The sequence below is a fragment of the Trichoplax adhaerens genome, genomic scaffold (assembly GCF_000150275.1).
Source record: "Trichoplax adhaerens TRIADscaffold_23 genomic scaffold, whole genome shotgun sequence".
NCBI classification, from domain to species: domain Eukaryota; kingdom Metazoa; phylum Placozoa; class Uniplacotomia; order Trichoplacea; family Trichoplacidae; genus Trichoplax; species Trichoplax adhaerens.
Genome location: NW_002060964.1, coordinates 676,383 through 820,561, shown reverse-complemented (window position 1 = coordinate 820,561; position 144,179 = coordinate 676,383). Strand labels below are relative to the sequence as shown.

General features: G+C 33.0%; 9 protein-coding genes across 9 annotated transcripts; 7 read left to right on the top strand and 2 right to left on the bottom strand.

The window, feature by feature from the left end:
- Window positions 1–12,475: 12,475 nt before the first annotated feature.
- TRIADDRAFT_5338 (uncharacterized protein) lies at window positions 12,476–14,709 on the top strand (the record flags this gene model as incomplete). The annotated part of the gene is made up of 7 exons (XM_002117343.1): window positions 12,476–12,541; window positions 13,061–13,156; window positions 13,525–13,602; window positions 13,781–13,892; window positions 14,094–14,178; window positions 14,349–14,542; window positions 14,639–14,709. Coding segments are annotated over 7 exons (702 nt in total), but the record flags the coding sequence as incomplete, so codon positions are not given.
- Window positions 14,710–47,636: 32,927 nt separating this feature from the next.
- TRIADDRAFT_5673 (uncharacterized protein) lies at window positions 47,637–48,176 on the top strand (the record flags this gene model as incomplete). The annotated part of the gene is made up of 1 exon (XM_002117342.1): window positions 47,637–48,176. A coding segment is annotated over one exon (540 nt), but the record flags the coding sequence as incomplete, so codon positions are not given.
- A 19,486-nt stretch (window positions 48,177–67,662) lies between these two features.
- TRIADDRAFT_32356 (uncharacterized protein) lies at window positions 67,663–68,304 on the top strand (the record flags this gene model as incomplete). The annotated part of the gene is made up of 1 exon (XM_002117341.1): window positions 67,663–68,304. The coding sequence occupies one exon, from the start codon at window positions 67,663–67,665 to the stop codon at window positions 68,302–68,304; it is 642 nt and encodes a 213-aa protein (XP_002117377.1).
- Window positions 68,305–86,405: 18,101 nt separating this feature from the next.
- TRIADDRAFT_61384 (uncharacterized protein) lies at window positions 86,406–91,001 on the bottom strand (the record flags this gene model as incomplete). Its single annotated transcript, XM_002117290.1, has 8 exons — window positions 86,406–87,138; window positions 87,393–87,443; window positions 87,648–87,787; window positions 88,177–88,351; window positions 88,516–88,592; window positions 90,210–90,284; window positions 90,567–90,692; window positions 90,951–91,001. The coding sequence occupies 8 exons, from the start codon at window positions 90,999–91,001 to the stop codon at window positions 86,406–86,408; spliced, it is 1,428 nt and encodes a 475-aa protein (XP_002117326.1).
- Window positions 91,002–94,078: 3,077 nt separating this feature from the next.
- TRIADDRAFT_61383 (expressed hypothetical protein) lies at window positions 94,079–96,355 on the bottom strand (the record flags this gene model as incomplete). The annotated part of the gene is made up of 2 exons (XM_002117289.1): window positions 94,079–94,554; window positions 96,331–96,355. 2 exons carry the CDS (start codon window positions 96,353–96,355, stop codon window positions 94,079–94,081), a joined length of 501 nt encoding a protein of 166 aa, XP_002117325.1.
- A 691-nt stretch (window positions 96,356–97,046) lies between these two features.
- TRIADDRAFT_61382 (uncharacterized protein) lies at window positions 97,047–97,711 on the top strand (the record flags this gene model as incomplete). The annotated part of the gene is made up of 2 exons (XM_002117340.1): window positions 97,047–97,183; window positions 97,378–97,711. 2 exons carry the CDS (start codon window positions 97,047–97,049, stop codon window positions 97,709–97,711), a joined length of 471 nt encoding a protein of 156 aa, XP_002117376.1.
- A 4,613-nt stretch (window positions 97,712–102,324) lies between these two features.
- On the top strand, window positions 102,325–102,929 carry TRIADDRAFT_9010 (uncharacterized protein; the record flags this gene model as incomplete). Its single annotated transcript, XM_002117339.1, has 3 exons — window positions 102,325–102,351; window positions 102,471–102,651; window positions 102,883–102,929. Coding segments are annotated over 3 exons (255 nt in total), but the record flags the coding sequence as incomplete, so codon positions are not given.
- A 497-nt stretch (window positions 102,930–103,426) lies between these two features.
- TRIADDRAFT_16711 (uncharacterized protein) lies at window positions 103,427–104,313 on the top strand (the record flags this gene model as incomplete). Its single annotated transcript, XM_002117338.1, has 3 exons — window positions 103,427–103,693; window positions 103,791–103,953; window positions 104,078–104,313. Coding segments are annotated over 3 exons (666 nt in total), but the record flags the coding sequence as incomplete, so codon positions are not given.
- A 3,518-nt stretch (window positions 104,314–107,831) lies between these two features.
- On the top strand, window positions 107,832–128,902 carry TRIADDRAFT_61380 (uncharacterized protein; the record flags this gene model as incomplete). Its single annotated transcript, XM_002117337.1, has 44 exons — window positions 107,832–107,895; window positions 108,245–108,396; window positions 110,102–110,182; window positions 110,348–110,440; window positions 110,632–110,732; window positions 111,046–111,126; window positions 111,263–111,378; window positions 111,469–111,578; window positions 112,277–112,464; window positions 112,619–112,736; window positions 112,842–112,906; window positions 113,011–113,053; window positions 113,520–113,734; window positions 113,824–113,962; window positions 114,689–114,848; window positions 115,443–118,003; window positions 119,219–119,328; window positions 119,521–119,617; window positions 119,701–119,790; window positions 119,878–120,078; window positions 120,244–120,321; window positions 120,472–120,521; window positions 121,021–121,141; window positions 121,325–121,408; window positions 122,254–122,448; window positions 122,630–122,698; window positions 122,818–122,928; window positions 123,012–123,259; window positions 123,364–123,502; window positions 124,252–124,336; window positions 124,599–124,693; window positions 125,146–125,280; window positions 125,683–125,782; window positions 125,869–125,928; window positions 126,020–126,079; window positions 126,181–126,240; window positions 126,342–126,401; window positions 126,504–127,089; window positions 127,234–127,392; window positions 127,621–127,696; window positions 128,004–128,098; window positions 128,213–128,255; window positions 128,697–128,759; window positions 128,879–128,902. 44 exons carry the CDS (start codon window positions 107,832–107,834, stop codon window positions 128,900–128,902), a joined length of 7,581 nt encoding a protein of 2,526 aa, XP_002117373.1.
- Between the last annotated feature and the right edge of the window lie 15,277 nt (window positions 128,903–144,179).

Below are 144,179 nucleotides of genomic sequence, written 5' to 3'. Positions count from 1 at the left end.
TTGTATTATCGGCGATTTTGTTCATCAACAAAAGCCCAACATGGTAAACAATGTCAATAAAGTAGATTAACAAAAGTAATCGCTGTCAGTTATTGAACCATTTGTTATTTTTATAGCATTTTCAAAGATGAACGCTATGACCGATTCTTGTCGTGATGATGGCTTGATTTTGGTCGTGGATGAAATGAATTTAGTAGAGTTGGCATTCTGATAATTCTCGAAGAAAGGCTATAACAAAAGATAATTTTCTGCATTACTTTGGTTGATTAGAATCATTATCATTAATTACTCTACTGTCGAAATGGAATAGGGGTCTTGTAGTAGTTTATGAACGCACTGTGTGTTATTGAAACAAGTTACTCTACTTTGGGAGTGGGAGAAAAGTATTTTCTTTTCATCGCTAGTAGAAAGCAAGAAGGGATAAAACCACATGTGTAAAATTGTGTTTTGGCCTTGCATTCAGTTGAAGAATATCTGCTTTCATAGGAGACGAAACTAGAGTTTTTTGGCAATAATGTAATCCAGCGATGTTGCTGATGAAACTGTTTGGACAGTTGTCAGGCTCATCGCTTCAATAAGACATCCGATATCACATTAAACTATTTCACTATGAATTCAGAAGGGGTGAGTACGGTAATACTGATAGAGGCTATTGCTTGCATGACAGTTACGCTACCGTTAACACTCTCATCGACTACGGCCAAGTGTCAACAACGACATGGGTAGAAGAGAACTGCTTGTAATTTCAGTTGTAGTAGTTTATGGTCAAAGCAGGGACTACTAAAAGAGAGGTTTTCCCTGCAATTCTCTTTTTTAGTAGTCCTTACAACGGCCATTTTACTGCATGAAATGAAAAGCTATATTATGCCGATCAGCCGATAATGCTCCTTGAAACATTTAGATTGTATTTCATGTATTCGTTATTGGCTAGGGACTTGGAAAGAGAAATTCTCTTAGAATAATTTCTCTACCATGTCCTCCATGATCAAGTTAACTTCTAAGTGGATCCTCTATAGAATCATGTATCGTCTGTTGATAGTAAGTGATGTATGGCGTTGCATTGTATACAACACTATATAGTCAAGTTAGCACGCCAAGTGGATCCTCTATAGAATTATGTATCGTCCGGTGATAGCAAGTAATCTATGACGTTCTATTGTATGCAACACTATATAGCCAAGTTAGCATGCCCAGTGGATCCTCTATAAAATCATGTATGGTCTGTTGATAGCAAGTAATGTAAGACGTTGTACTGTATGCAACACTATATAGCTAAGCTAGCACGCCAAGTGGATCTTCTATCGAATCATGTATCGTTCGTTGATAGTAAGTGATGTGTGATCTTGTATTGTATGCAACACTATATAGTCAAGATAGTACACCAAGTGGATCCTCTATAGAGTCCCATACCATCTATTCATAGCAAGTAATGTATTATGTTGTACTGTATGCAACACTATATAGTCAAGTTCGCACGTCAAGTGGATCCTCTATAGGATCATGTATTGTTTGTCAATAGTAAATCATGTAGGACGCTATACCGTATGCAACACTATATCGTCAAGACAGGACGCCAAGTGGATCCTCTACCCAATCATTTTCATCACTTGACAGTAAATGTAGAACGCCATGGTACTGTATGGAACACTGTACAGGAGAAAGGAGTATTTGCCGTCTTCTCAACTTGTAAAACATTTTGAAATCTGAAACGATTTCTCACTCCCAATCCGATTGCAATCCAGTAGTAGACAGCCAAATTAGCTTTCCCATCATGGACTAAATAATAATAATGTAGGAACGGTATTATTCTACAGTATATTGCTATGTTGATACGAGAGACCTTGATCAGACCTCAAGACGCTAACATTCGGTCTCTGGTGGATAGGATGGGCGATGAGTTGAGAAAGATTGTAATTGTAGTGGTGAGTCAGCAGCGTTCGCATTGGAGTCATTGACTACAACGAAGGCAAAACGAGACACATCCCTATCGATCGAAAATGGCTAAAATAGCCATTTTTCTATTTCATCGATGGGAATCTCGTTGGAGCGGGATTGGCAGGTTTTACCACTCATCTCTTGATCGTAAATGTAGACCATGGAGATTTTCCATCTCTGTCATGTACAGTATAGCGCGTTGTACTCGATGCAACACGCTATAGGTAGCGTTGGCTGGCCGAGTCCATCATCTCTTCTTCATTCACTCCTTTCTTGATAGTGAGTGTAGACCGCGCTGCAATGGTTACAACACTATCGAGTCGAGTTGGCTTGGCCAACGCAATCCTCATTAAAATAATAATCATCCTCATCATCATCATCATAATGGATTCTGTTGTTTATGACAACAAAGACTTGCTATTAATGATACACGCGCAAAGGGCCAAGCCAACCATCTCGTCAATGAGTTTATTGCGCATTTTTTCCTAGTAATTTTCAAAAGCAATTGACCAAGATTATTCCACTCGATGTGTAATATCGAGTGACTTGTGGCCTTCTTGATCAGCGTTTTACCAGCCATAGCCGAGTGAAATTGACTTGAAATTGAGCAAGAATTCAAATCTAGTGGTAGGAATAGCATCGATTCAGGTAGGAAGATAGATACAAGCATGGGCAGATAGGGAGAAGAGGCCATGAGAGAGTTGTATATTTAGCTTTCCAAGTACACCAGTTATTCTTGATCGACAAGATCGATACTAGATCCAACGAGTTGATGTCATCATCAAAAGATGAATGGAGACGATCAGCTCGTTTTATGATCAGATTATTTCTAATTTTGTAATGATGACTCGGTTATCTACTGAACCGATAGAAGCTTGATCTGGCCATCAAGCATGACATTGGCCACCGCGATCATCGCCATCATTGCATATGGTATTTAAGGGACAACATTGAATTGTTGCTACTATGGAATACATACAGCAGAGAATGGGAGGTGCGGCGTACGATGCAGTAAACATTCATTTATCAGTGGAGTCTAGTCTACGGTACACACGCTAACCGGCTTAGTGTGGCCTCTTCATTTAAAATTGAAATCGTTGTCGACCCTTTAACCCCTTAAGAGAGAATCACGACATCTATCATGATCTCAAATGGATCAATAACCTTGATAGCCCCCTTTCCAATCGATAAACTGTATCATCCGTCTTGAAGTGGATTTTCATCTACTACGACAGTCATGATGATGATGTTCCTTTCACTAGTTTTGTACTATGAAGCGTCTACCATCTTTCTGGCTCTTTTTCTTCATCAATCATCGTTGAATTTCAACGATGATTACCTATAATCGAATATTGCAAAATATTCGTGATAACATTGTTAAACGGTGATCATACAGAATGAAAGTAGATTAACATTGTAACGGTTTGAACGCAAGCGATAAAGATGAGGATCAATTGAAGCAGTTGAGTAGGCACAGATGCAATGGCAACGTTGTTCGCTCGACCCACTCCAAATAGGCAGTGGATTGGAAAAATACATCAACATTTCCCTTGTCAGAAAATTCTACCTATACATCCTATCGTCAGAGTGAAATAAGCATCACTTCAATGAACACAGTTTTCGCCACGCTTGGTTCAAACTCGATCCAAGGCAGCAGACTGGTCAATACGAAGTCATTCTTGATTGATACTATTGAAAAGTAGCCAAGCGAATAGAACGAGGCGAACATGGGATGATTTATCATGAGGATAAAAATCAATCCTATCGTCCACTATCATTTCTATAATCGATACATAGTCTTGTGTATCTTCAATTTCAATTTGGCCAATACAGACAATTTAGTAGGAGGAATTGTACTAGTAATGCTTGATTTCACAAATAAGTCAAGATACAATAGTCAAAAGGGATCGTTCTGTTGCCAAGACTAGGCATCACTTTCACAACAATCTTCTTTGCCTTCAATGGAGTTGCATCGATATTGTACCCGTATAAGGAGTTGACTACAACGAGGAGTACAAGTAATAGTTATTTCATAAAATAGCGAAGATCCAGTAGTAAAATTAGATTAATTTGCCGTCAACGACTAAACTATTTTCAGTGGATTGAACAACAATTTTTACCTTGAATTAAACTATACGCATGGACCAATCCATGCTGTAGAAAAAGTTGAATGCGACCAGCAGCACTAGTAAGATTGATATCTTAAAATAAGTCAAGATAACGTAAAGTACCGTATTAGAAAAAAATGATTCAATGTATCATTAAGACTAGACATCAGTTTAGCAACAGTTTCTTGCCCTTGTAGAGGTCAATTGCAATCTCATCCATAAATAGTAAACGGCTGAATAGGACAAGCAATACCGCACTAGTTCAACAACAAATCTTCTGCACCTTGTAAGTGGATTGAAATTCCATAAATCAACAGTAGACTGCTGAACAAACCAATAGGAATAGCAACGCTTTATTCCATGAAATCAAAGCCGTAGAAATGGATTGATAGCAATCTTTTTACCTTCCAACTTTATCAATCGTGAATAGGTGTAGACGCGCAAACAGTTCAATAGGTGAAATAGAACTACTGGAGCAACGTTTGATTTCATGAAATTAATCGAGGGTATAGAAATGAATCAACATCCATCTCTTTACCTTCAATTTCAAGTCTATCAAGAAGCGTCCAAATAGTTCAATATGAGCAATTACACTAACCAGGTTTTATTTCATCAAACAAGTCGAGATAGTAGAAATAAATCAACATCAATTTGTCATCAAAACTGATACGCTTCTAATCAGTTGATACAAGCAAGACTACTAGCAGTATTTTATTTCATTAAGTAGCAAGATAGTAGAAATAGATCGACATCAATTTATCATCAAAACTGATACGTTTGTATATAGTTTATACAAGGAATAATACTTGCAGTGTTTATTAGGTGAGAGAGTAGAAATAAACCAACATCAATCTGTGTTGTCAAAACTGATACGCTTCTAAACAGTTAATGCAAGAAAGAACACTAGCGGTATTTTATTTAGTCAACCAGCAAGTCTAGATGGTAGAAATAAATCAACATCAATTTGTCGACAAAACTGATACGCTTCGAAACACTTTATACAAGGAATAATACTAGCAGTGGTTTATTTAACAAACCCGTAAGTTGCGATAGTACAGTACGGAAATGGATCAACATCAATCTGTCGTCAAAATTGATTTGCTTTCTAAATCAGTTGGTGCAAGGAATAGTACTAGTAGCGTTTTACTGGATAAAGTAGTAAGTTTAAATAGTAGAAATGGATCAATCTATCGTCAAAACGGATACACTTGTAAAGAGTTCAATACAAGCAGTAGTGCTAGCAAGATTGCGTTTTGCAAACAAAATTGAGAGAATGGATCAAACATCATACTGTCGTCAAGACTAATAAATAGTTGAATGCAAGGAATAGCACTAGCAAGATCTTATTTTATAAATAAAGTCTAAGAAATGGATCAAATATCATTTTATCATCAAGACCAAAAAAGCTTGTAAGCTGTTGAATATAAGGGAAGAAGGGTAGCGATGTTATTTCGTAAACTAACAAGTCGAGATAGTAGAAGTGGATCAATTTGTCGTCAAGATGAGGCATCAGTTCAACGCCTATCTTTGTCTTCAATTTTAACTTCATAAATGGACTTTACTGTAGACAGCTAAATTGAAGAAACGGTAATGCTATCGCTCTCCTTAGGGTAGAAAACAAACCAATGTAATAAAACATGGATTGCACCGTTATGATGATTGATCACGTTTAGGCGTTGAGGATGAATTAAGTATCTTTTAAGATAGTATCTTCTTGTATTCAATTTCAATTCGATGAATATTGATGTATGGTCAATAATGGACATTGGCCGCAACTTCATTAATGCATTTATAGACGTAAATATAGCTCTTGTACATCTTCAAGACGACTTTATTTTGGATGAGTAGATTATGTGAAAAGTTGGCTTGAAGATTTCTTCTTTTGCTTCGAGAATACACCAACTGTAATGCTAATTTATTAACAAACATCGAAGTTGTCAATTAAATTGCCTTAATTGACTTTTAATATACTCTCGTTCAAGAATGGATTCAAGAAGACACATCCATTTGGATGAAAAGATGATTTAAATTATTGCCTTGAAAATTTCTTCCTTTGCTGACAATATACATCTGTATACATTCGCGTATATAAGAACGCTAAATGTAAACTAATTTATTACCCAATATGGAAACAGTCAAGTGAATTTCCTTCTTTGACTATTAGTATACCTTCGTCAATGGCGTTTAGAAGTATGGACGTAGACAAATCTTCTATGTCCTTCCATCTTCAACGCCAATTCATGTTTGACATGGAAAAGAATTCCACGCTTAGGCAAGCCAATGCCTATCTTGTGTTGTACGGAAAGAGCGTCTCAGAGGATAATTTCTTAATTAATACACTCGTATAATAGTTGAATAGCCTAGGCGATCTGTGTAAATTAAATTAATGTATTAGTATATAAAAGCGTTTCCACTATCACAGCTCGTATCAGTTCAATCTTGATCTCCTTGCTCTATATCAGTATTATCCTGGCGCTAAAAATTTTCCTCATTTCAGGCCTTCATGTTGGAAGGACTTGTAGAAAGAGTCCTCAGGTGCACCTGAAGTAATTCATAGCGATGGTTTAATCCCCGAAAAGAATTTTATTCTTGCCCTTTCCTCTTTCTAACTCTCACTAGGCTATCACAGGGAGAATTAAACCTTGTCCTTTTTAATGACATCAATCGTATTCACCCTGTTAACGAGAACTCCTGTTGTCTTGCTATATAATCAAGAGCGAGTTTGAATCGTTTGTATCTTCATCATAACGGCTTATGGCGCTACAATGGATTCTGAAGTACAAGGAGAAATAGAGCACGCATGATGCTGTAAACTGTTTCAACTTTCTTGCTATTCTCATTTACCAAGAATGGCGTTGGATCAGTCAACAGTATCGTCTTTGTAGGCACAGTAGTCAATTTATTGATGAAAGCAACAGGGGGAAAGATTAGAATAGTCAAATTAATAGAGTAATCATGTTCTGATGCCTATGGGTGCTGTTATATCATGAATTATTGCTACAAGATTGAACTTGGTGATGGGAAAGATTATGGCGTTGTGATTGGAGAAGGGAAAAACAATAATACGGTCGATTGATTTCTATTGCCTTCCATAACGATGGTGCAAAGTTGGAATGGATCGAGTTGATTTTATAATTCAATCATGAAATACTAGGATTGGACAAGCATTTCCATAGATAGAATTTACCTACTGTAAATCGATGAAAAATAGTCGTCTATTGGGTATCCATTTTCATAGAGATAACACACCGTGACAAATTAGTTCTATAGCCTTGATGATGAAGTTGCCATCATCAAGTCAAGTCTTAATTTTATACAGTAGAGTGGTAGAATTTTCAGCGAACCTAGACAAGTCTCCCTAATTTTCAGTATGAAGTAGGGTAGCATGGTGGCCCTTCTCTTTTGCTAAATTAGACATTATCATCTAGATCGATATAGACATATAACATCAATGGATATCATTCATGCTGACTGTAATCAATAGGATTACTAGACTTTTGCATTCCCGACCATGATCGTGTAGGAAAGATGACGAGTCAAATCAATAGTTGTTGTAGCATATTTCCTTTCTATCTGTTAACATGATGTTCACGGTTGGACCCATAGAGTTAGTTTTATAATTGAATCCTGCACAGCTTGGCTAAGACAAGTATTTCTAGTTTCAGGATTAAATAAAGTAGACTGGGATGATACTCGCCTTTCGTTAACTGGGCCATCATTGTCTAAATCGACATTAGTGGCTACTGTAGTTTCGACTTCCGTTGTATCCATTACCATGGTGTTCACTGTTGGACCGATAGAATTAACTTTCAATTGAATCATACATGGCTTCAATGAGACAAGTATTTCTACTCTCAAGAATGAATAAGGTGGGCAGGGATGGTATTCGCTTTTAATTGAATGAATCATTGTCGTCTAAACAGACATTGGGTAATTACTATAGTTTTAGTTAGGACGATGATAGACATGGATAACTCCAATTTTGCTTTACCCACCGTTCGTGATCATCATTGGCTTCTCTCAGTGCAAATCAAGCTTGATGGACTGCTGGTATTTTATTCCATTAAAATGATCAAAGTTGTCCTTATCCGATTGAGTAATAAAGCTGGAGAATACAATAAAAGCCTGGGAAGTAGACGAGTACAATGTCGAAATAGAACTACAAATTTCATCCTTTCCTTCTGCCATTACTAGTCCGTTAGTAAAGTATAGCAAGACATGAACAATATTGTAAGGATAGTAAGATAGAATGAAATTATCAACATACACCCTGCTGGTATCCATTACTGAGTAGATGCACCCCGGGCTGTGTGCTCATCCTTTCTCGGATAGTGCTAATAGGGGATGATTAAGCCAACATGAATAGCACTATACGCTAACGCTATGCTTTTAGCGCACCATTAATTCTAGAACAACACAGTGGATGGATTCATTTTTTTTCTTTTAGCTAGTGATTGCCATACCAATTTTAATGTTTGATTGTAGCTTTTGTCAACTAAAATATCTATTTCACATTGTGCAAGATACAATGAAGAGTCCTAGTTGTAGACAGTACTTTAACGCTTTTGAAATACTGAAAGTAGACATTAAGAGAACGATTGGCTTATCCTTACAATGGCCGAATTCTCATTGAATCGTAGACTTCCTACTTGCCACCTTACTTGTACTTGTAGAATGATACTGACTCTTTTAGATTAACTAAAACTAAATTAATTTTCGATTCATTCCCTACTTATCTTCCTCTCGTTACAGTCACAGAAAGTTGTATACTGATTCAGTATTTATTCATGTCTTCACTCATACTAGCAAGCATGAATTTTCAACGCTGAACGAGTGGGTATTTCCTTACGATTAGTAGCTACAGAACTATCTAATTGTCTCGAAAAAATTACGGCCCAATATACCTTAAATTCAATACCACTAGTCTTTATTAAAGCATAAGTAAGTTGATTAGGGAATATGATATTTCTCTGTTACATTTTACAATTATTTGCATAATTACTGTTCGTTAGAATAATAAAGTAAGGTAGATTGGATCCCTATTCCAATCAAGATAGTGTAGAGTAGAGGTATGCCAAGGAGAGTGAAAAGTATCATTCTAGTGAACGAGTAGTTGAAGGGACAACCTAATTAAGGATGAGAGGTGGAAAGTAAACTAGTCTAATATGGCAAAGGTAGCAGAAAGCAAACTTGCTGAGTATGCGAAAGGAAGTGGAAAGCAAGTAGTCTAGGTGAAAAGCAGTAGTGTACAAAAAGAAGTGGACAGCAAACTAGTGAGTATGCCAAAGGTAGTAGAAAAACAATTAGTCTAGATAATGGGCAGTAGTGTACAAAAAGCAATTAGTCTAGTTGAAGAGCAGCAATGGGAGGTAACTAACTTAGCTTACCAAGTGAGATGGAAAGCAAATAAATCGAATATGCCAAAGGGTGCAGAAAGCAACCAGTCTAACAATGAATAAGCGAAGGGTAGAGTAAGTAATGAGTTGATGCTTGCCAAGGCTAATGGAAAACAACTAGGATAAGATTCTGGTAAATCCATGGCTAAAATGACGGACGAGTATTGATTACCAGCACAATCAGACTAACCTAATGGGTACAAGGGTACGAAATAGAAATGTCTTCTATTTTTTAGTGGCTATACACAATTACGCGTACAATAATATGGAAAAGAATCTATAGGTTGGATTGTCCTGGAGGTTAAAGCACTGTAAGGCTATAATGGATATGTTAAAAAATATAACCTTGAAATAGTATTCAACTTGTGGGCGGCTAGAATGAATGAAAAACCAACAGGACTCTTGGGCATCCATCTATCTAAGTGAATGATCGATTGATTTGGTTACAGGCTATGATTGTAGTTGATATTTCACATGATTTGAGCTGTCAATTGATGCAATAGTATGGCAATGACATGATTAATTGATCAATCAAGCTTGATATAGTATTGATACGAGTATTCAAGGAGTATCCTAGTTTCTATCTGGTATATTAACATTAACTGATCTATAAAGGATGACCAAGGTAAATAGTGTGTAGGAAGTAGTATAGCCATAAAAATTTTGTCATCTTCAAGCACTTAAACCAACCTTTCCCAAGCGCTGTCTTGCCCTATGGAGGTTAAATATGATTTCCTTATTGATTGGACTAGAAAAAAATCATTATCCAGGCTATTCATTAGATAGAAAAGGATCAATGTAGTAAATAGTGCGTTGGTAGTAGTTTAGCAATGGAAATTTTGTCATTTTCAAGCACTTAAACAAACTTATCCCAAGCGCTGTCTTGCCCTATAGAGGTTAAAATATGATTTCCTTATTGATTGGATTAGAAAAAAAATCATTATCCAGGCTATTCATTAGATAGAAAAGGATCAATGTAGAACTCGTCTATGTTGAATTAATGATATAAAATTGCTGTATTAATAGCTGATGTCGCCTGGTCTTAAACGTCATATTAATTAGACAATATCTTCCATAATATTCTAAAAGAGAATTGGTTTCGGTGATACAACCATTTTATCTCGTCTATTTACTAGTGAGGTAGATGGAGTTTTTGTAGCGCTTGATTTATTAGATTAATGATCAATATTTCAACTATTTATCCTTGATTATAAAGATGAAAAATGACTCGTCCAATCATCATCAAAATGGTAGTCTTCATGTTGAGCAATACTATCTTTTATTCCCTATTGGGTGATATAACCATTTGATCTCATCTATTCACTAAGGAGATAGATGGAATTTTTCATAACACTGGATTCACTAATTATATGTCTATGATCAATATTTTAACTACTAATCCTTGATCAAGAGTATAAAAATGATTGCCCTTATGTTGAGGAATACCATATTTTATTCGCTATCGGGTAATCTCATCAATTCATCGATGAGATAGATGGAGTGTTTGTTAGGCTTGATTCTCTAATTGTTCATGTTGTACGCATCAACATTTCAACTACTGATCCTTGATCAAGAACATGAAGATTATTCGCCAAATCATCATCCATGGAAATGATTGTCTTGATGTAAAGGAATAGAATGTTTCATTTCCTATAAGGTGATTTCATCGATTGACTAATGAGATCGATGAAGTTTTTGTGACGCTTGCTTCATTATGTTATCAATATTTCAGCCGCTAATTCTTGATCAAGAACATGGAAATTACTCATCAAATCATCATCAGAATAATTGTCTTGAAGTAGAGAAATACTATTTCTTTACACGCTATCGCTTGAAGCGATGTCGCAACGGTGCCATGGGAAGGAAAGGATTATTTTTAGGAACTAGTGCCTTTGATTGACAATCATTTTAATCAACTATTTATTTCCATAATAATAAAGGCCCATTTTCAGTATTCTGACTGAATGAGAGCATGAAATAGAACGCTTCTTCATGTTTTCCTTCTTTGCTATTTAGATATTGACTTGATGTACTGATCACGAACTAATTATAGATTGCTTATGGCGATCTTCATTCAGTACAATAGGATAGTGGACAAAAAAGTTGAAAGTCATCGTTTATAAGAAATAAACATTTCAGTCAAAATTGAAATTCTTCCATTCTTTCTGATCAGTAATAAAGAGCGAGTTTTCTCCTTTCAATGAGTGAAACTGTGATGACTTCCTTATCGTCTATTAACTTGTAGGCAGTAAGGCGTTTTGGAAACCATCAAGATACCATTACCATCCATAGATTCAATTCGATAAAAAGCCCCACTCGCATAGCAATAACATTTTCCCATGACTTATTTAACTATTATTAGTTAATACAGAGCTGCTTTCTAATTGATCTATTCTATTCTCGAATCAATCATCCTCATAGTTTACCTTCGTTTTGCTTTTTGATCTATTGATTAGAATCATTTCAATATTTGCAAAAGAAGAAAGAATGAATGGCCAAGTTTTCCTGCCATCATTGTTAGCTGATACAATAGGAGCCACTTCGCAAATTTAAAGAATTAATTTGACCTAGGGCTGAAAATAAGTTAAAGTAGTTTTCATCTCTATTTTGAAGCAAAGAATATTTTTCAACCTTTCAAGAAATAATTATGAGTACCAAAGATTCCCATCCGCCGTCCAAAACCGCTAAATATGGACCTTCAGCTACCAAAGCAAGAGCGGCAGCACGGCGTGGGATATCAAGCAACGATAAAGTCGCCAAGACACCACAGAGTAAAACAACTCGATCACTAAATAGAAAGCCAAGCAGTAGAATGTCTCCCTTCACCGCTAAAGATCCAACAAAATCGGGTAAAGGAACTGTTTCCAAGGCTAAACAAACAGGTAATTATAGCCGTAATATTGCAAGACAACATCAGTCTGTAGTTTTCTCCTTACGATATCTCATCCTCAAGCGAATTGCACCTTTAATAGGGAATAAAGAATAAATCGCCTGTAGCCATCATTCATCATACGTAATCGGTAACTTTTTATTTTTACAGAGGAAATGAAAGCCATTCAAAAGAAAGTATTTGTTCGTTGGATCAACTATCAAATAGCCAAGGTATAAATTAATCACATCAACAACATACAATGATATTTATTGCAATCCTATTTTGAGTTCATTTTTATGCAGCTAGAGAGGTATAGACTAATTTTCTTGCTTTGCCATATCATGACTTGATATTCATACTGGTTAGATGTGTTGATTTCAACAAGATACTCATTTTATTTACGCCAGTCGAAAATGAGCTAAGGGTTATCACTGGTAGATACATTCGTAGATGATCTGTTTTTCCTTTTTATATGTATATTATTCCATTGGATTAAGAACATAAAACTTTATTCAATCATAGACTAAATGATAATTATCAAAGCTTGCGTATCTAATAAACTTATAGTCAAAATGTATTTTACAAACTTGATTTATTTGATAGTGCATGATTTGATTTTATGTCGAGTTGAAAGCCATTAACTGATCTTTACTTTTTACGAATTCACATTTCACTTTTATAAATCAATTTGTGATTGCTAAATTTTATGCTGTATAGATCTAGTAACGTTATCTTCATCAATCTTTTAGACTGAGAATCCTGTAGCAATTACTAATCTAATTAAAGACCTAAAGGATGGCAATATCCTCTTAACTTTATTAGAATTAAACACTGGTGAAAAGATGGTAAGTTACGTAACGATATTAATTTTGAATAGGATATTGGACTTGTATAGTTTACTAGAGAATATAAAGGTGTTGAAAGTCAATTCGTGAGCAATATTGGACTGTTATTGGACTATGAAATGACTTTCAATAATAATTAGTGATACCACGCCAATTTGCTAGTCAATGTTACGTGCCAGTTGTACTCTTTACATGTTTCATTTTTTGTCATAAAATGGAGCCATCGGTATTATTGCACAAGACTATTTAACTAGTGTTAAAGTGTGAAAATTAGTTACTTCTTTATAATAAGCTAATTAAGCACGCCAAAATATTTACTTAACAAATCTATTAAAGCATTAACATCTTGCTATAATTTCGCCTTTTAGCCTAGAGAAACTGGAAGACTTAGGATCAATCATATGTTCAATTGTAGTAAAGTTTTGGGTTATTTGCAGAAGCAGAAGGTATTCAAGTTAATTATTTTTCTTCAGTATAAATGCGATTTATTATGTTAGTGTTGTATTACAAAATCTTCATCAATGTAATGATATGAATAATATCTACATACCTTCGTAGAATTGTTTGCAGTATCATTTGTATATTAGAATAGAAATTAAGAGCTTGCCATCTCTATTTATCTAGATAAAAATTAGTGTAACAAGAAATGATGTTCCCGACGGTAAAGTTGATGCTATATTGTCTTTAGTGTGGAACATAATTCTTTACTTTCAGGTATTGCGATATACTGTTAAAAGTAATAAATAAGTCAGGTTACTTTTGACGTCGGTAATTCCAATTCATTCCTATAAATGATTATTGCTTTTATGTTGGAAAACAAAGATCGAAGGCCATTCTATTGAAAGATATACAACAAAAACAAAGATTGAAAGCCAAGTAGTTGATTCGAATTCTCTAAGAGGTTCCACTACACAATTGAATCAAATTGAGCCAGCAGAACAGCCAAAAGCTCCCATATTTAAGAAAGGAACAGGGAAGAAAGCTTTGTTGCTATGGTGTCAGGCTGCTACGACTAAATCATTGTAAAGATTATTTTTTAATATGGCAATAATTATTTGTGACATCTATTGAAGCAATTTGTGTCCGTTATCAAAATTCTTAAAATATTTGATTCGAATGTAAAAGTGATGGATTGGAATTTTAATTGCTCTTGTTTTTTTTTACCTTAATACCAATGGCTTAGGCCTGGCAGCTCACTGGGAGTTATAACCAATTTTACAACCGATTGGATTAATGGCTATGCTTTTATGTTTATCGTTCACAGCCTAAGACCTAATTTAGTGAACTTAGAGCAGGATATAGGCGATGATAACAAGAAAAATTTAGATAAGGCATTTACTTTACTGGAAGAGCATTTAAATGTCCCTAGGCTTCTTGAACCAAGTGGTACGTCTACTGGAATAATCCTTTCTTATAGATAGACAAATAATCTTCATAACTATGTATGCCTTTGTCTAAGTTCTAACGGCTTAATACATGTAGATGTTGATGTCGAGCAACCGGATGAAAAATCGATACTTACGTATATAGCTTGCATATACCGTAGATATCCGGAATTACCTAATTTAGCTACTATGATAGCTGATGAAGACTTAATTGACGATCAAAAGGTTATTCATATTATTATAAGTCACCTGGACATCATCTAAATAATACTCGGGACCTTTCATTCTTGCTATTTAAAATCGAATGTACAAACAGAAGATTACCTAGCTGCGTTTATGTAGTGTTAATAATGTTAAGATAGAAGTATTCATACATAGTAGAATTATAAAATTAAAATCTCAACCTTTGTACATACGGGTAGGTAACCAATGAATCCCTTCGAGGTCTTGAAGGTGAACTAGGTCGCCTAGTGAAGTGGATATACAATGCTGAAGAAATTTTAAGTAACAAAGAGAAAGGATTACATATTCCAGATGAAGGTGCCGTTGATGCCATTCCTATCTTGCGCTCACAAATAGATTTTCACAAGGTGATTTGATATCTTATTTTCATTCTATTCAAAGCAAATATATTAGCTTTTATGCTATACTATATTGGAAGAATAGCTTGTCCTTAAGTGATAACTTTATCGTCTTTCTGTTTAAAGAAATTCTTTCGTGCTGCTGCAATTTTGCAGCCTTGCCTGACGGATATATACAAGGCTGGTAGCTCCTACACCTTAGCCAAGCAAATACTTTCAGCAGACAATTTAAAGAGTTTGAAGCAACGCCTTGACACGATTCAAAACGAATTGACCAAAAGGATTCGTCATTTACACTTTATTGAAGCTAAAGAAGAATTTCTTATCAAATTTCATGTAGCTGAAGAAAATTTACACTCGGAATCGCACAACTTTGGCGATATAGAAACAGTCGAAGTAATTCTTGCTGAACATATGGTACGCTACAATGAAATAGCAATATATCTTAATGGATTTTATATCCGTATAGAATGGCAATGTGTTGTTGTTGCTGACTTATGGATAGTTAACTAAATCTTCTTTGCTTTGTTTGCCAAACAGAAATTTTTTAGTGAAAATTTATCCTATTTACATAATTGCCAAAAACATTTGGAAAAGGCTCAGCAAACGGGCAAATCTTATAAAGATGATCTAAATGATAAACAGAAAAAGGTCATCGATGAATTTTTAAAGAAAGCTTTGTATAATCTGGAAGGATTGAGTGTAAAAGTTGGCCTGACAGAAAGAACGATCCGTCAAGCTTATAATGACTGGCAAGAATTTAGTAAAGTTACAAGTATGATTGATGATTGGATAACATTGGCAGAAAAAGCATACAGTGCTTCTCAAGACGATGATCAAGTAATAGAACTTGTTCACTATAAATAGGATTAAGAACATTAATAATTATTTTGCCTACTTTTGTGTGCAAAATATTAATTCATCAGTGAACAAGTTTTGTCTAATTTTTGAAGGAGTAATACTATACCGATCTACTGTAATAAATCTTTTTCTTGACGTTCTTTCGTAGGAGTTTGTTGTATTTGTAAATGAATTTCCTGTTTATCAGACGCGAATTGCAAGAGCAAATGAACTTGGAAATTCTTTAAAGTCTTCCGCCAACAGTGCAGATTCAACCATTATACAAATGCTACTAGATAGATTATCTTCGCGTTTAGATATTCTTAAGCAGCAAGTTGATGCAGCAAATAAGAAAAAGAATGATGTTACTGGCTTGAAAGGGAAATATGAAAAGCAGTTAACTGAACTGAATAAATGGTTTAATGATATGGAGAATCTCTTCAATTCACAAATTGACAGCTGTTACAATGCGATTAAGGAGCAATTAAATAAATATGAGGTTTGTAATATAGAAAATGGCATTATGATATAAGTCATGAGTAAAGCTTAAATAACCTTTATTGAAATAATACATTTTCATTTTGTTTAACTGGCTAAAGAAATTCAATTAATTTAATTGAAAAATGCTATATAGATTTTGTTTAATGAAATTGAGGACTGGCAAATGAAGGTTGCTGAGTTTAGTGATACAGTGCAGATTTTGTGCTCCGCCAGTAAAGATGATATAACTGCAGTAGCTTCGTATGAAAATGTTGCAGCTAAAGTGAAACAAACATGGGGATCATTGCATACGCGTTTCTTTGGTGAGCACAGAAAATTCCAGCTTTTAATACCTCAGTTTCGTGAGGCGGAAAATGGTATCGATGAAATGTTGGGATGGTTGGAGACATCTGAACAACTAATTGAATCTTATAATGCAAACGTGATCGAGGATTTAATTGAAGCTGAAAAAAGATTAGACGACCATTTGGTAAATATGACAGTTATAATAATCAGAATCAATCAAATTGTTGCAATTTTTATCTTTCCATTAAATAATATGTTTTATTAATGTAATCTTCGTATTGATGAAATATTTAATAGTTGTATATTGTTTTCTAGTTGCAATTTTCAGATTTAACTGAGCATCAAACATTTATCGAAGCGAAAAAACGTGATTTGAAATTATTAGTCGATTTATGTGGGAAAAACATCAACCTCTATAATATCACTGACAAGATAGAGTCACAATTAATTCAAAGATGGGAGAAGATTTGTTCAGGTAAAGGTTATGTTATATTTTATGATGGCAGTACTTTGTTCTCTTTCTTTTGATCACATTTTTGTTGGAATTTCCGCTCTAATTTTTATTTACTTGTATTAGAATGCGCATCTTGGACAACTAGACTGGAAAGAAATGTATCGTGTTGGAGGAGATACGAAGGTGCTCGGCAAACCTTACAAGATTGGCTGCATGTAGCAAATCGTGTAATGGAAGAAAATCAACCTGGGATCGAGTTTAATACATCCCAGTCGAGATTAACTCACTTACAGTCTTTCTTTTCTGATTTGGAACGACCTACATCGCTCTTTCACAAATATTGTCAGTACGCTGAAGAGCTGAAAAGCGAATATAATGATAGCGCTCCAGGCATATTAGAAGATGAAATTGTGTGCGTTAAAGGAGATTGGAATACGTTAATGGAGAGCATACCTGCTCAAGAAATCCTATTAGAGTTGGAAGGAGTTGATACTGTTCTTACTTCCCAACTACGAGAGGCCGAATGTGAATTAAGAGCGCAGACTATTGGACAGTTGGACACAGCGGACGATATACAGCAACTTCTCGAACAGCATATTACCTTCTTTCATGAAATGGAGTTTTTTGATGATTGCGAGTTAAAAATAGAAGCTTTGGATGGCATCAATAGCAAAGCGTCTGAAGTACCATTATGTGCTAAGGAAGTGAATGATCGCGTTGTTAGCTTAAAAGAGCAATGGTTTAAAATGTGCGAAAAAATTAAAATAACGGAATCTAAACTAAGAAGTGCCTTAAAAGAATCTCAGAAATATCGTTCAACTTTAGATAAGTTAAATTTATGGATGGATGATACTGAACGTATTGCTGAACAAATTGATAAATGTAAAAAGCAACAAGAGTTAGATAAATTATCCACAAAATTTGAGGTAGGATTTCAGGCATGAAAAAAATTTCACCTTAATACAATTAAAGCTTCAAATTTTATTTATAATTCTATACTCTTTTGCTCTGAGCTGACTCATTAATTACTGTTCTATAGACCGCTTGCGCTGATCAACAAGGATATGAAGATACCATTAAGTGGTTGACATCCGAAATTGAAAATTTATTAGCTGATAGTGATGAAAATGTTCAATATAAGCAAAAGATGAATTTAAGACGATGCCTTGATCGATGGGCTGATGTAAACGATTTGATAGACATTACCCGAAGAAGGTTTGTAGCATCTTTATTTGAATTAATAAATAGCGTAGGTTACTATATGATGTAGACTTGACTAAAACGTGTGTCAATGGATACACTAAAATTCATAAATATATTTCGCATACAGGATAGTACTTTTACATGACTGGTTCGATTATGAAGCAATGATTGAGGATGAATTGACATGGTTAGATAGAATATGGAAAATTATTTCATTGAAATACGATTTCGACTCGGTCGCTGGAATAGCAGCACATATCGAAGAATATAAGGTAAATACCTACATAAGATGCGTTTGTTGAGTAAATCTATAACAGTTTTATTAGTATGACACATTAAATATTATATCGCTGTAGGAGCACAAGATCGAAATAGATGGCCACCAGAATAATATCGAACGCTTGGGCAAAGATGGAGAAAAATTCTTAAATGATGACTATTCGCCAGATAGAACTAAAGCAATGGTAAATAGATTAAAAATGATGTGGGAGGGTGTTTTACGCGTCTACAAGGACAACAATGAAGCTGCGACTCAAATGCAAGAAGACTGGATATCCGTCGAATATAGCATCCAACAACTGAAAGAAAAGCTTAAAGCTCTGCAGGAAAAGGTATCGATACAGCTGCAAAATAAGCAAGATTTAACTATTGTTGAAGTCAAGAATAACATTGCTGAAGCTAAGGTAAGGCATTTCTTGTCACTTCTCTGATGATATTTAACTTCTTTAAATTTTTAATTTAAAATATAGCTAATTCGATTAAATTTATTATTAAACAGAAACTAATAGATCAACATCAAGATGAATCGAATAAATATTGCACCACAAATGATCTCTACATTAAGAATGTCAAAGTATATGCAACAAAAGGGCGAGCATCGGAGTTTAAGGACCAATTTGAAGAAATATCTGAAAGTATCGATAATACCATTGCCGATCTCGAGAAACATATTACGAAATTGAATTATTATTCGGATGAATACGATGCAGTAGACATAGCACTTGGAGAATCAGAAAATTGGTACAATGGTTATATCCAGTTTTTAATAAAATGCAATAATGAAGAGACAAACGATGACAACTACGATAAATTGAAGGTTTGTATAGAGGAATTAGTATAATCCAATATTTTCTGTCCGTATTCAATAAAATTAGACTTGTGTTTTATACCATTTACAGAATTACTACGCTCAAGCAACTGGACGATTTGGCACTTTGGAGAAGATAACCGTTGCTATTAAGATGTTATCCATTGAAATGAAGGTGACTGAGCTAGAAGATAGATTAAAGAAATTTAAAGAGATTTGGAATAAAGCTTGGTCGACGTTAAATAAACTCCTTCAACATAATGAAGAACTACGCAAATGGAAGGCCGATCAAGAACGTCAGGCAAAAGAATCGGCGAAGAAAATACCAGCAGATGTTCCAACCAGTTTTGATCCAACACAATTACCTTTTACTGGATCAGGGTATCAAGCAGTAAATTCGGAAGACAATAATGACGGAAATGGAGTTACTATAAATACGTTAGCAGAGACATTGATGAAGCCATTTTCAGAGAAGCAATTGAATTTAGAAAAGGTCCTTGGTGCAGTAAATGAAATTTGGTCTGCAATATTATCACGAGAATTTGTTACAAAAGAAGATGTTCAAGCAGCGATTACACAAGGCCTGGCTGAGAAGGAGCAGCCTACAGTGGCATCCTTAACTGCTGAAAGCCACTATCCTACATTGGTAGTAAAGGACAACGATATCGATGAAACTGTAATAAGCACTGACCCAGAACGCGAAAAGCCCTTGGAAAATTCAGCAGCCAATAATAAGAAATCTGAACAGGTTGAAAACACCAAACCATTACCAAAAGGTTTGTCCGCGTTAGATAGCGACAAATTACCAGAATCAATTGAAAAAGATTCATTGGACTCAGCTAGCGAAGAAGAACTAGATGTCCAATCCAGTATTGAAAATCTACCAAGTAAGGTTGTAAATCTAGTTAACGCAAAGGATGAGGCTACCATGGAAACGGCTCGTCCATCCAGTAATGACAAAATATCGGAAATTAATTCCGCAGAGACGTCCAATGTTGTTGTTAGTAAACCGGCAGAAATAGTTGCTCCTGAATGTGCCATTTCACGTGAAGTGATTGAAGAAGTAATTGAAGAGAGTGGAAAAGCCAAAAATGACCAAGAGCGCCTTGCTAGCATGGAAAGGCTAGCCAAAGCTATCCTTAACAGCGTTTCTGCTACTAATGCCTTACGGCAGTCTAGGCAGAAGTCCCCAGAACGAAATACTGAAATATATGATGTAATCCATGCTGCCGCCCCTGAAGCAAACGCTTTACCTATTCAAGTTGAAATTAAAGACAGCGATAATGTTAATACTACCACAGAGAGCAACTATCCTGGTGAACAGGACCATTCAGAGGCAATATCCGATAGAGATACCGGTGAGGAAGCATCTGGAACAAAAGTACCAGCAGTAGATCACCTTGATAATACGGAAAAATCGAGTTCATCTGATAGAGTTACCGATGAGAAAGCATCTGAAACACAAGTACCGGCAGTAGATCGCTCTGATGATACAGAAAAAGCGAGTTCATTTGATAGAGTTACCGATGAGAAAGCATCTGAAACACAAATACCAGCAGTAGATCACTACGATAATACGGAAAAATCGAGCTCAAATGATAGAGTTGCAGATGAGAACGTATCTGAAACAAAAGTCCCTGCAGTAGTTCACTTCGATGATACGGAAAATTCGAATTCATCTGATAGAATTACCGATGAGAAAGCATCTGAAACACAGGTACCTGCGGTAGATCACTATGTTGATATGGAAAAAACGAGTCCATCTGAAATACAAGTATCTGCAGTAGATCACTCTAATGATACAGAAAAATCGAGCTCATCGGATAGAGTTGCCAACAAGAGAGCATCTGGAACACAAGTACCCGCAGTAGATCACTATGATGATACGGAAAAATCGAGCTCATCTGATAGCGTTACCGATGAGAAGGCATCTGGAATACAGGTACCTGCAGTAGATGACCCTGATGATACAGAAACATCGAATTCATCTCATAGAGTTACAGATAAGCAAGCACCTGCAGTAGATCACTCTGATCGTAGAAAAAAATCGGGCTCATCTAATAGAGTTACCCATGAGAAAGTATTCGGAGCACGAGCATCTACAGTAGATCGCTCTGATGATACGGAAAAATGGAATTCATCTCATAAAGTTACAGATAAGAAAGCACCTGGAACACAAGCACCTGCAGTAGATCACTCTGATCGTAGGAAAAAATCGGGCTCATCTAATAGAGTTACCCATGAGAAAGTATTCGGAGCACGAGCATCTACAGTAGATCGCCCTGATGATACGGGAAAATGGAATTCATCTCATAGAGTTACAGATAAGAAAGCACCTGCAAAGCACCTGCAGTAGATCACGCTGATCGTAGGAAAAAATCGGGCTCATCTAATAGAGTTACCCATGAGAAAGTATTCGGAGCACGAGCATCTACAGTAGATCGCCCTGATGATACGGAAAAATGGAATTCATCTCATAGAGTTACAGATAAGAAAGCACCTGGAACACAAGCACCTGCAGTAGATCACTCTGATCGTAGAAAAAAATCGGGATCATCTGATAGAGTTACCCATGAGAAAGTATTCGGAGCACGAGCAGCTACAGTAGATCGCTCTGATGATACGGAAAAATGGAATTCATCTCATAGAGTTACAGATAAGAAAGCACCTGGAACACAAGCACCTGCAGTAGATCACTCTGATCGTAGGACAAAATCGGGATCATCTAATAGAGTCATCCATGAGAAAGTATTCGGAGCACGAGCATCTACAGTAGATCGCCCTGATGATACGGAAAAATCGAATCCATCTCGTAGAGTTACCGATGTGAAAACATCTAAAGTACAAGTACCTGCAGTAGATCACTCTGAGCGTAGGAAAAAATCGGGCTCATCTGATAGAGTTACCCGTGAGAAAGTATTTGGAGCACGAGGAACTGCAGTAGATCGCCCTGATGATACGGAAAAATTGAATCCATCTCGTAGAGTTACCGATGTGAAAACATCTAAAGTACAAGTACCTGCAGTAGATCACCCTGATCGTAGGAAGAAATCGGGCTCATCTGATAGAGTATTTGGAGCACGAGTACCTGCAGTAGATCGCCCTGATGATACGGAAAAATCGAATCCATCTCATAGAGTTATAGATAAAAAAGCACCTGCAGTAGATCATCCTGATACGAAAAAATCGAATCCATCTCATAGAGCTACCGATGTGAAAGCATCTAAAACACAAGTACCTGCAGTAGATCACTCTGATCGTAGGGAAAAATCGGGCTCATCTGATAGAGTTACCCATGAGAAAGTACTAGGAACACGAGTAACTGCATTAGATCACCCTGATGATACGGAAAAATCGAATCCATCTCATACAGTTACAGATGTAAAAGCACCTGGAACACAAGTACCTGCAGTAGATCACTCTGATCGTAGGAAAAGATCGGGCTCATCTGATAGAGTTGCCGATGAGAAAGCATTTGGAACACGAGTATCTGCAGTAGATCACCCTGATGATACGGAAAAATTGAATCCATCTCATACAGTTACAGATGTAAAAGCACCTGAAACACAAGTACCTGCAGTAGATCACTCTGATCGTAGGAAAAGATCGAGTTCATCTGGTAGAGTTGCCGATGAGAAAGCATTTGGAACACGAGTAACTGCAGTAGATCACCCTGATGATACGGAAAAATCGAATCCATCTCATACAGTTACAGATGTAAAAGCACCTGAAACACAAGTACCTGCAGTAGATCACTCTGATCGTAGGAAAAGATCGGGTTCATCTGGTAGAGTTGCCGATGAGAAAGCATTTGGAACACGAGAATCTGCAGTAGATTGCCCTGATGATACGGAAAAATCGAATCCATCTCATACAGTTACCGATGTGCAAGCATCTGAAATACAAGTACCTGCTGTAGATCACTCTGATCGTAGGGAAAAATCGGGCTCATCTGGTAGAGTTGCCGATGAGAAAGTATTTGGAACACAAGTAACTGCAGTAGATCACCCTGATGATACGGAAAAATCGAATCCATCTCATAGTGTTACCGATATTGAAGCATCCGGAACACAAGAACCTGTAGTAGATCACTATGAAAATGTAGAAAAAACAGGTTTATCTTATAAAGTTACCGATGAGAAAGCATCTTGGACACAAGTACCTCCAGTAGATTACTATGACGATACAGAAAAAACAGGTTCATCTGATAGAGATACCGATGAGAAAGCGCCTGAAACACAAATGCCTGTAGTAGGTCACCATGATGATACGGAAAAATCAAGTTCAGATGATAGAACTAGCGATGAGAGAGTATCTGGAATACAAGTACCTGCAGTAGATCACGATAATGATACGAAAAAATCGAGTTTAAATAATATTGATGAATTTTACAAACCGAGCACCAACAAAACCGATGCTGTGCATAACACTATCGAGCCAGAAAGTATCAACACGGCGGAAACATTATCATCGAATACTGCCGATAGCTCAGATCTTATGTCTAATGTTATAGGCGACAATTTGTACCAAAAAGAAGAGTTACCGAAAGAAAATACAAGCAAGAATGATAGCAATGAACTTGGTGAATATCGAGGGGATGAAGGTGAAATAAATACTGACCTCGATAGTACTGATAGTCAAATTAGAAGGCCTGTAATGCAAGAGGAATTAACGTTAGATGATGAAAAATCGTCTTCTGACTTAGCTGTTAACAGAGAAAATTCTACACATTCAAGCAAGGATGATGGAGGAAGTGATATTGGAGATTTATCGGACTACTTGGCTGACCAGGTAGAAAATCAGTCCGAGTCTGGTTATTCTGTTGAATATGAGACAAGTGATATCGAGTCTTATAAAGCTAAACAACGGTTGAATGTTGATAATGAGGAGGCTAGAGATAGTCAATTGCCGTCTACAGATCGTAATAGTCTATCACATACTGATGAAGCTGGAGATACTACAGTAGATCATGGCAAAGAAAGTTCTATTAATGATGATGATAGTTTACAAACTAGTGTAACGACTTCTTCCGCAGAATTCGAACTCGTATTTCAGGATGGACAGAATCTTTCGGCAGATGAGGAAGTCGGTTCAGAAGCATATACAAATGAATCTTATTCACCGCAAGAAGCAGTGGCGGTCTCCAGCGATATGAATGCTGGCGTAGAATCAAATAACATTGATGATAGCCAAGATGGAGTATCGCTCAGCCAACATTCAGATGAAGAATTATTAGTTACTGAAGAAAACAACGATCATGACGATGGTAGCGATGCTGAGCAATTAGTAAATACTGATGAGGATGGCTCGAACGCTGATGACGATTACGGTAGTACCGCAGCTAATCGCCTACCGGATGATTTGGTCGACTACGAAGCAAATACCTCCATCAGTGCTATCGTGGACGCGAATCATGAAAAATCTTTGAGAAGACAAGAGAATGTTGATGCAGCCACATCGCATAATTTCGTTAACAGCGATACGAGTATGAATATCGTGACTCCTAAAGATACCAAAAATGAAAATTTTCCCAAAATGCAAGATACCCTTGATACAGATTGTTCGCCAAATGAATTCGTTGGTAACGAAGTAAAAATGGACATAGCTGCTGCCGAAGATACAAATAGTGAAAATTCCCTGAAAGTACAAGATAATACTGATGGAGACGTGGAATTAACTGATGAATCTAAGCTGCAACCTGTAGAAAATAGTTTGCCCTCCGAGGCTCAAGATGCAATTAAGAACCCTGAAATTTCGAATGAGAATATAATTTCGGAGCAGTCTGTAGTCGATGAAACTGCACCGCCTAAGAGTAATGATGCCGATGTGATCGGCAATGAATTACTTTCTCCAACTTCTTCTGGAATGGCAGCTGATACCAATACTGATCAGGAAAGCGATGACGACGATATACAGACAATAAGATCAATTCTTTTAAAGGAAAGCTTACTACATCGAAATGATATAATCGAATTGAATGTCAGGGAAGAAAACGTACGTGGAGATTCGGAATTAACTGAAGCCCTTCCTGATCACATTGCGGATGCGACGAAGATACCTCAAAACGAAAACCAACCTTTTGCTTTTGTAAAGGATTCGTCATCTGAAGTACCCTCGGATCATCAAATTCAACCGCAGAATGTTGAACAACAGGAGCATAAAATTAGCCTGTTTAAATTTCTTATGCGGCTCGATCCAGATGATAAATCGACTGCAGCAAGTGATACTATCAATGATGACAACGTTCAAGCTGCAGCTTGCCCACAAGTTCATAATTTGCAAAAAGCAACTGTGGTAACTAATCAAAGTAAGAATAAGGAAGATCAACAAAGTGTTCCAAAACATGCGATGAAAAGTGATGGCAAACAACAGATTCATTCGCCTGTGTCTGCTAGTTCAAATAATCTTAATCAAGTTGTGCCTGTCGATGAGATCTACCCCACGAACCAGAGACAGGCACAAAACCTCAAGAATGCACCGATAGAAGAATCAGAAATTGTTTTAGCAGTAGCCGAAAAGCCTTTAGAAACTAAAGTTCACGATTGGGATAGGCTTTTTAAGCAATTTGATGATGACGCGATGAAAACCACGTCTAATGTGACTAATATGCCTTCCCAGACGATACCAAGTGCTGATCAACAGTCTAACACTAGTGGTGACCTTCCTTCAGGTAAGGTAGCTAAGGAAATGGAAAAATCCGATCCTCCATTCTACAAATCGCAACTATCCCAACCTGATATCACTATCGACAAATCAAAGGGATTTGAAACTACTTTAGATCTTAAAGGCATGAAAAGTGGCGCTGAAAGTAGTTCAGATATCTCCGTTTCGGAAAAATATGAATACTCTGCCAAAAGTCAAAGTTACTACGATTTATGTGGAAGTACTTCTATGGATGATCCATCAGTCAGTGTAGAAGATACAATTCTTTCATTTATGACCAATATAACATCCATCGTTGAGGCTGATTGTAATACCATGCGAACGGATACACCGCCACAAAATGCGCTCTCACCAGATCATCCTGCTCAAATGGATGAGCCCAATAACGAGATAGAGAACTCAGACGACGTTGAAGTACTACAGAATTGTTCAGTAGTCGCTGATAAATGCTTAGGTGTATTACATCAAACTTTGGATTGTTTGAAAGAAGACACCGACCAGAAACATCTTGTAACTCAGCTAGAAGATGTTAACAACAGTTTAGAACAGCATCATCGCGACATTCAGAAGATTTTAGCTGAATATGGTCTTTCTCCTAAATCAAGGAAAGAAAAAGCTATGTCAACGGAACCCATCAGTAGGGTACAACGCATAGATCAAAACTTAGATCTAATCCACCAGCGAATTGCCTACGAAATCGGCCATCGTAGGAACCAAGAAAGAGATAAAACTACATCAGAAAATGTTGATTTCAAACTTGATCATTTCTGTAAAAATTTCAATCCAAAAAATGTTAAAGAAATGAAAAGACAATTGAAAGCTTTCGAAGAAGAATTTAATGTCGAATTAGCTAGAAGGCCGATGAAATCACCGTCCCACGGATCAATTGTATCGTTAAGTCTTGCATCGAGCGAAGAATCTCTACTACAGACTAAAGACTATGAAAGCATTCAGGATATGCATAAAAAGCTCGATTCAATATTTACTACATGGAAGAAATTCGATGATAGTTGTGCTGCCATCACGAAATGGTCCAATCAAGCGTTAATGCAGGTATCTCAAGTACCTGCTACACTTACAAGGAAAGATGCTGAACAAGAAATAGAAAAGCTTGAAAAGTTAGAAAGTTTACTAGAAGAATATCAAGATGTCAGCGAATCGTTAAGAGTAGATGTTCAAATTTTAAATGATGAGCCTTTAGCTCCAAATCTTAAAAATCAGGAGGAAAAAACGAGGAAGCAACTATTATCCTTGGGAAATATTATCCAACAGAAGCAAAGTGACCTGAAAGAATTAGTAAACGCTCAACCTAAAGATTATGGTAGCAACGGAATAAAACCATCAGAATCGGAAAATAATGCTATTCAAGATGATGAGTCTACCATTGAAACGACAAATGATGCAAGATCGAAGGAATTACTGCAACCAGTAACCAACAAGATCATAGAATTTGGCCAGAAATGCCTTAGTAAGGATAAATATCAAAGTAACGATACTATATCGGAAAAGTTAGAGTCCGTAAAATCCAACTGGCAAGAATTGACTCGAAAATGTGATGAAATTAAAGAAGTTTCAGGATCTATCAAGCAATTACGAGGTGATATTATTGATAAGATAGACTGGAGGAGCAGAGTTGGTAGTGACCTTTCATTCCATATGGATCAGTATCAAATGAACTATTCGGAGGCTTTAGCAATGGAAAGATTAGAGAAAGCAACGGAACTAAAGCAGCAATTGCTAATTAAGCCAACACACTTAGAATATCTAAAAAATTCATTGATTATGATGAAATCTGTATCTAATGATGAATCAGCGGATAGCGTTAACGACGATGATTGTCCAGAAGAAGATACCAAAATTGCTTATTGTAAATGGTTAGACTATGTTCACAAAGCAGCCGGTAAGGAAGCGATGCTAGAAGATGCAGTACAATTGCTCCACAACTTTCAAGGTTCTGTTAAGGAATTAAATGAAGTTATTTCACAAGAAAAGAAGACGTTCGATACCGCTGATGCGGAAAGTAATAAAGATAATTTGATTTCAGCAATTGATGAATGCCTTCAGTTGACATCACCAATTGAAGAATCGGAAGAATATATGAAAAAACCGAAACTTACAAATAGCGGTATATTAAATTTATCTAATGACGATATTTCGACTGGTATAGCAACAACCTTCGATGGATGGAATGAATTGTTAGTTGATATGAATAAAGAGCAAGATAGTACTAATGTAGACGACACTTTAATTAATAAATGTCGTAGCACATTAACTGATACAACCGAACGCGTAAATGAAGCTGAACAACTTATAAATAAATGTTGCAATGATCCCATTACTAGTGATCTTAGTGGACTTCAGCAGCATTTAAGTAACTTAGACATCCTACATGCTGACATGCTATTGCAACAGCCGATCATTGAGAATATGTCAACAGTAACTCAATTGTTAGAAGATAAATGTGATTCCAATGTTGTACCTCGAATTAAAGAAGATACAGTGGAAGTTTTAGCCCGTTGGACTACTGCTGGCAGCTCATTAATTAAAAAGAAAGAAGAGATATGTAATACAATTGCATTATGGAAACAATTTCAAGAGGAAGAGGATGATGTTAGAAAATGGTTAAAATCTGCGGAAAACGATAAGTTTACGAAGCAGAATAATAATGAAAATACATTAGATTCCCAGTTGGAAACGTGTGAGAAATTTTTATCTCAAGTTAATGACTATCAAGATCGAATTAATTCATTTGAATCATTAGCGAATGCAATAAAGTCTCGTGTTGACTCTTATCAGAAGTATATCTTGCCAGTTAAAACTGAAGTAACTAATAGCTGGAGTAATTTTTGCTCCGAAATTACATCAAACTGGCAAAATTTACAAAAGGTTAAAAGTTATGTAACACAATTTGATGAAACAAGTAAGATATTTGTATCATGGATGAAACAAACTGAAGAAGTCATGCACCTTGTGTCTGATCCTGATAGAAGTGAAGAAGAGGTTCAGAAAGCGCAAATGGAATTGCAATCACTATTAAGTCGTCTAGACAATCGTCAGTTATTACTCAATGAGATTAATTACTTAGCTGAGAATATCTTTAATGCAGAAGTCGAAGCTGCTGAAATTGCAAATTTTGCTGCAGCTGTTGATGATATTAATGAGCGCTGGGTGAATATTTTATGCAATACAACTTCAGAGTATCATACGGTTGAAGATTTCGTCGATAATATTTGTATATTAGAAGAAGACGTCAAAAAATGGCTAATCTTTATGGAAAATATTGTTGAAACGCTCAATTTAGGTAAACCAATGGCAGTTGTTTTATCTACAAAGCCTGATAGTATAAGTATCATCAAGCATGAATTGGAGAAGCATACATTATTTGAAACCGAAGCTGATGCCCACCGAGAAGCTATTCAAAATTTATTGGAAAGAAAAGAAGCTGTTGCTAGTACAAGTACTGACAATGTAGGTGATCTACAACAGACTATCAATATTTTAACCAAGTCATGGTCTAAGCTATGTGCTACACAGAAGGATAGAAAGGTCCAACTTGAACTTGTTATTGAATATTGGATGCAATATCAAACTGTTAAAGATGAACTATCTGAATTTGTACAAGAGATAGCTTCAATGTGTGACGATGAAGATTGTACTGACGTCAAAGGGTATGCAGTAGTAAAGGCAAAGTATAATAAATATAAATCGATGAGCGAATTGCTAAGTAGAAATGGCGAGAAAATGAACATCATGCATGGATGTAGCCAGAATTTAATTAAATCCTGTACTGACAATACGCAACAATTATTACAAAATGAAGATAGCGACTTAAAGCAAAAATGGCAAGAGCTTAAAGGCCATATTAGTGATAAATTAGAAGAATTAAGTGAAACGTACGAGAGATGGAATACAATTAAGCAAGGAAGTCAGAGTATAATGATAATGCTTCAAAGAGTTAGTACAGAATTACAGCGTAAACAAACAGTTAACAGTAACGATAATTGGGCCGATTATTCGCAACGATTTGAAAAATTGGAAATGGAAATGAACAATCATCGACAGTTATATGACAAAACTGTAGACGCAATAGCATTTCTGAAATCGAGTTCTTTTCTTACTGACGACGAATTGACAGATATTGCACAAATACTTCATGATTTAACGGAAAAATGGACTACAACTCAAAGTATGCTGTTAGTCGATAAGGGTAAAGATGATGAACAGCATCATACTTGGATTGAATTTATGGAAAAATATCAGACACTTATTGGATGTTTAAATGAAATTAATTTAACATTCTCGAAAGACTTAGCACAAGCTGCAGGCCCCAAAGAACAATTGAATATTATTAATGATACTTATTTACCTAAAATGGATGACTTAGAAGTTCAAAAGAAAGAATTAATCGAACATGCTGAAAAGTTGAAAAAAATTGGTAGTAAAGAGGTATGCCGTTTAATAATTGAGAAGCAAGCTATGGTACAAGAACGCTGGCATGATGTTTATCATCGACTTATCAATCGTCACGCTAAACTAACTGAGACCGTTAAGGCACTAATAAAATTGCAAACAGGAGTAAAAAGTTTACTTGCTTGGCTAGTTGAATTGGAAGGTAAACTAGCATCACCAAGGTCTATCCAATCGCTACAAGTGAATGAGTTAAGAAAGAGTTTAACAGACGAGGAAAATATTCAACGTGAAGTATTGCAAAAATCTAGTTCAATTGAAGCAGTACTGGATATTTATCGTAAGTTATTAAATGATCCCGACGTTTGCGCTACGGAAGAAGATGTTCGAATCTTAGCAACTACAATGAACGATGTTGATAATCGTTGGAAAGTTATATGTAAACGATCCAATAATCGTGTAACTAGTGCTAAGGATGCTTTCAATTTTTGGTCTAAATTTAATGATAATCGTCAGGAATTTGAAAATTGGATTCATGACAAAAATGAAATAGTACATCAACTTCTTGAAATGGCCAGTAAGGATGAGGACGATGCTGCTGTGGAAATTGAAACTATTTGTCGAGAAATAGCTACTAGAAAAACATTATTGGATAATCTAATATTGCATTATGAGCAAATTCGACGTTCTCTTGACGACAGTGTTAGCATAGCATTAAAAGAAAATGTTAATGAATTGCGTAAGAAATGGATTAACTTGCGTAAAGATGCATTGGCAGTTAAACGATCTATTCAAGGTAAGTTAAATAAAGCACTGTTTGACCAGTTCACAGAAAATAAGAAAGGTGTCCGAAACTGGCTAGCTAACATGGAAGAAAGGATTAATATTATGATAAACAGCTCACCTCATAGTCCGAAGCAAACGAAAGACATTGCTCTTAAAGTCAAGAGAATTGAAACAAGCATGGACGAGCATCTATCTAATTTAAGTATTTTAGCCGAAGTTGGGCGTAAATTAATTAAACATTGTGATACAGAAGATTCTATTAATATTCAGCAAGAAATTGATGATATAACCCTACAGTATGAAGAATTAAGTAGTCGTATAACAGATTACTTGGATAAATGCAACGAAGATATGTGTTTGCCTTTTACGCAAATCAATATTAATGAAGGTGTGCATCATGTAGCTGCTCAACTATCACCAGATGCTATAGATTTGGTCGATGCTGATCCAGAAGGGTATAAACTAATTAATGAAGATTATGTTGATGATATTAATCAAATTCCACCGAATGCGCCAATAAATGACCGACAGATGATGATCCCACCTAAATCTGAAAGTCCTATACTGCAAGAAGTTTACGGTTTAGAACCGTTCGTTAATGATATGGAGAGACCATCACCCTCTCGATCAAGTTCAACTTATCCTATGGCAGAAATTTCACCTGATCGAATACAAACATCTAGATCGCTTACTCCAAGTCCTTACAGCAATCGCCCTCACTCAAGTATGTCAGAACGTTATTATCCTACCAAAACGGTACATCCAAAGACGAGAACAGATGCTATTGATAATAGATATAAAGGTAGTGCTATTCAAGGACGAGAAGATTTTGCTTATTACCAAAGTTCATATGGTGCTGCACCTAACTATAACCGCCACAGTAGACATAGATCTGCAACACCTATGCCGACGTCTTCTGGTTATTATGCCTTACCTGAAGTGGAACGTCCACAATCGTCGATGTCAGCGCGATCGCCAACGCATGCAGTACGTCCAACTTTAAGCTCCTCTACATCATCTATAACTGATGCCGAAAAAATATTATCGTATTTGAATGGTAATCCTACTAGTCTCAACTATCACAGGTCGTCAGTAGCAGACGAAGACATTAATGTTTCAATGCCACTCAGAAGAGATACATTACCATCACAGGACTACTTCAGAGATCGTGCTTACAGTGGTAGTGGAAGTAATATGGCTATTGCGACTGTATCTCCAGAGCGTCGTAGTGATATTCGGGAATTACAAAATACATGTCAGGAACTTAACCGTAAGATCAACGAATTAGAGACATTATTAGACACTTTAAAAGAGCCATATTATGACAGCTTCGAAGTCATTTTGCAAAATGATTCCAAATGTTCGGTAAGATGAAGCTATAATATTGCATATGTAATGAACTGTACTATATATATATTATCTTTACATATACGCTATAGTGACACACGAGGTAGTTGGCAAAAGGTGTTTATACGGTATAAATCAGCTTAACACTTATAGAGAATATTCAGTCTTAGAAGCTAATCGATCAAAACTGCTAATATACATTTTCACTCTGTTAACAATTTAATAAACTTTATTATATAGCGTTTACTGGAAACCTGCCAATCAAGTAGACAATCGCTGAATCGAATTTTGCAACGAAATGAAAGGAACGGCTTATCAAATCAGGATATCGATTCACATCTAACTACATCTGCTAATAGAATAGATGAATTAACTAGTACTTTTCAAACTTGCCATGAGAAAATACGAAAAATACAGGAAGACCGAGAAAAATTTACGCAACAGATGAAAGATATTCTATGTTGGCTTGATGAAATTGAGTTACATGCAATGCCCAATAGATTATCTGTGGATTATCCATCTGCAAACATAAAAGAACAGTTGGCACAAAATCAGGTTAGCTACTTTACAATAATATAGTATAGCTAGTATTTCTAGCGATAACATCTTTTATCTTACATTTTACCAATTTTATCCTCTGTAGCGATTAATAAGAAATTTAGAAAGTCGAAGATCAGTTATCTTCAACGCAAATTCATCGGTACACTCATCATTAAGTGGTTTTCTAAATAAACAAGGAAAATTTAGTGAAGCAATGACACAGACAATAACTGAAGCTAAACATCGATGGGATAAATTATGGTCAATTACTAATGAGAATCAGCATAAATTACAACAAATCTTAAATCGTTGTCAAAGAGTTACTGAAGTAATTGATGAAATTAAGCGAGATATCGGTAGACTAGAATATAAACTCAAAGTTGAGGTCATTGATACATCGTTGGACAGAAATGCTTTACTTAATCAGTTGTCAATGCTAAAGGTATGTTAAAACCTATCCGTAAACTAATCAATTGTCATCTATTACTAATCATATTGTACACGCACATTAGTAAACCTCATTAATGAATGCAATCTAATAAAAATTAGCATACGACGGTTTTTCTTTGGCGTTATATTGCTTGGTATACCCTTATTAATAATAATTTTTATTAATATATCGCAGGCAATTAAATCAGAATGTGCTGATTATTCTCAAAATCTCGCTGCTCTGGAATCAAGCAGTGAATACAATATAGCATCTAATCCAGAAACGACCAATAACATGATGGATGCTAGGCGGCAGTTAAATATGCTAAAGAAGACATGTTCTAATCATATCTTAACACTTGAGAAAGCTTTAATAAAGGACGATTCGAGACTTAAGAATCAGTATTTGGCTAATCAGCTAGCAGTAACGAATCCTGCATCATCTAATTATCGCGATAAGTACGTTAATTCTATAATACAATAACATGCATAACCTTTATTTGACCAATATTGTAATATTAGATGATTAGTATTTTAAATCAGTTATTCCTTTTATATGCTATAGCTTGCCGCGTAGCCATGTTGGAGAAGTTACAAATACGAATTCACCTAGAAGTATAGCATTGCAAGCTAGTAACCAGCCTGCAGAGCACAGCATCAACATCGGAAATGATCTTAGAAGCGGAAGGATGACACCTGAAGTGATGATGACTATTTTAGCTAAAGGAATGGAATGGTTTTCTAATAGTAGATCAGATCGGCGGCAATAATTAATAGCCGAAATTAATCAATACTGATATCAGTATAACAATGTCTGACTACAAAATCTTGGAGTTAGTTTTACCGTAAGCAAATTGTTTGGATCTACTCGTATATAGACAAGAAGTGTAGCTTATCATTGTAGTTGATTACAATACGTGAACTACAATATTGTTTACTAGTTACGTAATATTAAAAAAGTGTTTCATTTCGTACCAATTTGAAACTGCAGCCATCAGGAAATATTCGGTTAATATAAATATTATCGTTGTCATGATCCGAATTGTGCAGCATCAAACGTAGACATGCCAGTATTTTGTTTTTTTTGCCTCAATCAGTTGTGGTAACAGGACTATCTGACCCAACTGAAGATCTTGTAAATAGTAGTAGGATAAGCAGCCAATTAAATAATGAATGCCTAAAGCCTTTATGAATTATCAGTAGAGCTTATGACGTATGCACTCATTTTTATGTGTTCGTATAGGTTAATCCACATTAAATATTATCATTATATCATATTCTTAAGCGAGTTCTACATCATTATTTTTGCGGTAAATCAGTTTGATTATATAATTTATTATCGATATCTGATATTGCAAATCCTGTAGTATAACAAGTAATATTCTTATCTTTACTTTCCTACCAATGCGCCTGAATATTAGTAGGATTTGCTGTAAATCATCTACACAAACAGTATATTTTACTTGATCACAACCTAAGAAACTCTTTTATAGAGTTACCGCTATTCTTATCCATTTTAATTTAATTTTTGATTGCTAAACCAAATGACCAACTTCAGTTTAATCATACGTCACACATATATTGGATGTAATTGCTCATAGTTACAATTTATGATGATGTAACCACTAGCGCAGAAAGCGCCATTTTTAGTCTTAATTGCACATTATATATGTACGTACTACTGCGTTCAATCATAATGTATAAATATCCTTATCAAAATATCCGTATATTATTAATTGTACTCACAGCAAATATGGCTATTTTTATTATCATAGTCTTGTATTATACATACATGTATATGTATATATATATATATATATATATCACAGTGTATTAATATAAATTGTATTGGTATGCGTAGAAAACGTTTGAACGTTGAATTCAATTTTTCTTTTAAATAAAAACAAGCAATGAAATAATATTTTGAACAGCATTTTATTTTTCTTAAATTCAGGATCTGCGTACCACACTAGTTAGTTATCGAAATGTAAATAACCCATAGTACTAAGGGCCAAATTGATTTCATATTCTGAACGCTATTAATTTTATCGCGACACCCTGAAAAATTCTTATCTATCTACTAGACTTGTCTTAATAAATGGACAAGCAAAGACGTAGAAGATACTATTGCGATGATACCAACAATACAACTTGATGTTTTTACTAACGTGCCAACGCAAACCTTCGTAAGTCGCGATAGCGAAACATTCCCCCTTTTTAGTGGTTTTAAATGTTGTTCATGTCGGTAATAGGACGACAGATCCTAATCCAGGATTATCCGATTACTGATGATACTATTTAATGCCGAGGCCATCGGTAGCATAATAGTTGCCTGATGAATTCTAACTTCGAAATAGAGAATTAATTAATTAATTAATTAATTATTAATGATGGCTAGTGCACTCGTGGGCGTGGTTAATCTGCTACATTATTGAATCATCATAAAGAGTACGGTAATTATTTTTTTCATCAGATCCAATCAGGAGCGAAAGGGTACATAGCCTACAAGGAACTCCTGTATATTATCCCTTAAATAGTATATTACAGTCTTTGACACAGTTACAAAATAGTTCATAAATATTGACATCATTTTAGGTCTAATAAATTTGATTTGCAATTGCTGATAGCTAAGACTTCTTTCTAATTATAGTTTTTTTTATTTACTTGGTAAATATTGATTAGAAATAACTAATAAATCTCGTTTCCAACGACAAATTTTTCTCCAATTTCGTTAGCTGCATGTATGGTATTGTTATCACTTTTAGTAACGAATGATGCAATTCTATCGGATAAATTGGATCTAGATTGGATTCATATTTTTCGCGGATTTAATTGTTGTATCGATAAATATTTCAACCTTAAACCGTTATGATACAGATATACCTAATGTTATTGCGTTTTCATCTATTATCTGGTATTGATGCCAATTTTAATTGTCTAAGATAAAGACCTAGCTATATTATAATTTCTTTCAGGAAAAGATTTCTTCTGTAAATCATTCTCAGAAAAGAATCATGGACAACACCTCATTAAATTACACCATCATCTAGCGCGTATACTGTGAGTGTGTATGATAGATTAATCTATCAATCTTAACGCTATGGTGAAAAATATTTTGAAGCATTGTTGGTAGTAAATATCAATACTCATCCTATTTATTTTACTACTATAGCTATTTCATATGCCAAGGTGAAAAATTTTGTATCATGAGTCATTGTAGATCTAAGAGATGCTCGATTGTAGGCTGAAAATAAACCTAACTATTATTGTTAGTATAACTTACAAATTACTATCGAAACTAATTAATTATAACAATCCATTGGCAGGTCATGGATTATGGTGCGAGGTGCTTTTATCCAGAAATGCATTCCTACCTGTAAAAATATGTGATTCTTATCTCATAACTTTAACAATAATATATCCAGGCATGAGGACTTTAATTAGCATATACTAACCCATACAGCAAAATCAATTTCGTCAAGATGATATCACTGGAGTACATACGAACGACAATACGAGTATATAGTTATCAATTTTAGTCCATTCTTAGAATAGACTGAAAGGAGACATTTATATGTTACGATATAAATATAGTATTAGATAATGACATCTTATAAAGAGGTAATTACTATGGTAAAGTGTAAATCGTTATTCATGATTAAAAATGAGTAACATATGATAAACTAAAATAATATCGCAAGTATGAAAGGTGATTTTAAAACTAAAAAATAAGCTGCAACGATTTAAATATAAATAAGGTAATTAAAGGCCATGTACAGAAATTCTGTTGACATTTTTAAATGCTGCTTTATCGACCTAGTCGAAGATAAATGATGTAAACTATTACTTCATATTTTAATGTGAATAACATATGATAACTAATGTAATATCAGAAGCGTGAAACGTAATTTAAAGACGGAAAACTTAAGTGGCAGCGATAAATATAAAATAAAGTAAGCAAAGTCATGTCCAGACATTTTACTGGCATGTTAGATGCTACTTCATCGATAAAGTTGAAGATAACGTAATTGAATTAAAGCTATAAATTTGATCTATCATAACTTTAGCTTAACTACAACGTAAATCTTCACTAGTGCAAGGACTACTAAGAGAATTCCCTAACTAGAGATCTATGCACTAGCTATAAATTGATTTAAATATTATCCTATTAATCGTTCTTATATTGTACCCGTATTTCAATAACAACAGTAAGGCATTAATATTTATACCTCAGCACAAATTTTTATACCTGGTAAATGATGAATCGATCTTATTATATTTTCATGTTGGTATTCTTGATTTGCAAAAAAGAATAGCTTTAAAATATTCTTATCAATATCAATATTAGTATGTTCATATGTTAGGAGTAGCGTCATGAAAAGTGAATAGAGTCTTATGACTCAGCGATGATAAACTATCCATTATCACCTACAGTATTACTAATGTTTATAACACGGAATTTATTGATTCTCTCAAACAATTTATGCAGACACGAAAGATATCTAGAATTAAATTGTATCGATATTATGATAATATAGCCAGTGCAATATTGTAGGTTGTTATTCCTTTGCAATAATTCCGGTACTGATTATTTTATAATATCAATCGGATCAAATTTACAAAACATAATTTATTTAATCAAATGACAATAGCAACAAAGTCTATATCGATCATGTTTATTATTTTTTTAATCTTTCCATTGTTACGTGATGGAAATGACGAATATGGCATCGATGATCAAGTCTACAGGAAGAACATACACGAATTTTCTGTACAATTTAAGCCTACACGTTGCGCAATGTCGAAGTTGTTGTATCACCAATTACATTTTTAATCCAGATTTACGCGATCACTTGCTTAGTATTACCAATCATCTTCATAATGACATACTGTGCTCAGTAATTCTAATTGTAAGTGCAACTTTTTTGTGTAGGAAACATGAGAGAAGTTGGTTAGTAATAAAATCGAAAATGAGAGGCATCTAAATACGTTTGGCTATCATAGCAGTAATATAAAAATCCATTATTAAAGTTTTTTTTTATTTTAAATGAATTCAAGATACTGACCTACATTAACCTCATACACGAACCTTTATAGTTAGGCTGCGAATCATATTCTGTGAAATCATATTCTTTTTCATGTTAAATTATACTATATCTAGACAAATGAAAATTAGAAGAGATTTGAGGATGGCATCAAATTCTAAACTAAACTAAACTATAGCATGATGTAAAGTAATTCTTACGGAGATAATTACGAATTTTTTCCATCTTGAATTATGTTAAAGTTCTTAGACCTGAAGAACGGTCCTATGATTCGAAAATGTTCGAATGCATCCTATTTTGAATCGATATTCATTGAAGGAAGTCGGTCCTGTTTTATGATCTTAACTAGACGTAGGACAATAGGATGTTAATTCATAACATAACTTATTTCGGTAGCGAACTGTTAACATCATATATCCTGTTATAGCTTAACTAATTTTTGTTAAGATATGAGTTGGAATGAAGACATACCTAGCTATCAAGCTAAAATTATAAACATAAATAACAATCAAATAGACGTCTGCCTGAATTTCACTCTCATAGTGACTGGCATTATAAGAAAAAATATTATTAATTAAATAAGTAAATGATCCATGTACTATTCCATATATAATTCATGACATTGGCTCCAACCCAGACACGGAATACATCAATTAATTGTTGTGTGTAATTTGATATTAAGAATGCTTTGCGTATCGTCTGTGCTATTAATACCCTTCTCTTATCAGGATAATTTTGGTCAAGATCAAAACAAGATAATTCGATATTGTAGCTGTAGACGACTAACGTGTCTATTGCCTATCATCTCTGATCAACATAATATCGGAAATGATCATCATTTAAACCTTCGTGTCGTCAATGACATAACTTAGGGCTAAAAATCGAAGGTTAGTTTTGCGGAAAGCAGAATTTGACTGCTCACTTTTCTAATATTTTCATTGCTATGATGACTAGACAATTAGTATTATTAATGATGCGTATCAAAACGGATATAATTTCTATCTTGGACGTCTCTACCATTTAATGGCGTACTTAGTTTTGCTCTCCTTTCATATTTTAATACATGTTGATCAATAAATTATCAGCTAGATATGTAATTCATTTCGTTGGCTCATTAGTATACGCATTCATATCTATTCAATCAAGAATGCTCTGCTTTCATGCTATCAAGCCGAGCTCAATATTATCAAATTCTTAGAACTAAAACGGTAACTGAACTTGATCAATCGTAATATCAGCGTCAATAACATCCTAATAAAAATTGGATATTTTAGTCCATAATTTTGATAAGATGAATTTGCTTCGTGAATAAAAAAATGTAATTCAATTCGGATAAATTATATTAGAGACATCTGAATAAATTGACGACAAATACATTAGATAGGTAGGGTAGAATGATAAGTATGGCAAATAAAGCCAACTAGTAGGCACCTGTCCCCGCGCTGTCTCCTCATAGTCTACAATTTACAATTAATAAGTAAATCTAGATAGGTAATTCTTATAAACCTGTATAGCTACATAAGAATTTGGATGGCTTACAGAGAGTAGTACTATAAGAAATGGCATCGGTATAAGACTCGATAGCAAAGTAAGGGATTTTCATCCTGATATTTATGGCTCCATCTTAATTTAAGCATTAAATATTTTTGCTCTATGCGATTAAATGAATATGAGAGGCTAATATGTCGATTTAGTAACCAGAGGGTGCCCAATATTAGACAAAATTCGATAGCAAACTCCTGCTATATCAGACTCGTTATAGCGATAAATTAGAATCCTTTATAATTAACTTCATTAACAGTTTTCATCATTATCATGCTATCAGGTATATATTTATCCATAGTAATAAAGATTGTAATTCATCCGTTTTGTATGTTTTATTGCATTGAAATCATTACAACGCAGCTGAAATTAATTTTCTGAAATCAATTGATCACCCATTGCACAGTAATAATCAAAGAAAATTTTGAACATAAAGAAGGATTATATACAATATCTTAATGGTCTTTTATTAAATGCAAACAAATAGATTTTATTATGCTATAAATCACTAATAGTTAAAGATGAGACAGTATTGAATCAATCTTGACGCCAACACCAGTAATCAATCTTTACCTTAAAGGAGTGGGGAATATCCTACAAATTAGTATATTATCTATTTACCTATTAATCAATCTATTAATCAATTAATTATTTCATTTAATACAATTTCCCAAATGATACTTAATTATATATGTCATATATAGAATCGTAGAATAACTGCAATTACGATTTATAATATAGTATCCTACTGGCTCAATTGTGTCGTAAAAGTTATGGCATCTAGAAGTATAGTGAAGCAAGGCCTTTCAATCCACAGTTTATAGAATGAGTTTATTATAAACCTTAGATAATTTAAACGCACAATAAAAGCCGTAGGATCTTAAGATATTGTTTAAATTTTATGTAATAAGAAGATTAGTAATTGATGTACGCTACAATTTCTTAAATATGTAATCAATTAATTTTGTTCAAAATTAAAATATTTAGGAGAAATCAACTTGAACTAATTCTGTCTGCATCGTGGCAGTTGATACAAATTGAATATGTCAAACTTGCAAACGCAATAATAATAAATAAATCATCTCGCTCAAAGAAATCTAATAAATAAGCCTACCTTGAATATGAACTAAATAGAACAACATGGAAGGTATCCTACCGGAACAGTAAATAGGGTAATTTTTCTCCTCTATCACTTGTTTATAATAGTTATAGCTTTCTATAATAGATCTTCATTTGTCAATTTATCCCATATGAAATTCGTTACAGCTTTTCTCCGTCTTATCGTATTAATAAAGCCATACGTTATGGCTAAAACAATATAATCTATATTTCAATTCTACACTATAAATTTGAAGACTAAAATAATTTCAGAATTTTATATTAGTCATGAAATCGGACAAGACCGCAATCCATGGAGACAAAATTATTTATTCTAATACTGCTAAATGACTACCAAAATTAAAATCAGCGTTTCATGAAAGATGTAAATTTGTTACAATGGCAAACAGCCAAGCGAGGTAATATTTTTTAAATCTCCCTAAATATCATTAAATTGATCAATATTACATTCAAATCATTTAAACTATCCGACGTTAGCTAATATTCCGATTAGTAGTTCTATTCAAATCGCTGCATCTACTTTTTAGTCATCGTTAGATTGACCTTCTAGCTGGAATCCAGGTTAAATAAATAACGTACTTACCAGTAAAAGATTGTTTATTATCATTATAGGGTCATAGCTGTTGACCTTACAATATAAATAGTATTGATCAATTCGTAAAAATGTTTATAACTACTCTCGTTTATAACCTACATCATACAATATACTGCAGGTATAAGGCAGAGTTCGAGGTCTATTACCGTATTCGCCTAAATAAGACAGATATTTAGTCATCTATCTAGAAATTATATTCAATAATGTTCCATTCAGTAGTAACATTTAATAGGAAGCAGTTATAACCAATACGCAATCAAAATAAAAAAGCATGCTATTCTAGACAATTGACACTAAAGTTGATTCTCCAGGATCTTACATCCTTAATAAATGGCGCTACAGCTAAAAGGTCTTAGATGATAATCCATTAAACTGAAATAGGACTTACGGATCATTAATTATAAATGTATTAACAATGGTTCCATATTATGAAATTACTATAGATTTCAGGAATCGTATGTTCACCATCTGCCAGCCTTGTGTACCGATTATAGTTGCGTGATGAACTGATAATTTTACGGTACTAGTTGTAAGCATCACGCACAAATATGATTGACTTTAATGACAAATAATTATTTACTTCATAATTGCCTATAAAACAGGAAATAAATTGTAGCCAAATCATTATAGACTTCATCTTGATTCAAAGGATCATAATAATTTCTATCAAAGAAGATGAGAATATAAGTAATAATTGTGCTGTTGTTGTATCAGGAAGGGGATTTTAATTCGGCAACTATTCCCGAAATAAAAATTTTGAGCCGTCTTAGTAGTCCGGAAAACTACTACTTGAAATTTGAAAGGAACCGTAAGACAGTAGAATATCAGCTATCAACTTTATCTAATTTTACCCTTTTTAATTGATATTTGGATAATAGATATGTTGGCAAATCACAACTAAAATATTGTAGAAATTTTATTAATTAAAGTCAAGTATCTTCTAGGAAGATTGTGGACTACAGTTTTAGCTTACTGCCAATCTGACGATATTTGATGAAATATAAGCCAGCTTCGCAATTTCCGATTACTACCGGTATCTGCTTCGTCAATATAGAGAAAAGTCAATGGTTAGCAAAATTGGCAGATATTCACCATAATCATAACCGGTATCTCAGTTCTAGTTCACAGATAGAACATGTATGATATTCACTTGATCGATATAAGCAACAACCTAATACTAACCATAAACTTCAAAGTTAAATAGCATGCATACTTTTAGATGTATTTCTTATTCAGATAACCTACTTATAACAATAGTCCGTGATAATTCTCCTAACCAAAGCAATCTACAGTTAATCAATATTTAGCACATTCTAAGTCTCCTTATTTTACTAAGACTATAAATATAATTTCGATGTTGATCATCTTTCAACTTAAATTACAATTAATTCCCAAATGATACTGCATCGTTATGGCCCTTTACACTACTCTATTTACCTTTTAAAATTTCAAATCCGCTACTTAAAATCCTCAAAACAAGAAATATGGATTGCAGATTGGATCAATTATAATCTCAATATGGATCCAAAATATTTATAACAGTACCCAATGATCAATAGATTTATTAGTATCGTTCGTACCAATGCATCTGTATAAGAATCACGTTTATATTCTCCTTGTTGCCATTTTTGATGGAAAAATTCATTTTTTCATTATGCTAAATACTAGTAATAAATGCAAAATATTATAAGAACTGTAATAAATTTTCCTAGGAGAGAAAAATTTCATACATATCACAAAATTTTCTCCCATTTATAAAACTAAGATATTTGGATCCGCAAATTATATCGTTATTCTCGACTTTTCATCTGGATTAAATTTAGGCAAACATATTATATGAAAGTCATTTTAGGACCATAAACCTGGATAGGGTAGCAGTGAAGAAATTGACAATGCACCAAATTTCTTTTAACTGGTCCTAAAAAGCGCGTATGATGATACATCGTTAATTCATAATTGTAAATCATAACGCTGCCAAGAAATACTCTATTAACGAATATAGATTTTAAAAATGAAACATTTTCTATAGATAATTTTTATGAGGATTGTTTAGTCAACTCATGAATTAGACTACTGCACATTGATACTTTTGTTAGTTTATAGGGTTAATTCTACATTGTACTTCTATTAATTAAGCTCTTCCAGTTACAGTTCAAATCAGTGAATGAAACGGCAATTATTCTATTCTAGATAATAATTAACTACTTACGGTTAATTGACCTGCTGGATAATCAAAGTTCTTTTGAGGCAGCAAAATGAATTGTTAATGTAACAATGCAATCATGCAATCAAGCTTTAAGTTGTAGCAGTCTCATATTATATTATTACTGGAATTTAAAGATCTTACTGGTTGACTGTCTTATCGTCAGTATTAGCCGCAACAGTATCTAGAAAGCAAGAATATCCTTATGTTATTGTAAAAAGATATGAATAATACTGTGCCTGCTTTTTAATTATGGTCATTAAACAACGACAACGTTATGACTATTAAGCATTTGCAACTTTAATTCCAAGCTAGGCAAAGTTTCTAAATCAACCTATATAGGCTTAGATATGCGTATGATGGTTTTGACAAATCATTTCTACTTTTAGTTCGAGTTGTATAGCTTTAACCATACCATTACTCAATGATCTTCATCTCGAAGCCAAGCTTGATGAAATACGATATATTCCCAGTAATTTTATTATTCAACAGTTATGGTATTAAATCGCTTCGATTTCTTCGTTAGAAACTACATTAAAATTAAACTGGATGATTTTAACTGTTTTTATTGTAAATTGAGTTCATAAAAGAAATTTTTAGATTGAAAAATTTAGGGAACTAATTTGTCCTCTCCTCAAAGGTCTTGAATACTTTGCTTATTATTTGATCAAAAAGGTTGCTATACCGATCAATAATGGAGAAAAGGTAGCTATGAAACCTTGAATTATGAAACGATATGCAATTAATGCTATTAAGCTAGCCTACTGATTAATAGTTGACAGCAATCAAATTATGATAAATTACATTGTAAGCTAGATGCCAAATATAAGATTTTCGATATTATTATACTCGTAATATTCATATCAACAGTAAATTCGCGTATATTCGTTACGGCTACCGCTAAACATTTCTTTTAGAACTGGATTTCAAGCGCTGTCATGGATCTGCTAGTTTCAGAAAATACTGGCCTGCATACGATATTCTCATATTGCAATAAATGAGATTGTCAAAAATATAAAGAACAAAGGCTAGCAATAATGTTAGGCGAATTCGATCCGAAGTAATTGATTCGTTTGTAGCTTTTAAAGACTTTACTATCGATAAAGGCTATCGGCTTTAGATGTCATGTTTACTAAATAATTCACGATATCCTGCCTGATATTTTTAAGCATGATCGAAATTCGATTAATTCAACATAGGAGAAATATCTATTTCATTTGATGAGAATATGATGGACATGTGACGATACAAGATGTAGGATATTCAAAATTGAACTACTTCCTTGTATAAATAAAATATTGACTTAATGCTTGATAAGCAATAAAGATCAAATCAGGATAATACTAGAATGGAGTAGAATTTGGTATTAGATAATTGTTTACATCTTTTGATAATCATGTCATGGCATGTTGAATGTCATCAAATAATACTTTGTTGTTAAATAATAGTTCTCATTTTGAGAATTTATAATCTGGTTTCAATGAGAATACACAGAAATAGGATCATGCATCGTCTATTGAATCAATAGTTAGAATGATCTTATTTCTATAAAGTAGAACAGCGATAGATAGTATTTAGTTACATTAAGATTTATAGATTATCTATTCATTTTTTAATTTCTAGTCGATTTAGTTGATATATCTAGTCGACTTATTCACGTCATTTAAATTAATTGCTATCAACAGCTGACTCTATAAAGTATCAATTTTAAAATAATAAGTTAGAGGAGAATTCAAATAAATGAAATAAGATAACATGTATATCTGTAGTTGTTTTCTTTCCTTTCGAATACCGACCAACGGATTAAATTTAAGAAAAAAATAAAACATCAATCAATCAATTAATCAATCAATCAATTAATCAATCAGTCTATTTAATATTATATTGTATATGCGCATATTCATTATGAATAGTAATTAAAAATTTAAAAAATACTAGATCTAAGTCTTGACCATAATAATATGTAGAAAACGGGTACTGAAAGTTGGCAATGTCATTACTTTCATAATTCATTGATGTCCAAACTGCAAAATATTTCCACTTCTCACCAATGAGATATGACCAATGCATACTCTACTTATTGTGCCTGATTCATGATTCGATAAAAGTAGACTATAATAAACATAGAGCGGTAATAATCCATAAAATAAACTTTTTAGTCGGATACGACGATGACGTTACAAAAGTGATGGAAGGTGAGTGGGTGTTTGGGAAGCGAAGGAAGACTGTTGATCATATCGGCGGCGACACTACTTCGTCCAATTTTAACTATAGATGAGATAATATTGACATTATTGATTATCAGATTGTCACACGTATTCATTTTGCCTATCTAGAGAGCTAATAAATGTTGAAAAATACTTCCTACAACTTCTATATCTAAATCATAAAATATAAATAAAGTTAGCTATCAATCTGCTAGGAAAATTGATCAGCAAAATTAAATTTCTAATCTATCGTTATGGAGATCTTATGGAGAAACTCTTGAATAGTTGTAACTTTTAATGATAATCGATTTTATTGGATAAAAAAATATAAATAACAACAAAAGAAAATACCTGAAGATAGCAGTAGACAAGATAAGCCTATAGAGAATAACAATATACTCATATATTCATCGTGCTATATAATTATTATCAATTCTGACGAATGAATGATTCATACTTAGATGTAGCCGTCAAGTTGTCAGATACAATAGATTGAATCCTGATAATATGCTTTGTTGATTTCTATTTTGTAGTGATATGAGTCATTAAACAATATGCTGGGATCTCCCTACATGCAACTATTTTTCATCTTTTCAGTTGAATAGGTGATATTCTTCTTCATTACTGTTCTTCATTCTTATTATTGACATAATATATAGCACTTCGGCGCCATCAATTCTCTCCATTTGTTAATATTATTTACTCCTCCTCTCTACCATGCAGGCTCAAAGTCTGCTAAATCATCATCAACATTTCTATTCTCCACCTCTTCCTTTTACTCTGGTTTCCCCTCCTCTTTTTAATTCACAACGTAGTTATAAATTGATTTCGATACCGGACACAACATCATTATTTTTAACTCATGGTATCTTGCTACCTTCTCATATTAAGATTTTCTGAATAATAAGAGTAATATCAACTTTACTTCCAAATATATTACATAACTACACGATCAAGACTGAATTTAAAGCTTTCTAATTACAGCATCAATCACGTTGCAATCCATAACGTGCTATTAGAATCCAAGTATTCCTGATAAAACTATCAGCATAACTGTGAGTATTGTTAAAATCAAGAAGAAATGGCCTACCTTCCTTATATGTATTGCTATCCTGAACATCGACATTCCAATAGTAATTTAATTTTAAATTATAATTACTTAAGTGGTTTTCAGCCATCAAAGCAACCTTATCCAAAACAACAACCGCAATCACAATATCAACAATATCATCCATCACTTTCATCTTTGGCTAACGGTTATTCTTCCTTACCTATAGGAAATTTTTCAACTGATCAATTTGCCTCAGTTTGCAATATTTTATTGCAAAGAAACCATATAGATCGCTTAGCCACATTCCTTTGGTCATTGCCACCCAATGATGAATTGAAAGTCAATCAAAATATCTTGTTAGCGCGAGCTACAGTTGCCTACCATCAACACAATTTCGAAGAATTGTATCAACTTTTGGAAAATTACCCATTTTCTTCCGAATTTCATCCTAAATTGCAAGAATTATGGAAAGAAGCACATTATCTGGAAGAGAAGCAATCGCGAGGAAAAGAATTGGACGCTGTGACCAAGTATCGTGTTAGGAAAAAGTATCCATTACCATTGACAATTTCAGATGGTGAGAAGATTACGTATTCATTCAAAGAGTCATCTAGGAAAATGTTAGTAGAATACTATCAACGTAATCCGTATCCAACATCGGAAGAGAAAGCTATCATTGCTGAAGCAGCCTCATTAACTAAAGTACAAGTTAGTAACTGGTTTAAAAACAAACGCCAACGCGACCGTGCTAAAAGTTGCACCACATGTAAGTGTTCATTCAGTCCTGTTTGATTAAATTATAATATAGAAGTATCGACATTTTCAATAAAATTGAGAAGGGGAGGATAAATGATAACTCTGATTGATTAAGGCTAAATTATGTATAGGTGAAAATTCTTTTAGATAATAAAATATTAGTCCAATACAATGTAATTGATACTGTAACGTTGAAAATTTTAGTAATTAATCAATGATTTGGCAATTTATCTGGGCAATAAATTTCCATTAAATGTAAATATAAGATTCATTCCTGTCAGTAGCGGCTATAGCACATATTCTATTGAAAGCTTTGCATAATTTCTACAGTATCGCTTCAATTTTAGATAGAATTGAGCTATAGGATATTGGATCTGAAAGGATTGTTGTAATTATTTAGATCGTATTTAAGTATGAGATAATTTTATTCTACATATTTACTAAATCAATTTATGAAACGTGGGTTTCCCACTCATTTCATAAATCTAACAATGTAGTTAAATCGATTAATCTGAGCCCATTTTATGCCCTTTGAAGCTAATTTTCACAATACTAGTATAATGCATTACGGAATAATTGTAATGAAATCCTGAACATAAATTACTGCTCTCTAGTTCATGTTAGTAATAGGCTGACTATGTCTACTACAGTATACAAATATACAGACTCCAGTCTATACAGTAAGTGCTGCACCAATACAATTTGGGTACTTATAACGAAAATCAGCTTGATTAAAGACACTAGCCGCTATAATCCATGTTAATAACGGTACCTTACTTACTGTAATTCCCATGATAAATGAAATCATTTCATATAAATTATGACTACAAAATCACCCTAATAAGACCGCTATCTAGATAATATAATTAGCTGTCCATGTTGCCGTGTTAGATTAGTCACATGCTGTATTGATTCGTATCATTTACTTTAGCAATGAGTTGATACTGACTGATGCAACAAAATAGACAAAAATACTTTTGCGAGTAATGAAAGGCGTTGTTAAATCTTTTACAACATCAAGTGGTATTCATTCTATCAGCGATGCTACTATCTCATATCATTTTACGATATTATATTTAAATTGTCTAATTTTCCTTTCACATTAATTATCAATACATAGCTTCAGAATCACAAGATGAAGATCTTGACATTTAAAGACTGATTATGGAAAAAATATTTGTTGACAATACTATATTCTGTGTTATGCGCATAGAGAAAAGATATATAAGACTATTAAAATTGGCAAATGAAATAATGAAAATCCTGGCATGGTAGTCGAACGGATGTTAATTTCAAATCATATCCAATATCTATTGAGATAATAGACAAAAATAATGTTAAATACCGATTTTTACTATCCGGATCATCTAGCTAAATCCACAAGTTCATAGTAGCGAAATTAACTTTAAAGTCAATCATTTATAATATTAATACTTTGTGAATAGTTCATTCGTTCTTGATTTTTACTATTAATTTGGTATGGATTGTTAAAACCTTCGATAAGAGATAGACATGTCAAAGATAATTATACAAAGAAGACAAAATTTGTAATCTAGCTTACATAGGTTATAACAGAAAATGCCTTACCCTTGCTGATTAATAATATTGAAATAAATTTTAAATTATGGCTAAAGTCGATAGTACTGCAGACTACAGTAAGATACTAAGCAATAGAGCTATTATCATTGAGAATCATTTTCTTTCTCTTTTTTCTATAATACAACGGTAAATATGCTCGGTAATATAAATATGATTAATATCAAAAGCCTTTCGGATAAAACCAAGTTCATTGTATTAAGTTACAGTGCCTTCGGAGAATACACATCTTGCAATTTTTCTGCTGACCTTACGATATTATTTTTAACATTTAATTGATTTCTTACTCTATTTCGTAAATTTATTACCTAATAATAGCCCATTGAAAGCCACGCTCTATTGTAACGAGAAAATTATCCATATCCCAACGAATTTTGGTTATTACAATAAAAACGGCTCCTTAAAATGATAATTTACTTGTCATAAATCATATTAGCATGGTATATATTGTGATTACTGGTTCTAAATACGCCAATTTCATTATTGATAGCTTTTGATAACGTAGGATTTGGTTTATACCGCATATAATAGACACAAATTCAAAGCTCTGCAATTGAAAATTTATATTACTGCTAGTAATAGTTTAGAGTGTTCGTAGTTATGGTGTCTAAGTTTCTAATCGACAGCTGAGTTAGTGTTCGATTTTTCTTTGTTCGCTACATTGGTAATTTAGATTTTAAAATTTGAGCGAGATAAGTTACTATGTGATTAAATGATTGAGTTTAAATAGATTGCAAACATTTCGTTTATTAATGTAGTCCCTATTTCTCTAAATTTATACTGAAATATCGCATGCGGATCTGTTTTGTAATCTTTCTTTAGATTTATATCCTATGTCAAGCGATTGGTATCAGCAATGAAACTTTGAGATTGCAAGCTGATATTACTGTATACAGTGCAACACATAAAATTATTAGACTTTTCCGTCATATCGTACGAAGCTTAATTTGTATTACTAGTTTATAAATAAGTGCTCATCTTGTCTGTTGATTATTAACTTGACAGCTATTAATAAGTACTGTTATTAGTGATCGAGGTTAACAATATATTAAAACAGACTGTCAGTATGGTCCAGTTTTAGCAAATAGTTTGTAGCAAGCAGCGACCGAGAGATTTATTTGCTTTGGCTTAACCGGTAAATTGTTTTCAGAAATGACTATATAACTAAAAACAGTATCATTACGCAACTACCCAGCCATTATAATCTTTCATTAAGATATTTTGTGTTTACACTAATATTAACGTTGTTCCGGTAACGCCGCAACATGGCAACTATTGAATGTGGACCATACTCTTTGATAAACTACTTTAAAGTCAATTCTTTTAATTATTTCGAATACATCCACTTTCAGTGGCGATCCAATTCTATGCAAATTTTAATCTATTCAATTTATTTATAGCATGGTCGTCAATTTATTACATTTGATCAACTTCCGCCAACCTCAAACACTTACTTTAATCGATATTTAACTTTAACTTATTGATATAAGAATTTAGTGCATGATATATTGTTTAACTAGCCTTTGCAATCCTGGAACCAGTATTTTCTAGTAATTAAGAAGCTACGTAGCACTCGATTAGGGATTTGTAACAGGTGATAATTATTTTTTAATTTTAAATTAAATTTACTACCACAGATTTTTCGTTGATGTAGACATCACGAATAACACTGTCAGTAATAAAGATATCTACGATCCACTGGATTCTTTGGACTGTTAAAGATCTTGTTCTGATACTCTATTACATTTAGCAAATGAAAGGATATTAAATGGACGCATTAGACAATGACCATCTTCGTCTAAGCACTTTATTAGTTCTTTATTTCTTGAAATGTTGTGATTTAGCGGATCTTAGTTACTTGTACACAAGAATATGATACATTTGAGTGGGTACCGCTTTGTAATCAAACACTTCAAGTTGCCATGCAATATTGAGAATCAAAAGCATGAGACATAGAGATTTGTAGGAAATTACCTACACCGTACATAAGTATCAATTTATACTTCTATTTTAATCAGCACTAGGATTTGTCGGCTTCTTATTGATTTTAATGACTTTTCTGAATCTTTATTAATCTTCAAGATGTTCTCTTCAATTCTTCAAATGTCACATACAATTGCATTGTCCTGGTAAATTTTAATTTCATTTAATAATACGAGTTTAATTGAATTTTCTCAGGAACGCGAAATCTAACTTATTTACAACAGTAGCCTTCAAACGTGATCATCATGACAGTACTGTCACTATCTGATGTTATAGGCTTGTAAAAGAAATCTTAAGGTATTCAATAATAAAGATGATTTTTTTTCTAAATTTTTAAATTAAACCAGCTAGATTTTGGTGAAGCGATTGCGATTTATTAGAAACTGTTGGTTCTCAATGCTTTAATCAATTCGCAAAACGTACGATGTTCGACGGTAGTCTGAGAGCTTGTAGATTGTCAATTAAGTTGACTCGTACCCAATAATGGCACTTTTAATAAGAACAAATAAAAATATAGAAACGTAAGAGTGCTTTCTGATTATTAATAGCCGGAATAACGTTGGAATCAGAAGGGAAACCCAATCTATACTCTAAATTAAAATTCTGCAAAGTTTTAGTTACAATTGATTCTAATGTTCTATAAAAAATATGCTGTAAGTGCTAAATGAAAGTGAGAATAACCCTTCTGTCGCTGACAATTCATTTCTATGTTCATGTTGTATCATAAGCTTTAAGTATGAGATCAATTCGTTTCATGTAAGGCTTTAATAAATATTGGAAAAAACATTAGCTAGTCTTAGTTTCGAGCTTCAGGCATTAATGATGAAAGTAGATAAACTTATATAGGTAATAGTATAATCGATAGAGATGACTGAAAACGTAAACATATTTCAGTCCATGATTTTTATATATCTAAGATTGAAAAGGAGGTTACATAATTGCGTTCGTCACAAAGTTTATTAGAAATTGAAGCAGATGTACGGCACCTTTTTACTCAGTGATTTACGATTATGCAATCACTACATTATCCACTCTAAATTGAAGTTCAATCTTCAGTATATTCATTGTATTTATACGTTATAGCTATAACATCTTATTTATATATGATCCGTAATGATGTTTTCAACTTCTAGAATCCTACTATGTTCGTTATAATGCAAATATTAAAACTTAAAACATTGCCAATACGGTAGCATAAAATTTTCATGGAATACCTAAAATACCTGTACTTCAACGATTAGAACTACTTGAAAATTAGTACTGCTTTAGATATACTTATAAGAGTAATTTACCAGATGGCAAACTTGAGAGCATTTTTTTTTGCAGTATTCAGTACTAAAAAATAAACTACGTTTTATGTTTCTGCATGTCATGGCGCAGTCAATTAGAAGCGATCTATTTTTCTAAAATATGATTAAACTAAAAGATTAATACCAATCTATAATCCTTCCTTTTCGAAGTAGGCTTAAGTCTTATCATAGCTAAATTGCACTAACCCTAACCCATTTTAAACTTGCTCTTCGTGGTGATATTGTGGAATTTTTATCAAATATTTTATCCAATTTTCTATATTCTAACCTGTTATTTTTAAATTGCCAGCAAATTTGGCTTTTCAAATAAACTTAATAAATACAAATACATTAGAGGAGATGCATGCTTAAATAATCTCGACTAAGGTAAAAATTTGGAATTATCGTAGTCACTAGCTAAGTAGGTGTAAATGCTTCTGGGCCATTTGTTGCAGCTATTTCAAAGTTACTTGGATTAAATAATAATCAAAATTAATATTTAGTTTGCAAAGTTTTACTGAACACGTATTTTATTCCGCCCAGCGATGCACTAGATGAAATCAATCCTATTAAATTTATCCCTTGCTCTGTCTGTGTACAGTGCTTCTTTTTCATCCTAACTAACTTACAGTATATTTCAAATTTACTTTAAGGTAATACATTAGTATAAAAGTATAGAGCACGAGAGTTAATCAAATTCCACATACTATACGATATAGTATGGTGTGATATATACCAATCACGAAATTCCAAATTTTAGAAAAATAAGGGCTTTATTGAATCTTATACAAAGATTAATTACACACAGCTCTGCTCTAGCCGAATACTACTACTAAAGACTTCTAGAACGAACTAACAGAATAATCTAAAGTTGTATGCTTTTATACTTTCCGTAGCATTCGGAGCTACAATCCGCATGGCAACTTTTTAACTTATATTACACATAGTTAAATTATTCTTAGTAAGACTATTCTACTGCGGACCATCATTAATCCAATATGGATACGACTACAGTACTCACGTAGACATTATTCACACTAGCCAAAGTACAATGAATTAACCATATCCTAATATATGATTTACAGTTCTATTTTTACCTATAGCCTTATTAGTAACTCAACACCTTCCTGTATATAGTCATCTGTACTCTAGCATAGAGTCTCTACCACTACAGTCTATAGTTATAGCTACCAAATATCTCGTAGGATAAATATCTACCGTACATTATACTAAAGATGGCTAACAGTCTACAATCACAATACTAGTTACATTACATATGGAAATTTGTTTCCTTGCTGCTTCATCTCGCTAGAATATGGCGGCGTAGAGCAGATACAAGCAGTTCATCATGTGGCTATAAATGTATGATGCTTGGGCTACTGTTGTATCGCATTTACTCACATTACATGCAACTTTGCCTATTTTCATGCACAGTACTACCAAAACCGTACAGATAAGGCCTTGAAGAGAATAAGTAAATGATACTGTAAATATCAAATCTTTCGTTCTATTTCTCACCACCCATTCTATCCGAGTATCAGGGACTACTGAAGAAAAAATTTGCACTTCCGTTACCCGAAAAACCCTCTGCCAGTACCTTGTTCTTATCGCTTTCTCGTTATTTTAACTGTCCAAGTTTAAATATTTCCTAAAAGTTGATCCCCCGCATAGTAGACTGTATTTCGGCTACGGACTCTGCTATGTTATACATGTTAACCTATTTAAATATTTTCACTAGACACAGCAGATAGGCATAGCCTTTGTGAAACTATGTGTTAGGAGTTGAGTCCTTTGCTTCAAATTGTTTAGAAGTGAAATCACTTGGTGAATCTACATCATGATTTAAGACATAACATCGACTCATACGAGTATAGCGTAGATATAATATCCAGCAAAACTTAGGTTAAAATACCGTAGTCATTCCAAGTAACTAAAATATTTTCACTTATACCATTATTGCATTGTAAAAACACGATAAAACCGAGAGCATTCAAATGTGACAAGTTTTAACTTTTTATAATATATAAACCTGTTTACAATCTCACTAATTAGTGATGTCATTATGGCAAATTATAGTTGTACTGGTAGCCGCGCATAAATTGGTGCTTGCAGTATTGCAACAGCAGATGCAGATGAAGATATTGAGGTACACAGTTGTCCTAACTAATATTTTACTTAATTTTCTGCTTAATTTCTAATATACTCAAGCATGACAAGATTCTTAAATCATGAATAGTAACAACACAGCTTAACAGTTACTGTTATATATAAGATACTTGGACGGTGTCATTCAGATCCTCCTCTTACCACTGTCAAAAGCGCTTTCAGTTGTCAATGAATTTGTTTTCCGCTGAAATACATATCCAACGTAGATATCGTTGTTTCCAGTTACAAAGTTATTTATTCCTCAATTTTGACAAAGAAGATTCTTATTAGCTTCATTTATAAAAAAACTGAATTCTTCAATGCATGTTGTCTATGCTACCTATATTAAAGAGCTCTGATACTACATTTATCTGTTTACTTAAAATAGTCTATATTCAAAAAAGAATAATTGAGTCCTTGGTAGGGTATGTAGGTTGGACCATGTCTAGATGATTTGTCAATTAACGATAATTGGCATGATAAATATCGATTGTTGGTTATCTTAAATAGGCAGTTCTAATTAAAGATTAGTTATTAAAAGTGCATTACGATGTCAGTCAGTGCAGTATTAGAATAATACCAGTCTTCTATCGAATCCTATAGTACAGTTAAAGTACTGCATCCTTAATTTAACCATTACAGATTCTATTTTAGAATCACAAATTTATTTCTGATGGTCATCCAAGTATTGCTTTATGAAGCCACTGAATTCGTATATATCAGCAGCAATTGATGCAATTTACATTTTACACTATATCTTATCAATTTATTTTTAAATTGATTCTTATAATAGTGTCATTAATGAATTGAACAGAATAGATTGGGGTACTAAATTAAATTAAAATGCTTGTTTAGAATACCTTTAGCACAAAAGATGTTTTTATACGGGACATTGCGAGCTTAAAATAGAGATTTCAATCTGCGCATAAAGAGTAATCGTTTTAAAAAGGCTGTCACAAACTGTGCACCGCTCTTACAAATAGTAATCTTACTTTAACATCATGACGTATTTCATATATTTATTTGCATTATAGCACCCATGATCGTACTTTGGATTATAGAAGTGAGATAGAATAGAATCTTATACTATCCAAATAGTTAACTTAATTTAACAGGGTAGGATATAATGAATCAAACTATTGATCTTTTATTCCTAATGGAATCATCACAATTATCTCTTCGCAATGCATTACCTGCTAATTACTGGTGTCAATTTGTCACACGTTTTACACAATACTAGTCGCTGTTATTCAAAGAACAGACGAAGATTCTTTTGGTCAACACTATAGCCATTGAGGATTATGGATGTCTGTTACACTTAAAAGATAGTGTTTATTGGTCCCATTAATAATAATGTTATTAAAATGTGATCGATTTGTAAATCACAGTACTGTTGTTATTGTTTGATGCGTTACGCTTTAATTTATTGACATTAGCTTATTTCAGCTTTTCTTGACTTCCACATTACGATATTATGTTCCGTGGTTGATATTGAACCTTAGGGCTGAATGCTATTGTTGATTATCAGATTGTTTCCTACAAAGGTAGAAAGTGAATGGATTAATTGTTCCAATCGACAACAAATATAATGTTATACAGTTATTATCTCGTGATGACCATCCTACCAGTAATTTCAACACCCTAGATATCATTTTTTGCCATTCTTTTATGATATTCTGATTATTTCAACTTGGAATAGTTCGTTGACATCGATCGTACTGCGCCTTGAGGTATATTACAATTGTATTTGATATTATCATAATGGTATATCAGCAAACTTTGACCCTACTAGTTGTCTAATACGACTTGGTTTGTTTTATCTTGTCTAGCATTTCACGTCATTCTTCCTAAGCCTATTATCTCATCTAGTCTAGACATAACCTATGATTAGATCTTAGTCATCCATTACCTGATCCTCTACAAGTCTAATCTTTTCATTCCATTCCATTATCCGACAAATTTAGTCAGTAATCCAAGATATTATCATCCGATCGTCAATCATAAAGATAGATGAAGAAAGCTATAGTAGATTAGAATGGAGTGAAAATCCATTTTTCAAGTTGTCGCTGATAATATTGATCAATGGCTAGCTCTATCTACTGATAGCTTTAAGGTGATGATGCTGTGATCCTACAGCACTAAAAATTAAGAATTGGCGAAATGATCTAATAATAGTACAGCATAGCCTGTTATGTTGATTGCAAACATTGCAAGTGAGCGTAGTAAAATATACAGTATTGTAAATTCCCCTCAATATAATTTCTTTCTTTGACGACAATGAATAATTTACTGAAATGTCAAGAATTCAATCAATCAACTATCATTGACTAGTGACTTTATTAACTCTTAGTTGATAACAAGTATGAATCTACGTTTGTAAATTTTCATCTAGTCATTTTTTTTCCTCCTAAAACAATACAGCAACTATGAGAATAAACAATACGATTTTACTTCGCTCGTGATAATAACGTTTCTTAATCGGCTGTTTCCAAACTGCATCATTCTCTACCTATTTCATTGTCTTTCCGTTTGCCCACCTCCATGTCTTTCCTATTTTGGCCATTGATAACTACCGCAAGTTATACTAGGCAGTTTGGGAACAAGTTTAGAACGTCGTTGGTAAGTTAAAAGTGTTCATACGTGCTACGAAGATGCTTTCCGTTTGACTGGTTGAAACGACACCGAAAAGACCAAGCAAAAAACAAGTGCTAATTGAAGTTCAAGTTTTGAGACCTGCTTGTAACTTTAATACTGTACGGTATTATGAAACATTCTACTTTTGTTACGAGCATATCAATTATAACTCGTTATTGATTAATGAAACAATTCTGTCTCACGCAAGTCAATGAATGCTTACGATATGTTTTATGGATTTATTTAAAATTCATGGAGAATTACTCCGTAGTTGGTCTTTGCTTTACAATTGATTTATAACACGTATCGACTTGTCATTGAAGATAAGACGATTTGAAACGATTTGTGAATAAAATTGCATTAGAAAAGTAATTGCTCGCCTTGCTGTCAAAATTGTCAATTTGTCAGGATGATTCCCTGCGGCTGCTATTTAGTAATAAGAATAGCGTCATTTGCGGTTAAAGCAGCCCATAAGACTTGTAAGACAAGAAGTAGTCCCTTTGAATATGACAATAAACTCATATTCAAGTTGTAACTACGTTGAATATATTGAACAATTCGATCTATTTGGCTTAACAATAACAAAAATTAATTATTTACTGACCGTCAAGAATAGATTAAAAATGAACGACAATTCAAATTAAATGATTGTTGTAGGATCAAGATTAGACGGCGTCAATGTCTTGGTATTGTTGCACTAATTGTTGTAATGCGACAATAAACCAAAATAGGACACGGTAACGTGGATGAATGAACTTAAAAGGCGATCATCTATTCTAGTTATTGTTGACGAAGATTAATTAGGTGATAATTACCAATAATAGCAAATTTAGTAGATAAGCCTGTTAGATAAAGATTTGTCTGCAGCATTGTCACTTTTATGGTAATTTAAAAACCGGCAGATCCTTCGGTTGATATGACCATATCATTTTATTTGGCTAAACCTTCTAGCATACGATTTCGACTCATGCTTTTGTATGTAGATAGTTTACACTGTGCTATTGTACGCAAATTGTAGCTATACGGTCAGAAGTCATTTTATTTACTTATGGCATTATAGTCATTCATTCTACATTCTATTTTGTGATGGTGCTAGTGTAAGTAGTGGGATTCAGCTCATGCTTGCGTAGTATTATAGTATATTGACGAGTAGAACCACCCCCTCGAGATACCATGGTGGAAGAACGACTAGAAGGCAAAATAATAAGATGGATTAGTAGAAGGACCCAGCTTTTAAGTGTAGAATAACCCCCTCGAGATACCGTGCTGTAAGAAGTCAAAGTATTAAGGCGAATTAGTACAGTGTAGAAGGACCACCTTTACGAGTAGAACAATCCCTTCGAGATACCGTGCTGTAAGAAGGCAAAGTAATAAGGTGGATTAGTAGAAGGACAAGCTTTTTACGAGTAGAACTACCCCATCGAGATACCGTGCTGTAAGTAGGTAAAGTAATAAGGTGGATTAGTAGAAGGACCAGCATCTACGAGTAGAATAACCCCCTCGAGATGCCGTGCTGTAAGAAGGCAAGGTAATAAGGTGGATTAGCGGAAGGACCAGCTTTTATGAGTAGAATAACCCCTCGAGATACCGTGCTGTAAAGTAGGCAAAGTAATAAGGTGGATTTGTAAAAGGACCAGCTTATACGAGTAGAACAACCCTCTCGAGATAGCGTGCTGTTAGAAGGCAAAGTAATAAGGTGGTCTAGTAGAAAGGACCAGCTTTGCAATGCTACTGTTGTTAATGCCATGTTATTGAATGTACCGTGTTAGTTGGCTCTTTATGAAAGAATAGAATTGAATGATTTATTAGTCTAGTCCAAGAGCAAATGAACGACGATGATGGATAGATCAAAACATGTCGTTATGGTGTCACAGTATACGTACTGTATTTCCTTTCCATTCCTTTGATACAGCATACTGTACTGTGTACAGGATATTACAATATTGTCCGATTGTCTTCGGATAGAAATTGAAAATTCCCTAATTTTGCTAGACAAACTGTAGTAGTTTAAACCAACCTAATTTTAAATACATAAGCACACAATATTACAGCGTAAGATGTTGTAAGGATAAATTCACTAATTTATGTAGCCATTTGTGTTCATTTGATATATATCTATCGCAATGGATCGAGGTGGCGTGTAAAACATTGAGATCAGATGTGATCCAAATACTTTATATCGCTTTTACATTGTTTTGGTGTACTATATAGACCTGTAATTTTTATTTTAGATATGCAATCCGTACCTGGAATACGCAATTTCTATGTAATTCTTATTTTAGCTATGCAATCCGTACCTAGAATACGAAATGCTTATGTAATTCTTATTTTAGCTATGCAATCCGTACCTAGAATACGAAATGCTTATGTAATTCTTATTTTAGCTATGCAATCCGTACCTAGAATACGAAATTCCTATGTAATGTGCTGATAGCGTTGTTGATACGAAACAACGGTTCAATTTGCGGCCGAAACGAATGATTAATTCATTAATTACGGTATAATTACTATACTATCAATGAATTGAGATTGGCCTTAATTTATTTTTTTACCTGATAGTAGTGTTTATTAATTCTTGCAATGAACGCCTGCCTCACAGCTTACTGTACAGTATTGTTTGATCAAGCGCCATTGGATTGCATGAGTACTTCATCTTACTGATTTGAAATGATCCTCGAAACAACCGAGTAATAATTTCATGTTTTATGATGACAATAATTAATATGCAAGTAAGAGTGTATTTTAGACTGATTTAATTTTCGGAACGATACTACGATAACCTAATTAAAGTAATTATTGTAGTATTGCATAGTTTAGTGTTGGTACCATGGCGTATCAGGATCTTAAAGACTGCTCAACCAATAATTTCTCATACCGAAACTTTTCGATTTTTTCTCTTCCATACCTTACTGCAAAAACCTCTAAAATAGTACTAGCTCACATGATCTAGTAGTAATATATGTACTGTGCTTTTCTTCAGCAAGTATATGTACCCTATTTTACTGTCAATAAGAAAGATAACCTCATTTTTGGGGGGGTAATTAATTCATGTTCCAAAGTGACGATGCAATACTGTACGTATACTGTCTAAGAATCTTTTAGCCATTTAATTTAGTCGAAGGTTTCTCAATAAATGTGTCTGTTTCGTAGATGGTATGGCATGACTATGGCCAGGCTGAATCGAAATTCACTACTTACTGAGCTTTTAATGACGCATGTATGCTATGTCCACGTAGATGCTGTGGTTTAGTATCCAGTGGACATCGAGTTAAAGGAAAATTTGAAAGGAATATAAATGAATAAACGTATTGCCATTACAACGATTTTAATAAATAAATAAATAAATGCATTCATTACTCTTTCATCTACATAAATAAACCAGGAATGGATTCCTGCAAAAAATTACCAGAAACTGTATTGAGTTTATTTTATTTGACGCATATTTTTGCCATATGTGGCAGCAAGTTGAAACATCACACAAACTACTCTTTCCACTTTAGTATGCAATGCAACGTTGAACCAGCAATATTATATGTTTCCGAACGCGAAACAAGTACGTAGTCCATTTTGCTGGTCGTTTACAGCAGCAGTGGCATAGTTGTCCTACGCTGGAACTCTTTCGTTCAGTTTAGAACGAAAGAAAATAAAAATTGTGGCAATTTCAATCTACCCCGTCACTATTCAACTCTTGAATCAGCGTATACTGTACTAGTATACAACGTGCTTAACCTTAACATTAGCTGGTTGTACTCTTGAATCGATCGTAATCAATGTCAAGTTATTAATAGGAAAATGAACAGGGTTGGATTGTATTTTTTTCTCCCATTACTTCTTCCCATGTTCACGGTCCGCTTGTTGATGGGGTTGTTGCGTGAGCTAGTTTACTGGATTGGACACAGCATGAGTATGACTCATGTTACCGCACAACAACATATCAGTAATTCTGATTGACGCTGCTGCAATGCTGTATATTATTAATATTATTTGCCTGAATTTATAGAGTAAATTACTTTATTTGTTGAAATAATGATGCTGTCACTGCTAGTGGAGGCGCAACCTATTTCCATCATGGCATCCCATCCTGTGCAGTGTAGGTAGCCCTTGACGATGCATCGATCCATTGATGGACGCTGACTGCATCGAGATTGGCGCAAGTAAGCATTTCCATGTCCAATTGACGCAGTCCTCTACTTCTAGCAAGATCTATCTTAGCATTTGCAGTTGTCAAGCGAAATGATAAACGCGAATTGACAGTGTAGCATGGACTATTTTTAGTCATAATGCAGCGAGTGAGCAGCAACGACTAGGCTACGCTAGCAATCGATGAGCTTTTTTGGGATGCGCAGTAAGCCTCTCCATATTTTATTCGCTTGAAATGTCTACCGTAGATTTCTGAATATTGGTAGAAATTCGACTTCAACACCATGTAAACTATTTGGCCATTCTGGTGCATACCTCGTACTGTAATCAGAATTAGACAAATTAATAAGGACAGCAAACGATGATGAAAATCCATTGATGTAGGTGCGCTAGTTGACAAGTTGTTTCCGTTGAAAACGGATCGTTTAGGAAGGAGTTGAATGGCGGTCGACTGCACGGCGTAGGAGGTCTGTGCAATAAAGTACAAAATGAAGTGGATAGTAGGGCATAGTAGAATGTGCTGTATATATGTCATATATAAAATGCAAGACGCAGTATCGTCATTGTCTTGTCAGTTTATGGTATAGAGGGGAAAAAAAAAATTGCTATCGATCATCACTGACCTTTCGTAGACAGATCTGTGGTAAAAGTCGATTTTACCAAGTTGCTTGCACGAGTTGAGTCTACTTCTGATTGTGGGGATAACATGATTGTATATGAAAAGGAAAGAATGATTGCTTGTACAGTAGGCTAGATGAATGATTGCTGTATCTAAATCGCTCCTTCCCTACACTGTCGGTCATGTACAGTACTACCGCGCACCAATCGAGGCGTAAGATTGCAAAAAGGGATTGCGAGACTCAAGTGGGGGGAAGATATAAAAAGGAAGAGAAAGGCTGGATTTGAAAAATCCCCTTCAAAGTAGAGTACTATGAAGGCAATGAAGGAAGTTCGCTTCCGACAGTGACAATCATCCCTCTACTTGACCATATTGGATACTTTGAAACTGAAGTAGGATTCTGTCCTTCACTGGATACCCTGCTGCAAGACTCTTGCCGTTGTCATTGCATCCCTTCCATTGGTGGACAACAGCACCACTCGAGTAGTCCATTACTAGTCTGAACTCTATTGTAGAGTCGATTGGAACTCTAATCCTTGTCTTATTCAGTCCTCAATTTCTGCGATTATCATCATCCATATTGCAGTTTGATGGTGATTGACAGATCTTGCTGTCTTGATTGACATCCAGTGCCATTTGTTGACAGAGAGATAGTCATGGAGTTAAGCTCCACCTTCCATTATTGACTGTGAAATTTTCAATCAAATTATCAATTGTAAATTGTTCCTGAAAACGTTTTACTAACCGAGTAAAGGTGTTACACATTAACTCGTCTTACCCCCTGCATCTTGGATCATAACTCATCGTCTCTCATCCAATCTAAGCTTGAAAATTGACTCACCATTGGAAAGGAATGATCGCATCTTGTTGATAGCTTGATTTTTACCCCAGTGGATGATCTAACAAGACCAACATCGACATTCAAGGTAACTTGAATTGCAGATTGTTATCATTAAAAGACAACAAGCAATTAACATTCCATTAAGAATGAATATATACAACTTTTCATCATTATCACATTAGTATTTAGATAGTGGTCCACTTAAGCTTTTTGCATTTTTTTCTCTCTCTTGATTGCTTGTTGTGGTTTCATCGATTCATTTACTTCAAGTCACAAGTCTTTCTTTTTTACTTGTTTACTGTACTAATGATTGTTCATGCTCTATTTTTGATATTCAATTGCGACTTTCGATACGATCATCGTTCTACTCCGATTTAAATGTTGTTGTTTCTATAGGATTCTTCTCGTTACCGGCCAACTTTTTTTTTTTTTCCTCCCCCCCCCCCCTCTTATCCTAAATGGATCTCCTTTTTTTTCACATCTTAGCTTATCGGCTAAGCTTGAAAGTAATGGTTGGATAATAATTCATTTTTAAATTTCCAACGAAAATTCACCTAAGCTACAGTCACCGTCGTCATGATAGACTGTTGATCGATGCCTTTCTTGCTTACAATACAGATCCATTGACTTTCTCTCTTGAATGATTTGATTTTATTCCAACTGATACTTGCTTGAAAAGTAGCTGTTCATACCTCCACCGTAGAAATGTCCAAATCCAATTTGATTGACCTACGCGACGTGATTTCCTATCCTTACAAATTGGGCTTGTATACCCGTTTCTGGCCACATTTACATATCGATCTTGACTTGAATTGATTCATTGATCTTACCTCTTCAACCATGCTAACCATACTACGCTATCCAATACTCCTTCTTGCTTCACTTTATCATCCTTGCCATGCAATCAGGTTCATGTCAGTCATCATCAATGATGCAAACTATGAAAAAATGGCTCAATCCGATTAAGCCAAGTTCTTCAAATATTTAGAAAATGGATAATACCATCATTATTGTATAGAAGAAAGAGAGAGTAAAAATCAAGCAAACTATCTAATCTCTTGATGATCCTTCATTATTTTGTTATTCAATTCAATTCAATTTAGAAAACATTCATTTCCTCTGCCTAATTTTTCTTTAAATTCAATATTGATTTTTCAACAGTTTGCATTGCAAAGTCTATTTTGCGTAGTTAACACACACAACACCTTGAATAGGTTAACTCGTTTGATCAGATGAAACAAATGATCTTCTACCCGTATACAATCGACATTTTTATTGCTTGATTTTTCCATATCTGCATTCTCCGATGCCGTACATATTGCACCTAAAATGGAGTAGACACTTTGGTCAACAAGAAATTGCAAGAAAAAGCAGTCCATTGATCAGCATTAATAGACCGTAATGAGCTAAGAAACAAGTCGTTCGTAAATACAATCATGATAAAGTTGTCAGTACTGAAAGCAAAGATGGTAGAAGGAAACCCAAAAATAAGGGGGGGGGAAAAAAAAATGGAGAATATCTACTCATTTCACCGCAATACAGTTGAAATAAGTTGGTTGCAATTGTTATTAGTATGCAATGTTTACTCTATGGCAGTTTGTTCAGTAAGATGATAATCAACACGTAACCAGATTAAAAGGATAATGATAATAACTTGAATATACTGAGGAATAGTCAGCTTGGATGGACAATTGTTACTATTAAAACAGCCAATACATCATTTGATAGAAAGCCGGTAGGAAAAAAAAATTGACAGTGGCTTGATGTTAACTCACTGTCTGATGGCAAATTTAGGATTGATTGACTCTTGTTGTCTACTGTCTGCTATCAATCAATTTGTCGACAATCAATGCTGTAGAAGGAATAGAAAGAAAATGCAAGTTAGTAATCGATTACAGTAAATTGTTTCCAAGAAATAGAAATGACAAAGATCCCACACGGCCATAGATTGATCAATAATAATAAAGATGCTCTATCACAATCTCCAACTTCTTGAAAAGAAACAACAAAAAAAGAATAATACTCCAACGATAAAGTACAACCGTTCCACCGTCCTGATGATAATTACTTTGTAGCCAATTTGAATACGCTCGATCATAAAGTATCCAGGGTAGGAAGAAAGTGACTGTCCTGTTGACTTGTTTTTTTTTCATCAGAATTGATAGAGGAAATCAACATCCTCCACATCATGATACCGATCATGATTGTTGTTGATTTGTCTTCAATAGCTCATTCAAGTTCATATTTCTTATCCTATAACAAAAAGATTGAAAATGAGAGAGGTAAAATAATTTGATGCATGCATTCAATCATCATCAAGAAAAAAATAAAATAATGAATCATGTTTCTTCTCCAATTGGATCATTCAATCATGGCATCGTGATGATGATTGCGTCCCTTCTTCACCGACACTAGCAGAAAGAACGAGTATCCACTTGGATTTCAACGCCAACAAGTTGGCTGTCGACCATTTTCATTTTTCAACCTCCTAAGGAAGAATGTGTACTGTACCACCAACACCTGTGTGTTAAATTCTCAACAAGAGACTATTGAATAGCCGATTCTTATTCAATTAGATCAAGAATATCTTAGCACCAGAAATAGACAACAAGTAAACTGTATCGAAGACGATCAATCGAATCGCTTTTTACCTGGTGACGCAATTTCCATTGAATTAATATAGTGGATAACAGCCCTATATAGTCCCAGTGATTTTCATCGACTCTAAAAATCATTTAGTGAAAGTTTGGACCTAATTTAGCCATGGCTGCCATGGATCTTGTCCATTTTTCCCCTGTCCACTTTCGGTCCATTAATACTGTACTGTATGCTTACCAATGATGGGTCCGAACGATAAGGGCCACAAAAACATCGTGATGGAAATAAATTCCGACCATTCTTTAGTCTAGCCTTGATCGGATCCAAGTTGGCAAGGCATACAGCAAAATGATCTTATAGGAGCGTAATTTCCTGTAAAATGAATTAATTAATTTTAATGAAAGTGACATTCTACAGGGGCAGTCAAGAATTGGAGGCAGAAAATTCCCTTTGCATTTTATCCTTGCACTCTACAATAGATATTGGAATTGTTTATCATTGAGTCATGTTTCAACATTGCGGATTAACTTTCGAGATAGAGAGATACATTGACGTAAACTCTAGCCCAATCAGCGTACATTGTTATGATTTTGGTGTTTATTTGCAAATTGATAGCTCAATCTAAATTGAACTCTTTCATTAACGCGCTCGACTTATTTTGTATTCTTTTATTGATGCTGGATATCGATGGCAACTCTTTTCAATATCAGCTGCGCTACCCATTACTGACGTTTGCATATTTCAATCATCAGCCAAAAGAAGATAAATAGGTAAGATCGATTGGATTTTATCCTATTTCCATTTTTCTTCCTTGCTGTACGCTTATCCGCATCGACGGTAATGTATATCCATTCTTTGCAAGTGTTTAATAGTGAATTTCGAAAGGAGTTAATAGAACCATTTCCAATTTCTATGCAACTTGTCAAACGTCAAAATGAAAGTTATTTTCTTAAGCTAGTTATGCTCTATAATTCAGTCAGTAAAATTACAACAGTTATTCTCACTTGATGGTAGGTACGATAATGATGAAAAGTCACACAATGGTCGATAGGATTGCTTCGACCTCTTTCCGAATGACTATTATTTTATTGCATTAAATCCATTTTAAAATAGTCCTTGTACGGTAGTAGATTGGATCAACTAGTTACCCATGCTAATAAATACACCGTCTCACGCATGTCATAAAGGACTAACTTGTAATTGATTTTAAAAATTGTTGCTATTTGTGTCATTGAAATTGTTAATATTGCTTCATTTCATCCTGCAATGCATTTTGTCCTTGATATAAAAAAAAAAAAAAGATTGCAACTAACTCGTTTACTTGGTTTTGTTTGTAATAGATGAGGATGATTTCTGATCGCTTATACTTTTCTATTTCTGTCGTTCTATTCTAGTAACGATCGATTCTCCTTGCAAAGCGGAAAAACATTTTCTACCATGTATCAATTACGCCATGCCCCCTATGTTAAACCCGCACCAACCATCAATGGTGCTATACCTATTATTGCAGGTATGCCTGCTAGTCCCCATCATCAAGCCTTAGCTGCCGCTAATCTTTTTCGAGCTCCAACGATGGTACCCGCAGTAGCGCCGTTACCACCGCATAACGTTGCACTAGCTGCTTTAGCCTCTGGTATGGCCCAACCAACGAATGCCAATGGTGGCAATCAAGAAGCGCCAATCTTACCTCCAGGATCATCATCACCTTCTATGCCTGGATTGCATTTCTCTGTTCATCAAGTTGCTAGCGTTTGTGAAGCATTAGAAAGTAGCGGCGATATCGAACGATTAAGCCGTTTCTTATGGTCTTTGCCATCAACATTAGATGGCTATACCAATTTATTAAATCACGACGCAATTCTACGAGCTCGTGCTGTTGTTGCCTATCATCAAGGCCATTATCGTGAATTATATGGTATTATTGAAAATCATCGTTTTCCCAAGGATTTTCACGGCAAATTGCAACATATGTGGTTAGAAGCTCATTACCGTGAAGCTGAGAAATTGCGTGGTCGATCACTTGGCCCTGTCGACAAATATCGTATTCGTAAAAAGTATCCTTTGCCGGTAACCATTTGGGATGGCGAACAAAAAACTCACTGTTTTAAAGAAAAAACCCGCAATTTACTTCGTGAATGGTATCTACGTGATCCTTATCCTAATCCAGGTAAAAAACGGGAGTTAGCAAATGCTACAGGTTTAACACCGACTCAAGTGGGCAATTGGTTTAAAAATCGTCGCCAACGAGATCGAGCAGCTGCTGCTAAACACAAGTAAGTTGCAATATTCATAGATTATTTTTTTATGCATCATGTCAAAAAAGATAACTTTTAGCAGAGATACAAGGTAACGCAGTATCAATGGAGCGATTCTCCATTTTCCTTTGCCCGTAAACTGAGATATAGAACTTGACAGGGCAATGATATCTAGAATAGATCATGCAGGAATCTCTCCCTTTTATCATTCTTGATTCTTTGCCTTGGATGACAAATATTATTTTTAAAAATGACACATAACCGTTTTTGACAAATTGTTGCCAATTGTATTGTTGTTATTCTCGTCATGGTTGGCAAGTCTTGGGATATGACAGAACTCATAATTAGTAGATCATTAGCACAGCCAATGCTACTCTTTATATCACTAGTAATTTAAGAAAATACTGTAAAGTAAAATAATATCAACACCAAACTTAGGTATGCATATTATTCTACGGCGATAACGAACATCGTTGGAATTTAATGGGATGGATAAAGACATACTGTATTCCTAAAACGCCCCCCCTCCCCCCATTCCCATGATTTCCAGTAATTTAATGTATCTCGCATGCGAAGCCGTTGAACATAAAATTCTAACGTTTTTTTTGAATGGTTCTGTACTTTATCCTGCAATCGATCATGTACTCTTGATGGTTGATTTTTTTCAAATGAGTAAACTATATGCGATAGTTGTGATAATATGCATTACCTTATGGGCAATGGGAAAAAAATCAACCGATAGTTACACTTTGATTTGACGAATAGCGCGTAATGGAAACACGCTGCATATCAAGTCAGGGATTGAAAGTACATAATTGAAGAGGAATGGACAAGACTATTGATATTCTTTCGTTCCATTATAGAATTTCTAGAGTGAAAGATAATCTTAGTCCAAGATTGCATGACCTTGAAATACTGTGTATGCATTAAAAATGGATGAATAGAATATAAACAACTTTGTGTAATTTAGTCATGGTTCAAATTAGAAGAGTGATTTAAGTAGCATGATGATGGATTGGTGCTATGTTAGGGTATGCGGTAACACGGACGTGATTTTGCTTTGAGCATCACAAATTAATTATTATGATGAGGCTAACGGATCAATTTAGACGATCGATAAATTGTATCTAAACAACAGCTAATTAATAACCGATGTATTTGAATCCTTTTGGATATTATTATTCTCATTGTATCATTAATAATTAGGTTAACTTTTCTTGTGTTTACACTTTCAGCGATAGATAATCTCTAGATCAACTTGTTGTCTTGATGATCGAGTACTACATCAATTGCGGCTACACTACTGTAAAATGAAGTCAATTGATGGCGTTCAATTTTTTACTTTTATTATTATTACTACCACATCTTCTACATGACTATAGTCAAGTGAAACGATTGGATAATTTACACTAATTGTATAAAGTAAAAGAAGTAACTAGCAGGTATAATACAAAATGACTGATGTAAATTTTGCCATCCATTTTTTTAAAAGTGGATGAAATTGGATAACGTCAACATAATTAGAATAGTTGAGTGATCACAATCTCGTCTCAATTCAATGGAATGTATTGAAATAAAAAAGTTACATCATTTGACACCAGTTTCCAGAAATTATCATCCAATTTTTTTTTTTTTTGAATGGGCATGATAACAATAAGACAGTAACGCAGATGTCTGGACCAATTTAGACATGAAATGGGCTCAAGCTACTTTTGTTATGGATCAACAAAGATTGATACCTAGATTACCTTAAATGTAACGGAACTCGTCTTGTAATGATTGTTGCTTGACACTATTATCTCTTTATTGGTGATCGTTGAAGATCAATTGTATCGTATGCTTTATATTGAACAAATGAATAGCAGTTTTCATCGACTATCTCAATAGACCATGGTAATATTTCGCAAATTAACTCAGAGTAAAAATAGTCATCAAGGATAACCCAACTATTCGTGCGCTTACTTGCAAGCAAGCAAAAAAAAAACAGTGCAGGCTAGTAACGTAATTAGCATTGATATCGTCCTTATCTAACATCCATATCGTTATCTAAATCGATTACACCTTGCCTTATTATAGTGTAATATATCACTTCTATCGTGATACTTCTTCTTTATATCAAGTCATAATGCGTAGTAGCTTAAATAGAAAAATGAAAGAAATCAACGATCAAAGGAATCAAGTTGGAAATGAACAGGATGATTGCAATTGCACTTTGATTAATCATTTCCATCGAACATAGAATGGACCATCATTGGAGAGAGAGAATAAATTGTCAAGATCGGTTTATCGCATACTTTTATATGTCGTACAATAAATATACAATACTTTAGTACGTAAATAATGCCAAAATGGCCTGCTGATATTGACTTCAGAAGCTGTTCATCAATACATTCAATGATAACGTCTCTGATAGCACATTATTCGTTGCCTATACAAATCACTCTTTTTTTTTTTTTATAGCGGAGACCGATTGTCTACAAAAAGTAACAATAAAACTATTTGAAATTAATAGAGATTACGTCGCGTCCAATGACAGTAAAACATTAATGTAGCAATGGCTATAAATTATAAATGTTGCTACCAGTTTATGTATTCCAGTCGAACTCATTACACTTTATAAATAAGAGGGATCACTATTTTTTTCTTTCAATGTCGATCGAACTGTATATTCCTGCCCGCTATTCTTAATCATCTTCAACTACTTTAACGAAGAATGAAGACGATCAAAGAGAAGAAATAAAACTACTCTCCGATAAATTATTGAAAGAAACGTTAATCCATTCTACCTAGGCATAGAAATTTGTAGACAATCCTCTTCATCGCTTTAAAATATCGATTGTATTGTCTGCATCATCTCAAACTTTAAAAACAATGAAATAGCGCGATTGTATCGCTAAACTATGTTATTAATATACTAACGATTAGCGGTAGGGGTTTGCCACTCTTTGATGTCTAGTAATAATAGAATTGGCTCGTTTTCAACTTCTAATAGAGAGTATGCGATAAAGGTTGGGCAATATTGGATCGTCACATACATGATATCGGGGCGCATTATTATTATTTTTTTTTTTCGTCAATCCAACGATCTTAAAAGTAATTTCTATCTCAAATATTAGAGCAGTATTGAGAACGATCATTGAATACAGATGTATCCAGGTGACAAGTTGACTACTGATCTCAAAGTACAGTATGGTACTAACTTTATATTATATATTAATAATAAAAGAATGCTTCAGCTTCATGGGAAAATATACAATTGAAAATACTATTACTGTAGATATGGATGGATCAATGTTGTTCATAAATTATGTGAAAGAAAAAAATATGGAATCATTTGACACGATCATGACGATTTGAAAATGAAAAGGATGATCGTTTTATATTGAGATTGCGATGTAAATGATGTGCAAAAAGACAACTTTCATCATCATGGCTATCATGATAATAACGTAACAGAACATTCTTTCTTAAATCATGAAGCTATTCTACAATGAAGCCAACAATAATAGGGATTGATTGATCGATTGTATTGAATTATATACTTTAGCCAAATTGATAATAAATAGATGAAAAGGCTACCCGTATTGACGGTGATCAATTTACTTGTCTCACACTATCTTAACTTCTTTGCCATTATAAGCAGTTGTAACCTTGAATAGTAACTAGAGTTACAATAGTTTTTCTACTGGATGACATGTATTATTAAAATTGAATTGTTTCCACATAAAAATATATAGTCAAAGTTTGATAATAGTTGCGCTATATACTAATCATCATGACGATGGTGATATTATCGATCATTTGTAACATAAATTAATGGTAGATGATCAATGGAGGAAAAATTACAAATATTATCTTTTATTCTATCAGTAATTTAGTAAGAGGAACGAACTATCGCCATTACTTTTGAATTCACTCAGAGCCTTTTATCTGTGAACGGCAAACTTCTCGTAACATGCAAATAGATATTAATTATATAATATTAAGTAAACTATACTGACGTGCTAATTTATTTATTTACATGAGCAACAGCTTAGAATAGCCAGAAAAAATCACGCTAGATTGGTACTAATGGTAGTTTTATATTTATTACCAAACTGTACTCAACCTGTAATTAAAGTTATAAATTATGTAGCCTGTACTTTTTCATTAAACATATATTTTAGAATTATTTTTTTATATTCCGATAGCATGATCCATAACTTACCGTAATTGCTATAGTCAATATTTAGAATCCTATAGCGTTACCTTTTTGGTACTAAATCATCTCATGCTATCTGAATTAGGGCAATTTGTAAAATTATCGACCGTTGCTGTAGCAGTTGATATAGAAAGAAGTGACCTTGTCTACAGCAGAATTCTAATAATCGATCGATGATCACAGATTTTTAAGATACTTACTAGCTGCATAATAAATGCATTATCGTTAAAGCGTTATTTCTTTCTATTGCTAATTCAATAGTTAACAGTCAAGGAAAGAATTAGATATTTACTTTCTATTGTTATATTATCATTATCTATTATAAACCGAGTGGCATTATAGTCTAATATGTTAGTTATTAGTCTTTGTCATATTGTTATAATAGTGACGATTACGGTTAACAATAACATGATCCTGCTTAATCGTTCTCATACGTCTTAAAATCCGTAACTTAGAGTCTATTATGCAAAAAAAAATTTTAAAGATATTGCAAAGATCGTATTCACTATGAGGCTATTTTTCGTGTTGATGATTTTGGTAGTTACTTTATAAAAGATTTTTAATCTCTTTTGTGGAATAAGATAAAAACCGTATATTGCTTTCAGGCATCTCTTCTTAATGAATGTTTGGATGATTGTTAATGCGATCTATATTATTGTGGTATCATGATGAATAAAATAGGTATCATTAAACTTGTTTTTGTAAAACTTTAACTTTAACTTGGCCTTTTTGCACATAATAGGATGGCGTCTCAGAATCGAAAACAATCATCTCAAGAAAGTGATCGAGACGATGTAGAATCAATGAGCGGTTTTGATTCATTATCCGATTGTGATCCTACAATAGACGACGATCCAAGAAGAAAATAATCGGCCAACAACAGCTAAATAGCATTGACTGATGATAAAAACATCGAAGTGCGGCTTTCAAGTTTTTCTATTGTTGTTTTGATGGCAGTAGTATGTCTTACTTTATCGAATCTATCGATTCTGTCAACGTTTACTGTATAAAATCGCATATTGTTTTGTAATAAGGATATAGTTGATTAAGCGGTTTGCGCGTGTGTGTTGGTGTGACTGTATACCGATGTGTTGGATACAAAATAATGTACTGATGTCATATTGAATGTAGTTGTTTATTGCTGACAACCGTCCTCTCATACGATTGCTGTCAATTTCTACTGATACGCCATCTTTACGGAAAGCTGTCGGAATGATAAGAAAAAGATAAATGATTGTTACTATATTATAAAGTATGATAATGAAAAGTGGATCCACTTTGTGAATGTTACCAACATTTTTTATTTTCTATTCTATTTCATGATCTCTCATCTTGACGTTGTCGAAAGATTGTTATGCTAATTATATTCAATTTAATGCATATGCGATCTCATTATGCAGATAAATTTAGTCCAAGCATAAGTTATTGAAAGCAATTGCATAATATAGATGCAATAATCACGATATCTTGGTACCTTACCCCTGTTATTCACTTACGATTTGTATTATTTTCTGCAAATAAGGACATTACTAAATTACTAAATATCATTTAAAATTGTTTGACTTGAGTCTATCGTTGAATTGATTATCATGAATAGCAACTGCCATCATTTGTACAAGGATTGCGTTTTAAATGCATGGCTGCACTGAATCGTTCAAAATTGTTGTTTAAGATTTCACCTGTGTTCATGCAGACAGTTTGATTTGATGATTAGATATGTTGATTTATTTTCAATAGTAACTGTGTAAAATTTATATATATATATATATATATATATTATGAAGAGAGAAAGTGTAACGCAAGCAAACATTTGTGTTTTTTATTGCCTTATTTCTGTCTTATAATTGGTTCCAACATGTTTGTAACATCCATGCACGTAAGGAAGATGTTTCGTCAAATTTTTTATTTCTTGACGTTTTTCTACACTATACAACGATAATAATGTTTGATCAGTTTAAAAACATATAGTTTATTGTAGATCTTTGAAATACTTGTGAGATCCTCTTATCTATATACTATTACAGTACTGGCTAATGTTTTCTTAAGATATCATACATATATGAAATATATTGTAATGTTAATGTGTTTATAGGTGTGATTGCTTACTGCTTTTTTTTACCTTGTGTCTTTATTATGATTATTATCGCTATCGTATTATAGAGTGAAATTTTGGAAGTATTACAAATGCTTCCTTCTGAACATTACACAACATTATAATTGTATCAATTTGCCTTCGATATACAGGTTTTAAGACAATCATATTATCATTAACATATTGTTATTATTACTCTTACTAATATCATTATTCTCGCTCATATTATTCGCACTATTGTTATTGCATTGTATTCTCATTATTATTAATATATTATTATTATCGTTATTGTTGATATTATTATATTATCATTATCATGATGATACGATAAATATTGCAGTATATACAGTAGTAAGTAAGAAGCTCCAAAATAGTGGAAAATACTGCATATTCCTTGTACGTTTAAATGAGAACCATAGAGAATGATAATATATTAGTCTTTCAAAAGATGACTGATTCAATTATCATTGCTCCAGTAATATGCAAGATTGTAACAGAAGATAAAAATTAATTTGATGCCGACAACGGTATTTAAGATTACTATATTTATTAAAATTGATTCATTAATCGACCTTGGTGTTCTGATTCTTGCATAGACAGTTTAATAACTAGTATTCAACTTCAAATTTCTAATTAATAATTGTTCTATGTGCTCGTACTGTATTATTTGATTACGTTGGCTTATTTTTGTTTGACTTGCGGATTGCTCGCGTGCTTGCCTTATTGCAATACAACAAGATCTATGGTATAATCATATTAGTAATTTTGGTATGCCCGCTGTATAGAATGAATAACTTAGTGGATAGATGAGCGATTATCTAAACAGTCTTGCTAATAGCTTGAAAATGAAGATACAGAGTAGAATCATTATTAATTTTCGATAGCTGGAGTTTAAGCTGTTTTGATTTGGTATTAATTGAACTTCTGCTTTTTGACAGAGTCAATTAATTAGTTGGTTTGACACATTTTTCAAGTACAACAGTATCTTTATATCCAAAAAATAGATGTATCTGCTTAATTCAGTGTTATCCTATTATATTAAACGATGTCGCGTTCAGATGATCGTTCAACTTCATAACATTAATTAATTTATTCTCATCAAGGACATTGATGAATTTGGATAAAAGTAGTATAATCTATTTTATACTATTAAATTCAATCTTACTCAACATAATTCAATAGAATCATTATTCACTATTGCAAATTGTTACCTTCTAATCTAACTACTTGTTGACTTGTTAAGAGGTTATTACTAATCTAGCTTGTAATTATAATATATAAACCCGCATTTAACTCATTTACATTTATGACATCAATAATATGATGGCCAAGAATAATCTTAGTCAATAGGTATGTTACCTACTCCTTCGTTCACTAAGCAAACTTTAGATTGATTGTTGGCGATCATCATGTGACTAGGAATTGATTATTGATATTATTCCTATCGCTAAATCTAACACATTATCTTGATATTATTTATATATCCTTAAATGTAATGGAGCTACTAATAGTAACGTGTGTAGAAAAATAATAGCTTTATCCTATCCATAGAATATATCTGGCATGCCTAAATATCATCATACAGTACAAATAACATCTGTTACTGGACATAACCCGTTGCAGACAGGTATTAATGAATTATGCAATTACTTAAAATAAAATTTGTTGTTTGGCTGAACTATCTACTTATCCTTGTATAACTTCCTACCGGAAAATCTAAGAATACATGTATTGATGACTCATACGATTACTTTAATAAATAAATTTTGTTGTTTGATTTAAATTATCTGCTCGTAAATGTATACTATCTACCAGAAAATTTTGCGACGTGATCGGATCGATAGCATTTAAAATTAAAGTAATCAATATAAGTTTAGCATCGTGAAAACCTTCACAGTCCGAGATGACTGAGTAACGTATCAATATAATAGCCGCTAATTCTGACATGCGTACATATCTATTTGTAGCAAATGATTAAGTGGACATGTTTAATGTGCTTGTCTATAGATTACATAAGTTATCATTAATCTACAGTACCCTGATATTTTTGGAATCAGAATCCTTATCTATATGAAAAATAGTCCCAGCTAGTGAACACAAGATATTTAGCTATTAATAACTTTAAATGGCAATTACCCTAAGACGAACTTATGCAATTCATACCGAGGAGATTTATAGTAGTATAGTATTAATGGATGAATAGATCGATTGGCTATTTGCAACTTATTTCCTGCTGCTGAACCAGTATTTACCATACACTTAAATCAATAGTCAACAGTTTAAGGTTAATTATGAAATCCTACCTGGGTTTTATTGATAAATAATTAATGATTACTAAGATTTTAAAGTACCGTGGATAAAAAGGAGGTGCAAAAGAGGATCACTAAACCTTATTTTTAGTAAATATATCGTAAAACGTAGGATGTGGCCATTACTGTATTTCTTTGCATGACGCCAAGAGATTATTGGCTAATGACAAAATATCAAACTATTAAGAATCCAAGATAATGTTTTTTATTTATTTATATATAATATACGTCGATATAGCATCATCAATCTACTGTGTAATACTTTGATATTTATGCGTTTCATGCATCGAATGATGGAATCGAGTTCATCTTCATACTTAACTCTTCTATCCTACTAATATTTCAGTAGCAATAGAGTAAATTTATCGATTTTTTGTTTCTTTTACATACTGACAGATCGCTCAAAAATGTTTAACATGATGAAATAGTCAAGAATAATTTACATCAAAATGGCAGAATGATTGCTAACGCGTGCCGCTGATACTTATTAATTCGATAATATTCACTTTGATCTATAGTAGATATTTCTATTCATTTTTTTAATCTGACGACTATATTTCTTTTCGGCCATGTTGAATAATACCTAAAGTATAGGCAAGAAGTGGAAATAGAAAAAGAGAAATTGCAGCTTTTAGTGAGGGAGGAAACATATGCTCATCCATATTCTAACTTTAAAATTGAAGCTGTTCCTTCATACGATGTAAAATGATACCCATTTAGCATTAATATAAATTGATAATATCGATTAATCTTGTAATTTGATTACTTCAACAATGAATTATTTTTCCCCTGGTTAGGAAAAAAGATCAAGACAACCTACAGATTGGCGTTGATTCTACTTGAGTTTATCCCATAATGCAGTGATCCTAGGAAACATGAACAGTTCTCCTCCCAACACCACCCTTTGCTATCGCATGAATGCATATCATGTTTGAAGCAATATCAATAAAATGATCGACAATAATGAATAAGAGGATAGTCCTCAATAACAAAAGTATCCTCAGTTAGAAAGGAATGTAAGTTCGATGGCTGGTATTATTTTGATAGGCAAAGAACTTTTTTGTTGTTCTACTCTCTAGCTCTAGCATATATGAATGGAATGGCACCCTACGTTGCAATGAAATGGCAAATGTTCAATTAGTAACTTGATCATCTATAATAATTTTAATATATTGTAACGGAACAATAACTGCTGCCTACTGTGATAGCTAACCTGCTAAACGTACTTCTTATTAGCAGTGATATCAAAAAAACTTGATCTGCAAATATTTACGTATCGAAACGAGCTTGATTTTCAATTGATTCAGCCTTACAGTACCTCTAATGCTTAAATAAATGCTCATATAACAAATGTTGAAGATCCAGTTTTCCTTACCGAATTACTATCATAGTCAATCTGCATTTATTTTTCTGTTCTGATATTGGCTTAGTGAGAGATAACGATGATCTTTTCTAATAGGGCTTCTCAGGCCATACGCAGGTAAATTGGGGGCAGTTTAAAGTACATCTTATGCGTTTATTTCGAATGAATTGATATTTTGATTTTTTCCGATTTAGATTACTGGCTGTCAAGGTGATCCAGGTAAATTACAGCGATAAATCAATTCGATATTGGAGCTGTTATTGTACTTTGGAATCGAAATAAATAGGAATAAAAACTATAGCTTTCAACATATCATGATTCATCTCCAAAGGAGTTTATATACGAGCGTACAGTACTATGTATAACTAGAACTCTAAATAAGCTGACAGAAAATAGTAATACTAGAACATTCATGCTCGTTGAATAAATCCTTTGGTAACCATCGGAGTAGCATTCTATAAATTTTTGTTAAGCGCTTTACTGTCAGTCATCATCGATCGGTCTTTGTCTTGATGATCTCTTTATTTCTAGCTGAAACGCTAGAAAATTACAAATCATTCAGTCCATCTAGTGTATTGACAGATCATAACGCTATCATTCCTATTTCAATTGCGATAGATGAGCCTTATTAACACTAGCGATTTGATGCCATTGAATCTATCCATCATCATTGTCATTAAGGCAAAAGTAAAAAAATTGCATGACTAACAATACATCAATTGGTCAACCCATTCGCAACAGGATATCCATTACAGAATAGATATATATTCTCATCAATACGAATAGAGAGGGCTAATAGTTTGCTTATTGTTGTTGAAATGATGATATTTACTTACTATCCAACTGGTTGCACAGGAAGACAACATAGTGACAAAATCACTGATGGATAGTTGCTATGAATCAAGATAAATAGTCTTCCTATCAATGTTACAAAAGATAGGCAAGTAAAAATTTTAAAAAATAGTTGGACATACACGTAGGTCTACTTTACTGTGTATTGATAGAAACCATGAACATATAAATTCCTTTATTTCTGTTATAAATATTAATTCAATTAGTTCTTAATCCAATTGAAGAAACGTAACATAGGAATAGGATGGCCAATATTGCTGTTGGTTTAATTACTCTTAGCTTCCCTAAAGAAACTGTATTACCTATGTTACAAAAATAGGATAAAATATCTAATCTCGAGAGTGGAACCAACTGTCATGCAAAATTAATCAATCATATGAACCCAATTTTAGCCATAAGTAACTGATAAGTAGCAGGCCAATCTATAAGGATTAATCGGCTGCTTTCCGTAATTAGGGTATCATAGAGGATGATGATTCCTTCCATAGATAGGATAGAAAAGAATTAAGGTTACTCCCCTTGAATCCAATTGAATATCTTTTTCACGTCATTAATAGACGGGTATGTAAACTATTTGAAGATGATATAGGATATTGATCATAATAGTTATGATCTATGATACATCACCCAGTGGTCCATCAAATCCCACCCATTTTAAGAGAAAACTGCAGCTGTTTCCAACATGCAAATAATTAATTGTATTAATCATGCGATCATCAGATCGTAGTAGATCTCATTTGCATATTAACGATTTTGAACTCTTGCCCTAACGCGAATCAATATCGTTGATACGGAACAATCGCAGTTAGGATTATGGAATTAGAAGCATTGACCTCTCGATTGCTGATTATTTTTTCTCCGTAATCCTATTCCCATTAATCGACGTAGGAGTATTCGAATAGCGATTTATTTTTAAACATTAGATAAGTTTTTTCTCAATTGAATTGCATGTATTTTAACTACCAACGACTAGCTTTGTAATTTACATGTCAAATGGAAATCTAACTACCGATAGCTAACTTAATTAGATTTTTCATCATGACAGATCTATTGCAATTACAAGTCTTTAAGGGATCATTTATCGTAACATCTCTACAGGTGTTTTCTGTTGATAACAATGCTTTCTATCGGAGTATTTAAAAATATTACCGGAAAGTGTGACCAATAACTCAATCAAGAGTCATAATTGTATTCTACTCAAGAAGAATTTTTTGCCCTTTCCCTTCGGGTAATACACAATTTTGTTCAACTACGCTATAAAATTTCTTTGCTGTAAGACATTTGTATATAGTATATGAATATTCTTAATTGTTTCGGACTTTTATTGCATCGCAAAAGCGATAACTTATGATCGACGGAGGGGAAAAAAAGAGAAGAATAATAAGAAAACCATTAAATTTTGGATGGTTACCTATACGTCAATGGAAGGATTGCTTTTTTGTATTTCCCTTGTATACAAATAGGATAATGCAAAGCACTTACGTCCAAGCGCGAGGGTAAAAATTATTACGACCCTCATTAACCTATAGTAATTGATTACGTTATTAGTAATTTTTTAATCTTTTTATTGTTTTTCAATCCCAACGCCTGCTATGGAATGACATATCATCAATGCGACAATTGCCATTCCATAGCTATTAATTAAAGAATGATGAGCAATTTAATCCGCCTTCCTCTTTCCCATCCCACCAAACGTTGAATAGATGATAATGGTTTATTACGCCTTTACTCCATTCTTTCCTTTTCTAGCATGCCTATTTTTTTCGGGAAAACGGACCACCTTGCGATCATCAATTCTGCTCATACTCCTCCCATTACTATTATTAAATCAGCTAATTCAATTTAAATTTAACATATCCAATCTCATTTAAAATTGCTAAGTTTCCATGAATAAGTAGCGTTAGTAACAAGCCAACATCAACGTCCGTATCGACAGTCATGATGATGTTGTTTTGGTTTAATCCGGTCATCATCGCTCTAACTTTATCATGGCATCAAACTAATTCATCGATTTCAATCATGACTGCGGAATAATTTAAAGCATATCGATAGAGATTTCTATGGTCTTAAACGTCGTATCCTAGCATACTATAGCTTATTATTTTAATCTATTCCAATTTGTTAGCAAATTTAACTTGAAGTAACAAAATTATCTTTTAAAATAACATTACGCTAAGTAATTACTCAATCATCCCACCCAGATATCATATTACTGAACCTTAACCCATAATCATATTACATTCCTATCTAACTGAGTTAATAGAGAAAGTTATTGCACAATGGTTGTCCGATACTATCATATGGCAGAATTCTGATAATTATAATTGAACTTCCTTCGATATGTTCTCGATTCCGGATATGATTTTGTTCCGGGGTACTTGAAAAGTAATATCAGTCACTGAAGTATTTAGGAAATTACTGTAGTTTTAGTTCAAGAATTCCCATTTACAGTATATAATATCGCAATATACGCTTGTTGCCGAATTTGGTAATACTGTCATCAGTTGTTTACTACGTTAAAAATAACTTGAATCATATACTAGTGGCGCTACTATTACACTGATGATAGCTAATTATAGTTGGACATACTGACATACGTTTTACTGAAGTCATGGCAACAGATTATATTATTGAAATACTTATTAGGAGATTATGATTATCCATAGATATATTCTACGATGATGTATTTAATATGGTAACTTATTCAGGATGTGATAGCCACAAACTTTTTTCTTTTACCTCTACGATGATAATGTTAAATGTGATATGTCATCGATAGCTTCCCGTTCTTCAAACATATACGTGCATTTCCTAGTAATATAAAATAAAGAAGTGATACTTAGGAATAATGTTTTATATATCTCTTCTAACGAAGATCATTGTCGGTTACGAGTCGTAGTAGCAATCCGTAGAAATAAATATTATCAACTATTTTCATTTTTTATTCCAACTCCTAAACCTGTAATCTATGAAAGAATAAAGCCTGAAATAGGACCTTTATCATGGTAATATGCAATAAAGAAGCGATACCTATACATTTTTCATACAGTATATTGCTTCTAAGAAAGATCATTGCCGATTAAGAGCCGTAGCAGCAATCAGTAGAAATAAATATTTTAGATTCTTTTTATTTATTATTCCATCTCCTAAGCCTGCATCAGCTTATATCTTTAAAATAGTATAACATGAAATAGGACATATGTCACTGTACTATAAAATAACTAAGTGATACGGTACTTATAAATTTTTCATATTCCTCTTCTAACAAAGATCATTGTCAGTTAAGAGCCGTAGCAGCAATCAGTAGAAAATAAACATTTTAAACTAGTGCACTCAAATTGACGAAATATCGCACGGTACTGAAAGAGTGATACTTATCATGCTTATAGTTATACTTATAATTATACTTATACTTACTTAGCGATACTTTTTATTTTTCATACAGTATATCGCTTCTAAGAAAGATCATTGCCGATTAAGAGCTGAAGTAGCAATCAGTAGAAATAAACATTTTTAACTATTTTTATATATTATTCTACCTCCTAAGCCTGCATCAGCTTATTTCTACAGTATATAAGAATAAAACGTGAAATAGGATATATGCTACTGTACTATGAAATAACGAAGTGGTACTTATGAATTTTTCATATACCTCTTCTAGCAAAAATCATTGCCATTTAAGAGCCGTAGTTGCAATCAATAGAAATATATATTTAAACCAATGCACTTAAATTGGCAAAATATCACACGTTACTAAATGAATTAGGACTCGATCCGGAACACTGTTTTCAACTATTTCTATTTTTTATTCCGTTTCATATGCTTGTATCAGCTTATATCTATGAAATAATAAATATGAAATACGACATCATCTAGTATTTATGTGTATGACATGAACATTACTTAACCATTAATCCGTTAGCATGGTACTGAGGTATTTTACACTTTTCGATCTGAAATAGACTGTCCGTAATAGCTTTAAAGTGGTATCGCCGTCTTTATATTTAATTACCGTCCAGTCACTATCGTTCATCTTCAAGAATGCATGAATATCTTATAATTTATTGCACCTATGGTCATCACTTAAGTATATGTCAGGAATGAAAGTATGTGTAGCTACGGTTTAGGATAGATTGGCTTCGAATGAATTAATTTTTTACCAAATTATCGTACATTAGACCAGATAAATAGCTACACTCTGAGAATTTCCACCTTATACGATATAACAAGATATTGAATACTATCTATGATCTGAGTTTTGTATGCTATATGCGAGTACGGTACTACATTAAAAGTTCTCGTTCTACGCTTAAATTGACAACGATTTCATGCTGTTCCTTTAGCTGTTTAAAGTTAATATTTTGACTAGAACACGTGTAGATGCATTCGTGTTTACTAGTTGAAAAGGTATTTAGCCGCAATGCGAATTAGGGAATTATTTTGTCTCTTAGCATATTATATTACATTCTCCATTTCCTTACGCAACAATCAAACTGAGTTAATGTATTAGTCAATTTTCTCGATTTTAAATGATAGGAAATCGATCTCAGGTTATAAAGTATTAATGATATAAATCTTCTTTCTTGTTACATTTAATATATGCCGTTATCGATAGCGATCATTAATTGATTGTATCGAAATTTTCAAGTCATTCTCTAGCGCTACCATTCACTGCGGCCTTTTACTGAAACACCAATTTCGATAACTGATAATCTTTTTAATGAAAGGATAAAACTTGATTATTGTTACATTTTAACTGATTGATGAACTAGTAGCAACGAATCCGCCTTGATTTCTAATTTCATAGTCATAAAGAGTAGCCATCTGCGTATATTATACAGGCACTAGAAAACTACTATGCGAAGATCAATCAAAATTAGTAATTGCTCTTATATCGATATTACTTGAGACAGGGATCTTTACCTTATCGGTTTCCGAGTAAAGGACTGCTGTGGAAATTCACTTATAAGATTTTAAGCTATACAATTCCAAAGTTATAAGTAAGGACTCGTAATCTAATGCATAAAGGAAGAAATTGAGAATTTCGGATGAATATAGGTCACTTTTGTAGACCTCGTTCTAATGAAGTGAAAGTACATTATTACGAAGCAATCTGTAATTGATCAACAACCTTTTGGGTAGGTTTATCCTAGTCATTTTGTGCAAATAATTTATAGAAGATATCATTTTAGGCATATAAATTATAAAAATCGTATTTCCATCAATTTACTATAATGCTCACCTATAAAGACTAATACATGGAAAATACTTGATAGAGCTTTATGCCAGAAATCTGAATACAAGTTACCGCAAGTTGTAGTGTTTAAAAGTGCATAGTATTCAATAGACATTTTTCGCGCTTACAGATTAATTAGTTGATATTACTAATAGAGCATAACATCAAAGTATTTGTCTATAAGAGAGAATACTTTTTTAAAATAATCAAAGTATATAAATGTCGAATTACTCTCCTGTCCTATCTCTCAATATGATAGAAATGTGATCACCTTATTTAAAGAGCGTGTTCAAATGTCATACCTCGCTAATTTACATTACATTATTGCGAAAAATATTTCAAGAATTATATAGTATTGAATTTCTTCAAAGTAGTATTATGAACTAATTTACCAAATTGCAGCCAATGAGTTACAAATGAAATATCGGATAAGTAGCCAATAAAAAAAATTAGCAGCAAGCCATTATGATTACTGTTGCAGAGATAGAAATTTTATTGTATGAATCAGTAATAAACAGTTCTGTAATGTTGCTTAAATACTAGAATTCCAAGAATGGTTTCATGCTTTGATTAAGTTATAGTTCAATGGATAATTATCATCATTAGATCTTGATTCGTTCTATTCATGGTAATATTTTTTATAGCACCCCGAGGTCAGCATTGAAATTGAACTCTTATTTTGTATCGAAATTACTAATTTATGCTACAGTAAAATGCAATGTTCGTATAGTTTGACATCATTAGTTGCTCGTTCCCTGGTAGGATATGGTATTCCTACTCCCATGCTTGGCGTATGAAAGCGAGAATACACATATTAATATAGTTTGTTATATCAGAATATCAACCTGGATTGATTTCTGTATATCTTAATGTCAATATTGCCTTGGTAGTTGTTGTCATAGAAAATTTTGTAATTTCACTACTTTTGTACCATAATATCCATCGGTATTTACTGCTTTTAGAAATCATTTTTCTCTTTACTATTTCCAAGCTAGAGCTTCATATATTGTGGCACATTGTTTTCGAGAGTAGGCGATCATTGTGATCAGAAATCGGATCTGTTCATTTCGAACGGTTAACTTGCGCTGGTATTTGCTACAGTGCTGTTACATATTGCATCATTCCATAAAATCTCTAACTGCCATTGAGTATTCATCATGTGATGGCAAACCGTCTTCTAAATTGACTTGTAAATCAGATAGTAAATATACATGATATTGGCCAAATGCAGTTGAAAGGCTATCTTTAATCTAAAATGAAGTAGAAATATCTCGCAGAATGGGGTCAAATAAAATTTACAATAAAAGGTTAATAACGCCAAGCGATATTAATTAAATTGACAAAATACGGTAAAAATCTAGGCTTTAAGTTAAATCGAAAAATTGAAAGATCCGATAGGAATTAATTATCTTATCCGTAGAAAATAATAATTGAAACTTGAAATAGTTGAAATAAAAATATTAGACACAATATGTAAAATCTAGGAAAAGGTTTAAAATTTATATACTATATTTAGATAAGTAATAGAGCTAACGTTATTTCAAATATAAGAAAAATATTTAACATGACACACACGAAAGTATTTCGAAACAGGTACAGTAACAGTCTATTGCGATGCGTCAATTTTTAAAAAATAGTTAAAAAAAATCTTCTGCACCTCCTCGTCAGTTGTAATAACTGTGTACAGCTTAGTGAAAGAATCTGCACCAATTTAGAAATTGGCAGTTAGGTCCTTTAGAATCTTAAAATTTTGAATTAAATCATCATCCAGACATTGTATCCCTGCTTTATCTAGTGATTGGAGCTGAAATTGATTACAGAAGATTCAGGAACTGCTCGTAAAGAGGTCGACTATTGAAAACACTATTATATAAAGTAATAACTGTATCCGTTCCATAGTAACATTTTGTTCTGCAATTTAATTGAATGAAAAGGGTTTCAAAAATAATACTCTGAATATCGATCTATTTATCTCAATATCATCAAATCTTATTCTAATAATTAGTTTAAAAAAGTATTAATTTCCTGGTTTAGCTTTTAATTTGGCTTAACATTCCCAATACTCTTGTTCTAATCTTGTTCTGCATCTTCTTCGTTTGTTACTAATTGATTGGAAACTTCAATAACAACTTGCTGCGAGCTTTGAATTGTATCCATTGGTAATTCCTCAGTTTCATCTAGCATCAAACGATGTGATTGATGATCATCTTTATGATCGGAAATATCCACGCAATTATTGTCAGCTCTTATGTCTTGCGCTAATATATCGCTATTTTGCATGTCTTGATTTGAATTATCTTGATCTTTCATTCTAGATTCTGGTTCGTTGAAAGTTTTGTTTTCTTCTTGCACAATATGACGATCATCATCGTCACATTTCTCTAGTTCCTGATTACTGGTTAAATTATGATTATTATCAAAATTATGATTGCTATCGGATTGAGACATGGCAAGTTCATTGGTTTCCATCGGGCTTGATAGATTGGGTAAATCTTCAGCCTTAACAGAGCTTTGGCTATGGCGTGGACTGATGATAACATTAAATTCAACTGAATTTTGTGTCCAACCCTCAGTTTGATCTTTACTTTCATCATCATGATCTAGTGTATCCTTATCTGTAGCAGTTGATTTCTGATCTTCTAGAGAGAATGTTACTTTTTTAGGTTCATTATGATTGGTGATATGATTAGAGCTGTTGGCATTTCCTGGTTGATGAAGATGGGCCTGGTCTTTCGATTTTGGACTTAAAGAGACCTTCTCTTCTACCCATCCTTTTCGAATTTCTGACATTTTTTGCTTTAATCTAATGGAGGAAGGAGTAATTATTAAAAATGTAAAGTAAACGGTATACCATAAATTTAATCCATGCAAATATAAGTCTCGCAATATGTCTTTATAAAGAACTATGATATAGCATTTGCGATCGATTTATTTATAGTCTTGAGTGTATTTATATTGATGGTAGTTTGATGAACAGTAGCTTATATTTCAATCTATTTTTTTAATACGATTTTATATCGTACAGTATGAAATTTTTATGGTCTGGTAGATATTTACCTCGGTAGTTTCTTATCTTCATTGCTGCATCTTGGAGATACATTTGCAGGCCTACAAATTCAGTAATATAAGAATGGTATAGATCCTTCAACTTAGATGTCATATAGATGTAATTAAGCTGCTTATATAGTAGAAGCCGATTTAAAAACCATTATTCTATCCGTTCATTAAATATGCATGCTGACTTATTTCAAGGTAGATGAAAAAAGTGTGCAAGAAAATATAGAAGTAATCAATATAGCCATCAAAACTTACCTAATTACGAGCATTCTTGAAGAATCAAGAGGGACATTACTCGGAATGGGTAACGTTCCGAAGTTTTCTCTTCGATAACCACGCGGTTTAATTTTCTTTTGAAAAATATATTTGCTAGTAGTATTATCGGTATTATAAGTCTGCGATGGAGTAAACATAAAATTAGTTACGATGTATGTAGTTGCAATGGATTAGTATCTACTCATGGTATAAGTGATCATTTATAGGCAAAACAGATCAATACATTAAGGAATATTCTTTCTCTACATGAATTAAAGCAAATGAAATTTAATATGGTAACCCGTTAAAGCAGCAAAGTAGCTGTCAATAATGCTGTATAAATAGAATCTCGATCACTATTAGAATAAATAATTTGATATCCAAAAAAATTTGAATGCAACATTCATATGTATCCGTAAATCGTCAACAAAGTGCGATTTAATTTAATTTTTTGGTTTCAATTTGTGGTTACTGTATGATAACTGCCCTACTACCTTAAAATTTAAGCTATTAACTCATATTATGTCACCTGTAAAATTTTGTTAGCTTTAATATTGGTCAATCTATTGATTTCGATGTCTTCATCGCTTCTGCCGTAAATAATTTCCATCCTACTTGACACGTTAGCGCGACTAATTGTTTGCATTCGTTTTTTGAAGAATTCTTGTGGCGACAATGAATCGTAGAGTGATTTGTTGTATTTTCTACACAGATTTCAAACAGTATATTCAGAATATTTAAAATACTTACGTCTCTTTGATTATCGTTCGATATCGTATAATAATTCGCAGTAGGTAAATATTTTAATTTATTACTTTTCATCTAACTGTATATAGATTAACTCATCGAACATAATATGATATCGTACCTTGTTAAATTAGGAATATCAGTAATTACTCGAGGATCTGCGGATCTTGTCTTTGGATGTGTTCTAAGATAATTCATCTAGTAAAGATATTTCGAAAATGTTAATGGTATTTTGTAGGCAAATTGGATATTATCTACTTCTGCGATTTGATAATTCTCAGACTAGCCTGGCCTATGTTAATAGCTACTTATCTAAAATTACGTTTAAATGTAATCTAATATAGTTTATTAACATAAATATTTCGAACGTCGCTCTTAAATGTCAATCATTTATATATTTTTACGACTTGAAACAATCTAGGCTGGCTCCGCTTGCATGAATACTTCGAATTTGTCAAATATAATGATATCGTCAAATTGCAGCGCTTAGCGTACTCTTAAATAACTGATTTGATGCAACATATTTTCAATTAGATTACTATATTGCATTGATTATATAAGCACTTCTTTCTTGTTGTACTGTATTTTGTAAATTACAGATACACTTTAAAAATTTAATGTATGGGTATTCTAATATAGCAGAGCTTGGTTGTATAAATGATTCTAGTTTCGTAATTGCATTTTGTTAAAAACTTATCTCTGAATTACGGTTAGATTTTATAAAGCACATTGGTGATAAATAATTTGAGCGTATTTTTGCAATTTTTTTAATTTTCTTTCAATTTTTGTATTGTATTATGTACCCTAGCTTTAGAAATAACTATTTAGGTTCGATTACGGTAAATTCTACTTAGCACCATGGGATGTTGTGAACTTGACTATTTTATCCGGTAGGGTTAATTTTGTTAAATCTTATACAATGTAAGATTGTGATTTAAGTAATATGTCTAGTTAGTATTACATTTATTCTTCAATTATGATAAAACTAATAGCTGATTTTGATTATCAAATGCGTACAGTAGAAGTTATATTACTTTTTCGTCGAATAAAGTGTCAACATAAATATTTTGCTCTGAGATCTAACTGAAGATTGTTAGCCTATCTTAGTGAATTTTTAAAGTTTTGCTTTGTACACCAAACAAAGATATAATTTACAGCTAAACATGATTAATAATTAATTGAGTAATTTCGTGAATCTAGGGTAGGATTTATCTTTTCATAAGTGATTAACTGCTAGTTTTGATTTAGAATAATTTAAAATGATAAATTGATAGTCTAATACCACCAACTGCTCTACGGAGCGTAGAAAAGATGGGTTTAGTTCAGTAGTTGAGTAGTTCAAGTTAGTGAAATAAGAAGGTAAAGATTAAAGTATTCCTAAAATCCCTAGCAATCTCATTTTTTTTGATGGTTTAGTTGATTAAGGCAGTAGTTCCGCCCTTTTGTAATTTTTTTTAAGGTTTCGATAAAAAGTTATAATAAACTAGAGTTTTCCTTTAAGCTCAACTTGAGTTGAAGCTCAAAGCTGTTATTTTTAATAATTTTTACTTCCATTATTATCGAAGCTTCAAAAGTGACTACAGTAAGGTTATCAATAGTTAAGTTATTACTATTCTGTGAAAGTGAGCAAGTCCTATGTTAACTGATTTACCTCAGTCTCAATTACGCATTTATGATTATGCAGGTAAAGTAAGGAAAGTGAGGTAATCAATTAATGGCTCTTTATCATGATTCAGCGCACTTTATTAAAATTTACAATATAAATTGAACGATCCTGTTCAGTTTCAAGTTTTAAGTTTAAAGAAAATCACTGACCTGTTTAACTGTGTAAGATGGTGCACTATTGCTGCTATAGTTTCGTCGATATCCATGGTCTGCATCTGCAGAACGCTGTTATTTTAAAAATTTTAATAGCATGAATTAATCTTCTTTTACGTAATTGCATTAAAATATTTTATCTAATTATTTAATATTGTGAATAATTATGGAGTGTTACGCAGCAATCAAGGTCCTTACAATTAATTGAAGTAAGAATTTTAATGCTTTTATTACCGCAAAATCGTAATAAAATGACCCAGTTAAGATTAAACAAATAAATAAAAAATGTCCTTAACAGCAAATCAAGAGAGAATAATATTGAAAGAGAATTGATAAAAAATTAACTTAGCCTACCGGTGAAGCCCTTATTGACGGCGACAAACTATCGTCCTGATCAGATCTTCGAGTCAGCATTGGAATAGAACAAGCACTTCTTGTCGATGGACGTGGTAAAACATGATTTCCATTGAAGACATTTCCCTAATATAAATAATTTAGATAATACTATGTAATGACGATATCAGATTAACTTTGTCGTTTCTTTATGATAGATGATGGATGATTTTACTAAAATAGTCTTTAATTATCCTACTATTGAATATGGATGGTCGCCTACCGCATATTCTTAACAAAACAAATGAGGTACTTAAAAGCCGAGATTATCATGTTATGACATTTTTAATTGGATATTAGCTGTAATTAACAATACTATTATAAAATATAATATGGAAAACTTACGGATGTTGGACTTGTGTTGGACTCGCGGCTTATAATATTCAATCGAGACATGTTAGAACTGGTATATATGTAAATTTACGCGATTGCTTGATGTTGAGAGCCCGTATAGGATGGAGTTAATGTATGCTTTCAGTACAAAACGAGTATTAATCTAAACTGATTAATCGAGGATACACGTTGTTGCGATATATTCGGTTAGTGGTACATAGACTTGATAATGATTGTAAAGACAAAATTTGACTCTCATGTACAAATCTACATCCTATAAGGATCCTAATTGGCTATGACGTCCAGTAATAAAGGAAGAAAGATGATAACTTTCAAAGCATTTATTGACTACACTTGAATTTTGTATGCTGTCAATAGTAAGTTAATCGTCATCATTTTTTAAAAGTCATTAAGACGGACAAAAAGGAATTGATTTATCTTAAGGAGCAATAAAGGCTTTGAATTTTATATCCTCTTTCACTTGTTCCTGTTGAGTTCACATCTGGCACCGTGCGCTTGTACCTTGGCTGCAGTTATTAATCATCCAAACCCATAGATCGTCTACTTGAAGCAGCTGCAATATACGGTAAGCACTTTCATAAAACTATTCTACATCCTCTGATAATGTTAGTAGAATACTCTACGCGTGGTATGCATGTATTTCACTAGTGTAAGTATCACCATCACACCAGCATAACCAATAGTACTAGTCTAATTCCCCCAAAATAGACGATGTATTCTCAGCAATATAGCGAATCCGTTACTATGGTTACAATGCTAGCTTATGTTATATGTGTGGCTTTAGTGGTAACAAAGGGGTTTAAAAGATTCTCGACTGCAGTTATTTATAATCATATACTTAGCAAATAATGTTCTATAGTACTCGTATTCTACGATAGGACCTAGACAATAGATTGCGAACTGTACTTGTATATGCCTGTTTTAGAGTACAGTCAACATTGCTACTTATTGTTGTGATTTTGTGGAATGAGCACTATCATGTAGAATTATGCGCATCCAAGGATCGCGGAATTTTATAGCTACAGTAATATATTACCGCTCTAGGAAACGTGCTTGCATCACGTATATGATGTATTGCATAAGGTATGAATTCAGTAAGTCAGTGTTGAAAGTTAGTATAATTCAAAGGAGAATGTTGTTATACAAAACATATGCGGATATAAGGTGTGTATTCCCATTTTAAGTGGCTATTATTGCGTACGTACAATATTTTCTAGGTGAAATTGCTCTATATAGAAGACATAATACAACATACCAGCGAAGGATTTCCTTTTTCTTCCATAAATTGACCCTGTCACTTCTGTCATAGCTAACCGTTGGATATATTCATATTCTAGCGATCGTAACATTTTTAAAGCCAATTTTTTATTTTGGAGGTTATTTGATTGTGCAGACACTGTATTCTAAGTGTTTATGTTCGGGATATGTATGAGTAATTCATCGTCTAGATTCGATTATGTAACAATTTCTGTGTACCATCTTCACTCATTTTCTATCTCTTTCAGCTGGTAACATCCTAACTTTCACTTAATCTGGCTATTGGGCTTCGGAATTAAGACATGTTAGGGTTAGGATTACGAAGGGTGTAAATAGAGTGACTCTCAATTTTGACCCTGGTAGCTAAGTGTAGCTGGTATTCCAGAGCGTACTGGCTATGATTGGAAGCATTTCAATCATGTTTAAATTTATACCCGTAGAAGTCAGCATATGCGCATTTTTCTATTTTGCTACGCTATTTTCAAAATTAGATTGGGAATGGCAAATCAATTGAAAATTATGTTGGAAAAGATGTGTTAGCTTTGACTTTGGTAGTATAGTAGTGATTATTCTCCTTAGTTAAACTAAAATATATCTTTTCATACTATTCATCTTCAAGTGATCTGTACCTGATTAAGAAAATCATTAAGTAGGTACTACATATACTGGTCATAAGGACTTGTTATAAAATTCGTGCAGTTGAAAAGTCGATTGAAAATCGTTCTGATTTGGTCGATGGTATTTATAATACTACAGTACTGTGCAAGGAAATTTATTGTAGTACTGTACTAATGACCAAAAGATTAATACGTAGATTGCACAAGGCCTGTCGTTCAAAAATCAATGAAGTCGCTGCAGGTATGGCGGATAGTAGATTGTATAGCATGCCATCAGCGTTCATCATTAGTTAAGATATTCAAATAACACTATGGCCAATACTGTATCGTATCTTTCATAGAAAGCTTTGTAGTTGGCTGATTTCGTTCAATCTTCAATCTTTCAAAAGTTTACAAGCAATTTGAATTATTATCAATTACTACCATAGGAATGAATATCATCATGCTCTATTGTCAATTTGAAGCTTTTCAGTTGACAATTTCCGGTATTAAGTAGAGGAAGAATTCGATACTTGTAAATTGTTGCAATGCAGACGTCAATCCCTACAGTTGCAAATTGATTATGAAACTACTTCACGCCAGTGAATACCTTGGTGAATTAGCCTATTAGAATGTAATATAAGCAATACATTTAACCGGACCGATTAAGATTAATTTGTGTAAGCAATTAGGAAAATAACAAGAATCGTAGCACGCTAACTATTGATATCTTACAGTCAAATTTCTACAGCAAGCAATATAATACGCATATCGAAAGGGATAATAGGAAAATCTATTCATGTAAGTTATAATTTCAGCTTTGGCGTGTGGGAAGAGCAGGGCAAGAAGAAATGGATAGTTTCTTCACCTAGTAGAGTCAATTCAACAACTGTAGCATCGATATACATTTTCCAACTGTTTTAATAACGTCAACAATTGCATTTGTTTTTGTAATAATAATTATTCTCCAGTTCTGGATAATGCATTCGGTATCAGACTAGTTCAATTGGATGATAAAAATTGTTGTTAATCAAGTAGACATGGCGATCTTTGACTAATACAGTCACTTTAATAGTTTTCCATGTCATCGTTCTATCCTAACCGAAACCGAATGACAAGATGAGAAGTAATATTTGTATGAATTTGAAAGACACGCACAAGAGAGGCGTACTAAAATGATATTATCCGTTGATAGCAAATGTACAGCATTAATGTATCAGTAAGAGCACAAGCAGATACAGCAATGGAGATACACTAATACTCTAATTATGCTTTTTTGGCTTTAGGAGTATAATACTTTGATTTACTGCTATACCACATCAAATATGGAATAACAATGATAGGTATATTGAGTAAACCAAAAATAGCCCAATCCGTTAAATGTGGTGAGTGCTTTCTATCATATTCTTTTTCATTCATGACCGAAGTGACACCCAGTGCCGTGGATAAAGAGAGTTGTCGATCGCCATTTTCGTTCATGGTATAACTGATTCGAGCGGAGGTGAAATTGTAAGGCCCTACCTTGATCGGTTTAAGAACAACAGCATGAGTGACGTTGCCACCGGGTGGAATACGATCCCAAACCACTGGTAGAATTCCACGGACTAATTTCATGCTATCACCACTGATGATATCATCTTGTAATTCGACTTCGGTAGCAGTACCTTGGCCAACATTATAAATTTCATAATTGATGACCAATTCTTTGTTTTCCACCACCATATTATTGAGAACATTTTTACCTACCAATAATCGAGCCGATGGTCCTCCATCCTGTCCCTTCACGATCGAAGTGGATAGAAAAGCACCAACTAATAATGCCAAATAAAACCAAGTGGATTTCATTGCTTCTCCGACGAGTCACAATCGATGATTGAAAATCTTTCTCAATCAATTTGTCAAGCACGCGGGCGTACTCGTCAGCGACAGAGTAATGTAAGCCAGGTAGGCAGTTTGAGGAAGGAAAAGGACAAGTTGGGACAGCACGCCATCGGGTGCGCATACAATCCTGAGCGCCCATACTGTACACTAGTGCACAGTATGGCGTCGGAGTTGACAGTGACTGCTTGGCCGTACTAAGTCCAAGAGAATAGACGTGACGATCTGTGTACAGTGTACAGTACGTACGCTCACTCCAGTACGTTAGTACTGTACACTGTACAGTAGTCAAGACCAAGAGAACAATAATAATTGGAACCCTAATCAATTTCTTTGTTACATTACAGTACAGTGTACAGTACTACAGTTTACTGTACAGTACAGTACTGTACTGTACTGTACGAAGTTTGTAGTGTAGACCTACAGTACAGTACAGTACCAGTACTGTACAGTACATACAGTACGGTGCCGAGTAAACTACGGAATGGAACGGAACGGAACGCGGATGCGCACTGCAGCTCCTAGCGGAATGCACCTGCGTATTTCTTTCATTCCGCAAAAGTGGGCAAACTACGGAACATGATACTGTACACTGTACCGTGCATTGCCTTCATTCTGCATAGTACAGTATGCAAAATACTGGTACTATACTGAAGAATTCAGGACTCCCGACGTTGTACTGTACCTACAATATTTCATCTATAACAGTATTGGTATTGAGGAACAAATTGGATTGAAAATACGAGTATGCTTCACTTACTGTACAGTATACGAATAGTACAGTAAAGTAGATTGAAAATAACTGATCCGATCACCGATCATTAGTTATTAGAATACTGTACTGTACAGTACATACTGTACAGTGCACAGTACTGTACTGTAGGCGATACAGTACAATGGACTGTAATGTACACTTTACAGTACAATGTATTGTAAAGTACAGTACAATAGACGGTTCACTACAGTACTGTAAATCCTGGAAGCGGAACCAAACGTTTTCTACTCTTTCCACATTCGGCCTAGAGAACCGAGAGAAAAGAGAGAAAGCAGAATACTCGGCGTTCAAAAATTTTACTCAAGTCCTCAGCTAGAGTCTTGCTGACTTTCAAACTTGATTCAGCTAGCCAGTTGAAGTACCACGTAGGTAAGACTGCTAAATCGACTGCAATTGGTTGATTCATGCATCAAAGCGATTATCTTGCCATGAATGTTTAATGTTGATTCATAAAACTACCTCAGTACTTTATAGGCAGTGTATAATCGTTGCTACTGGTATACTGAACTGAAATCAAGACTTCATCTTGCCTGATACAAGCAGTACTGTACTAGAGGTGCGTTAATACGTCTACAAACCCACTCCAATAGCTGTGCATACATAACTATTGAAATTCAGTATGCAAATTGTACAAATTGAAATTTCTCCATCACTGCATTGAAAATGCATGCATGAGCTACAGCCTAAGTACAGTCATCAACTTCAATATTGTGTAGTACGTGCGCAATAGTAACAACTTGCAAACTGTGCACAGCCGTATTAAAATACGCGTATGCAAAACTCAACTACTCTAGTGGTCAATACGATACAACTGGCGAATTGAGGATCGATTCAACACCTCAAATAGCATAAACGTGCAACTTACGGCTATGTTCTGACAGTCTCACCATGGGTTTATGAGTACTTTCATGAATGACTCTTGCACGAGGCACATTGCAATCAACGACAAATAATCAAATTCTCTATTTATCTGTAGGTAACTTATCGCTTGCTTGAAAATTGATTATTTTCCGATATGACTTGCAAGTGTCCATAGTCGTCAATTATTTATCCTGGAGTATGCTAGTCAGGCAATCGCTTGCGAAAAATTCCATCCTATGGAGGTGTGTAGCGGCTATCAGCAACAATTCGTTTTGCTTATAAAGAACCGCCAATAGCTTAAAAGTCATAATACACCTATTGACCGTTACTGAATTCAGCAACGAGCAATTGGACTAGTTAGGTTTATATCAATCTCTACTTTAGTTTATGGCATCGATACAATTGCATGTTAAAGTAGGGAATAAATTGATTGGATTGCAATTGTAGTCGTGGAAAAGTAACGATGGACTTCAAATAAGTGTACCATGGAAACTTTACCTTATTGTATTCATTCTATGTAGCGTATACTTATTGTAAGATAATGATTAAGATCTATATATATATCGATGTATCTTCCTTAGGGCAATCTTAACGAACAGACTTTGTGGTAAAGAACCAAATCTGCCCCTTGGCAATGTTTTGCAATATAAATCACCATTAATGACCTCTTCTTCTTGTTATCGTCAAAAACTTTACCGAAAGGATGATCAAATAAAAGCCATGACAGTACTCTTAATCGACGAAAATGGAGTCAATTTAGGCCAAAAAGAAAAGAGCCATGCGTTGTCCATAGCGGAGAGCAAAGGCTTCAAGTTGGTAGAAGTTTCTCCACAGGCTAAGCCATTTCCAGTTTGTAGGTAAAGATTATATAGTGACTTCTTCAAGAGAAAATTGTCATCATTTGTATTGTAACGTTGCGAAATGGGATTGAACCCTAGAGCTATTTTCTGATACTATACCTTATGAGTGAATTTTCACAATAGCTACGGTGAACAGTACATGACAATAAAGGTATCAATTTGAACAAAGTGAATTTATTTCTATTTCTTAGATTAATATCCGGCAAACAACTATATCTTGATAAGAACAAGCGAAAGGAAAGGTCAAAAATAGAAATCATGGAAAAAGAATATCGTATTAAACACAACATTAGTCAGCATGATTTACGCTATAGGATTAATCAGATTGATAAGTACTTGGATCGCAATTACAGGATTAAATTGGTCATTCTATATAAATTCAATTACGAAAAAGCAGCAGCTTTAATTCATAGCATGCATGAAGCATTACTAGAAAGTAATCCTACACGTAAGATCCATATGAGTAAACCTGAAGCTAAAGGCGAAAATGTCATTTATTGTTATTTTAAATTACTTCAAGACTAAGCCTTATCCTATTCTACTATTATCAATTGGGCTAATATTACCGGTTGTTGATGAAAGTGTGAATGAAATGTTATCCAATTTTGCTAAAAGAATAAGCATTTTTATTTTATCTTGCTTTAAAGGAGCGAATATACTCGTATACAAGTAGATTGACCGAATTACAGTGAATAGCTAAATATATAATTAATGTATAAAAACTATGTTATCCATGCTATTCATTCTACTGCATAAGCATAGCCTTTATAAAAGATTGCATCTGATGGACTATATTAAATGATAGCAGATAACTGCTCTATTTGAATTAATACGTAAACGATGTTTTGATACAAATTTTATTCATAGCCTTCGTCTTAAACGGAAACAGGTTTACGGCTAAGCCCTGCAATGCTAGCTCCTAACGACTAGTCTGTGTGTACTGCGCGGTACAGCTTTACTCAAGATACGCGTATTCTAATGGCACAGCCGAACTTGCAGTGTATTCGTTTTTTATTGTATAATATTCGTTCTATGTGTACCACCCCGACCAACATTTCAATTAATATCTTGATTTCGTTTATCTGTTTACTATTTCTTTCTGTTCCATTACCAATAATGTAATTTTCGGCATTTTAGAGCAACAAGATACCGTGACATTACGTTTGCATTCATTACGCCTTCAATTTTAGAGACGCAAACTGATTTAGGTTGTGATTAGCCATACGCACTTTAGGTACAGTGCTTTGAACGATTGAATACGTTATTCGTACGAGTATAATTGGAGTTTATGGATATAGTCGATAAGCTGGTTATTATTGGCCTTCTTTCTTATCTTGCCTTCTTCAGTATACCTATGCGGACTCATTTTTTTATGACCGTTATTTTAACCCTATACTGTGCTGAACAAGTGTACATGCCTTCTTATCCACAAGTTAATCCATTTTCTAAAATACCCTTGTATTAAGACAGTATTCGAATTCCTACAAGCATTTTGAGCTAATTGGCGGTTGATCAGCTAGCTATTCGTTCAAATTGAGCCTATATTGGATAGGAAATTACTACACCCATACTTGCAGGCTACAGGATACGATATGTATATGCATTGTACTACAATCATTGTGATCATCATTTTCTCCGACTTCGTTTCCTGATTTAGAGTAGCTAGGTGTAGCTCATGTAGCATACTGTATTTGTTCAGGTTGTGTTGACTAGTCTCTCTTTTTCGAGTCTTATTACGTGTTCGGCCATAAGCTTCCTTAACCTTAACTATACAACGCGTTCATGCACTACATGGTGGCGTTCATGCGTCCGTACTAGGGATTGCACCCGGGTTTCCATACTCTGGTAACAAATTTCGCACGGGTTGCAATCCCTCGTATGTACAATATGATGGGCCGATGCAGTCCATGACACCGGTACCGATAGTCCAGTTTACCTTTCGACAAGTCTGTCCATTACAGTACAGTACATGTACTGTACTGTAATAAGAGACATTTTTCAGTCCAGAAATTTCTAGTCAAACCCATGATCTTGTACTGTACCCCTTTCTACACGGGTGCAGTACAGTGCGCAGTGTACAGTACTCTGTACTGTACGGTTCTGCACGGAATGAAGACGCTACATCGCTGCTGTAGGAATATCGCTTTACAATGTAAAGTAGTGTTGGAACCCAAGAGCATTTTTCAGGAAAACGAGCAGCCCGAGGTTTCCTTAAGTACGGCCTCTTCTCATCCCCGTTGCCGCGGCACTACTATTATGTCTGATAAATAAAGAAGCGGATATCGCCGACTTTTACCGTTGCTGACATCAAGTAAGTCATATATGAATAGAATGTTGAATTTATTCTAAATTTGTGTACTATCTGTAGTCGCTCACTGTACGTGATGAAGCTGGCTTTCCTATTGCTGTAAAGTTAACATAATCGATAGTCATTCTTGCATCATGATGTACAGACTGTAGCTCCATTGCTGTGCAGTTTGCGCTAAGCATCAATGAATTTCAATTTTGCCAGTTTCAAGTTCAAGAATAGAGAGAACATGCTATTGAATCTATGTATTGTATATAGAATGGGCTACTCCCTAATTGTATCAAAGTTTCAAACTTTCAACAGAAGCCTATCGTTGAATCGAAAAGTACGGGTTAACCCCATTTTGTAAAGCACTCGTATGTTGGCTCACAATGTTGAAGGTCGTCAACCCTACAGTGAATGCAGTACTGTATGTACTGTACTCTCAGGGTCTTATACTGTACAGTACTGTACTGTACTGCACACTACAACATACAGTACACTGTACTGTACGTAATACGTACGGTAGTCAGTCGACCGGTAGATAATCATGGACTGATCGTCAGCTAACATAGGACGAGACTGCCCGATTGCACTTTATAAATCTGAAATAGGACGCGGTTGATATCATAGTTTGTATCTTAATGTCATAGGATGGACGAGTTTGTAAAGGTTAATTAATTCACTTTAGGTACAAGCTCATGCTATCGAATTTTTAGACGTAATGACTCGATAAACCGTCGTCAAATTTCGCGGTATATTACATAGCATCGGAAATCTCAGCTATAAACTACAAATGGAGCATAGGCCTTTTTTTAGTAGATAGCCTGGTTTACAGCAGCTTCCCATGATCGGTATCCATAGCTATCTACACTTATTTGATCCAAGTTACTTATTTAACGACAGTTGTTAAACTAGTTTAGTGAAATCTTCGTCATCCTTTTTTTAGCAGCGACATTTTCCCTACCCAATACTGTGCGTCATTCTACAATCGTATATATATATGTCAATATACACACATCACTGTATACAGTACCTTTGTCATGGAGAGTATATATTGTTGGTACCCGTGTAGGAAATTGCTAGTTACCATGTAGCGAAGATTTGGCTTTTATTTATTTTGATGACCACTGTGCAATGCGGCATTGCACTATGGTAATGATGGTAAAGTACAGTACAGTACACCAGTATTGGAAGGGAAAAACGGGCCCAATCAATCATTTCCTACTCTACTTTTGCTAACAAAAATACATTATACCGTAATAAAAGTTGCAGAATGAGTACGAACGGGAAAATGAAAACTTTCTTGACAGTTCTTCTTGTAAAAGCCAGAATTCGGGAGCCATGTTGTGGATGGAGAGTACAGTATAGCACTAACCACTAGTACGGACAGTAGTTTACTATTAGAGGTCAGCGTATCACCCACACTCTCAACCGCCACTTGCCACAGTGTACAGTACATACAGTACAGTACGGTACGGTATAGCTCGACTGTACACTGTCCTGTGTACAGGAATTACCGTCATGAATTATTTTATTTTATTGGCATTATTTGACTCCAGTACCTCTGCCTTACCTACAGCTCAGTTAGTTTGTTTCTGCAGTCTGTTATACTGCGCAAATGTCATCAATAAATAATTAGAATAAGAAGGGAAGATAATAAAATTAGACAATTTGTCATTGCATCGTTTTGTTTTGCAGGATCTGGCAGATTTGCCATGGAAAATTTTCTTCAAGAGATAAATACATCATGTGCCCATGGATACAAACATCAGATGAACTCAATTTGAACTTAACTTGTCTAGCTATAACGTTCCAGAATCTGATCTGAATCTCTTCACTTTTACAGTAAATTGCACAAACTGCTCTAACCAGTGCATGATTTGAAAATTGCTCTCAGAAGCAATATCTGCTAATATTCGCGTTGTATTAAACTACAGTAGATTGGCAATATATCTCTCCAAAATTTTAATTTGAAAAACAGGGATGAGAAGCCCATTTAACACAGAACTCTTAGATACAATCTAAATCGACAGTAAAAAGAGTCAAAAATCATTTAATAGTGTAGCAGTCAGATATCCATATTGATCCCAAAGTCATACCCAACAGAGACTATTATAGAATAGCACAATCGCGTAATTACTTTCCGCGATACTATCATGACGTTGACATGGTCTACTTAATACGTGTATAGGTGTGCTTGTTACATGATCAATCCAAGCGATACTCAACTTTTTAATGAGTTACTCATTTTCTACTCGTATAATGTTGTTAAATCATAGATATATAGTTGCCGTTGAATTAACTCTTACTTTGTCTTTCTGCTGTAGCTCAGAGTGTCAACTATGTTTTGGGATTAATGCTATGAAACTGGGGTGTAGAGGTTGGTTTTTACGAGCAGAACTCTGTGAAACGCTAATTGAAAGCTCAACTGTATAAAGTAAAATAATAATTAATTTAAATAGAACATATCATGACAAGTACTTTTGCGAGTCATTCTGGTACTCCAATTGAACCGGTCACAAGCGCCAGTGATCAATTGGTATTTACTTCTACTGCTTCCAGCCGGCTGGATAAGGGAGTCGATTCTGGTACCACCACTTCCTCGGACTCGAAGAATGATAACATAACATCGTTGCATAACAGTGTCGATAGAATACAGCCGTTACCGCTTGCAGGACTACCAATATATACGGCTCCCACGCCAGCTTCCCTTTGTGGAATGCTTCGTCCAAAAAATCAATCTTATGACGCTAGTAAAATCTCTATCCCTGTAGTCCCTGCTGTTATAGTGCCGTCCGAAAAATCCGTCCCCAATCTTGAACATGGTACTTTCAGCCAAAATCAAGCTTGTCTAGTCTGTGGTGATCGTGCCTCGGTATGCATAATATATTAAAAGAGAACTAGCAGAAGGCATTAAATATCGTAAAGGCTTTACGCTTTGAAGGTGTAACATCTTTACTTAACCTCTACAACTATTTCCTTTATTCATGTTAGGGTCTGCATTATGGTGTACTGTCTTGCGAAGGCTGTAAAGCTTTCTTTAAACGTAGCATTCAATCTTCCGTTGCTTATACTTGTCCTTCTGGAAGTCGATGTAAAGTTGATAAACAACGTAGAAAATGTTGCCAAGCATGTCGACTCCAAAAATGTTTCGATGTGGGGATGATCAGAGAAGGTAACCAGGACACTTTGTAGTCCTACACATAAAAGCATGCCGGATGTAGCATACAGATACTATAAATACTAATATTTCGATACTCTGTCAGTTTTTTATCAGTAAAATGGGATGTAATATAACGTCGTTATCTCCATTGGTTATCATTGAACAACGTTTTTGTTCGCCCGGCTTATTGCATAATTTTGACGGTATAAATTGAGTACTATTATAAATTTATTTATTTATTAGGTGTTAGAAAAAATCGAAATCCTGGTGGTAGAGTTAAGTACGAAAAACCTGCTTCAGTAGGGCAATGTAAAAGTGTCACCAGTCCCGACAGTTTCATTAGTTCATCTACAGCTTCCAGTTTCTCTCAAGCTGATACCGATAAAGCTGAGGATAATTCCATTCAGTCTTTAAAAATTAATGAAGACAAGTACATCGATGTAAATTGTACTAGACTACCTTCCACTCCATCTCCTGACAAAGGTTACGATATTAAAATTTTAAAGGAATTTATTGGTAGTGGAGAAAAATACGTTATCGACCAAAAGGTAAAGTTTCACAATGACTATTTCATACTATCAACAAATACAGTATAATACATCAGTTTTTTAAAAACTTTGTTAAAACTGTAAATGCTAATTAGTGCAGCGGGCATTCCTATAGTACTATTAGATAATTCTATGGCATCTTAAATACATACAAGATGCAAAGGCCGTTGAAAATTTTCAATTGATAAGAAATATAAATGTAATTTTTCCTGTAGCGTGATGGGAAACAGATAATCGTAAATGATGTTATCAAGAAGTTACTGGAAGCTGAACCGCCTATGCTACCTGCTTGTCCAGATCCAGAAGCCGAAGACTCTGGCATACGAACTATAACTATAATCTGTGAAATGGTAGAAAGAGAGTTAGTTATGGTAATTGATTGGGCGAAAAGAATTCCTGGGTATACCAGTCTTTGTTTGAACGATCAAGTAGTATTATTGCAAGCATCCTGGCTTGAAGTATTTATGATTGATCTAGCGTTCCGTTCGATGCCATATGATAACAAAGTTAGTCATTCATATATTGCAAATATAGTACAAATATCTTGTAGTTTTACTTACGAAGGAAAAGAACGTTGATGCGTATTTTTAACTTCTCAATCAGCTTGTTTACGCATGTGATATGGTTATGGGACATAAGCAATCTCGTGCGGCTGGGTTAGACGAAATAAATAGGCACGCTTTTGAATTGGTCACTAAGTATAGAAGCATTAGTATGGATAAGCAAGAATTTGCTTGCTTAAAAGCGATTGCGCTAGTTAACTCCGGTAAGTTGAACTTTATACCGAGTTTCTGTTCGGAAATCATTAAGTAAATTGTGTATTATACCCGGAAGTAAATTTACAGAATACCATGAAAAGTGTATTAATCTTATGTGGATAATTTAACTAGATTCAAGAAATCTAACCGATGTCAGTCGTGTAGAGTCGGTTCAAGGGACTTTATATCTGGCACTTCAGCGGTATACATTGTTGAATTACCCCGAACAACCTTTGCGATTTGCTCAATTATTAATGACTTTACCAGAATTAAAGGCAATTAGCTCTAGGGGAATAGAAAAACTTTTTAGTATCAAAGTCGCAGGAGAGGTACCAATGTACAACCTATTGTTAGAAATGTTGGAAGCGAATGAATTATTACAATAATTATAGTGATATTCCCTGTAAACTTCTATAAAATACCGTTACTTTTGCGGAATATCTTGTTAAAGTTGGGTCTACTCGGAGATCATGACACTCCTCTAGATTATAATTTTAAAAAATTTGACATCTTTACTTTCGCGACGTCGTGAAATGATTGCTAATTTTTATTATATTGAATGCGATTACGAGTACAATGATAAGACATAGAAAATATATGTAAGTTCCTGGTTGATGCTGTAACAATATAATAACTACACCTTAATACTTGCTTATTGTAGCTGCTCACTTGATATAATTTGTCAAGTTAGCGTACATTTCTTGCTTAAGAAGTAGATTTTATTCGATTTCTTGAACAAAATCGTTACAAGAGATAGGTTCTAAATTTTGTAGTCGTCGCTTTAGTTTAGATATTTTTAAAATTGTGAGACTGGTCGCTATGCATGGTACTAGTACTGCGATTCTTGTAGTACGTAAATCTTCATAATGGGATTATCTCACTCCCCTTTAATAATTTGAATGATCTTAAACAAATTTTATTGTAATTCTTTAATATCTTACCGCAGCCAACACATTGAACTAAGCTAGTGTCAGGGTTGGCGTACGAATATATTGAAGATTTTCCTGAAATGACTTTTACTGGCATATTTTCTGATGTGTTTATAATTGTAATTTTTTTTAGCGACATGTTAATGTATACTACGTTTTACTATTTACCTAATTGTTATTACCATATAATACCGTTAACTGGAGCATCAATGACATAGGATACAGATTACGTTTATATAGTAAGTTCTTTAAAGTTATAAATTTGACTAGCGGTTTCAATTTCGACGAGCTTTATCATCTGGCGACGTCGTGCTTTATTTCCTATCGATGGCATAGATTTGGTATGATTTCTTTGTAATTTATGATACTGCACTGTTGTACGAGCAAGGTATTGATGGTTTACCTACATGAAATTAAGAGCTCTAAGGTCTACAAGAATACTTTGAATTTTTACGTGCATTGCTGGCATTGCTGCGCTCGTATTACATGAGGTCTTGGATCTCGTAGACCAGACACGTATTTACATTTGAGATCAATAGTTTTATTGTTGTATAGCTAATAAAGCAGACATAATTAAAAGATTAACCTACTGGGTGATTGTGACGTTATGCGGTTCAATTATCAACGTGGTTATCGTTACTCATGTCAAAGTAACGATAATAAAAGTATCACTGGGAATGAAGACCATGAACTGGTATCGTCGGTTTGTTCTGTAACCTTGTGGTTTCCAAGTTGACGCTTTCCTTATAATTAGCATGATTGCATGTATAATTCATTATAGCTTGCAATATGTTATTCGCGTTTACGGTTATTTGTGAAACGTTTATAAATTTAATTTATCAATTGCACCATAATTTATAAATGAAGCACTAGTTAGTCGATCCGATAGACAAAATAGATCAATAAAGGCTTAACTTAATTGCGATCGTAAGCGAAATATATTAATTCACCGTACTACATTGTGAAAGGAACACATAATAATGGTAACATTGTACATTCACTAGAGTTTAACTTGTTTAGAAATTCGGCATTGGATGGTTACTCTTTGCAGCAAGATTAAATAAACATTGTTGTTTGAATTTAATCAAAATTACATAATTAATTTTTGCCTACTGTATTATATCCGACGATATTACTGTATCTTAAAATATCGTATACCGTAAAAATCTTTAAAAAATTAGACCTGTAGTCCAGACACTCGCAGGTTGTACTATTAATTAATGCTACTCATCATTGTTGATAATAACATTGAACTCGTAGCTATGTTGAAAATTGCGACAAGTAAGCTAAGCATTGTCTGCTATGCTAAATGATTGGTAGAAATAGAATATAGCTTAGCGGTTAGTGGTATGAAGCTCCTATTCATTATGTTGTGATTTGATACACGTGATTGACGTATTCCCTCAACGATATTGTAATATAATAACGCTAATAACCACTGTGACAATGCAATGAGTCATATTATTCTGTAATATACGTGCATCCTCTTCATTGCATTTATTAACCATAACGATATAAGGCTGCAGCCTATTTTAATCAGTTTCATAGCTCATCTTAACTTTTACTGGATCGTCAAGGCGGCTGTTAGTGGTAAGGACTTGCTAATCTCATATTTATCGGGAATCGATAGAGTTCTAGCAGGTTTATCCTGGTCTAGCTAGTGATCCAAGCGAAAACGAAATTGTAAGCAATTATCAATACAAGTCATTGGTGAGCTTTCTAACTAAAGCACTAATCTTTGGTAAGTTTGGATCACCTTTACGCCAATGGAGCAAATCAAATCAAATCGAGTTTTTATCCATCATTTTATCAATACTGCTATTGATGAATTTATGCAGAATAGATGATCATTACGGTATATTTAGTACAGTTATCCATTTTGATGAGCAGCTACATCTTCTACGATATATCCGCTTTATAATCATGCTTAAAAGGAGTTATTTTAAATATTAAAATTGTCACTTCTTACATCAATTCAAAAAAAAATTTTAGAAGCCCTACTGATTAAGCCTTGTCATATTTCTGCAACCTATCAACCTTTTCGCACGTGGTAAAATACATCGTCCCTATGATTTTTATATATATTTCTAGTCTACTAAAAGAAAATATTTCAATTACTCTCTATTTCTGATAATTTAGCATTGGATTCATTTAATCGTTATTAGGCACCTGCAATTTACACGCTAAAATCGAATCATTTGTTGGATTATAGATGTTTAGATTTACTAGTGCAATGTATCCTGTAGTTGTTTTTCTTACTAAAGATCGATAAATCTCTATAGGCAGCTGTCTGCAACACAGCTTGATATCACTTCCTTAACTTTGTGATCCTAAAAAAAATAGGGCTAAAAATTGCCATCGCTAACCGTATACTCGTACGTTAAATAATTGCGGATATGCCCATGTTTTGCTCGTTTACTCAGCCGGATTATCAAAAGATAGTCTGTTGTACTTTCATCAAGATAATCCTTTCGGTAGAAAGAAATCTCGTATTTGCCTATACCATTAAAATAGCATTATTATCAAGGACACGGCTTACGTTATTTCTTAGCTGAATAGAAGTCAAGACATTTAACTATTGCTATTGTCTGTCGTCGCTGAACGTGATACAATAAGTAACAAAAGTTTGTATCTTCTATTTGACCTGAGGCAATGCGGCATAGACTTATGTAAATTTTATACGGCTCTCTTCTGCATTCAGGATGGATATCTGATTATTTTCTTTCTAAAGTTAATGATACAATATCCTTGCTGTTGATGAATGACATTATTAACGAAACTTTAAGACCAATTTTGTTGGTGGTTAAACGTCAGTTTTTCACGCCTTTTTAGTATGCATTTTACGATGGAATAGTTTCTTTTCCGTTTTCAGTAGATGAAATTATTGACATAGTGCCTTAAACACTTGAAGATTATTGACTTTCGCAACCATTTCCATATGAATAGGAAAACTAACAATGTCACAAAATAATGATGAAGCAAGAGCAGGAATGTTTGAGAAATCTAGAAAAGCATTAGCAGGTCAGTTATTTACGCGAGAAAATCATAGGCATTGACTAAACCTAACACCGAATTCTAATGTATTCAAACTTATAGTCGATCTTTTAACGAAAATATGCTTATAATTATTAATTCGTTTTGCATTGTAATTCTCTTCTATCTAAACTTGAATTATTGGCTTTTATTACATATAAAAAGCCAGAAGATAAAAGGTCATTGTAGCATATATTATATATTGCCTATAATGAACTCGTATATTAACATTGCGCTATTGGCTTTAGCTATATTAAAAATAGAGGTTAATGTAGACTTGGCTATCTTATAATGACCAGCTCAATTTTTATTCCTGCACTTCTTCTTATGAGAATAGGTGAACGAGAAAATGTCCAGAAAAAAACTTTCACTAAATGGGTTAATTCTCATATCGCCAAAGTCCATCTCGAAGTGAAAGATCTATATGAAGATCTAAAAGATGGAATTATTATTTTACGACTACTTGAAGTTCTATCTGGCGAACGAGTGGTACGCTTGATGACTTTATTGTTATCGCTAGATTTAATTATGCTGCCATTATATCACACTGACGGCTTGCTACAATGTGAAGAATAATATTATTAAAAATCATAAGTAACGCCTCCCTTAAATTAGCCAATACAAAATCAGAATAATATCGACCTGGAGATTAGTTTATTAACGATAATACAAGGGCTCATCTACTCTAATTACACTGAGTGTCAGCATAAATTATAATTATTAATTTAACCTTAGCTAGAAATTTGTGCCGTTATATTGTCATTATAATATTAATAGAACAAAAAAATGAATAGAGATTCCTTTAAAGACATTAATTAAATTAGATTATGCAAACTTGGGTTGAGATCTACTTTCACAAATGCAATAATAGCAGGCATAGCCCATCTAAAAATTCTATTGCATATGAGATCGTTATTGAATCATTCTTCAACTCATTATTCGTATTGTTTCTTGATTTCATATTTGTTTAAAATTTGATGAAGTCCTTCGTTACACTGCAATATATAGAGAATAATCATAGCTAATAGCTAAATTTAGACTAGATTAGCAAATTACCGTATCAAATAGTCTACTTTAGAGATGCTTAACAAAATGTTACAAATTCTGAGCAGTAATGCCATGAATCAATCTTGCACATGGCTATTGCGGCAATAAACTATTCTTACTAGACTACAATTTAGTAGCGGATATTAAAATATTCATATTTATTATTTCTCGCTACCTTGATTCGATAAGATACAAAGAAGCAATGTTATTAAGGAAGTTTTTTCCGGCGCCTATGAATTTAGGTCGTAGAAATTAGAATAGTGTAGCCTTTAGAGATAGTTAACAGGTGTTACAGGAGCCATTCCATTATAGAAAGCGATGCTTGACTGCTTGAAAGCCATAAGATTATCATGTCGACTTTTCATATCAATTATGTTATTAGTCCATTTTGATTACAAAAATTTTACACACTCTTACTTCGATATAACATAGAGAAATAAATAATATCACTAGGATCATTCGTTAGTAATGCCTGAGTTTACTAAGAAATTTTGGATAAGCTTATTTACGCGTATTACGGAATGTCTTACAAGTGCTATAATTATCGGAATACTTCAAAATTTTGCTGAATTCTTTGGAAACAACACTTGCCATATCATAGATTTCCTTATTTCTATTCAATAATTATTCATTTACTCTTATCCTGCAATTTTATCATTTAATTTTATTAACCTTCCCATACTAAGATACATTATGACGATAAAATATTACTATCATTCAAATTAGATTAAATAAGGTAGAATTAAAAGGCACTTTAGCTAGCGTCATTGTTACCGCTACAATTACACGGCGTGTGGATCATTAATGATCTACCTTATCATGCTAAAATTTTTTTATCAACAATTAATTTGCTTTGAACCAAATTTTTTTTATTTTACCGCTTTAATATTTTCGAAAGTAATAATATCATCATCGTAATGATTGCTAAATACGCTTTAATTTTAAAAGACTAGGAAAATATTTATGTTCGAGTAGGTCAAATAAAGATCATTGCTAATGTGATTTCTGTACATCATGTATCAAATTAATATGGAAATGCTAATATCGCAATCAATTTTTTCATCAATTCCGATGCTATTTATGTTCTTAACTGCAGTGTTACGTACTTCATGCTGTTTTCATTTACCCATTTAAATGTCTTTTCTAGGGTAAAATCACCAGAGGAAAAATGCGAATCCAACGCGTTCAAAACATTAATTTATCTCTAACATATTTGCAAAAGAAAAACGTTAGTTTTAAGCATGAGTTTCCAGATTTCGATTCTTTAGATTAATACTCGTATACAGCTTTTGGAGAGATTCAATAGGAACGTTAATGTGGCCTGTTGCCGTCGCACAATATAGGGACTAATTTACTAAAATATGATAATTCATGTTAATAACAATATTTCTAGGTAAAATTGGAGAATATCGGCGCGAATGATATTATTGATAGCAATCATACCATCACACTCGGCCTAATCTGGATTATCATTTTAAGATTTCAGGTAAACATAGAGCAAAATAATCAAGATATATAAATGATTTGCCCAATTTACTTCACAATTCACTTCACAAGCTTCCCAAATTGTATTTGATCTTTACTATAAGTTTAATAACTATCTATCAGTCGTCTGGTTAAAATAATCGTTATACTAAAGATTTTGGCGATAACTACCTGATTCATAATTCTATTTAGATACAAGGTATTCAAATTGATGAGGAAGATGGCGGTGAATCACGCGAAAAAAGATCAGCTAAAGAATCTTTACTACTGTGGTGCAAGATTAAAACCCAAGGGTTAGTACGAACGTAGTAATTTATTTTCATCTTTTTAGGGATTCATTAGCCATATTTATACGTATTTATTAAACATTCGTTGGAAGATATTTTATAGCTAATTTGTTTAAGTACAGTTGCAGCATATAGCAAAATTTTATTCTGCTATTATTATTTGAAGCGCAATAAATTTGTTACATGTTTATAAATATAACTAAATATTATTTGAAAAGTATAATGGTACTAAATTATACTGATGTTTTGAGTTCTGGATCACTGCTTGTAGGGATAAGACTTTCATTTCTATATATAAACTGTGTCTTTCTAAACTTAGATACAAGAATGTGAAGATTAACAACTTTACTACCAGTTGGAAGGATGGATTAGCATTTAATGCTTTAATTCATAGACATAGGTTATGATCTTGATTTTTAATAATTAACTGTTATGTTTGATATTTATAAAACTCTCTATACATGATATTATAGTTGCACATCTCATATTAAGTTCTCTTTATTAAAAAAAGATATATAAAATCTACCTGAATGTAGGCCTGATCTGGTAAACTACGACAATTTACAGAGCAAGGAAGATATTAAAAATTTACAAAGTGCTTTTCGTATCGCAGAAGAAAATTTCGGTGTAATGCCTCTACTGGATGCTGAAGGTATACAGTTAATATCTCAAGCATACAGTAGATAGTCTAGCCAAGATAGTATAGTGTATATTCTTGATTGGACTTTTTTTATAATTGTAGACGTAGTCGATTATGCTGATGAAAAATCCATCATCACTTATGTCGCATCATATTATCAAATATTTTCCAAAATGCGAGCTGAAGATGTTGTTGAACGACGTGTTGGAAAGGTAGATAAATTATTCCTAAGATAAATATGTACAAACCAAACTACCTAGACAAATTAGATATGAAATAAAGTACTTTTAAATATACCAACATTCCTTAAGTATGTGTGAATTTTTGAAATTACTAGCTATGGAAAATTCTAATTTTATTTTTATATGTTTCAATTTAAATACGGACTGATAAAAAAGTAAATGAGTCAAGCACTGCATGGATAATATTTGTTAAAATTTTTTAATTAATATTATTGAGATTAAGGAATAGACCTGATAATGGCCAAATAATTATCATTCCTTGGGTCTATTCAAGAAAATATTGATAAAATTTACGTTAACGCAAAAATAGCGCAACTAATCATTCAATTTGAGTAGTAATATCATTATTATGTGGGCTATGATGGCACCTTGAGTTGTAAATCACATCTAGCATTGGTATAAATAAATATTTTATGATAGCGATCTGATTAGCTTCAAATAGTGGTTTACTCCCTCATAAATTTACAAACTGTACATAAAATTGAACAAATGTAGCTTTTAGAATGCTTTAAACCTAGAAACAGTTGATAGAGTATTGCTATATTGCATTGACTCGCTTATAAATAAAGCATATTCTAGTATCAAATAATTCAGATCAGGCAAGATTTTAAGTAGTGTCTGTAATAGATATTCTAACCAATTTGATCATCAAAAATTTATCAATAAAGGTTATGAACAAAGTCATGGAGAATGCTAGGTTAATACGGGAGTATGAAACTTTATCCACGACTCTACTCAAATGGATTAGTATTACCATTACAAGGCTATCAGAGCGACAATTTAACAATTCACTTCTTGGTGTACAACGGCAACTCACCGAATTTAATACATATCGAATAGTAGAAAAACCTCCTAAGTATGACTTATAATATAAAGATTTGCAGTTTACGTTTTACTCAGTTTATGGATATTTGATTGCGATTATAACATTAATCTTCAGCTAATTTGTGACTACTTGTTATTTGACACTGTTATTTAAAAAATAATAATCTACTCATTTATTCACCTAGATTTTCAGAGAAGGGAGACATAGAAGAAAAATTATTCAATCTGCAAAGTCAAATGCGTGCTAACAATCAGAAGGGATATACACCAGAGGAGAGTAAAACCGTACGCAATATCAACAAGGTAATATTGAAATCACAGCTACACATGGGTTATTTTTGGCTTGAATATTTTACGGTTTAAATAATACGTTTTAACAAATCAGTTTACGATATAAATATTGATTAGGCTTGGGGGGAGCTGGAGAAAGCTGAACACGAAACGGAACTAGCTCTACGCCAGGAAATTATGAGGTAATGAGCCTGTGATTATGGCCTTGCGGACATTAGATGTTACAGTCGCCATTATATTCACTGTTCCGTGATTTACCCTCTCTATCTTGATTTATACTTTCTAGGCAAGAAAGATTAGAACAGCTAGCGACCTCCTTTGATAGAAAGGTATCAGATCTCATTTTGTATTGGGTGTGCAATAACCATAATATTGTTACTCAGAATGCATTTACAGTATAGAAGTTTAATAGGAATTTGAGCTAATTTGATCGACTTTACTCTCTTAAAGTAGATATCTGTAGTTGTCTTAGCTAGCATTCATTAATTTAGTATTGATATGCGTATACACTTAATCTTTTAAATATTTTTTTTCAAGAGTATACGATAGTTAGCAAATATTAACTTATAATAATTTTGGTGTATTCAAGTAAACTATATGATCTGCACTGCATTTTTTTTAAAATAATTATATCGATTACATCTACAGCCAGATCTGTAGATGGTTCAAGAATTTTAAATGTCTTAAGAATCTTTATTCTTTAACTTACTGGTATCACGTCAATAGGAATAGCAAATCCTATCATATAGGTTAAATAAGACGAAAACGATTTATATCATCTTTATTAATTAATAGGCTAGGTTAAGATTTCAGTGGATTACGGATAATTTACGCCTGATTAGCGATGAAGATTTTGGCTCTACTTTAACAGCTGTGGAAGCTTCTAAGAAGAAGCATGAAGCTATTGTAGCCGATGTTACTACCTATCAAAGAAGAGTGCAAGCCCTGAATGATCTTCATGGCGAGCTAGAGAGAGAGAATTACCATGAAATTCAGCGAATTACAGAAAAGTGAGGACAAAATTGTTGTAATAAATAATCCTTTTTATAAGTAAAATTTGAGGATATTCTAATTAATAAATAATGATCATCGTACGTAGACGTGATGATGTTTTCGAAACCTGGAAGGAATTGTTAGAAGCTCTTAAATACCGTCGTAGCAAGCTGGACCTACATATACAACTACAAATATTGTTAAGCAAAATTAGCAGCTGGAAGAACTCTATAGCAGAAATAAAGGTACCCTAATGTCTTATTCGATAGATACGCTTGAGAAATTAAAATATAAATATTAAAAAATATTGATTCAATATTTGAACGAAAAATTACAAACTGTGCCACAAATATTTCAAGTTGTTTAATAATTTATACATTATTAATTCTTCTTCTTGCTGTAATATTTATAATAAAACCATAATTAGAATTTACAGTCTATATTTCTTTATACCTCGGCATAATCTAGGCCAAAAAATACATTCATAAGATTTAGTAGTCCATGGTACATTATTTATAGATAATTTATAGCAGAAAATTTCGCTTCATGCAATATTTTGATTGGTGTTTGTTGTACATATGGCCCTATCGAATTGATGAGTTATGGATCGATAATATGGCCAAACTTAGCTAGGATATGCTATAGCTACATTGTAGCTAAAAACCGCCAGAAAATGTGCTTAAACTCTAGTTTATTTTCATATCTGATTTGAAGTGCTATATTATGTGACGTAAGGTTTAAGCTATCATTAGAAATAGCTTTTAATGAGGATATATTACAATACTGTATACAAAGTTCTTAAATTATCAAAAGATGTAATATGTCCTAATATGCCATTACATCTTGTTATAAGTAAGTCGCAAACAATTTATAATTCATATGCGCCTATCTGTGAATACGATAGTGCGTAATCTTAGTGGCATGATCAAAATTGTTATAGCCTAATAAAAATTGACAATTTTATCTTGCAGGCCGGATTCCAGTCGGAAGATTGTGGAAGAGAATTAGCTGATGTTACTAATTTACTTCAGCAATATAACATACTTGAAACAGATTTTAATACCAATCAAGAGGTTATTATGCATACTGTTGCTGATGCCAAAGATTTTGTAGAAGCACTTGATGATGCAGGTATTTTAGGAGATGACGATGTTATGTATTATTTTCCTTGCAGGAAAATAATTATTCAGATTGTTGATGAATATTGAAACAAAATTAGTATTCTTCAATTAGAGTATTTGGTAAAATGATGACTTTCCGCTATTTTCTTGCCATGTATAAAATGCAATCTTGAATAGCACTTTCCGGATCAGTTCCCAATTACAGCACATTGCAAAATCATAGTTTTTCGTTATTTTCCTGCCACTAGGAAGATATCCGCAGCAGTTTTCGATCAGACTACGTGGCAAAATTATAATTTTTCGTTATTTCCTTTCCATGCGCATGATGCAAGCATGATTTGCAAGATATTCGTAAATGAGTTACACGAATCTAAAATCATAAAATCGAACCTAATTTTATATTGCAGATTGATGTAGACTAGCTAATTCACTAATTAATTACAGCATAAATATTAGCAATGTTGTTTTCTAGTCATTTCTATCCCCTCATGATTTGTAACAGTTTTTATAAACAAATATTACTTGTACCTATTCCATTTTCAGCGAAAAATAAGCAACACTTCATACCTATATATAATTGATTCTATTTCATGACATTTTGCAGATGAGGACGTTTCTCGTGAAGTCAACGATGCTGTTGAGGAAATACAAGAAATTATTACTGAAGTGAATATGCTTGCTCAAACACGTCGAGCACAATTAGAACATGCACAACGTTTATTTAACTTCTTTACTTATGTTGATGAAGAGTTAAATTGGATCCAACAAATTGAACGATCGCTAACACACACCGATTTAACCACTATTAAAGAGTATGCCTCGGTAGCTTTGGTTGCACGCCGTCATCGAGCTATTGCATCTGATATTGATGGTCATGAAGCTGTAATAGAGCAAATTTTAGATAATGGTCAAGAAATATTAGCAACTCGAAATGAAAACGCTGAAGAAGTCCTAGCTAACATGGATGAATTACAGACTTTATGGTCCAATCTAAAAGAATCCGTTGCAATCCGATCGAAACGTATTACAGAAATAGAAGCGCTTGGACAATTTCTTCTGGAAGCTAGTATGATTGAGTCATGGATAACGCTGCACAGTAGTTTAATGTCAGTCGATGTTCACTGTAATGAGGACAGTGGTTTGCGATCTATTCTTAAAACACATCAAAATTTACAAGAAGAAATTAAAGCTTACCAATCTCAAATTGAAACCTTGGAAGCTTCAGCAGAAGATTTAGCTGAGATTGATAAAGCTTCTGATGATGTTGTAGTGCGTCTATTTACCATTAAAAAGAATTATCAACAGTTATTAGAGCTAGTGCAAAAGCGTCATCATCGTTTAATGAGTTTACAGCAATTTTTCGCATTTCTCAGTGATGTCGATACAGTGGTATCTTTAGCTAATGATAAAATTGTGATCTTGAAATCCATAACTTTACCCAATGAATTAAATGAAGCTGAAATAATGATGAAAAGATTGGAAGGAATACAAGCAGACCTGGATAAAAATGCCGATCGCTATCATCATGTACAAGAGCAAAGTGAAGAACTATTGGAAAGCCTAGAGTATAATTTAGATGAAATTGAAGCCATGCGAGATAATTGCAATGAAACTTGGAATGGAGCACATACTATTTTGAAGGAAAAAGTGGATTGCTTGCATTGCAAAATTGGCTTTTTAAAATTATGTTTCGACATTGATTCTACCACGACTTGGATTACAGTCATTACAGCTCGATTGCGTGAAAATGTACCTGCTACTACAGATAGTGATGCAACATTAAAATTGCAAAGTGAATTAAATGCTGTTGAACGCGATTCAGCTGCTGCTAAAGAAAGGATGACAGCTATTCTGGATAACTACAATGAATTACCTGATCTAGAGGAAGATGATCGATGCCAATTAGATGAAAAGTTGCAAAATTTACAATCTCAATGGGGTGACTTAAGTGATCGAATTGATCGACAACGCGCTATCATTGGAGATTGCAGTGACTATCAAAGGCTACTCATTGATATAGAAGATTTTCTAGACTGGATTAGCAAAGCTCTTCAAGAAATTGATCAGCAATCTGACCATGTACCGCTTAAAGCTGCGGATGCTGAAATGGCGATTAAAGTGCACGAGGATTTACAAGCTGAAATTGAAAGTCATGTTCAACTTGCTAGTGATATTAACGAAAAATCGCTTCCTTATCTTGACGACGAGAATGAAGATCAACAATTGAAAACAAAATTGACAGAATTAAATCATAATTGGCAAGAATTTTTGGATTTATATGAGAAACATAAGAAAGTTTTACAAGAACGCTATGAAGAATCCATCTTCTACGGAAATTGTAGGCAAATTGAAGGCGCACTCCTCTTGCAAGATATGTATGTTGCTCGAACATTATCACAAATTGGAGCTAATACCAATACAAAGAGTCGTCCTACTAAAAGATTGAAGAACCTTGTTCGATCTGTTATCATTAAAGAAAAGCAGAAAAAAATTTCTTTGTATAATTTGGTAGAAATGTTAAAACATCATAAAGATCATGAGCGAAGCTTTGAAACTTGTGCTGAAAAAGTAGACGAGCTCAAACAATTTGCTAGGCGGTTATCCGTTAAAGAGCATGAAGATGGCGATAAATTAGTCACTAAAGCTGGTGCACTTGACGAACGCTTAGAGAAAAATCGTCGACGATTCCAGCAAACCCAAGATGAATTAGATAAATCATATAAATATTACAAATTTACAGCAGACTGCGAAGGGCTACGCGATTGGATCGATGAAAAATTAAAATTAACAACAGACATTGATATATCGGACAGATCCAATGTATTTGGACTATTACAAAAGCATAATACCTTTGAAGCTGAATTAGTAGCTACTAAAGATCAATTAGATCAGGTTAAAGAAACTGGAGAGAATCTGATGGAAGTTTATCCGGATCTGCAAAACGAAATTGAAGAAAATCTGGATGGTTTGCAAAAGCAATGGTTGGCACTCTGTCAAGCATCCGCTCATCAGGGGGGAAAGTTGAAAAATCTCGATTATCAACGTCAAGTTCAATTGGCTGCTAATGGATTTGAAGACTGGATTAACTCTGTGGAGGTTTCCCTTAACAATGAAGACACCGGTAAAGATCTGATTACATGCGATCGACTCCTGGCAAAACAAACGGTAAATGCAATCATTTCTGTTATAAATCACATTGGATAATTAATTTGCTAAGTTAATTATAAATTCTAATGGAGAAACTATTGGATTACATTTTTATCCTAATCTATTGCGTTATACTATTGGTATCAATTATAGTTTTATTTATAATAGCTAACAATAGCTAACAATATTATTCATTTTATTGACAGTCATGAAGGCTACAGATAATGCAATTATCGTAGCCAATTGGTTATATCAACGTTAATATTCGATATCAGCTTTAATGTAATGTATATTAGCCTATAATTTACAGTCATAATGATAACAGATATCGATCAATGTACGTGAAGCAGTATTAAGATTATGCCATACCCTAATCTTCCTAATCTGCTTGATATTAAGGGTATTAGTAATTTGTTCTTATCAGTCCATAACACATCTCAATTTTGGATACTGAAACTGTAATTATAAGCACCTAGTATAACTAATTTATTTACGTCAGCATATATAAATGATAGTAATAATGATGGAAAATATTGATTAGTGTATCTATGGCAGTATTGCAGGTTTTTTTTAAATCTTAATCACCCTAATCTGTTCAATATTGATGTGTTGATCGGATCATATCAACGTTAATGCTCGAAATCAGCTATAATGTTATTTATGCCAGCATAGAAATTACCATCATAATCATAAGAAGTAACAATAAATGTACATAGAACAGCATTAAGATTATTAGATATCCTAATCTTCCTAATCTATTCAATATGAATGTAGTTATATTCGATCTTCATGTACTGTATTCATTGGGTCATATTGACGTTAATGCTCCATGTTAGCTTTAACGTTATACACATCAGTTTATAAATTAGCGTCATAATCATGAAAAGTATTGATCAATAGAGCAGCCTTGAGATCATTTGATATCCTAATCTCCCTTATGCATTCAATACTGAGATAGAAAATGTTGGTTCTCACCTTAATCATCATAATACTTAAAAAATTCTTGATACTGTAAATGTCATTATAAGTATAACGTGTAAAAATGAGACTATTCGATAAAAAATTAACTTCACTAATAATGACACAGGTCAGTTATACATTTATGCGAAAGATATTGGTTATCTTGTAAATGAAATTCTGTTCATAAAAGAGCATCAAGGAAGCCATTCTGTAGTGTTATTATCCTAATTTGCTGCAAATTTTAATCTTAATAACTTAATAATTCCTATCTAGGAGGTTGAGAACGAATTAGCTAATCGTAAGAAGCGCCTTTCAGAACTGTACAATCCAGATGGCGAAGACGATAATGAAGTTAAGGATCAAATTAACTCACTTATAAATAGGTTAGTTTATTCCACTCTAGTTAAACTCTTACTATAAATATTGCAATGACCATTATAAACTCGAAAGATCTCGATATATGCTCTTATAATCTAGAATATCTAGTCGTCTACTGTATAGAACTATAGGCGTGATAAGCTGTCCTATGCTATGCTAGCAGAATGGTTGATAATAACTTTGAATGAATATTTCAGAATTGATGAATTTGATGAACCATGCAAAAAGCGACGACAACTAATAAATGCATCACGACAACGTCACCAGTTTAGCTTTAAAGTCGATGATGAACTGGTATATCTAAATAGTTTAAAACAATCGATATTGGATGATATAGGTTGATACCATCAATATAAACGGTCGTATTGTTTTATTAGCTGTGGATCCATGAGAAAAAAATGCTTGCTATGTCAGAAGAAACTGGAAATAACTTATCAGAAATCAGAAGCCAGAATAGAATGCATCAGGTACCGATCTATTTGTAATTTGGAATCTAAGCTTATTAATGATGAGATGATGACTAATGCAATTTAAAAATGATGGAAACATTACAGCATTTACGAAATGAAATTAGTCATCATGAGCCACTCTTTGAGTCGATATTTCAAGTAGCTGATGAGTTGATGAAGGTAGATCCTAGCTTAATCGAAGATATCCAAAGTAAAACTGATCTTTTAGAATCTGAATGGGTTAGCTTGGAAGATTGTTGTACAAATCGTGACGAATTGTTAGCTAGATATACCAAAGCTTTTAAGGTTAGTTATGATCACGATATCTTATCTATTCTATCGGATGATAGCGCCAACAGCTATCACAGTATTCATTTTGTTCTCATTCATCTTCCTGGATTTAATATCAGACTATAAATTTGTCCACGGCTTAGCGTTAATCTTACTTCTTATCTACTTTCATCATATAAGTTGATGTTTGATCTAAATGAATTTCAAGAGTGGGTTAATGAAAAGCTTGCCGTTATTGATTCACAAGATAAACCCAAGGTAATAAATGTCCTTACTATTGCACTTTAGTACACACATACTAATTTAAAGTTATCACCGATTGGATAGAACGAAGTTTCAACATTGAGGGCTATCAAACTCCACGATTCGCATACAAGTACAATCCATCAATACTCCGCTCATTTACAGGAATTAAATTCTGCTGTAGACAATATCGAGAATATAGATGAAGACTTTGTGTTCGTTTCTAAGCATAAGATGACATAGATGATTTTAATTTCCTAAAACGAAACAAAATTACATTGTAGACAATTTAATTATAGACAGTAGAATTAATTAGTTATTAATTATGAAGAGATGAAGACTGTATGTTCCTTTCTAAGTATAGGAAGATATTAACGGTTTTGATATACTAAAATAAGAGAAAATTTATTGGGTAGATAAATTAATTATAGGCGAATTAGTTAATTATGGAGAGATAAAGATTAATTGATCGTCCTAAGCATAAAATACGTTGAGGATTTTAATTTCCTAAAATAAAACAAAATTGTTGAGTAGATTAATTAACTATAGATAGTAGAATTCATTCTTTATTCATGAATTAATTATGGACAGTATATGAAAACCTTGTGTTTACTTCTAATAGTAGATAAATTGATTATAGACTGTAGAATTTTAGCTGATCGATTCAATTCTATAGCTTACCAGCAATCTATATTCCTATTTATTATTGATTAGAAACGCCCTCGAGGATCAAAGAGAGCATATCAATGAAATTTATGAAGAATTTTGTAGCTTGGCTCAAGAGAAAACTGAACTTTATCAACTCTTACTTAGAATTTATCGATTTAAACGTGAAGTTAGTGTTTATTCTACTCTCCGCTTGAAATATTTGCCCTCGCCATCGTAAATTAACAATCTTTACTTATCCCCTTACGCGTGAAATAATCCAATTGATCTTTCATTATAATTCTAAAATTATTCCTATCATTGCTATTATTACCTTTTAACGGATTGTGCATTTTATATTTCTGTCGTTTAGGTTGATGATTTAAATCAGTGGACACAAGAACATACCTTACTAGCCAAATCACAAGATTGCGGATATGACTATGAACAGCTACAGGTAATCGCAATAATCAGCTGCCATTAATGGATAACTCTTAAATACAAAAAAATAGTTTGTATAGCCTGTATTTTAGAAGGATATCCTGAATTGAAATACTCGTATATTCGTATTTCTATTTTTTATTAATTAACGCAAAAATATAGAGTCCTTCCTTCATTTCATTTCGTTTTTTTTATATTCTATATCTGTATGAGGCTCTTAAGCTCTTGAGTTTCAATTATTTTATTCGTTAGCCTCTCGTAGCTTCTTTCACTAGTAATTATAATAACATATAAGATAAGATACCATAAATTGGAATTTTCCTCCGAGATATTTCACTTCAGAACAAAAGTGACCGAATGAGAAGGAATCAGAAATAGACTCGGGAAATTAAAGAACTTTATCATAGTCTTTATTGTAGCAATTATCATATTTGGTCCCTTTCCCAATTTATATAAAAAAACATTTAAATTTCTGCTTCATAGGTGTAGCAGAATAATTCATGCTCAATACTAATATAGTCCATCCAATAATGCCCAATATCTGATTTCTTTCCTGTTACATTATACATTGTTGGATAAGAGAAATTTCATATTACTGAATTTCATAATGTCAAGCCAGGGCATAGATTTTTACTCCTTAACTACACTAGGATAGTGAATTCTAAATATCTATCCCAGGATGTAGCCTAACATGATTTAATAGTGATGTTTGTATAATTAGAGGTAAGGTTCTGTAGAGATGATCAAAATAACACTATTTATTATTTCGTCAGCGCGCTATCTTCTTATCTCTATTAGGATAGTTATGAAATGATGGTGTTCTATCGCTTCTCTTATATAAGATTATATTTCTTTTGACAGGTTATAAGCAAAGCTTTTGAAAAATGGGTTGAGACATCTAAGATCCAAGCTTCTGACCGCATCACTAAGGTCCATACAGAAGGTAACGCAATTATCGAAGCATGTCCCCAAAAAACAGAGACACTACAGGAATGGATAAATTCTGTGGATATAACGTGGGACGAGTTTTTGCAGCAAGTAGAAGAAAGGCGAGAGGTTTGTTCTAGACTTTTAAGACAGTAATCGAATCCAATGCAGTATTAATTATTCTCGTACTGCCCTTTTGTATTTAGTTGGAGATCAAGTCTCGAAATTATTAGTTTTTAAGGATGTCATCTGATTATTTTGTTTTATATTTTGTAATTGACATCAGTCTATGTCATTTTATTCTTGACAGCTATTAAGTAAGACAAGAGAATTATACAAGTACTACTTTGATGCTCATGACTTATTACAAGAATTGCAGGTTAGTTTCAAGAGCCAATAAAACTACTGGGGTATTACTTTGACTGTTTCTTAACTCTCCTGTGATTAGAATAGTTCATACCCACTGACTTTATTTATCCAAATTTATTCTCTTAACAGTTTAAGGAACAATCTCTTGTCAATGACCTTGGATTTAACCTAAATACCACTTCGTCATTGTGCCGTATACATCAAAACTTCCAATTGGAATTTGTTAATTTCGAAAATCAGGTAGCTCAATGTAATTGAATATGGAAAGCATTAAACCAACACCAGATAGAATGCATAAAAAATGTAATATTATACTTTTACAGGTCAGTAATATACGAGCTGAGGCACAACGTTTAGTGGAGGAATCTTCAGAAGGAGAAAAAGTTATGAAAGTGAAAGAGGATGTTGATAAAGCTTGGATAAATTTAGCTCGCCGGAACGAGTGGAGAAGCTATTATCTTCAGCAAACACAGGAAGTATTCAAAGCAACGGTGGTTGTTGATGACTTAATTGATTGGATTTGTGATATGTACGAAGAAGTTAATCAAGTTAATAACATTGATCCTCCGGTGTAAGTATTCTGCACAAAATGATAATAAGAATTCTATTACTCTATTTCCTATATATAACCATATATACGATATGCATCCTTGGTTTCCTTTTTGAAACTTATAGGGATATTGATTCATGTCGGAGATCAATCAACGACATGTTTAACTCTAAAGAGGAAATTTCCAGCTATGAAGATAAATTTACCCACTTACGATCCCAAATTGATGATTTACAAAATAACGAAAATTACTGCCGGAACGAGGTAAAATTATAAACAAAAATAAGTTATATTAATTATAGGAGATGGCAGTTTGTTCTGGGAAGCAAAGGATAAGCAACTAATCAGATAATTACTGTAAATCTATTCAATGTCTGTTAGTTAAGAACCGAGTCCTTTTTAGACTGCTTGTGCAGTCTATGGGTTACTGTGCTTCAAAATTGCAAATGTAAAACTAAAGTCTAGAATTACTGTAAAGTAATGGAGAAATAATTACTGATTGATTACTGTAACCTTATGCAAAGGACTCATTTATACAAAACCTACAATTTAGAATTGAATCCTTTTATTTTATTTATACAGTTCGTAAATTACTGAACTTTTAAAATTGCAGATGTAAGGATAAAATGGGAAACTTCTGTTATGAATATACGGCAATTACCTTATAGTGTATAACTAGAGACCCTTTTAAAATTAACCATAATAAGCTCTGCTTTAATCTAGAAGTAGTTTAATGCAATTGATTAGAGGTTAAGTATCGAACCTAAATAAATTTTATTTACTTATGAAAGTTTACTGTAAATGAATGTAATCGATTTGGGACTCTTTACCTGATCCAAATAGATTTCATTATTTATGAAAGCTAGAAGTAAATTAATGCAATCAATTAGAAACTCTTAAAGTGTCACAACCAGATTTTGTTTACTCTCAATAATCGCTAGAACGATTTAACGTCTTCGGTTTGAAATCATGCTAATCTATGAATATAAAATTAATGATATTATTAATTGTAGCTGGAAGTGCAATGGAAAGGTGTTCAAAACTTATACGAAAGGCTTACATTAAATTGGGATCTACACTACAAGGAATTAGCTTTATGTAAGTAGAACAAGAAAAAACTTATTGCTTAGTAGGTAAACTAAATGGCTATCTTAACATTTATAATGGTGTTAGTCCTAATTGATGGCAAGCTATCATGTAATTATCTCCCGCATTCTAACAAAACATTTTCTAGCTGACATTCAGCTTAAGTATATTATTATAGTCTAGATTTTACATATGATATACTGGCATAGATTCCAGACAACAATCCAGTTTCAATTTGAAGAGCTGAAATTGTATCCAACTTTATACGATCTAGTCTTGAGCGTATTTCAATTTGAAGAAGATCTTAAGAAAGGAGAATCTTGGCTAGCATTCCAGGAAGATAAAAGTCGAAAATTTGAAATTACCGAAGTAAAATATTCTTATGCAGAGTATTTAAACTTATATTACTCATCCTACAATTTATATCATGGTCAAGATAATTTGATTTACGAAACGACGTATCATAACCTAACTGTTATATATCATTTTCTTTATCCCTATTCCTATATTAAAAAATCATGGCAGCTTCAAGATTCGCTCGATGATATCGTAAAGTTGATAGATGAACAAACTGTAGCCCTATCATCTCAACGCGAAAGATTTAAGAAAATCATTAATGTCAATCATGTAAATTTCTATATCTAATACGTCTAATTCTAAACCTGTTTACTAAAATTAAGAATCTAATTTTAAATAAATATACAGCTTTGTTCTTAATAATAGCTAGATTATATATGTTAGCTAGTGGAAAATGAATTAGGTTCTGCGATTGGTACATTTTCGCAAAATAGTAATTATTCTGTACTCATTGCATATTCTAGTTTGAGAAATATAAGCTCAATGGACTTGATGATAAAGTGGAATTATACGAAGAAAAAGATACCTTGCTTCGTAATCAGGAATTGAGCAATCATCAAGTGGATAAGGAGTATTTATCGCTCTTAATTAAGCATCAGGTATATAAAAATCGTGATAGCAATCAATCATTGCCGCGAGTGGCTTCTTTAGCGCTTGAAGAACCTTCAAAAGGTAAAAGGCCAATAACTATAAGTACCATCTTGATGATCATTGTGTATTGTAAGTAGCACGAGGGATAGTTTTAAGCTCAAGTAGATTCGATCACTCTTCATTATAGAAGATTTACAAGATTCCTCAGAAAAAATTAAAAAAGAAGCGACCAGTTTAATTCGAGAGTTTGAAAAACTACAAAAACAGCAAGAACATCTAAATGTATATATATAAATCTTATCCAAATTCCCATTTTTCTCTACGAATTTTACCGTTCTCGCTGAAAAGCTGTATCTGCTAGTACGAGAATTTTTCTTATTGATTGATCTCTTGCTATCGTTTCTGTATAGCAATTATTGCATTCCTCGGATGGTTTTGAACTTGATGGCAGTGCTTTCCAAGAAGAGGAACAACAAGTAGATGATCAAGAAATTGTTCCAAAAGACACCGGTATTATATAAATAACAAGATAATTGCATTAAGTCTTACAATTATTGGAGTATTAATTGTTAATTGATGTCGCTATATTTACGCAGAAAACCAAGAATCAGAGCAGCTGCTAATAGAAGATCTAGAAATTAATCCAAAAGCAGCCTGTACGGCTTAAGAACTATCGTATAAATACACTCGTATTTACTTATTGCGCCTAATGGTCATAGTAAAGTAATTGATATTCTCCCTTTACAGTAAATCAAGAAACAGAGTTGCGGCTAATAGAAGATCAAGAAATTATTCCGGAAGTATACGGTACTGCTTAAAGAACTAACTTATAAATATATTCGTATTTACTCTTATTTACCTATTACACCTAACGGTTGTAATTAAGTGTGTGATATTCTATTTTACAGAAAATCGAAAAGCAGAGCTACGTCTAATAGAAGATCAAGGAATTAATCCACATGTAGCAGGTACTACTTAAAGAAAAGTTGTATTTATATATTCGCGTTTACTCGTAATTACCAATTGCTCCTAACAGTTGTAGTTGAGTAGCTGATTTCTATTTTTACAGAAAATCAAGAAGCAGAGCTAATGCCAATAGAAGATCAAGAAATTAATACACAAGCAGCCGGTACTACTAAAAGAAAAATCGTATAAATATATTTCTATTTACTCCTATTTACCTATTGCCCCTAATATTTGTAGTTAAGTAACTGACATTCTATTTTGACAGAAAATCTAGAAGGTGCTCCTCTGGTCTCGCTTGAAATATCTCTATCTCCAGCAGGGAGCGATATATCAGAAGATGTAGATCCTAATTTGCAGATATCAGATAATTCTGGTTATGATAAGCTAACCTTCCACGTAGATCCTTCTGCTATAGACGAGCATATCAATGATCAAATTAACCTTGAAGTGAACGAGGAACCACCTCATGGGATGGATATTGCTTTGGATTCTACTGTACCAAACGCTAACGTTGCGTTAGATCTCAATCATAAGGACGAAATTGAGCCAGACTATAAACCTCATTTCGAATTTAATCAAGGAATTAATATGGATATAAATTCAGAGCCGAATATGAAAGCTCCAGATGTAGAATTATCCGCCGAAGGCCATGAAAGCGCTTACTTTATACCTCATGGCAATGAAATGGAAAATCAGGTGCCAGAATCACAAGTTAGAGAGGCTAGTGAAGATCTAGCCACAGCTGTTTCGGCCCCTGAAGCTATAATAGAAGCTACTAAACCTCAATATGAAGAATTTACGAGAATAAAGAAAGACCCTGTACATATAAAGACAGAAAGAGAAAAAACTATGTAGGGCTTACAAACTTTACATAACCATTGATTAAGATAATATTCATACAATTTGCTATTTCTTTGGTTTTCATTATATCTAATAGCCTTTCGTAAAGATATTATACGTACTCGTAGTAATTAATATTCATGACAATCTGCTAGGCGAGAAGTTGAAGAAGAGGCTAAACCGCAGGATAAACCAAAAGAACAACCAAAAGAACAATTAGAAGATAAACCACAGGATGGTGCACCACTCCGTCTAATTGGAGTTATTCATCGAAAACATGTTATGGAACGAAAAGGCAGGAAATCGGAAAAAAGGTCAATAATGTGTTCATATCTCGATTTGAGATCAAACTTTAACTTTATTTAAGCATTTCTTTTGGGTACAGTGCAGAAGCGATAAAAGCACTTAAATAACTTGTACGAGAGTATCACTTTCTGTAGTATTTGTACTGTAAATTTGCGCCTTTATAGTAAGCAAATTTTAGCATTATTAGAAGAAATGAAGATAGAGTAACCTTATCATGTGTAATTGGGTTATTATAGATCGTGGGATAAATTGATTGCAGCCGTTTTTGGGTTAGAATTGCGTTTCTATAAGGACAGGAAACACTATGATGCGGTCAGTAACTAGTAGAGTAAAGTAGTAGCATAGCTGGTGTAAGATCAACGTTCTGGATTGCTAAAAAGAGAATTCTTTGTTTACGGAAACATTTAAATTACTGATGCTTTTAGACTGAAACATTACCTAATTCTGCTTAATGCTAACTCAAATATGGCTAATTTGATGATATATCATACCAGTCGATATTATATCAGTATAATCTAACAATACTTTATTAATAGCAATATTATAGAGATTATAAAATATTTCCTTCTGTTGTATGATGCCATCAAATTGATTTAGGCTGATATTTTGGTTTTTATAGAAAATTCAAGCCTCTCATTCACCTATATCAATCAAGAAAATGAAATGCCAGTTAGCTAGCGACTATAAGAAAAAGAAGAATGTTTTTAGAATTGCGTGAGTTGCTACTTTATATAGAAGCTTTCTTCAGCTAATTTTTGCGTAATAAAATATGCAGTTGCTACAATTGATTTTATATTGAATAAATCACTGTCGATTTACTACATCTAGATTATCCGATGGAGCTGAATTTCTAGTGCAAACCGATGATGTGGTAAGTACTTTGTCTGATTGCCATAATGCTTCTTGGTAATATTACATCAATCAATTAATATCTTAAAAGGATGAAATAGATTAAATCGTACGATGTAGCGTTAGGTATTTCACTTCATAAATTACTTTGATATCATCATGATAATGTTGTCTTAAGCCATATGGAAAACAACAGTTTAGCTTGTGATCATGCAGTAGATTATGCTAATGATATTTTATGCTATCTATCATTCGATTAAGATATTTTTATAATCCATGATTGGAAATTATGCTCAAATATATTTCTTTTACAGTTATGCGATATATAGTCTTAGTCCATTTTAGCTTTATAATAATCCTGGTTAACGTACTAATTCTACATTTTCGTATGATATAGAAGTATCTCAGCTGCATGATTTTTGTTCTGTAGTTTATTATTATGATATTTCATACATATCGTCAGGGATATTATTTTCAAAAGGGTTGTAACCTTGCATATCTACATTTGCCGGTATATTATTCTCAGGTACATAATTAATGTGCGAACGCGAAATATTAACTGCTGCTTATATATTTATCTCTACTTTTACTCTCTAAACTTCAATAAAATATACCTTTAACTGGCGTCATTAAATCTTTTCACAGGCGATTGATATCATAAAGCTATAGTTTCTATAAGATCTTAAATATTTACCTGATATCTTATCAAAGTAAATCGTGATATTCACGGTATACACCAATAATGAAATGGTATATCGGTGATAACAGAGTTAGATGGAAGAGTTTTTCATCATTATTTAAGTCCTAATTTTACTCTTATGAACTTAAAGTATAGATGTTGGATATCGTTCCTAAATATCATACTCCTAAGTTAAGTAAGATAGTAATGATACTGGAATCAGATTGAATACTTTCCCTTCAATCAAGATTAAAAATATGTTGTAATTTTAAATTAACATACGGAGAGATAGAAGACTTGAAACTATAACCCTAAATATGATATTCATTTATTCTACTTCTAATTTGGGAAAGACAATAATTGTTTTGAATCTGATTGAATATTTATAGTTAAAATTATGTTGAAAAATTTATTAATGACATAAAATACCCTTATAGGAAGACCCTAACGGCTGTAGAATATTATATTTGTATATCACACTCTTAATTTCAATAAAATGGTAGTAATTCTAGTATCAGATTGAATATTTTAATTAATATCTTTAATAAAACATTTTATTAAAGTCATGAAATATACACATACAGTAGTTTAGGTCTATAACCATGTTGTTAAATATTATTTCTATTTATCTTACTCCCTAGTAGGATAATACGTCAGGGAAACTAGTATCAGATTGAAATATTTGTAATTAAAAGCAAGAGTGAACATTTTACTGTAGTCATTAAATGCACATGAAAAGAAAAATTTTAGAGATTAAGCCGGAACTGCTAAATATTTTTTCTGTTTATCATAGCCGTGAGTCAAATAGGATACTAGAATCAGAATAAATTCTTATAATTAATATCAAGAGCCAAAGCTTTATTTATGCCATAAAATACAGCTCTAGGGAAGCGAAACTAAAACTACAGAATATTATTTCTGTACATCTCTCTTATAAGCAGAACAACATACTAGTTATACTAGAATCCTATTAAGTATTTTGCAACTGAAATAAAGGATACTAATTTAATTAAAGCTATAAAATACATATATGGAGAAGTGTAAGATCTTAAACTGCAACGGTTGAATATTATTCCTGTTTCTGGTACTCTTGAGTTAAATAAAGTGGTGGTAATAGCAAAATTATAATAATTTTTTCATTAAACTCTAGGGTAAAATGTTATTATCGTCGTACAATGTACCTATTGAAATGATCTTAAATAATAACTATTGAATATTGTAATTGCTTTTACTCCTCCTAAAGTTAAGTAAGACAGTAGCGATAGCCCAAATCAGGTTGAATATTTTTGCTTAAAATCATGGATGAAAATTTTAGTATTGTTATAAGATATACATGTCAAGAAGATCTTAAACTATAACTGTAGTACATACATTATACGGTAGTGATAATAACAAAACTACATTAGACTATTTTCATTAAAGTCAAGGATGAAAATTTTTATTCATAAATACATATATTGAGAAGATCTTCATTATTAAATTATAGCTGTTGGATATTGTTCCTGCTTGTCATAGTCCCAAGTTAATTTAAACATTAGCGATATAGAAATCAGATTGAATATTTGTCAATTCAGTCATTGTTCGTGATAGGCATGATATAAAATGAAAGTCAAATCCAATGCATTTTATTATCCTTCATGATCTTATTTAAAGTAACGGAGTAATCGTTAAAAGAAATATTATAATAGAATTTGCTTTTGATGAGGTAAAAATATTTTGGTAAAAAAAAACGAAGCAGTTCAAGCTATCAAGATGATGAATGTTCTATTTACTTGAGTTTAATGTTAATAATTAAAATAATTATTGACTCTTCTCAAGTGAACTAGTTGGTAATTATCATTACTGTTGATGTACATCCGGATACTTCTGATATGATTTGACTTTGTGATATCATCCAAATTCTAGAGCAATCTATATTATACTAAAAATGTCCAAGAATCAATTTAGATATTGTAAAGAATGAGAGAAGGTTAATGATCATGCAAATCTGAGAAGAATATTGCAAATAGTTAGCTATAATTATAATGAATACAGGCGTAAAAAATTAGTGGACTAGAATTAATCCTTTATTATAATTTAACACAGTTATTTTACTACACAGTGCACTCGTACATGGACCAACAATTACCTAGACCTGGCTAACTAATTATAGTATTTGCTGATTGCTCGAGGTCCTCTGACTAAATCGCTAAGGATATACTTACGATTAAGTTCTTTTTATTTACTGTCATTTCTAAACCAACTGCTGCAGGAGATCCCATATGATCACAGTAAGAACATATTTTTACGCGCATTCTAGTTCTGCTGTTTGATTCTCTTCGACTTTACTTGCATACTGTATGTATCTTTATATACGAATATATTAAATATCATTTCAATACTGTAGACAACCGATATCTACGGAATTCATACAGTATCAAATTAAGTTAAGCGATTAGCTTCCAGCTACACTGACGGTAATAACCGAAATCTTAATGATATACTGACTTAGAGCAGCTGCAGGATAAAACAAACACAACAAAACCATAACATCATTGCAATTCAACTAGATCAATATCATTGGCAATTTCTACATTTATCTGCATACCAGCCTACTTTATAAACACAAGAGGAAAATAAGGCCTATAACAGCATCGCTAGTCCTAATAGCTCACTATTCAGCTGCAACAAAATATCATGAATAATAATATAATTTAATCAATACAATTCGAATTTCAACTAGACAAAGTGATTAGCAGATAAATCGGAGCATTTCTATCGTTTCTGAATGCTATCAACACTGTCATATTGTTATCCATTTACGCAACCAAACATAGAAGTAATTTTCCCTTTGGCCTGCACGTATTATAGATCATCAATTGCTATGAAAGAGTTCTGCACCTATTGCCGATCCCTCTTTAAAATTAATTCTATCGTTATATAATTAAGCGACAATTAGTTTGGGAAGACTAAGACGATATTACAAGATGAAGATAGGCTGTAAATCATTTTATTTGAAATTAATTCTGTTTTTGTTCAACCAAGCATTAATTATTTTCATCAGATTATGGAAAAACGATAGCGGTAGATTGTTAGTATCTATTCTATTTTCTTGGAAATTAATTCTACCAATAATCAGCCTTAGTATTAACGCATTTAAAAAGATGACAGTCAAATTTAAATGAAGAAGTGAAATAAGGTGATAGATGATTATTGAATTGCTTAACAATATCATGACGGTTAATATGGCCAACTTTAGGTCAAGAATATATATCTTTCAATTCGAGATGGTATGATGTATTCAAGAGTAACATGTCAAAGTATTCTACGAAGTCTAAGACATTACTTTGAGTGGCATTATTTCTCAATTATCTGTAATAAATACTGTTAATATTTGACGGGCTAGGCGGCAGATGTTTGCTATACTGGTTTATTTATTTGATTTCCAATCCAACTTACAACGTCAAACTTTTGTTATACATATTCCGGCAGAAACTTTGTCGGCACAACAATCAAATGTTTACATCAAAATATACATTACCATTATGATTGTCCATCATAAGACTCTTACAAATACTAATGAAGGTTGTAATAGTTAATAAATTTATTTATATATGAATATAGATTTCTATTACTAGGCAGTAAATACACTAAATTAAATAACCAAATAATGCTATTCTTTTGCATTGTAATTTCAATTCGATTCTAGCAAAAATGAACTAGCAATCATACTTTACATCATGGAAGTTACATTATGGTAAAAATAGGAATAGACCAATCTGTTTTATTTAAAATTTATCACAATTACTTTTCATAGAAACATATGCTAGGTAAAACTTTATTAGTTTCTGATATCAGGTTGACCAATTACATTGTTATCGTACCGCTTTTAAAGATGGAGATAATAACTGTAACAAATGTTAGTATATATCGGCTTTGAATTGATATTTCTGTTATTCAAATATAAATTATATTTTTTCAGATTCTGTTATCGAATAAGTACATTCTCTCATTAATATTAGTTTTATTTCTATTTTATTAGAGGAACCTAGTATCATCGTTTCATTTACAGTTTTAAGAAGGGTAGAAATTTTATCTGTTTAATTTGAATGAAATGATATCCGATTAGAAATTTCGATTATCTCTTATTATATTTGAGGATAAAATTGTACGTCTCCAAAGTTAATAAATCTGTTTAATACAGAATTCCTGTTCGAAGAGAAGTAGTAACTTAAATGGGATGATAATCTGATTCACTAGGTTATATTGGTTTTATTTCTATCGGGCTGCAGGAATCACTGATATTGGGCATACTTTGAAGAAAGGTGATAAATTCATCGAGCCAATTATAGTTGGGATTTATTGGATTGATTTATTTTCCACTCTAGTTTTACTCTTACTTAAGTCTTAATGATGATTTTAGGATAAAAAGTAATGTTGTGAAATGTAGTAAATTATTTTTTATTTTTTCATACAGATTTTATTTTATTGTAGACCAAATTTAATTAATGTACTAATTGCGTTATAAATAAGAAGCCTTTAAGTAAAATCTTTATTTCTAAAATGGTCAAATAAGTTACCTTTGGAAAGTTTTATTTTTTTATTATAAGTAGAATTTACTAATTTAGAGACACATATTGTATGTTGCCATTGGATGTTCTTGACACCAATTTGAAAGAGAAATTCTAGCCAAGCTATTTTATTTCTTCCTAAAGTCGTCTATGACCGTCGCAAATTTTAATAAATTCAGAGTATAATGCTAGATTGCCATTCATTCTTCTATTCTATTTATTATAATCTTAAATGGGATTCAAATTTATAATATTGTATTCATTATTGTCCCATATGTTAAATGATATTTCATTTTATGCAAGAATATTACAATTACCACGTTTAAATAAGCGTTGCATGATTGAAGTTAAAAATTCACTTATTTCTCAATTAATGCAGAAAACATTCTCATTTCGATAATAATCTGGTATCGGATATGACAAAAATATTGCTTAAAAGAGGGAGATTTTGTTGATGAATACTATTCATACACAAATTCTGTCTTCCAATTAGCGTGTATGGTTAATTCTTTGAAACTCCTTCCATTGTGGCTGATGAAATCATTAGCGCGAAAATCACATTGAAACTTCTATAATTATTATCTAGGTGGATATGATCGATCAACGCAAGGATTTATGTTATAAAATTTCTTCGCTAATGATCAAAGCTGTTGTAATATTATGAATATTTCCTAAAATAATAAATTATGATTTCAATGTTGAAAGTCTTTTCGAAATACTTAGATGAATAATATCAAAATAGCTATAATGATAAGCTAAACAATTGTGAGCGTGCTAGTAAGATAAAAGTGTTCCATAGCTGTAGTAACTAGTGTTAGTTTTCGTTATTCGTTACTAATAATTAATATGTTGCTGTTATACCACAGTTTTAATGTTTCCAAAGCCTAGGACTATAGTTATCCTAAAATTAATGATTTCTATGATAATAGAATTTGATAGCAATTGCGATATTGATTAATATAGTTTTGACAGCAAAATCGTCTAAACTGAATCTCATACTGGTTACAATTTTTCAAATCAATTAATTAACAGTATTTGACGACCTTTTCATCTTGACTCTAACTTTCTTGGCACAGTCGTCTTATGTGAAGTATATCGGAAAATGCTAGGAAAAAGACCAAAATTTTGTTAAATCTGTTACTAAATCATTTAAAAAGTTGAGAAAATATCGATGGTGATACTAGGATACAGATACTTGCTAAAAATTGGCAGAAATTGATAGAATAAAGTCGATTAACTTATTAACTATTCATTTTTTCTTATCTCTAATAAGATCAGTTGCAATTGGCATATTTATGCGAGTCATAATGCGACATGGTGGTTTACATAAATCCCTTTAGTCCTATTCCAAGATTCAATATTATATTCATTATCATGTTCGGTGATATCAAATGATTTTACGGCTACAGCATTAGCTCAATATAAATAAAATTTGAGTAGCGGTTGATCATTATTTGCATTATTGTTCGGCTTTAATAATGATGCTTTTATTGAATACGAAAAATTATTTAATATTGATCCAATAGTAGCCTCACTCAATAGAAGCGTATTTATTCTGTAATATGAGTTCCTTGACTAGCTACGACTAAGTGTACTATAAGTATATATTCATTTGTGGATATCTGTTGAATCATTCCGAAATTGGATGGCAGCATTTGATGATAGAGAGCTTTGTAATAAAAGTATCATATAACTCTTCTATCGAATCTAAATCTCATAAAATAATTATCTCAAGTACCATAGTAGGATTAAAAAGGTTTCTGATAGAGAATTAAAGAATAGTAGAACAATAATTATAAATGACCAGAACAAGAACCGTACGTAAAGTATCCTGGGGCTAAAAGAAGTGAAATCTAGTGTAGCCCGAGCTCATCGCTATAGTTTTTTAATATACTTCATTTAAACTATCTGCGTTAGCAAAGTTTCCTACAATCAGGCTTTAGTCATCAAATAGAAGACTTTTTCTCCAATAGATTATCAAAATATTTTACATAATGAATCAAAGTGTTCATCAGTATATCATTTCTCTTCTTTTACCATCCAATATCGTAAAGGTACTGGGGATCTCCACAGTTTCAGGATATCAAGTCACGTAATACTTGTACTACAATTACTTAAATGGTTAATTTTAGTCGTTAGCAATCATCTCATATTAGCATTACGATCCTATTTATTCTTGGTAAACCTAACTATAAAAATATAGCGATCAATACAATTTAATATGGGGTATATCTCTCTCTACAATAACTTATGAGTTCTATTTATCCTTAATGATCAACAATCGGTGAGTAATTATCAGTCTATTACTGCCAATTCAAAACTAGATGTACTAAAATAATGAATGACGACACTACTTACATGCAACTTGTAATATCCATATTATACTAACTGATAGACATTTTAAAAGCCCTTCAATTAATACCCTTATTAGTGGCAGTTAATAAGGTTCCAGTCAAAGCGGTACAATAAAGAAAAGAATGAATAATCGTATGTTATCCTGGAGTAAAATTGAATTTAGAGCTTGTATTAATGTCGAATAGAGGTGTCTCGAACAGACATATTGATTTGAATTTAAAAATGATTAACTTATCCATTCTTGTTATTGAATTTTAAATAGTCAAGAAGATTAAGATCTGGTAAATAGGCTGATTATTCAAATTGGAGTATACTTCTTATTTTCCTCTTTCAAGACACTATTGAGTAACAAATTGATTAAATAGGCTATATTATGAATTGAGAGAGTAGAAAATTCCATTCTTGGGATAGAGAATGAACTGTAATCTTTGATTCAGAGGATAATCCTTTATTTATTGATGATGTTGAATCAATATTTTATAAGGAGTAATCCTCATTCTTGAATTTTACAATAATAGAATAATTGAATTTGAGTTTAGTTATCTACCTATTGAATCATCTTAATTAAGCCATTAGTGCCATTGATGCTGTATTTACTTTTATTGATTTGATAAAAGGAATAAATAAAGCAAGATTTATACCTTGTGCTACAACGGCAGACGCATAGATACATACAGCAGATAGATTTATGATGCTTAGAGCAATAAAATTAAACCATCACAAGCAAGGAGAATTTCCCTTTGCCTTCTATGGAGCTCTACTTTAATGTAGCGCACCCATTTGAAATAGCGGTCATTACAATAAATTATTCATAAGGGAATATATTCTATCTTATACAAGATAGCGATCAAAATAGCAGTCATTTCGATTACTGAGAAAGTAGATAGTTTAACCATTGTCTGCAACAAAATGAAGCTACTTTAAAAAGCTATTGATGAAATCTAGGAAATAAAAGATTAAAAGGATAGCGGCTACGTAAAATAGAGAGAAGAAGTTAGCCTGGAAATACGAATAATAGTTTACCGGTAGTAGATTAAAAGAGAAAATGATCAAAGGGATAGCCTGATTAACTACACGATCAATCAAGGACTCGTCATTTTATGAGATAGGGATTGGATACATTAACTAGAATAAGAGCTATGATCAAAATTGAAATCAATCTAATCTATTGCTAGAAGGGAGGCTGAAAATTCGACATAACATTGTATATGGTAACAGCATAAGATGAAAAGGAACATGGCAATCTTCTACATTACGTCTAGTCATGCTACTACATGATATCGATTGGAACGAAGATGATGGATTTCTATCTTAATGCATCGGTTTTTAGCAGTTGAATAATTCCTGTAAGCAGATGCCAGCACCATCTCCGGGCCAGCTATTTAGAGGGCAATAGTTGGCAGTAGCATCGATTCGGTAACACCTTCGATTGACAGGACTACAGCAGCCACCTGAACAACAATCTGTATCTACTTGGCAAAATGTTCCACAAGATCTTGAGATTCTGTAGCGCTCTAATAAATTAGCGCTGGCGGTAGTTGTTGTAGTCATAATGACTAATGCAATACATAGCATAACGATAGATACTTTCATCTTGATTGATTGAGTTGAAAGGGTATTGTTGATGAGATTCTATAATATGTTTATGAAGACAAATCAATCAATGATTAATTTAATGTCATCTTTTTCATCGCTACGGTGATATAAAATGATTCTAGCTTCAAACAGGTACTGGAATAGAGAAATAGCTCAGATAAGCGTCGAGGATCGATAGATTTAAAAACTATATGCGATAAAGTGTCTTTTCAAAAATACAATAAGAACTACAGTTTCGTATAAACTTCACTTTCTTACATAAGATCAGGTTCATCTTACGACTCCCAAGGACTATTAGAAGTTTCAGACTTATAATCTTAGTCTTAAGCATATTTGGGGCTGCACTACACTGTATTATTTTATTTGTAGCGTTTTTCTCTAAGCGTAGTAATTATATCAATGGCGTACGATTTGCGTGCTTTATCTAAATGATAATATTCTAGTAGTTGATTTATTAAGATTCAGGCTTTTACGGAGAGTTTATAATACTGTATAAGGTCTATAGGATAAGTCAGATATTGAAGTACAGAAGCGGCGGTATAAAGTTTGCTTGCTTTTTATCAAAATGATCAACATTCTAGAAGTTGATTTATCAAGATTCAGGATTATACGGAAAGCTTACGATATCTTATGAGGGCTAGAGGGTAAGTCAGATATAGAAGTATAGAAGTAGCGCAGGATTTGCTTTTAATCTATTAAAATTAGAATATCCTAAAAGTTGGCTAAAGAGTAACATCAGATATAGCCAATGATTGATTGATAGTCTTGAAGAGGAATTGAAAAGAATTGATTGGTGGTAAATATATGGCAGTGATGCTAAAGCCAAACTAACTGGATTTACAATCAAATCAGGTAGATTGACGGAGAAAAATTGAATAAACAAAAAGTCTGATGTGGTTAACGCTAGATGATTGTTAAGAGGTATTGAATACGATTGACTTATGACAAATAAATAATGAATTAAAGAAATGGATTCCATTTTTGGATGATTGCGCTAAACTGAAATAACTCAATTTATAATCAAACCGAACAGATTGACTATAGGAAATTCAATAATTGATGAAAAATCAAGAGTGAGCATAAAACTAATAATTAAACAAGCAAATACGAAAGCATATTCAAAGGGAAAGGATAAATGATTCACGGATTGAAGGATGAAAATGAAAATAGATCATTATCGGAGAAAAAAGATTAATTAATAAGTCCAATTTTCTGCAAGAAAGTTCAACATTACTGAGAAAGAAACAAACTAGGCGGTAAGGAATAACGTTAAAGCTTTCGGTTTAACAAAGTACCCAAATAACGAGATATTTTCTTATGAAATCAATGTATTGATTTAAACTAAGGTAACTCCAATCGTTTTCAATTTTTAAGCTATTAAGTTAATTGAATAAATCCTAACCAGTGTCCATTGCTAGCTATTTTTTTATGAAATCGAATCAATTTTATTCATGACAATACCTGGTAAATTGGTAAGTTGGAAGATGGCAAGAGGTAGGTTATGCCGCAATGTCAGTAATGAATGATAGTCACTATGCAGTGGAATTTAAAGGAAAATGCTACAGTATTTATGGCAACGGGAACAATCTGGTAGGAAAATGTTCAAGCTTATTGGTTGCTAGACATAAAAGGAGAAAATAGATTAATTCTATTTATCATCACGTCTCGTCGTTGTATTGTTGTCTTGGTTTGCAATTTTAAATTCAAGGAGAGAATAAAGTGTTGATTTTATGTTGGATTATGTCAAAATATCTAGTCTACTACCAACAAGCTGATTATCAATATCAATTTAATCCCTATTTTGTAAACAATCATTTCTAATTATCTTCATCACCCTGTATCATCTTTCTGTCCTATTCCAGCTATTTCCTCTTGTTGCTATTTTTAATCAACTAAGTATTTTCTACAGCTATCTTAACAATGCTTTAAATATTTATTGATTCAATGGTTAAATGGTCATCATTTATCGATTTGACGTCGGTTCGTTTTAAAAAGGATGGATAAAAAAGACTTGAATAGATTGTATTAAGTCGAAGATTATTTTATCCCATTGAATGGATAACTACAGTTTCCAAAGCATCTTATGCTCTATAAATGCATTAGTTGTTATCCATTTTGATTAGTTCTAGCAGTGCTTTAGCGTATTGACGTCAAGGATTGCGGGGGAGTTAATAGACTGATTTATTTATGAGAGTAATAGATCATAAAATAGGAGGATAAAATGATAATAAGACGAAAAGGATTAAAAATGTCCAACAGCTATAAACATAAGATTAAATCCTATTTGTTGTCGTCATTGAGCTGAATATCATGATGGTAATCAACTAGATTAAGGCAGGAATAGCCGTTATGGGTGTATAATCAATATAAATGAAAGCGTCAATATCGATATTGCCTTTCAAGAACCAAATTGAGTCCTCTGGTTATCGCGGTTAGGCACGAGTAAAACTTCAAAATTAAATAAATTAATCATGACTACATTGATTACATTGTCATATTGGATCAACACCTTCACTATTGCAGCTTTCTAGATCAATATGCAGTAATACTTAATTGCATCTTCATTTTTTTTAGCCGCTAGTAGAATTGGAAAATTAAATGAATCAGCCAACTACGATTAGATTAATTGTCATCTCACTATTAGATCAATACTTTTATTATCGCAGCTTTCTAGATGATCAATATACTGTACTATTTAATTCCATCATCATTTTTTGTATTCAACAATTTTGATAGATTGAAAAGATTTCTTATAGCATAACATCGCGTAAATTTAATAGCCTCTAGATGGATAACAGTGATCATTATGAGTATACTATAATTTATTAACGTCGTATTTTATGTGTCTTTCTATCAATAGAAAAGAAAGAATCGCCACAGTGCAAAGGACTAGTTTCAAATCCATATTCTATGCTGATAGAAACAATAGCATGCATACTTAATCAATATTTTGTGTTTTGAATTTCTTCACCGTGACCGTAAACAATCATCAACCAAAGAAGATTTTGCGTATCATTGGATAAGAACTTAATAACAAAAATAATCCAACTTGAGCATGATTTAAATGACTGTTATCATGTTATGCATCAAAGTAACATAATTTTCTGTACCAGCTGTGACTGTAAATCCTTACGTATTTCTTCTTGTCGTAACTGTAGTTCTTGAATTATAGTGCATGTACGGTATTAATTAACATTCAATTTAAATTGTTGAATCTGTTGCGTCTTGATGACAAGCAATCATCAGCATTGCAATTAAAGTCATTTGTGAAATCTTTTATCTAAGAAAAATAAGCCCATAGTAAAGTGTGCTTTAAGGTCATTTTACTGTATACGATTCTTTTGCTGATACTCATATATGGTTACAAATTGGAGAATGGCCAAAATACAGACATAATAGCTTTATACTAATATATGAATAGGTTAGAGATCATTTCTTAATACTTCCTCTTACCATTGTGATATACCGGTAGCAGACTTTCCTTTGGATCCTTTAATCGCTTCTTTTGACGATAAATAGTACCGCCAATGACATAAAAATAGCTCCCGTTAGGTAAACAACGATAATAAAAGTGTTACGCCAGCTGGGAGTGAAAATTAAGCTTCTTTATCCATGGATAGCCCTCAAGTTTAGGACTGTTCTATCTTGGTGACATTCGCTAAATACGAGCACATTTAATCACTTTTATCGATATTGATTTATATTATTAATATTGCGTAGGATTAAATCCTAGCTCCTTGTTGTAGTCACTATCTATTTTTTAAACACAATTGATTTAACTTCTCTCTACGCTATTTCGAATATAGTAAATTAAACGTACAATTAGAAAATTGATTCTCAGTTCTTAGAACTGCATAAATTTACGCTACGACTTAAAGCTTACAACTCTTTTTCTAAAATAGACGTATACAAAGCAGATAGCTTCATGTGATAATAGAATTCAATTATTTCGGCCCGGTAACTACATACATTGTATTAATTTGCTTTAGTTAAATAACGAAGTATCATTCCATGATAGGGTATTCTAAAATGTGAATAGTTTTATTACGCTGACATGAAATAAAGAAGTTAATGTCAGTCATACTTCACGAATTAGGTCTTATCTTTCTTCGAAACTGGTTTCTATTAGCTATGAATTAATTAATATGTGAATATATTGCATTGAATAATGATCTTAAGATCATGTGGGTTTAAAATCATTGCATAATCGGTTCATAGTGCTATTTGTTTCCAATTCAATTTAATAATATCAAATTTAATATATCATGACGTATAATAAAGAGCAGTTTAATTTATAAAACAAATAATATTGATGGATGATATTGACATGACTGATAATGTAAAATTACTTCAGGAATAGAAATGAAGTTTAAAGATAGCTGGATAAAGACCTACATTGATAATCAATGTAATCATGATTTCACGGATCATTTATCAAAGACTGACTCGGTTTCCATTTATAGCTATAGCATCATATGCTCGGCGAATTTACTTCTGCTGGTAGGGTTTCACTTTTGCTGCCTAGAAGCATTTAAATGACTAAAAATTCTATATATATATATATATACGAACATTCTATAGTTGCATATCTTTGCCCATGACGATTAATTTTTGAAAGGATATTGATACCTTTATAAGATTATGCAATATGTAATTATTATTGGTTAAAGAGCTGAACCTATGTTGCTTAGTTATCCAAGAAAATAATAAAAATAAAATTGTGACCTTTTCTTTCTTCACTATTTTGCTGATTATTATCTAAGTTTAATCAAATTTAGTTTCATAGAACAAGATTCTTCGTACTTATTTAATTAGACTATTTCCAACTGGTTAAAGATAGGATGTTAAGATAAAATCGGCGGAAAACATAATCAATGATTCTCTGTAACTGCATATTCATTTCTATTGCTACCAAAGAAAAAGGATAATATAAAGTTTAAATTACTTTAATTAACTTATTAGAGTTCAGAGCAGTTATCTTTAATTAATTGATACCATTGTAATTCTATAATGACAATTAATAAGTCGGATAATTTTCGCAATCAATCTTCGTCGATTTTCCGATATAATTATTACAATTCTTGCTCTGTCTATACTGATTGATGGGCAAACAGCTGTTTAAACAACTTAATTAATTCGATTATTTCATTTACAGATTGAAATCTCGGCAGCGATAGAGTGGGAAGACATTATCGCGATTATGATATGAAAAATTGATTGTACAAGTATACATTAGTTCGGCTTATCTATCATAACTTATTATAATTGGTAATGCCTATTTTTATAGTATAAGAGTAGTATACGGTATCTTTAATTTAGCTTAAATAATTTAATCAAGTAGATGCTGGATAAGGTAATTTGGATGGTGTGGTATTGAGAGAATGCTCTGACTTTAAGAAGGACTTTTAGAAGAACTTATTGGAATAAATAGATAAGCTTGCAAGTTAGATAAAATTTTGTTGTTGTCAACTTAGACTAAAATACGTAAATGCTTCCGCAAACTGGACCCGATTCATGACAAATATAACGTATAGTGCAGGCCGAATTACTTTCATATGTATTCCTGTAAAACTAGGTAGTATGGGTGCAATAAAATGTCTCACAATAACTATCTTAGTAAAACGGTATTTTCTAAAAGGCTTTTATTACAAGGTTTTAGGAATAATAGAGCAATAATTAATTACTACAAGAATCTAGTCTAAAATCTAAAGTATTCCGAGCGAAGTTAAGTCTCTTCTCTTCATTTATGACAACATGCTTAATCTACAATCAGACATGAGTCATCAAACAAAATACCTTTCTCAAATAGTATATTATTTTCTTCTACAATCTAAATCATTCTACTTAAGGCGCCACTACTTCTTCTATTAACGTCTAGCCTCTTTCTCTGAATGGCATCTTAACAACTACAGTGCTTCTAGCCACACAAATCTTGCACTATAATTTATCAACTGGCTAATATTAGTCATCAACAATTTCTAATACAGTAGTTAGCAATCATCTAATATTAGCTTCACGATAATATCTATTCAGAGTAATCTAACTATATCAAATATAGCTATTAACACAATCAAGTATAGTTATCCTTATAGTCAAATATGGGTGTATTACAACATAGGGTATCTGAATTTCAAACAAGTACTTAACATGAAATTTATTCGTACTGTGGAGATAATGAAATGATCCAAAAGAAGATTGCACACCCAGTTCTGAAGTGATTTGATGCTTTTGCTCCGATACTGATGATAGCTTTGCCCGCATAAAGTTATCTTGCAAAATATACAGTAATCAACAGCGGTTGTACAATTATCATTCTTTCGCTGAACAACTATTATTTCTAGTTTATCCTTACGTTTAAATACCATGCATTATAAGATTCCTATTTTAAATGAAATCAATACCATTTTAAATGGTGATTTTTGTAACTTTATTTTAGTATTTAGATCGCAATTTAGTGAAGTTAATTCTTAAGGGTCCACAATAAATCAGACTAACGGGATTTAAAACCCGAATTAAGCTTTATGACAATAAAACAACTGTAACTGTATTTAAAAGAAACTAATAAGAAGAAGAACTCCCGATCTGCTCGTTGCATACGCTTAAAAATTCTAGTGCATGATCTATTTAGTAAGGGTAGTAACATTATCACACTTCCATGCGCTAACTACGGGCATTGAATTACCATATATTGCCATGGCATGAGCAATTAATCGTATTAAATTACGCAAATATTATAGCCTGCGGTAGTGCATATTAGTAATTCTAT